The 118,059-nt window shown below is 41.3% G+C and overlaps 2 protein-coding genes across 10 annotated transcripts; both read right to left on the bottom strand.

Annotated features, from left to right (window-relative positions):
• Positions 1–28,617: 28,617 nt before the first annotated feature.
• lrrc4ba (leucine rich repeat containing 4Ba) lies at positions 28,618–74,253 on the bottom strand. 3 transcript variants are annotated; one of them, XM_085272044.1, is made up of 3 exons: positions 74,170–74,253; positions 40,237–40,774; positions 28,618–31,533 (listed from the first exon to the last, which is right to left on the bottom strand). In XM_085272044.1, the coding sequence occupies exons 2-3, from the start codon at positions 40,480–40,482 to the stop codon at positions 29,587–29,589; spliced, it is 2,193 nt and encodes a 730-aa protein (XP_085128170.1). In that variant the 5' UTR covers positions 40,483–40,774; positions 74,170–74,253; the 3' UTR covers positions 28,618–29,586. The 3 variants fall into 3 exon arrangements, with proteins under 3 accessions (XP_085128170.1, XP_085128169.1, XP_085128171.1); XM_085272043.1 differs by lacking the exon at positions 74,170–74,253 and adding an exon at positions 72,045–72,376; XM_085272045.1 differs by lacking the exon at positions 74,170–74,253 and adding an exon at positions 65,135–65,221.
• A 9,358-nt stretch (positions 74,254–83,611) lies between these two features.
• Positions 83,612–116,883, bottom strand: med25 (mediator complex subunit 25). 7 transcript variants are annotated; one of them, XM_085272036.1, is made up of 20 exons: positions 116,698–116,880; positions 114,512–114,661; positions 114,385–114,430; positions 114,030–114,154; positions 113,833–113,931; positions 112,864–112,984; positions 112,553–112,709; positions 110,335–110,459; positions 110,113–110,185; positions 109,649–109,881; positions 106,813–106,905; positions 102,880–102,965; positions 102,735–102,792; positions 102,531–102,638; positions 101,749–101,925; positions 88,948–89,058; positions 88,655–88,726; positions 87,025–87,195; positions 86,817–86,937; positions 83,612–84,127 (listed from the first exon to the last, which is right to left on the bottom strand). In XM_085272036.1, the coding sequence occupies exons 2-20, from the start codon at positions 114,655–114,657 to the stop codon at positions 84,024–84,026; spliced, it is 2,226 nt and encodes a 741-aa protein (XP_085128162.1). In that variant the 5' UTR covers positions 114,658–114,661; positions 116,698–116,880; the 3' UTR covers positions 83,612–84,023. The 7 variants fall into 7 exon arrangements, with proteins under 7 accessions (XP_085128162.1, XP_085128161.1, XP_085128165.1 ...); XM_085272035.1 differs by having other exon boundaries at positions 88,948–89,061; positions 116,698–116,878; XM_085272039.1 differs by lacking the exon at positions 87,025–87,195 and having other exon boundaries at positions 88,948–89,061; positions 116,698–116,881.
• Positions 116,884–118,059: the final 1,176 nt, after the last annotated feature.

Below are 118,059 nucleotides of genomic sequence, written 5' to 3'. Positions count from 1 at the left end.
TCATTTCTCAAACTTTTCTGGGGCTATATCTATCTTTTATACACAGTCTATGGCAGAAAGTCTTTTGCACTTTAAACCTGCTGTCTTTTTAATGCAGAGCAGGGACTTCTCTGGTTGAATGGGTAATTCAAATTGGATAGAAGTCTATGTCTCTATAATATTACAATTTTGTGAAATCCTCTGGCATGCCTCATTCCTCAAAAGGTGCCATTTGGTAGCTGCATGCCTCACCAGGTTATGACATAAGAGCCATGGGAATCTAACTCCTGCAGTTTCTTTCTAATCCTAACCAAGTAGTTTTTATTGCCAAAACCTAAGTAGTGGGTGAAAGTGAGTGAAAATAAAATAAATTGGAAAAAGGGAAACCAAATGCTAAACAGAAAGGTATAAATGACATGAACTGATATAACTCTCATGTGGTCTTTGCATATCTGCAAAACATTATTTTTCTGAGAATAGGCAGCCTTTGCATCAAGACACCAGTGCCCAAAGACACCTTATGTGCAATGTGGAAAGGAAGAGGCATGTGATAAACTGTTATTATTTAATGCAGAATCACAACAGCAGCTGCCTGAAGGAGCTTTCCATTGTAAGGTAAAGACCTTATAATAACAGAAAATCCCAACCCCCTTAGAGCAAGGAGGTGGCAAAAGTGGGAAGGAAAAACTCCCTTTTAACAGGAAGAAATCTCCAGCAGAAAAAAGGAGCAGCCATCTTTAAATAGCTTACACTTATGACATAGTGTTTAAAAACCAACATCACTATTTGAACCACTATGTCCATCTTTTATATACAGTCTATGGCTCCATGCAGCCAACAGAAACAGGTACGCCCTCTTATCACAAGGTTGCTGTGGTATTGTTAGCGTCTTTAAATAGTTTATACTATTAGAAATGTGCCTTTGTGTTTTGGTTCAGTATAGGCTGATGAAACAGCAGAAACAGAGTTTTTCGTTAGCCCCTATGATGTACTCTGTACTGTGTAATTAATTAAATATTGTAATTTTAAACGGAACTTTCAATAGTTTAATGCAGGGGTCGGCAACATGCGGCTCCCCGTGGTTTGGGAAAATAAATTAGAAGTATTTAGCTAAAGTGTATTTTATTTATGTTAGTTCTTTTTTAACTTGTTGTTCTAAATTGGAAGATTATTGTGATATTGAAATATAAAAATACAATTATATTCTTTCATTTTTTCATCGCTCAAAACAAGCGTCACACTCGCAGAAGCCGGTGTACCCGCCGAAACGCCGTGCATTTATCGAGACTTTCAACCCCAGGTGGGACAATTATGGATCTTCGGATTCACATTATGTCAGCAGCTATTCTCCACCGTGAACCATGTTAAAAACTAAAACCGCTCACGCCTCACAGATGACAGCTTACAGTCCTGTGTAAAGATGAAAGTGACTTCGTACAGCTCCGATTTGCAGACGCTGTACGCAGAGGTTCGGGAGCAGAAGTCCCACTGTAAACATACCACGGCAGACCCGACGATGTTTGCATGAATGCGCTTTTCAGCATCTCTTTATTGACCACTTTTCACACACGGTTGCTGTACGCATACAGGCGGCTGTAGCTTTTCAGCTCACAGCCCGACACACACCAACAACAGCATAGACGGCACAGACGTTAAGGCGGCGAGGAGTGATTGCGGGTGCCGCTCAGGTGCGTCCGCCTCTCCTGCAGCGACACTGCAGACCACGCCCCGCCACACACATTAACCAGGTAAAATACATATTTAGGCAGAATTATGCAAATATCTATTTTTCATTTTTTTCAGCAGCATAGTGCTTTTTTTTCAATTATTTTTTAAAAGTCAGGTCAAGGCTCCAAAAGCCCAAAGGCGATATAAGGGTGGCGGCTCACAACAGTTTTTGTTTGCTACATGGATCATTTTAGTTCAGCTGGGTGTCTTTCCTTATGTTATATTTCTTTAAGAGCTCAAAATGTGTTAATTACATAAATAAAATGTAATTTTCTCTGTAGCACTTCATGGATTGCATAAGAAACACACCTTAGTTGGTCACACAAAGCATAATAGTAAAAAACAATATATACAGAGTTATCTGCATTTTAGATGTCAAAAAGTATTTGCGGCTCCCAGTGTTTTCTTTTGCATGGAAACCGGCTCCAAATGGCTCTTTGGGTGTTAAAGTTTGCTGACCCCTGGTTTAATGTAACAGAGTTTGGCAATATACTTCATTTTAAAACATCATACCCCCTCCCGTTTTTCCTACACTACATGGTCCAGGGGACACAAACTAGCCCTGACACACATTTCCTCAACCACAACTCATCCTCCAACTCTTCCTGGTGTTCTTTCAGCAATCTCGGGTCCAAAGGGATGTCTATATAATCCCTGCATTGTGCTCTGCGTCTCCTCCTTAATGCCCAGAAAACCTCCATACACAGCGAGGGCTCCGGATGAGATGCCAAAACCACAGTTGGTGTCTTTGAAAAAAAAAAGAAAAAAAAGAAGCAGATGGCCTTCTGGATACAGAAGTCCTTATCCAGTTCGAATACGGTTGAGCCCAGACTGTCATAAAGAAGGCTAATAGTTCAGGTCAGCCGTAGTAATAATCTTATTACTTTAAAGTTAATGAACACAAATTAAGAGTAGACTTTATATCTACAGCTTTAGCTTCTGGCTTAGTTGACTCTCTTCTTAACCCTGGCTAATATCTAATTCTGCATCTTATGTACGCTCACTAATCAGCAAAACCATGAGAGCGCCTTTACTTGCACAAATCTACTCCCAGCCAGAAGGAAGCTGGCCATCTTAGATGCAGCGATACATCTTAAAGAAATGGCTTTAAAGATTTTAAGTCTGCTTTAAAAAATAATTCACATGCCTGTGTATAAGCTGAAAGGGTTGTTGAGATTTAAATATTTCACCTTTGGTGTACTGGCCTTCTCAGCACCTATTTCAGACTGAGTGGAATTGAAAATGATTTGAGGATTCACAAGTCTTAGTTATAAAAAATCAGGCAGACAACTTTCCAAAAAAGAGTCTTTAAAATGGTCTTGCTGCAGCTCAACCAGAAAACAGTATCCACAGCAACACAGAATTACCTCTAAATTTAAAATATTGTAGCTTTGAAATAGCACTGCCTGACTTTTAACTTCTGCTGCTATGGTTGTATATAATCTTTACCTTTGGAAGCACCTTTGGCCTGGAAGAAGACTGCTGTAGACCATTGCTCAAAATAAAAAACAAAAGAAGGGCTAACAAATACCCTGAGATAAGCCAACTAAAAATTCAAATTGTAACAAAGCTTTTTGTGTCCAACACCTACTGCTAATAGGCCTGACTATTCCTATCAAAGTTTTACCTCCTGATTTGTCATTGAGCTTCTTATTCCTCATGTACGGTTCCCAGTACAGTCCTAACATGCTGCTCTGTCTTCAGCGGTACACTGATTGCTCTCACTGTAATGGACATGTCTGCTGAATTATAAATTGTGTGCAGAATTCATTAATATCATAGAATAGAGTAGGTTAAAGGGTTTAGGATTTAAATGCTTGAATGTTAGGTTGAAATGTGGCTGTTACAATATGTGCTTAGGTGATAAATACAGTCAGCAAAAGGTTCTCGTAAATAAAAGTGTGTGGGTACACACATGTTTATGTGTGTAGGTGTTTAATATGTTGCCACACACAGGTGAATCACATGCTGTGCACGTAAATCCACCTGCATAGTGTGAGAAAAATAACAGTCTGCAAAATCGTGGAAACATATGCAGACAAAGATCGGTCAAAAAGCTTAAAACGGTACAGACTGCATCGTGGAGTGAAGAAAAATATTTCAGGTGGTTGACATTTCCCTTTCTTTTCTTTTTTGGAGCAAACCTAGGAAAGCCTTCAGCCCAGTATGGGTTGGCAGCTCTGAGACGCGATGGTGGATCTCTAACAGTAGCTGCTGTCAGTCATGCACAGGCTTTAGGTCTGATCATAGATCTGCATGGTCATGCAACAGACAAGACGTCTGAGGCCATTTGAAATGGCAGAGGCACCCAGGGGTGCAAACGCTGCTCCACCGTAATGTCTACACTACACAAGACATGCTCGATATTATTTATTTATTTTTGACATGTATCATAGTTGAGTCTTTGTGGTCTGCATTCGATGCACTGATGTAAGGTAACTGCTCACAGACTAGTAATCCTGGTGCTTTTCCAGAATCAGTTTTAGTACCTTACCAGTGTTGGCACTGAGAGAGTAAAAAATGCGCTAGTTAGCAAGTGAGCAGAATGCCAAGTCTTTCTTTAATCACTAAATTAGTTGTAATAGTTTGCTTAAAGTGATAGCTAAATTGTTGTAAGTGTTGTAAGCAATAACCGGCTGAAATAGATGGCTATAAGTAATGCTTAAATGGGGTAAAATGCCCAGCTTCCTCCACTGTAAGTGGAAAAAGTATGACAGGCCAAACTTACATTGACAGTTCAATGTAGAAAATTATTGTAATTATAACGGTCCCATTTTGAAAGCTCAAGTTAAGTTTTTTTGAGCCAGAAGTGACCATACAAGGAAGACAGTGTGCTGTGCTAAGTTCTAGCTTTCTTAGATAGATGTATCTATAGACTGTATGTGTTATGTTCTGCCATATTTATAGTTTTTCTTGTACTTTTGTTTCTCATATGCTTCTCTATCTGTGTTCCTGTGTTTGTTTTAGTTTCGTTTTTTGCTTTTTTTTGCTTTTTTTTTGTGTCATTTCCTTGTTGATTTCACCTGTGTTCAGTTGTTTTCACCTGTGCCCAGTCAGTCTTGTGTATGTATGTAGTCTTGTTTCTAACTATGTTGTTTAATCAGTCTGTTTGTCAGCTTGTGGTCTCCTTGTGATAATGTCTGATGTTCTCGTGCTCCTCACACCTGCTTCTTCTGGATTTCTTTGCTTGAATTGTTGTTACTGGGTTTGGTTTGCTTTCATTAAAGTTATTGGTTTTTTTTATTTGTAAAGTTCATTTTGACATGGGAGTCAATGCTGATTGGCTTACTTCAGGTGTCAGCCTCGAGTGGCCATTCAAGGAACTGCAGCTTTTGACACTTCCTCATTTTGTCAGCTCTGGGTTTTATTGCTTTGTATTAACATTTATAACCACAGTCACAGCTCAGTCACACTAGAGGAAAAATAGGATGGCAAGTTCAGAAACTTACTGCTAGTACATGGCGACTAGCTGGTCACGCCTTCAGCCCCACAGTGACCACGTTTGACGAGCATGGGTTGCATGCTGGGAAGTAACCTGTCTCCAAACAATTGTGGTCTGACTCAGAGGTGGGAAGCAACGAAGTATAAATACTTCATTACAGTACTTAAGTAGGATTTTCAGGTATCTGTGTTTTACTTGAATAGTTATTGATTTTACGTTTCAGAGCCTATACTTTTTCACTTTTACTTGAGTAAAGCAGTTGAATCAGTACTTCAGTTTTTACTGGAGTATTTTATTTTATTTTATATTGCAATCAGTCTGTAACAGTCTGTGCTGATAAGCACAATTTATCTCCGATGCATCTTTTTGCTGTAAGGGACATGACTCAACTGTTTGCCGACTGGTTATTTTTCCTTTATAAAAGAAAGTTTGTAGAGCATCAGTCAAATTTTGCAGTGAAATCAGCTTCCCACAGAAACTACATCACTCAGGGAATTTCTGCTTAAATCTATGAGGTTCTAGCTGCACTCTGAATATAAACTGTTAACATGAAGTTCTGTGTATGTAGATAGCAACAGATTTGGAATTGTCCCCAATTATCACAGTTAATTGCCATATTATCACAAACAATTTTAATTGCCAACTTGACCCCACTCAGCTGCAGACTAGCAGACTGATGGCAGATCGTCTCTGTCTTATTGGCATGTTATTGCTGTCTTGATATACCAAAGTTCCTTCGAAGACGACTGGAAGTGGTTGCAGACTTGCTCTCCATCTTTGAAGCAACCGTTTCAAAGGCATGAAGGTATGAAGCATAATTAACAAATGCCACATAATTCCCTATGCAGGACACACACATTTAAAGAAAAATTTAATTTTTCAAGGCAAATCGAGCACTTTTTTAACATTCTGAAAAAAACAGCAGTGTTGTTTCTGCCAGCCGATCTAAACAACGCTGGGTGTTTCGCTTCTGTTGTCTCTCATAACTCACAGCTTCCCACTTAAAAGAAGTTCCAAGATCCGACCACATGCAGTCCACGAAGCAGCATGAAAGCGTCACGGGGAGGCCTGCAGCCGTTATGAAGAGAGCGAAGGGTGGTGGTCCTCCTTATTAGCTGCTTGATATTCACATTGTTAGGGTGCGCCTGTTATTTTGCCCGACCCCCCTCGAACGGGTTCATTTAGTTCTCTCTGTGTGCATTTGATCATAATGTCCTCACCTCTGCTGGCTCCTCATCATTAACTCCCAGGAATCCTGCAACAGTGGAAGTTTGTCTCTTCAGACTGTCACCGACCAGATTGGACTATTACAGTGCCACCACACACACGCACACGCATGCACAAACACACACAACCAGAAATGAGAGCGTGCGAGAGAGCAACAACACACACTCCCCCAGTGAAGAAGAAACTGCAGTACTGCTTACTAATCTCTGCACTTTGGGAGTTTTTTTCTCATAGGCTCTTCTGCAAAGGAAAACCCTCGCTGTTGAATTAGATTTGCTTACTCGTCCTCACCCATCTTCAAAGGACTCAGATAACTGAATATACCTTTTATTCATTTCATGGCACTGTAATTGTTTTTTTTTAACCACTGAGCAAATCCTGAGCAGGTCTTTGGGGAATAGATTTGTGTATATGACTGTTCTTTCATCTGCATTGTGTTTAGTAATAGTATTATTATTTTAGGGTATTGTTTTTTTTCCTCTTTTTTTAAACATTGCACTATTTATTATAGTTTTCTGCTGCTACGAGCTTTCTTTTCTTTGCTCCCTCAATGATTTTGAGGACAGCCTTGTGCTTTAGGTGAAAAGGACTCATCTGCTATCACAGGGTGAAGAAAAAAGAAAATGCCTTCAGGTCTTTTCATTAAAACAATTACGCTAATTTTACTTTACTTGTTAAAGAAAAAAAAGGAAATGCTTTATTTTAAGAAATCCAGGGCTGGTAAAAAAAAAAAACTGCAAGCAATGGGAAAGTGCGCACAAGCTGAAACATGGAAGAGGGATACAAGACAGGATGAGCACAAGACTGAGACTGTCATGATTAAAGCGGGATAATAATTAATGCGTGTTATGTTTTATGGCTTTCTCTGATGAAAACAATAAGAGCAGCTCAACATTAAAAGATGAAGACATGTCTCCCCACTCATCTGCACATCTTCCCTCATCATTAAGGTTGGGAATTATTTTATCTGCGCAGTTTTCATGTTGAGAGTGATGTTATTAGTTTCTTTGTGCTTGTATGACCACAGCCTTACAATTAGATCCTTCAGATAAAAATCAAAGCCCACTGATGCATCAGAGCTGTGGTACGATATAAATTATTACCAACCGATCTAAAATAGGACAGATTAAATTTCACAGTTATGGCACTTTTTCCTCCCTCGTTCCTTTTTGGCACATGACAGAAGTCACACAAAAGCGTTGTTGGTTGCATTTGTGTATAAATGTTTTCTTCACATCTTCTCGTCTCACTCAGCACTGTCACATCCAAAGCCCCAGTGTTAAAGAACTGAAAAGTAAAAATAAACAACTTTTAATAGCTCTTAGATGATAAGTCAGATGCTGCTCGCTGTAGTCATGGGGTCCAGTCAAGCTGTGCTTTTGGTAAATAAAGGCAAACTTTAACATTTTTGGATCAAAGCGGCACAATGACACTCGAGACCGTGATTTTTGAAGCTTTGTGGTGTCTATAGTCTCGGCTCTTCTCTCATGTGAGAAATCTTTTAGACTAAAACAGGACATTGTTCAGTGTAAGTTTAATTAAAGTCTTTTTAGTATTCACTTCTTTTACCTTGCACCAAATTTAGCCTTTACTTTTCCTCCATGAAGACGACCTATTATGACCTCCCCTGCAACTTTAAGGACTAGTTATAAAACCGACAATAAATATGTGGTTCAATGATAATTAGAATAGGCTCTGTGTTTTTCCAAAGGTGGCCCTAGTAAACTGTATAGGCAGAGATCACCCTCACTAACCTCTGATGCACACACAGTCATATTGTTCTGGAAGCAGGGCTGAAACATGACAGTAACTGCTCCGTTTTGGGGGTAGACATTAAAAGGGACACTTTTAAAAGGCCATGAATGGCTAATCATTTAGCCTAGAAACAATGTCCATGGATGTCTGGTGCAGAGTGACACATACCCAGCGGTGGGAAGGCGTTTCAGCTAAGGCTTTAGTCACCCAGAGACTGGTCGACGACCCTCAGGGAACCACTGGGAAAAATATGAATTCCCTGACTGTCAGTCGAGTTCCTGGATCATAAGCAAAGAAAGTGCTGCACTAAAAGCCTCTTTGGCACAGGTGTCGAACTCCAGGCCTCAAGGGCCGGTGTCCTGCAGGTTTTAGATGTGTCCTTGATCCAACACAGCTGATTTAAATGGCTAAATTACCTCCTCAAAATGTCTTGAAGTTCTCCAGAGGCCTGGTAATGAACTGATCACTTGATTCAGGTGTGTTGACCCCGGGTGAGATCTAAAACCTGCCCTTGAGGCCTGGAGTTCGACACCCCTGCTCTATGGGATTGCTTTGGTTGTGAGCCAATTGCCACAGTCACCCAGTGATTGCATGACTGGAAAAACATACTCTTTACTCTTAACCCCTGACTGTACTCATTTCTGTTTAGTTTTTTTTTTAAGTTTTTTTTTTTTTAAAAAGAAGTTGATGTTCCCTTAGAGTAACATTATTTATTATCGTATTAATATAACACAAGGTTCCTTTAGCATTGCACAGAAATAGCTGGCTTCACTTTTTATATTTTTTACTTTTACACTGAAAAAGTACAGCCTAACTCAGCTTTTCAGTTTTTATTAGAGTATTTTTTTTTAAACCAAAGCATCTGTACTTCCACTTCTACCAACAAAACCTCGTGATCCAGCGTGTTTGCATGTAAACAGTTTGTGTACATCTCAAAACTATTGGCAACAGAAGAGGAAGTGCTGAATATTCACTGGCTACTCTGGAAGGTTTAAATATTTGCTGATATCCCTAGAAATCAACTTATGAGCTGAGGAAGTCCCAGAATGCAGTTAAGTGAATATCACTGGAATAATGTATTTAGCTTCAAATTACACATTTACAAGTTTAAAGGGCAGTTTTGAGGAAAAAAATGCCCCCCTGAATATGATTATAGTATTCAGCTGAGAATGATTGCTGTACACGTAAATGAAAACCTCTGGGACATTGATATTCAGTGATTATTTTTCTTTCTTTAGTCAAGTCAAGGAAAACAGATGTTGGCCAAAGTGCTGTGCAGCTGTGCAGGAAAAACAGCTAAAAACAAAACATGGCACTTAAATGAATAGTCAGCATAAAAAGTACAGTAATTCAATGCTGAAAAGCTCCTGCCATTAAACATATTTCCTACAATTGTGCATTTACACGTGTCTCTTATTTGAATCAAGAGTGATAAACTCGTTTTAGCTCCTGACCACAATTTCATCTAAATAACCCCAAAAGCCCAGTGTATGTGTATATTTTTACACAGCTCAAAATGTTATCTTTCTTTTAAGCAAATTATAAACACAACCTCAAACATGCTATTGTACTCAACAATTCATGTACAAAAACAGCTGATTTACAGCAGGAGCGCTCTTAGGAAAAATATGTATTTTTTTAGAGAGTGTGCTTTTTTGCAAGTCAGTCTGCAATCATTACACGTGTGTTACTATTTACATATCAAGTGGATCTTTAAGAGCATGAAGGCTTCACATAGAGATGATTTTAGAACCAAACACATCATTGAGATTTAGACGTAATTTCTCCTGGGTCACAGGCCACATTTTTGGTGCTTCCCTTTGGTGTATCACACGTAATATATTCTTTGTTATATTTATAGCTATACATAAATATATATATTGTATTATGTCACTTCTAAATACTTAAAAAAAGGTTTTCCTATTTGTTGTACTTTAAAATTGGTGTTGATAGGAAAAACCTTTCAGTGCTTCTTTGATTTAGGCTCTGGCTTTACCCACTGCTGCTTTAAAATCAAACTAAAATTTAAATTTTCAGTCCATGCTTGGCTGAATGTTTGTGGAGTCTGTCACAGAAGCTTGCGGCAGTGCCAGGGCCAGTCAGGAGTGGGCTGATTCTGTGACTGGACTCCAGTCAACTCAGTCTTACTCCAGTTCACATCATCAGGCTGTATCCCAGAGGAGGAGTCAGAAGTTTGACAGACAGCCATGCTGCTAAACACTTGAGAGGACAAGCTCAAGGTAAGTAGCGAAGGAGGCGGAGAAGAGGCTTAGGCAATAGGCACACATACATAATCATGTTAGGGGAGTGCATGGGGGACAGGATACACTAATGCACAGACACACAAACATCCATGCATTGGAGACACTCTGCTTAGCCACACAGCCAAAAGCTGAAGTCTGAAATCCATGCATGAAGTACACTTTGACACAAGAAGGGCCTGCTGCTACTATATATATATATATATATATATATATATATATATATATATATATATATATATATATATATATATATATATATATATATATATATATATATATATATGTATGCATATATAGGACCTGTAAATTTCCGCAGGTATAGTGTAGTGAAGAGAAAAGAGAGTAAAGATAGCATGAGGGAGAGAAAAGGCATAGCAAGGGGATGAGTGCAGCAGTTTTGAAAGCGTTTGGCTCCGTTCAAATAGTTGCCATGGTTTCGAGATGTTTCCATGGAAATGCTAGCTGCCAATAAAATGAATTTGAGGAGGATCCTTGCAGCAGGTTGGCAGGAAGGTGAGAACGATGTGGGAGAAGGGGACGACAGGAGAGGCAGCAGAGTGGGGGTGGAAGAAAGGAGAGGAACGGGAACACAGAGGCCACTTCGCCAGCTTTTCTAATGCGACAGTAACATGCATGGGTGGACAACCGGGAAGAATTTGGGGTAAACAAGGTGATGGAAACATGCTGCGCAATGAAAAGTGAATGGCAGTGAGACTATTTCAGGCTGGATGGGTTGTCATAGTAACCATAGGCTCACAAAGCAGAGTGCAGGTAAATACCCAGTAGTCTGGCTGGTCACTGATTAACATGTGTGCAACTGCAAGAGTGTGTTTGTGTGTGTCTGTGTGTTTCAGTGTGTGTTGGAGATATAGACAGTAAATAAAAGATGGTCTTAAAAAGTCTTAAACATGCATTCTTTCAAATGTCCAGCAGGTGGCACCTCCTGCGGATGCAAAAGAAGATCTAATTGTATAAATGTCAGTAACAAAAAGAACATATTTTTCACCTGATCAAGGACCTCATGGTTTCACTCACTTGTTTTAGTTTTTTATACAACTGATTTTGCAAATTATGATCCACTTTAGTGATAAAAACTTGGGGAAAAAAAAAGTTTGGAACAGTTTTAATTTACAAAATTTGGTATATATAAGATGTACATAGGCTCTGGGTCTAAGAAACACGTAAGAATCCAAAATGTTCAGCAGGGGGAAACTCCAAAAAAAGGTCAGATTGTACAGAGGACTATGGGAAAAAAGCTCACTTTAACTGTAAGCTCAGTAAATAATCATTTACTTTCATTGTAAATGGAAAAGTATTGGTACTTAAATACTCATATAGTGCTTTTCTACTCTAATTGAGCACTCATCCACCCAATCACACACATTGATATAAGCACTTTTTTCTGTACCTAAGCAGCTTGTATAACCTTTGCAGACACACTTTTACACACTTCAGTGTGTTTGCCCAAAGGTCCTTCAACATGCAGTCTGGAGAACCAGAGGAGCAAACTAACCTTCCAATTCCATGTAGCATTTGAGATGCATGAAAACTTGCTGTCTTTATGTTATCTGTTGATTTTGCTTGTCTTGGTATTGTAAGGTCGACTTTAACATTAAGTCAGACATAATGACAGAGAGAAACAAAAAGTTGTAAGGAGGAGAGAAGAGACAAATTGAAATAGCATAAAGCCGAATGAGATAAGCTAGATGCACCAGGAAGAGGGATGGAGATGCTGCACATGCCCCCGAGTCAGAGCAGCAGGTAGGCAACCTCAAAGCGTGAAAGTTGGGAATGACTGCATATCTGTCCTATGAACGAATAAAAGTGCTGAGGTGTGTGGGAGATGAGAGGTCTTTTAAGCCTGAGCTGGAGTTCAATGGGGGTCGGGGGCTAAGAAATCACCTTGTCTCGAGTATGAGCAACGCGATGAGACTGGTCATCACGATGAGCCACCTTTCATATCTCATTTTCACTCTAAAAATGTCAAGTTGGAGGCACCCAAAATGCTGGAGTCGAGGAAAAAACACAACTTCCTAAATTGTTCGGTGGCTTCAGAGTGGCTCCCTCTGTCTTTTCTATGAAGTGATTAAAAAATATGATTTGGAACAGAGCACATGCAGGAGAAGGTGTGCTTTTGTGTTAGTGTACACAAACTCTCTGAAAACACTTTTCTCTAACTTCCTTCTTGGAATCAACAGAGTGAGCTGAATGCTTTTGCAGGGTGCCGACTCTGACGCACATTTGTATATGTGTGTACACGAGTGTGTAAGAGCACCGTGTTTCATACTTTGGCTGCTCCTTCAAGGGCTAAACAAGCTTTAAATGTGCGTTCAGCCACTGATCTTCTGCCCACCCCCCTTCCTTTCCTTTCTTCCATCCTTCTCTTCCTCCTCACACCCTGAGTCTCCTCCTTCACTCTCTTTTACTCTCTTTCTCTGAAGGACAGCGGTATTCCCACATTTCTTGGTCGCCATGGCAACGCTGCAGCAAGGAAGAAAGAGAGGCCGCAAGAGGAAGGGGGGTGGGTTGTGGTGGTGGTGGGGGGGGACTCAGGGAGTTGGGGGGGTTTGGATGAGAAGGTGGTAAGGGGGATGAGGCTAGAGATGTGTGAACAATGTGAATGTTACCCCAGTGATCATCAATTGCCCCCCCCCCCCCCCCCAACAAAAAACAAACAAACAAACAAAAATAGCAAAAACAAAAATGCACTCCTCCCTCTCATCCTCTATTTTTTGTAACGCTATCCTTCCATACTGTCCCCAGGGTTTTAAAACTCAACCTCCACATAGCGCTGTCATTGTTATCATTATTATTATTGGGTCATTTAGCAGGCAACGTTGGTATCCACGGCAACCCGGAGAAGTGGCACTGGTTCCTTGGTGAATACCAATATAGACAAGCATCCATCAATATCCCAGTGACTCATTATCAGTCTAATGGTGAGGCCACTGCTATCACACCAGACTATAAATAATGTTGTCTCATTAGGCACCACTGCCTCCGCCACCAGTCCATACAGAAACAGGTCCGGTGGAGGAGCAGAGGTGGCGTGCCCCTGCATGGTCAACAATCCTTACGCTGCAGACATGTGTGCTTTTGCGGTTGCGTTAAGCTGCAGGATGCTGGTAAAGTACAGCGAGTTAGCGCGCAGCTGTGGCGAAGGCAGCCAAGGCGAGGGGGCAGGCAGGCAGCTGCAGCACACTGAGGGGGTTGACTCAATAAGCCAGGTAGTGGAGTAAATAAGGCTTGTGCACTCCGTTATGTAGGTGTGCACGACTGCAGGCTCTGCCCCCGTGTCTGCTGTCTGTATCCCTGTCTGTTGTTCACACTCTCTGGCCAACGCGCACACACACAGACACACACAGGCAATCCTGCAGGACCGCAGTGGCTGCTGCCCGTCAGTACTCCTCTGTGGCTAATCGATGGATTGAAGACACCGATGAGACCGGGAGAGAAAGCGCGAGAGAGAGACATTCACCTCAGCCGTTGCCTTCTTGCCTCAAATCATTACCAAACTACTTGAATCGCTTAGCGCTGCAGCAAAAGGATGGAAGGGAGTGGTGACAGAAGTGCCCGCATGCTCCAGCTAAGGTTGCACACCGCACAGTACATGGATTGTTAAAACGTACAACAAGTGCACACTCACGTCTCATTGTGCACCATTAAGCCAGTCAGTTCACCTTGGGGAAACAAACACGGCACCTTTATGTAACCAGGAGGCTCAGAGCGAAGAGGAAGAGCAAGTTGAGGCTGGGGGTGGGAGGGGTGAGGCGAGGCTGACTCTTCTCTCTACAAGAGACTGCTGTTTGCATGTCAATCATCTCCAATGTGTAAGAAACCTGAGAGGACTGTTAATTCTGCAGGTTTGCACGACAAGTCATTGCGTGTTGATTGCCTGTCTGCTGGGTGGTAATGCATTCATAATTGCATCATGTTTGTTTGTACAGATTGTCTTCCGGTTGTTCTGCTCTAGTCTGGAATGCTGAATATTGGAGATAATTATCTGCAATATAAGCCTGCACTCCGGCCAGCTGAAACACTCTCGTCTCTTTTGTTGGAATCCTGTTGGATGTCAGGATTGGAGGAGCTCTATGGAAACTGATGTGTGGACAAGAGCCCACTGTTGGGGCCCAGACTGGAACTCTGATAGTGTCTATCGCAAATCAATATGCTGCAGATGCTGCACACCACAGACCAGACTCCACCACCTCCTTAAAGAGCTGTTTTTAATGCACACTCAGTCACACATGTTGGCTGGTGGATTGGTGTTACGTTGACGCTTCCACCGGTGTCTGACAGAACATATGCTTGCTCTCGGGAAAAAAAATAGACATCTCTTCATGGATAACTGTGCATGAAATATTATCCCTTGGCAAATCCTTGTTATAAATTACATCTTGTGTTGTTTGCGGGATTTTTTTGACCTTCTCCTGGGATGACATATTCTCTGCTCTGTCTAACTGCAATCTGCTTTTGTCATACCTGCTCTTAAAGTGTGTAGGCTTTTCATTATCTTACGCTAGGTTTAACAGTCCATTTAGGATGTGTCACAGTAAGATGGAAAATGGTATCGCCTGGGTGCTGCCTTTCAAGAATGGAAATAAATAGCCTCATTTTCAGGTTAACCAGCATTTACAACCTCACAGAGCCACCCTGAAACTGAGACTTCAGTTTGTGTACGAATCAGATGAGTCTGGCAAATAAAAAGACCAGATAAATCTGCAAATTATTTCAAGGTCACCTGTTCCCTTCTTCCTTATTTTCTGCAATATGTGCAATGTTACCATGGTGGGGAGTCATAGTAAACAAAGACAAAGGCACAAGTAATTCCCGTTACCCAAATGGTCAGGCTCAGGCACCAGACTGCTCTAAATGCTGGATTTCTGTACAGGCATTTTTAAAACAATTTGGGTATGTCTGGTCAGACATGGTCATCAATAAGCACAGCAGCCACACCCACCTACTCTTCAAACTTTCTGTTTGCATGGTTCAGCCAATCAGGATGTTTTGAACAGCTGATATATGTAAGGGTTGCAAAAAATATATATATTTTGAAATATGAGTCAAGCAAAGTTACCCTTTGAGGTCTGTCATCACATATGATAACTCTAACCCTAATCCTACAACACATTTTGGGAAAGAAGCAATTATTCAAATCAACTTTATTTATAAAGCGCCAAATTACAACATTCACTTCAAGGCGAATATAAGGTAAAGACCCTATGAGAATACAGAGAACAAGAAACTTCTGGCCAAACCAGGCTTAGGGATGGGGGGCTATCTGCTGCCACTGACTGGGTGTGAGGGGGAGGAACACAGGACAAAGACACGCTGTGGAAGAGAGCCAGAGTTTAATATAGTAACATTAAGATTAAAGATTGATGTGTAAACACATAGTGAGTGAAACACTCTATAACACTATATGTACTATATTTTTTAACAAAAAGGAAAGTTTCCAGCCTCATTTTAAAAGTAGATGCTCTGTCTCCTGAATAAGCACCAAATATTTTAAATCCCCACTGATAGCAAATGGTGCTTTGGTATATCAGTCTAAAGCAAATATCTGCATAGTGCAACATAGTCAATGTATGCATGGTTATTTTGTTGGCTTCAGTCCTTTTTTGTGGTATAAAACTTGTATGCATCAAATTGTCGATAAAATCATCATAACTGTAGGGTCCATGAGTTGAAACAGAGATTCAGTGAGCCTGCATCTTGCTGTCATCTTAAATCGGTCATGTGATTTGGACATGCCGGCACATCCATGGACTCCAGAGGGTTAGAGTCCAAGGATAAAAATATGAAGTTGGAAATGAGCATACAGCTACACATTAAAGTTGCAGAAATCATGATGACAGTTAGCAGAACTAGATGTATTCATTACCTATCTCAGCTCCATTGGAGCAGTTGAGCATGCTACTACCATGGATCTGTTAAAGCCAAATTAATATCTGTATGTTACAGACTAAGTGTCTTGGACGCTTGTGACGACAATGCTAAAATGCTAGCTAGCTTGGTTAGCTAACGTTCAAAAACAGACACTTCCTCATTTGTAAGAAACGTAAAAAAATATAAAACACTATTTAATACTACAACTCTATCCTTCAGCAAGAAGGTTCTGAGAATTAATTTGTGGGCCAGCTGGGACCCTTCTGTGGGTTCTTTAGTACTCTGGCCTCCTCACAGTCAAAACACGTGCTTGTTAAGTTAATTGGTGCTTCTAAATTGGCCTTAGGTGTGAATGTGAGTACGAATGGTTGTCTCTTGTCTCTCTGTGTTAGCTCTGATGGACAGGTGAACTGTCCAGGATGTTTTCTGCCTCTTGTCCAGTGACAGCTGGGATAGGTTCCAGCCGGGAGACCCAGATTTCAATTAGCAGTTAAGAAAATGGATGGATAGCCTTCTTGAGAAGACCTTTGGTGCACAGCTGTTATTTGTGAGAGAACCTTGATTTTCATTTTGACAAAGTAGCAATAAATAAAGTTCAAAATGAATAAGCATTATGTTCACCGAGGCTCAAAAAAGGGCTAATTTTGAGGTCCCAGTGAATGTCAATAATGGGATTGAGATTAACAGTGAATTACCACTTCCAGTGACGTAAAATCTCTATTCGAATGCCTGCCAGGTTGCTGAATCCACCCACGGGCACCCACGTGTCTGATAATCTGATAAACATTAATTTTTACACAACAAACACAGTTTGTGTCACCATTAATCATGTCTGCATGTTACAGCGGGTACATAGCACACTGCACATATGTCACACCGAGATGCGGCGCCTCGATACAGTATGCAGGATGTGTCATAGGTTGCACGTGTCATCCTGTCTTCATTCTCTCTCCCTCCATCTCTCTCCCGCTCTCTCGAAACCTGCTTTCTAATCAATAACTCATCTCTCGATGTCGATTCCCCTCTACCCCCACAGGAAAACAAATGTCCTTCCACAGGACAAACAAAGAGAGGGGAGGATGATGGTGGCAGGGGGTGAGGAGGGATGGCAGTGAAGTAAAGAGGTAAGTAGATAATTGAGAAAATACTGTAAACCCAGTGAAATGGCAAAAAAGCCTGTTGCAGTGAAGAGGAGGGGAAAGGTGGAGAGGACATGGGAGGGAAAGATGGGGAGTAGAGTTACAGAGGGAGGTGGAGGGAGAAGGATTAAACGGGCAGCCATGGGATGGATGATTAGCCCCTGTCTCCAAGGTTACACTTTACAACTGTATCACTGCAGAGCGGGACAGTGGTGATGTGAAGGAAGAGCGAGTGTGGGGCAGTGGAAGGGTGACACGGACCGTTCATCACACCAGAATGAATTAAAGAAGACAGAGACACCTCTTTCTGGCTGTGACCTTCACATCCAGAACTAACTCCAGCCTTGACCTCCAGACGAAGCTCACCTCCCAGAGTAACCATGCAGATGACGCCAACGTAGCATAAGCACCAGAGCAGAAAGAGAGACAAATGGCAGTGAGGAGCAGAGTGACATCCGACGGGCCCCAGAAGGGAAGAGACAGGAGGGAGAAATCACTTAGATTCCAGCCAACTGCAAGAATTGGCCTTTAAAAAGGGAAGGAGAGACACCCCCCCCCCCCCCCCCCCCCCCCAAAAAAAAAACAAAAAAAACCCCAAAAACTCATTTGGTCCTCCCTTTTCCTTTTTTTCTCCGCCTCTTTCTCAAATCACTATTCCAATCCCCCCGTCACTTTGTTCCCCACTGCCTTCAATCACAACTATTTTAACATAAGTAAAGCTGAGAGAGAAATAGACTCTTGTGATTGAGTTGCATGCTTTTGCCTCAGTGTTTTGTCACATATAAATTGCCCTGGATTTCATGCAGTCTGTTCTAATCTTATACATACTGCTGCTCTACCCTTGAGTCATGTAGATACTCGTGTCGGTGAGGTGAAAATGAGAATTGTTAGGTGGTTTTGCATAATCTATTCAGTGCGGTCGTGGACTGCACTCTTGATAGCATGTATGCAAAAGGAGGTGGCGTTGTATCAGCATTTTGAAGTTCCACCACATGACTCCACTGGAAAGAGCTAGCATTCGCCTTACTGATATCCTTCCACCATGCACTTAAACTAATCCACCCATGCAGAGGACGTGTCACTTTTTTTTTTCATATGGTAATACAAGTTACATGATGTTCATGCAATTCAAACCTGTTTTATTTAACACTGATTGTGCACAGACTTCATGCAAAAGAGGACAGTGCTTGTTTGCATTCCCCCCCTTCATGCACACACCCACACAAAGGCTGGAGGAGTAATACATAATGTGTAACTGGATTACAATAATCTGATTACAGAATTTACAGAATTTTGGAGGGGGGGAAAGGAAAAGCTAAGATTACATGCTAGATTACAGCTTTGAAAAAAGAATAAATACGTCCTGGTTTACATGTCAAAGCTGCTTGAAAGAAAATGGAAAAGTTCATGTATTAGATTTGAACAATTGGAGTAATCTGAAACAAGTAAAGCCAGATTGCAGTACCTACATATAAAACACCTTGGCGAACAAATTCACACAGTGCTGAATATTTTTAGTATTTCTGCACTGTTGCTTTGAGGTAAAGTTATATTTCTCTTTATTTTCATGTACGTCATAAGCCCACGTCAACAGTGCCAGAAGGGGGAGACAAAAGTTGTGCACTGCAGATATAAAGGCAAACAAAGTAAGAATGATACATTGGGTCTTGAATGCTTCTAAAAAATAAATGAGGCATTTTAGGCCAATTTATTAGACTTGATTTTTCCACAAGGGAAACACCAAGTCAAGTTTTCACACTGGATGCTGTCTTGCATGTTCGAATGATACAATATTTAAAGGTTTTCCCTTCAAAGCTGTGTTAACGGATTTACTTTACTGACTCTAAGGAATGTTGGTCTTTTGATTTTGCTGGTCAGTGCACCACTTTGATTCCAAAAACGATTTGATGGCTTGTTGCGAAGTTTTTTTATAAGGTTCTATGGTCCCAGTGATGGATAGGAATATGTTTTTTTATCCCTTGGCAACACCATGAAGTGCACATCGTAGTGCACATCGTAGTTTAAGGTAAAATGTCTTAAACAAAAAGTGCCAGCATAACATTTCATTTTTGCAGCTATGCTATGCAGGCAGTCTTCAATGCACGTGCAAATTTTAGTTTAAATTTGGCGAACGCTAACCACAACTGTGCACTTTGCCTGCACGTTGCTTGCTGCAAACCACTGAAAATAATGAGTGTCAGATCAGAGCGCAGGCAGGTGCTAGATCCTGTCCGAAAGCACCTTAACAGATCTGCTACCTTGGCTCAAAATTATCATGTTTTTTTAAATATACATGTTGCTGTGCAAGCACGATTTTAGCACTGCAACTTGCAAGACCCAAGACCCATCAAGTCTTTGATCTATTAGCCATCTCCAGCAGAGAATCATTGATTATGTTTCATTCCTGATTACATTATTGAACACGTTTTAAACCTGGACATTTAGAGAACTGTTCAATGCCCCAGCTAGAACACTGAACATTCTTTTTGAGGAAAGAGACATATATGCATGTTATCTGTTTTCTCGGATTAATTGTGCTCAGATCTCGACAGATTTGCGGCAATATTTAGTGAAAAATATCTTTTCAGAACTTTCATCCATAGTTTTTCTCAAATGATTATCTGGTCCAGGGCTGCAAAGCTGTTTTAGTCATAGGACAAGAGGCAGTATGCCCGTCTGTCACATACAATCACATCTTCACCCAGTTTAAAATCACTAATTAAACTAACATCAGTGTCGTGGGGCGATCGTGGCTCAAGGGTGTTCGTCTTGTAATCGGAAGGTTGCCGGTTCGAGCCCTGGCTCGGACAGTCTCGGTCATTGTGTGCTTGGGCAAGACACTTCACCTACCGCCTACTGGTGATGGCCAGAGGGGCCGTTGGCGCGATATGGCAGGCTCGCCTCTGTCAGTCTGCCCCAGGGCAGCTGTGGCTACAATTGTAGCTGCCATCACCAGTGTGTGAATATGAGAGTGAATGAATAGTGGTATTGTAAAGCGCTTTGAGGGGTCCCAAAAAGCGCTATATAAATGCAATCCATTATTATTATTATTATTCTTGGAACGCAGCTGGAGTATCTAGAGAGAACCCACGCAGGAGGGACATATGCAAACTCAGAGTACTTTGGAGTTTTGAGTCCCCAGTTTGGACCTTCTTGCGGTGCTTCATCATTGCACCACTGTGGATGGATGGATAGCACCAGACCTTGGTGCTTTTCTTGTCCACTGTCAGGCAGATAGCCACAAGAATTATGATATTAAAATTGTTTATGATAGACTTTATTTCACAAACATGACAGGAGAATCAGTATCACAGTAAAGCGGATTAAACCTAACACACCCCTACACCCATAATCTGCACCCATACACGCAAACGCACATATAAACGCACACAAATATTGTAAGCCAATAATTGTAACCCTGAGTCAGTACTATTCCGAAGCTGACCTCTTGGCAATCCCCCAGCCAGCACGAGCTAAGTGTTCACCGCAGGCTAAACAACATCCCACAGAACAACACACGCAGACATGCACCCACGTGAACACAAAGACACACAGGCATACAAGCAGACGTAGGGCGCAGGCGTAGGTCAGCAGCTCGGGTCACAATACACACCCTGCAGCCACAGCCTCAGTGTCAAATCAGGTTTAACACAGTGACACAATCTCTTGGAAACACACTGCTGCAGCACGCTGAGGGGAAAAAAATGATGCTGACTGAAGGAAAATAACAGCGACATGGAAGAACACACACATTAAGAATTCACATGAATTCATTCACACATATGCGAGGCAAAATAACCTGCGGAAACAACATTTGTTACTCTAATGATGTGGCACACATGGTCTTCCACTTTTTTTTTTCTGTCTCACTGATTTTCATTAATAGACCTACAGTCATAAATAAGCAACACGATCTCACATTGCAATTTGTGAAAAAACGTTATTTTTATTTCATAAATTTCTCAGTATGGCACATGAACAGAGATCGAATGTTCTGAAAAAGATTTGGCACGGAACCTTGAAGCAGAACAAATCCACCGTTCTCCACACACACCATCTCTCTCTCACACACACACACGCACACGCACACACCCCTGTGACATGTTCCTTCAGTGTTAATATGCACATCTGTGGTTATAACAGGTTAAAACACAGTCTTAAAAACAATCACAAGAACAACCATAGTCAATATTGCAGAAGAAAAGCTGAAGAGAAACAAAGAAGCAGATGGAGGCCATGTTTAATTGAACAGAGGGAAGGAAATATCAGAAGCCTTGGTTTGTTGTGGGTTTGTTTTCCATTTTCCTGAGAGAGGATCGGAGTGGTGCAGGGGGCTAACCTGGAGCACGACTGCACGTGTACTTGTTTATGTATGGGAGGATTAAGGGGTTAATGCAGAATCACAACATCTAGCTGCAGGGGGGGTGGAAAATGGCAGTAGGAGAAGGTGGGTGGGGTGAAACACCAAATATGAGGTAGATAGAGAAGAGCGGAGGAGGAGAACAGAAGGGTTAAGGGGATGAGAAGCATGAGGGGAAGAAAGGGGGATAATGTAAGACGTACTCCTGTGAGCAAGCAAGCATACGAGTGTGTGTGTGTGTGTGACTCAGAGGGAGAGAGAGGGGGGAGAGGCTGTGACTGAGGCTTTAGCTACATTTCTTAAGGAGAGGGTGAGAAAAGGCAGAGAAGCAGGAGAAGTCAGCCATGCTCCTCCTCTGCCTCCCTTGGGTCGGGGACAGAAAGGAGTCATTTCCCCTCTGGCGCTGGGTGACATATAAGCACCACAGCGGCCCTTCCTCCTTCATGTCTTTATCTCTGCCGCACACAATTACACAAACACGGATACCGTGCGCACTCGAGTGCACACAAGCACGCACGCAGCCCACTCGGACGTATGCATAAATATGCATACTTATGCCACTCATGCGGCTATTACACAAGCGCACACTGAGCTGGAGCCTTACACTGGTGCACACGCATGCAAACACACTCGCACATGTAGAGTAAAAAAACTGTACAGATATGGAGTGACAGGATGTCTCTCATTGTCAGCTTTCATTCCTCCTGTCATCCTCGTCCCTTTGCAGTCTATCTCTCCTTTCGCTTTCTCTATTTCTGTCTACTCTGTCCTCCCTCGTCACTCTGTTTCCTTTGGGCTCAGAGGGTGGGGAAGCCAGAGGCGACAGAAGCTGTTGCGTGGTAAGCAGGCTCTAGCGAATGTGGCACTGGCATGACGGGATGCACAGAAAACGCCGCAGCTTGAGCACAATCGAGGCCACTGCGGTGCCCGTCGAACGCCGCTCGTAGCCGTTCTCGAGCATCAGGGTTAAAAATATAACTTGAAAGGTTGGTGTCACATAGACTGCGAGCAGAAATGAGAGCAGACATGAAATGAGGGTACTAAGGGCCAGACCGGATAAATAAATCAGCACCAATGAGAGAAGCAGCATGCCTCACTGGCTGACATGAGGGGGTGGAGACAAAAAAGGGTAAAGAAAAATCAATATCTCCAGTAAAAGTTTATTTCATATTGATGACTGTTTACAACCGCTTCATCTTTTTCTAAACTTGAGAGGATGAACCAGGTCTGATTCAAAGCTCAGCCGGGGAAGCCTTAACTGGGTCAGTGCTGATTTCTACTCTAGTTTCACCTCTCCGAGACCAGACACCGTCTGACTTGACACTGAGTTGACATCCAGTGAGGGTTTGACCTCATGTCCTCTGGGGGCTCTGTTGCCTCAGTAGACAGATAAGCGGTTAGACAACTCCATTATCAAACCACCAGCCTACATACATATGGCTGTCGCTATCTCCTCCCTGCCCCCCATAAGGTGCTCCAACCAGACCTGAATTTACACTTCAAAGCATTGAAATGTACTCCGTGGCCCCTGCCCAGCTTCAAACAAACATCACACACACACACACCAGAGTGCGAATATGATGCCGAGCCAAGGCTCCCAGAAACAGTAAATCTGGAAGCTAGACTGCTGTGGATAGCAGGGAATATGCGTTTGGAAACTTAACTGTAAGCATGTCCGCTGAGAGGAGCACAGCTGCTAGGTCAGCACATCCTTTAATAGTTACGAGCTTGTTCAGGCCACAACACAAGTCCCCGAGTCGGCGCTCATCACAAAACAGGAGGGGAGTTTTCCACAGCGCTCGAGGGCATGAAGTCTCTCCAGAAGTTTCCAAATCCCAACACGAGCCACAACATCCCAGATTGTTCTCAAAACACAAATCTGCATTTGAAAGTGCAATATGGTCGCTGTCAGATGAAAACCTTCCACAGCCCCAAATGTCAGCTTTTCAGGATCTAAGAAAGAACGGGCCTCTTTTGTGGAGTTCTGAAAAGGTTTCACTTCCAAAACGGCCTGTAGCGTCTAAGAACAAATACTAAAATATAATCACTCCACTGATGTTCAAAACTGCAGTTGGAAGGTTTTCACACGACAACACTGATATTCTCCTTTATGAAGCATTCATGAGAAGCTCTGTGTTAAGCAGTGCTCCAGCTTTATGATTCCCATTAATCGGTACTTTACAATTACATGGGCTGTGAGCGTGTCCCATTTTGCTATTCACAGCAACTCTGTGGATTTTTCTCAGTTTTCCTCTGAGCTGCAGCTCAGCGGCCCTCTGACCCACAGCTGAGTGACACAGAGGAGATAGTCATCCGGGATGAAACACCACTCATCACTCTCACGTCACGGCCCACACACTCTGACAGCCCTCTCTGACTCCACACAGCTCAAAGCTCACAAGACGGCCAAAATGGACATCTTGCGCCCGGCGCCATTGTTTCCAAGGCAACAAGGAAATAAGCCATGCGCTAATGTCCCAGTCGCTCTCAAATTACGGACACCTTCACAGGATGTAAAACACACACGTGTGGACTGAAGCATGATGGCAGCAGTTCAGAGGTTTGCATTAACCTTCGCTGCACTCAGCTGCAAATTGTTTAAGAAAGCTGCACCTCAATCAATAAATCACTCCTTCAGTCAGTGTCAAGAGGGCACGCGTGCCCTGGTGTGTGTGTGTGTGTGTGTGTGTGTGTGTGTGTGTGCACGTGGTTCTTAAATGTATAAGTACCCAAGTGCACGGTCAGGTTTGAAAAGTGGCTGCAGAGCAGGGTTTTCACAGTGATGACACAGAAAAAATGTCTTTGCACATCTCATCTCAAGCTCTGGCAGGAAAAAGAGCATCGCAGTGACAAAAAAAGTTCCTCAGTTCTCTCATAATGTGACTGAACACAGTGACCCGGGCATCTGAAAACTGGTGCCATCAAATCGGCCTTAGACCAGTGTGACGGCGATAAAGCCAGCATAGCGAGACAGGGCTGCTGCTGTTGGGATGGTGGAGTGGAACGGTGTGGGGGGGCTGGCTCGGTGACACAGTGGCACACAAAACACTGCTGCACTTATTAGAATCGCAGCACTCATCATGTGAGGAGACAAGCTGCAACATTTGGCTCCCGTGGACCGTCTTGATGACCGTGTGAAAAATAATAGCTATAACGATGCATATAAATTACAACCCGTTTGATGCTTCTGGCCTCTGCAATGTGGAGAAAATTAGCACTGGTGACTGCACATGCATCATTGACACCCTGTGTATCAATAATGCATTGAGCTCGGCTGTCACTTCTCTGCTATTTTTAAAGGGGAGGGGGGGGGGGGGGGGGGGTGATAAAAAGAAATGAGGCAGCGTGGTGCTCACACGGGGCTTGTAGTGCTGAGGTTAACATGTGTGCGGGGCTGCCCTCGGGGACAGGCCCTGTTTTCAAACAGTGCTGGTCGCAACAAGCGGCAGATTGAACCAGTGTCCTCCCATCTGCAACTACGCAAACCTCACCCACCGCAAGCGAGCTGCCCAAAAATCACTTCATGTGCAGCATTACTGTTATGACTAGTCACATCACCGTCAAGGTGATTAACCACAAAACAGCCACTGAAAATGCACATTAAAAATCACTTAAGCTTCGCCAACAGGCGTTTCCCTGAGCCAGGGCGAAACAATAAAAATAAATGGCACAATCCAAAACGCTAACCTTCATTAGCTGGCTAAAAGTGTGAGGTAAACATAAATTGCTGCTCATCTTGACCCTTGACCCCGAACTTGACAGGGAGCTAAAAAGACGATGAGGATTTGGTGAAAGAGGAGGTCGCCTCGATCGAGAGGACGTTTCATCACTCTTAGTATGCAGAGAAAGAGAGACAGAGAAGGGGGGGGGGGCTGCTTACGCAAAAAATAAATAAAAAAATGTATTTTTACTTTAAGTGTCAGTGAGAGGATCACAAAAGTTGCCTGAAGCAGAGGGAGACAGACAGATCTGGTTTAAACTGGGGATTTAAAATGGAGGTCTGACCGCCCCTCCACCCTCTTCCCCTCTTTACACAACCGAGCTAGCAAAAGCCCACCTGAGCACGCACGCACCTGTGCAGGAGCGCACACACCGAGCAGCGCTGCATCAACAATGGTGTAACATCTCTTGCCATAAACAGCGTACCGCTTCAAATGTCCTGATTTCCTTGCCTTACACAACAGTACAACGGGCATTTTATAATCCAGAGCTGCACATGCACTAAACGCACTCAAGCTTGGACTCACACGCGCACATATTCTGGTGATTTTCACCTATTCCCCGAATGGGTGAATGAGCGGTTCCCTTCCTGCACAGTAAACACAGCATTTCCATTAGATTGTTGGGAGTGTGTTCAGTGCTCTGTGACTCAGACACTGCAGCACTGTGACTGTGTGTCTCCAGCTCAACCGCTGCTCTCTCTCTAACACCGAGCCTCAATAACATGGCCTCTGGTTTGTGCCACTTCACAGGAGCTATAGGGGCTACGCAGCGCTTTCCAAAGTGGCGAGCTACCACAGGCGATAGGCAGGGCACGCAGTATTTGAAGAATTAGGGGGGAAATAGATTTTGTAACAGTCCTTGCTTTCAGCCACAAACCTGGCGCGCGCACACACACACCACACTCTTACCCACCAGCATGCCCACATGATAATTTCACTGTTATTTGCACACACAGAGGCAGATGAATATGTAAATAACTTGTGAGCAGAATATGGATCCCTTGTGCTTGGGAAGGAATATGTTAATGAGAGATGCAGGGTATGAGTGTTAATCACAAGTGCTGGGTGCATAAATGTGTGGTGGCCTATGCAAATTAAACACATAGGGGAGAGTGGCATGTAAATCGTATGATTCACTAAGAGAAAGTCAGCGGCGTGAGAAGTATAGTTGCTGGTGTAAACAAATCAAACACATTAACGAGGAACATTACCGGGGTGAATTACTTGGCATGGAAAAAAAGAAGAGGAGTTCTATACCCTCTGCTCTCGTCTGTTTAGCATTCGAAACCCAAATCAAGACGCTGTGATAAGGGCTGTCGCAGCAGCAACAGTTGCCAGGGAAACCTGATGGCAAGATGCTGAGGGTTGGAGGGTGGAGGGAGTTTTATGTGAGGACATGGGCACAATGCTCAGGTTGATTTGCTACCACTGAAGGAACACTGGCCGGCTCGTCGAGATATGGCACCTCAAAAGGAACGAGACGGACAGGAGAGGGGGAGGGCGACCGGCTGCCTTACGAGGAGCCGATGCTGACGGCGTTTGGCGCATTAGTCTGAGGGTGTAGTCATGGCAACGAGGTGTTGACATAGCGCAATCGCACTCTGAGCACTGTGATGGTGATGACATTCACGAAAAGTACAGAGCGAGTGTGATTGAGCTTGTAAACCGGAGCAGGGCCTTTCCTGTCCCCCTGTGCAGAAAATAAAAGGACCCAGTGCTGACCATTTCACATTCGCTATGTCTCATCTCAAGAAGAGCCAAAGGGACACAAACAGTGATACTACAAATAAAGTTGATTGTAACATAAAGGAGAAAAAAAATATATAGCCACCAAATTTCACAGACTTCCACTGCCATTTTATGTGCCAGTTTTTTTTTTTAATTTTAAAAGTGACCTCTGCTAACAGAACATCTCTCATAATTATAACCAGTGTAATTAGCTAATTATAATAACAATAACAATATTACAATAAAGATAACACTTGATTTAAAAATAAAACAAAAAAAATCAAACTAGATAAAAACCCAAAATGAAAAACACTTATCATAATAGTTTTGTTTCCTTTTTTTTTTAAAAGAGATCTATAAGGTTCTATATTTTTTTTTCATTTAATTGTACTTTTTCTTTAGAAAAAAAGTTCCCCCCATCTCTGTTTCCTGTACTGCACGTCACTTCCTTCCTCTTCACTGAACGAGCATCGCTTACCTTTAGAAATGCTTGGCAATGCCTGTCGTCCATTTAGTAGTTCCCTGTTGCCATGAAATCCACGCACACACGATAACACTGAGATACAGTTGCGAGATAATCCTCTGCAAAGATGCAGTCTTCGTCAAAGGTTCGTGTCCTGTCTTTAACGTGTGACAAACATGAGGGTTCCTGACTGCTTGAGACAGTTGGAGGAGTTGGTGAGAACTGGACTGAGGAAGCCATTTAGAGGGGGCCAAGTTATTTCCTGCTGATGCATGTGGAGTAGTGGCACGCCGTCCCGCTGCTGTTCATTAGCCGAAGTCCAACAGGATCAGTCATAAACAACTTCAGCGTCATATACAAATGAAAAAAAGTACTTTTCAGTTATTTGTAGGCACAAGTAGTAATAATAATAGTCGCATGAATGCTAATAATGATAACATAATCCCTTGGATAAATCTCAAATGATCGGCTGAAATCAAATCTGGAGACGTCTGTAGAGCATGCTAAATCAGCATGTGCAACATTTTGTGTCATTTCATGTGCTAATCATTAAACGTTCATTATGACAAATAAAGCTAAACCTTGTTATCATTATTACCGTTCCGATTATTATTATTAACACTCCCGCTAGGCTGTAGCTGTACCAAACGATGGAGAGCTGTTGTCGTATTTCGTATTTTCGCAGTAGAGCATAAACACGTCCCTTCTCCGGTGACCCTGTTTATGTGAATGCGACAGGAGAGGGGAAAACACGCTCTGTGGCTACAAAAAAGTCAAGACCAAAATAAATTCACTCAAACATTTTGTCTGTTTTGCTTTTTTTTGTTGTTTTTTTTTCCCCCACTCTCCCACGTGTCCTTATGCGGCACAGTCAGTGGCCATTTTGTTCCAAGTTGAGGGAAGTAGTAAGGGGGAGGGGGGGGGGAGGGCAGTGGGGTGGGGGGCACTAAAACAACTGTGTGTGTTTTTCTTTTTAATATATTCTTCAGACGTCGTAGTTTTTAGTCAGAAGCTTGATAAAGATTCTTTATAATTTACTTCTTTGAATGAAAATATATTTACGGTATATATAATATGTACTTTAGTCCTTTTTTTTAATACATCGCTCTTTGTCCTTCATGCCACGGGGTTTCTCTCCTCCCATGATAGCCCACTCTGTTGCTTTCTTCCCTCAAAGAAGACAGTAGCCAGTAAAGTGTGAAAGGGAAAAAAGTGAGAAAGTGAGAGAGAAGTGAAACCACTCGGAAAAAACAATTGCTGTTGTTTTCTCTCCCTGCAAAGTACTAGTCTGTGTTCTGAACAGTATCGCTGCTCTGCTCTGTATTTTAGTGCTTCCTGGAAACCTGGGACAGCACTGCTCACCCAAATCATTGTTTGTTATTCGGAGTCTCTGCCAAACACTAATCTGAAAACATGTTCAGTAGCCAATATTATGTCTCCCTCTAAATATATACACTGAGTGTGTCTGGAAATATACGAAGCTATCTGTAAAAAACATACAGGCTGTTGTTCATAGCTGTCCACTGGGTGAAAAGAGTTGGCTTGATCTTGGACTTTGGCAAAGACTATAGCGGGTTGCGCACATGATTGTGATTTTTGTGGTGATCGTTCCATGTGTTGGTGTCTGACTTAGTGTAAAATTATGTTCAGATGCTATTTGTGGGACTGATCAGATGCAGTACTGTCTCCTTCAGTCTTCCTATCTGCTTCTACCTGCCAAGATTGACAATACAAAGCAGCAACTACGAGAAATTTCATCTTTTTTTTCTGAAACCCGTCCACGAGGACGGTATAGGCTACAGTCAGTTCAAATATTCGCGTACTTTCTATATCACTGTCACTATCCAGCATCCCTTTCCTCTTACCTCATACTTCTACCCTCACTTTCACTCAGATTTGAGTCTCTTGCACATTTTCCTTGGAGCCACTCTTAAAAAGTAGTGGCTCGTTCTGGCCTTTCCCCATCAGGCCTTTCAGAGAATTGTGGAGACCCAGTTGAGGAAGGGGCACTGGGGAGGGCAGAGTGCCACCTGTCGGTGTTCCCCCACCAGTGGAGGTTGGAATCTGGGAACAGGATATGTTCTGTGACTGAGAGCATGGTGAGGGGTTGTTATTGTTGTTGAGGCCCACAGATCCTGTGCCCAGGCCCAGGCCCATCATGTTGTTGTTGAAGTGATGAGTTTTGTAGTAGTGGTTGAGGTGCTCCGATCGAGCCAGGTTGGGCAAGTTGACTATCTCTGGGTGGTGCAGCCTGAGGCTCTGGGTACCTCCAATTCCACTGCTTCCGCTCTGTGTCACGGTGGCTCCGCCTGAGATGCCGCTGCCCCGACCACTGGCCCCAGCGCCGAGCTCATCCTCCACATTGATGATCTCGATGGCACGTGCAGGGCCGTGATGTTTGTGCAGCTGGTGCTGCTTCCTAAGCTTGTAGAACACCACCAGCATCACGGCTGCCATGAAGGTTATGGCTACGAAGCAGCCAATGATGATCTTGGTGGTCTTCATCACATCATCCATTAAGGTAGCGTCTGTGATGGGCTCAGTGAAGGTGGGTCGAGTGGCGCGGGGAGAGGAGGAGGACCAGCTGATAGGCAGAGAGGAGTCTGTGGTAGCAACACCGTCTGGCCACAAATCAGAGGGAGTGGGGCCAGGTGGAACACGGATGAAGGTCTCATTGATGGCAACCAACGCATAATCATTACCTCCAACAGTATCCACAGTTTCCACAGTAACTGTTGTAAAATAGGTGTAATTGACACTAACATCAGCAGCAGTAACGTTGAGGACAGCGGTTGCAGTGGTATTTCCAGCAGCGTTAGTCACCATGCAGGTGTACTGGCCCGTGTCTCGCAGGGTTACATTGGTGAAGTTGAGCGTGCCATCGTGCAGGACCGATATCCGCACGCGGTAGGAGCCGTGGGTCATGAGAGTGCCATTAGGGGTGATCCAGTTGACGGATGTTGTGGATGTGCTCGTTCGACACTTCAGCTCGGCAGCCATACCCTCGGTGACATTGAGGTCTGTAGGTGGCTCCACAATGACGGGCGCATAGCAGGTGAAGTGGCTTTGGTCAAGCTCTCCAATGTATTTGCCTTTTAAGAATGGTGGAGCATGGCAACGAGCGCAGCAGGTGGTGTTGCTCGGCACCGTCTCTTTTAACCACCAACTAAGCCAAAGCACATCGCAGTTGCACACCCAGGGGTTGTGGTTAAGGTGTACCCTCTCTAGCTGGTGAAGGGGTGTGAAGAGATCGTGGGGCAAGGAGTGGAGGGAATTATGGGATAAGTTGAGCTCTTCCAGGTTTTTCAGGTCATCAAAGGCATTGCGCTCAATGACGGAAACCTGTGAGTGCATTAGCCACAGCTTGCGAAGAGAGACCAAGCCTTGGAAGGAGCCGGGACGGATGATCTCCAGCCTATTTCCTGACAGCTCCAGCTCTTCCAAGCGCACAAGAGCTGTTAGTTTGGGAATGTCTTTCAGCCCACACATGCCCAAGTTTAGGTACCGCAGATTGATGAGGCCAACAAAAGCTGCGTCTGAGATGAAATCCAACTTCTTGAGCTCACCCAGGTCCAGGCGACGTAGCGAGGGCACACGGTGGAAGGCATAGCCTGGCAGAGTCTCGATGGGGTTGTTGCGCAGCCACAGCTCCCGCAGCTTGCTGAGGTACTCAAAGGCATGTGATGGCACCAGCGTGAGGCGGTTGTCAAAAAGCTCCAGCGTGTTGAGGTTGGGCAGGCCATTGAATGCTCCAACTTCAATCTGACGTATCTGATTCTTGGACAGCTGGAGGATTTCAAGGTGCCTCAAGTGCTTGAATGTGTCCGACTTGATAACCTGGAAGGACAAGTAATGATAAAGTTACTGCAAAACATGTAGGATTATTAATGGAGCTTACTGAAAGAAAGGTATCTGAACAAAATGAAAAAAAGGAAGCTGTGTTTTACAGCAGCTATTTAAAACAAACTCGATTACACCTTTCATAATAACAAACCAAATACACTTATAAAATGTTAATTTGGCTGTCATGCATTAGTTCTCAATGAGAATGAAGATCAATAACAGCTTCCCTAAATGTTTAATTTGCTTTTTTATTTATTAAAGAATACCAAATGATATAAAACCTTTAGCAGACATGCAGCACTAATACTGACATTGTTTATTGTTTATTGTTTGTTTTTTTCCTTTTAGGGACAATGCACATTAATCAAGATTACTGTAATGTGTCAGTGTTTTCATTTTACAACTATTAAATTAATCTTTTAAAATATTTTAACTTATACAGAGAAGATTTTAAATGATTGTCAAACAATACCAAACAGCCATTTAACCAAAAAATGTCTCATTATATTACACATGACAATGGCAGAAAGGACACAGTGAGACAAAATAGAAAAAAACAAAACCAAAACAAAACACAAGCACGCAGCAACTAAGTGTGATAGCAGCTCTGGTTTCTTCTCTTGTGGTTATTTTAAGGTCTAAGATTACTTGCAGACTGTTATGCTCATTCCCACCTGCACATTTTTATCCTTGGATTTTGTTAGAATGCACTGATAGTTAAAAGTTAAAAGTTCATTTTAGCGCTCTCCCTTTAAGCTAAATCTCTTCCGATTTGCTTGTTCTCAAAAACAGGTGGGCTGGACCTCTGTTCCCATGGTCAGAGGGATGAGTCCGAGATGGCTGTATTACACATCGGAAGTGACTGGTTTATATAGTTGCATTAATACATTTAAAGTTGGATGTCTAGGCTTGTTCCTGCAAATATGATACACAGAGAATCAGGTGAGCAGTGAATAAACCTCTCCCCCTGAGCCTACAGGTAGAATCAGAGAAGGTGGAGGGGTTAAAAGAGCCTGCAGCAATGCAGGGGAGCAATGGCACTGACAAGTCAGAGGGAGAGATGCAGAATTTTTCAGATTAAATAGACAGATAAATTCCCGTGACAGATTGGTGATCTGTCCCCCATTGTAGCTTGAATAGTCTCTGGTCACCCCACGATCCTGAATTGGATAAGCTGAAAAGGATGGATGGATGGATGGATGGCAAAACTGGAACAATGTGTTTGATTTCACAAGAGGAAAGTGAGTGGTTGATGGTAAGTATGTATCCATCAGTGATATCCACTCTCAGTGACATCATGCAGAGCCTAGAGTAGAAAAAAACTGCCTGAGCCTGAACATTGAGAGCAGCTTGAATCCTGATCTTTGGGGTCACGGGAATTACTTATTACTTAGTACTTATTTTGACCTCATTACTTGAAATTTTTCTCCGTATAACATGAGGATCCACCAACAGTATGTGACAGTATATATTTTCCAGACAACAATAAAAAGCGTAATCGGCCCCTTTGCTGGATGTTCCAAAAAAGGAGAAAATCCTATTGCGACGGCTGAGTGGCCAAAGAATATTTTCTTCCCTGAAAGACAAATGTCTTCTTTAATTCTGCATTCTGTTATTCTTATGTGTTAATCTGTTTCCAACATGTAATTAAATTATGTTAATCTGTTCTTAGCAAATAATCTTTGGAATTTGGAGATGGTCTAGTTTTTGTAATGTTACAAATCAGTGCGAAAACAAACACACAAAGCAAAGCAAAACAAAAAGAAAAAACATTGCTAATGAATGACTAAATGTATGTTTAAGTAAAGAAGCCATACATTTAAATAAAAATGTATTTTTCTCCTAATACTGATAACTGCTGACCCTCAGTGATTCCTGCTGCTGTCTGCATTTGAGAATGACTCCCTCTGACTATGGAGATAAACATGATCAAATTAAGGGTTTCCCTGGCCTCCACGTTAGACTTTCTCTTAAAACAATATGCATTTGAGTAATGGAGTTACACTGAGTGCTCTGATTTACAATCAGAGGTTGTAAATAGCAGGGATACAATAAAGCTTAAGTCAACAACTTTGGCTAACACCCACTGAGAATACAAATATTTAGGACAATTCTGGACTGAAAAGATGGTGGATATCCCACCCACGTCCTCAAAAACTCAATCAACAGCCAACACCAACGAACATATGAGCCAAATGTGTTCACATACTAGAGGTTCATGATAGGGCAAGCTGTGAGGCTGCACCTGCTGTCTTTGTAAAGGCGTCATTGTGAAGCCATAATTCAGTAGACTCACCCAAAGTATGTGACAATGAGTGAATCTGCACAAGAGGTAGTTTATTGAAACTAAAGCAACAAACATCAAATGTACTTCATGCCCAGCGAACCAGCTTTTAAAGCCTGAAATGCCCAGATGAGCTGCATTACCTGACGACCCTCCCATGTCAGACTATTGTCAGTAAAAGGAGGCAGGGACTCCCATGGAGATAGTTGGAGGTACGTCACATTGCATGGAGGCAGTATAAGCTTTTAAAGCTTTATCCTGGGCAAAAATATCAGACTTTTTAAGCTTCAAAAGATCTGATTTAACTAGTGACTCTATATTAGCCAAGAAATTTCTCTCCCTATTCACCAACAATTTAAGGAAGATACTGAGGCGTTCCAAAACCAGCTGAGAGACATAATCTCCCCAGCTTGCCATGGGTTTCCCCCAGGATCTTCTCCCACTAGGAAATGCCCCCAAACTCTCAACTAGGAAGCATCCAGGAGCTTAGACTGCTGCCCGCAGGACCCGGACCTGGTTGAGCTGTAGAAAAGATGGATTGATGGAACGGTGGATGGATGGATTCTGCACATGTAGTTTCACAATTGCTCTGTTTCCCATTCATTTAGAAAATAATTGCCAATTGGACGGCTATGGAATTGCAAGACTTGCTTCTAAAAGGACTGTTTTTGCCATTTAAGTTGGGGTCAAATACACCCAGTGACCAAAATAAAGTTTTAGGAATTTGATCAGTAGCCCACATTATGACTACAGCACAGCTCAACTTGTACTGATGAAAAATGGCAAAAAAAAATGGTCACTTTTAATTAGTAGTTTCATGCTTCATTCGACAATATATCACATGACAAAAAGCAGTTAAACTCTTGACTTTTCATTAAATCTGAAAGCACTGTGGTAAATTTACTGTAAACCCAACCCTGTCTTAACCCTGACCATATTTCAGCGCTTGCTGCAGACACAAAAGTGCTTTTCACACCGTTGTTACCGTGAGACTCAGGGGGCTTGCTACTGACACATTATAATCCCTTGCTAATAAGCTGATTATCAGTGTTGGACTACAGTATTCGCATAAAGTGTCACGACAAACCACAAAGGAACTATGAAATTAAATTAATACATTTTTACTAAATTTGGTGTGACAAACAAAAAGAGATGATTTTGTCTGCAGGAAGACATGAATCTGAACTCTATGGGTGCCACGGGCCCTGGACAGAGCACAGTAGCATTGGTGTGGTCCAACTGGAGCTCATTTGGCGTGAAGTCAAAGACACACAGTTTAGTGAGCGCGACTAAAAGCCCCTTAAATCTCTGACTGTTTGAGATATGTGCAGCCAAAGCCCTCAGTGAGGCACACAGAGGCTCCTGGAGTCAGGCCATTGCTTCTTCTGTATGTAGAGCAGGAGCGGGGGGAGAGGAAGAGGGGAGTTGATAGGCAAAAGGAGGGAGGGGGCGAAAAGGGAGGGGTGAGGATGTTAAGAGGGGGTGGGAGCTGTCAAGGCTTTACTCTGAGGGTACTCAGTGAAGGAAAAAATAAGCCAGAGAATCTAGGATGCCTTCAGGTGTTAAAACATTTTTAGATTTTTAATCATTTCAAGTGGGGCTGCAGGATACAACAAGCCGAATCCAAATTTTGTAGGCTAAAAACAAAACGCAACAAATACTCTTCTTATTTCCTTATTTTTTTCTCCCCTTTCATGTTAACAGCATCTCTTAAAGCCTCACGTACCAAATCAAGTGGCGTGATGTCCCATTTCTGCTCCGTTAACGTCACATAAAGTTTAATAAGATGTTTTCTCCGAGGAATAGAGAATATCAGGCTGCTCGGTCCAATGTACAGAGCAATTTGACATTATAAGAGATGCACTGGACAATTTTAACAACGTTTAGGATACTCGTTGCTTTTCATTAGAGGAGATAAAATGTTGTGGAAATGAATTTAAAACCACAAAAGAACAAGGCACTGTCAGGAACATGAGGATGGATCCAGCTACATCAAATGCTGCAGCAAAGACTAAAATCAACCCACTCGGTTTATAAATTTAGAGATTCATGTGCTTTGTATCGATGGTCTGTGGTTAAATGATCTTCCCCTGCAGCTGTAAAGCCACAAATGCTGTCTAGGGACTCGAGATAAATTGGTAATGCATACAAAAGGCAGCTCAGTGTCATGGAAATCTGCCTTGCTTTCAATTCATAAAATATTCCCTCAGTTCACTAGAGGCTTAAGTGTATTTTTCTACCATTATAGCCGCTTACTTTCTTGTCTTTTCTTAGAAATAAAGTTTCCAAGAGAGAACCTGTATCAACAAGTTAATCCTAACATCCACAACTGCAAACGCAAATGTTCGCTCTGATAGCGGGCAAAAAATGCAAACACAAGTGTTAAAGACACATAAGTGTGCTGGTGTCTGTGTATGTGTTGATTTTTAGATGTGTGCATTATGATGTGAAAATCCTCAATCTGCTATACAAGATGCGACTGTGCTATATCATGCAAATATCTCCTTTCATAATAAAAGAAATAAATGAGTTTGTAGAGAAGTGTCAATAGGTTATTTGCTGAAAAGAAATGCTGAAAATGTGGCGTATTTCAAATGCCAGAATGAGTGTTTTCTCTGTGCATTGATTGTAAAAAAGAGAATGAACCATGACCTCCAATCAATTAGTGTTATAGGAAAAATGACTGGCAGTCAGCACCTTCAGAAATTACATCATGCATCATGATGCAGCTTATGATGCTTACAGAAATAAACTGCATGTATTGTATGCTTTTCTTTTTAGCAGTTTATGTGTGAATATTTGTGTCATATTCCAGAGTTTCCCACACACAGACTTTACTTTTTTTTATTAATCTCAGAGAACAACATCATCTGCAGTATATTATTATTAGTATATGTTATTGGACATCCCTTCACTCTTGTTTGGAAAATCCAGTCATTATTAGCCAGCTAGCTCCAGCCCTCCCCCTTTTGTGTTTCCCCATTAGCTTAATGGCTAGGTGACTGGATCACTATTGTGAAGATCTACTATATAGTTTAGCTGCGTGAATCCTTCCTCTCTCACTCTGGTAGACTCCAATGGCTCGTTCTTGGACTGCAGATTGCCGTGGTAGTCCTTGTTCTTGAGCTGAACTGTATTCAATCTACAACCTGTAACAGATAGTGAACCGCTTCCTCTGCTGCCACCCAAAGGTAACCGAAGCAGAACAATCAGTATCAGTTGGGGGATGTGAGAGTCCTTTGAGAAGCAGCTGATTACTAATACATGATACCTTTTGGTAACTGAGATTCATAACAACAACAAAAGAAAGACTTTTTTTATTGTTGCCATTTTTTATAGCACTATAACTACTATAGGTAGCATATTAGTTCCTTGTTGTAGTGGTTAACACATTCCCCTTTACATCTGAAGGATACTGGGTTCCAGACTGGCCGGAGACAGAAACCCAGCCTCAGGGAATTAAAAGCTGGTGCTCTTTTTATGCCAATCCCAACCATTTCTCGATTCCCTGGCACAGCCCTCCCAAGACAAGTAAAATTTGGAAAATCTGGAGTAAAATCCAGAAAATCCAGAAAAAATCCAGATCAAAAATTTGAATCTATCTGCTGTGTCTCCCATGAGCAGGTACTTTTCTAGGTACTGCAATTCTTTTGAGAAGTGAAAGGGGAGGCATGTAGCTACAAGTGTTCTAGTCTACCTATATACTGTATGCTAAAGAAGGAGGCCCATTAAAAAACCATGTGAAACACAGAAGAATTCCCATAGCACCTCAAAATCCCTATGTGGGAGAGGGCGACCAGTGTAGCTGTTGCAATTGCTCTGTCATAACTCATTGATAAGAAAGTGATGATTTATCCTGATTTATCCTTATCTATCCTGCTTTGCAGTCCAAGGAGGAAATCTTCCAATTTTGCAAGAAATTTGGAACTAGTACAAACAAGCCACTGGTACAAACTACTAAATATCCAGTATTGTTAAATCCTACTGTTCATCCGTCATAACATACTTAGCAATTAAAATATTTGCAAAGGAACAACTTATAAACTGTTGTTTAGCTCACACGCCTGCTTTTGAGTGCACATGTACAGGGCTGTGGAAACGTGTTTGCCCCTTTTCTTATTTCTTATTTTCCTTCCATATTTGCTACTGTTTCAGGTCACCAAACAAATTTTATTATTGGACAAAAGCAATATAGAAAATGCAGGTTTTTAATTATTATTTCATTTATTTCATTTGACTAGAAAAGCTACCCAACCCTAGCTGGCTCAGGTTAACACATTTTTCTGGAGTTCAGTTTCCTTAGACACATCCAGGCCTGATTACTTCCACACCTGCTCTTAAACACTTAAAAAGGACTTGTCCGACAAAATGAAGCAGGCTAAAAGACCTGAAAAAGCAACGATCTAAAGAAACTCAGGGAGAGGTGAGAAACAAAGCCATTGACATCTATCAGCCTGGAAAGGGTTGCAAACTATTTCTTAGGCCTTGGTACTCCAGTGAACCAGAGTGAGAGCCATTATCCACAACTGGAGAAAACCTGGAACAGTGGGGAACCCTCTCAGGAGTGAGTGACCTACTAAAATTACTTCAGGAGACAGAAGAACTCAGAGCAACATCTAAAGAAATGCAGGCCTTACTAGTTGGTTATTTAAGGTTAAGGTTATTTATTAAACAAGAAGAAAGAGGCTGGGCAAAAATGACATCAATAGGAGACTATCCGATTGTTCAGTCTGACGTCACTAGCCGTGTCTGGGTCTAAACTCCGCTGCAGGTCCATATATCAAACGATCACTATGGCATTACTGAGAGTTGAAAAACTGTCTAAAGTCTTTCATCTTTAATAAAATGATCAGCGTTCTGCTCTACCAGGTGTAACAATTGAGTTTAACATTCCAGGCATCCATGAAAACGGAATTTATGACATTTAACGGAGTTAGAAGTTAGCAGGGAGTTAGCTCGCTAGCTTCTATCTAAATACAATATAGCATGTCCTGACTGCGGAGTTTTGGAAACAAATTCAAACGTACAGCTCTGTTATCACTTCCAACATAAATGAAGACAGAAAACTAAACAGCAGTGATGTTTGTAGGGTTACTGAAGTTTGGCTAGCTGGTATATAATGATGTGCTACGTGACCGCTAGCGACATAGCTATGTTAGCATAATATAAACAAGCTAACTTTTTTTCCACTCGATAAAAGTTAACGTGAGTGTTCTCGGTGGTCAGGAACAAATGTAATCGCATGGCAGGATGCTGTAAAAGGACCAAACTTCAGCCAGGAGAACAACTGAGATAATCCATCCACAATACGAGGTTAGTCATTCATATACTGCTGCATGGGCTGGGCTGTAGTTACATCCTAAGGTTTTAAAAACTGAGCTTAAATAAATGATTAGTGGTAATAAAAGCCGAGGGAGGTCAACAGGGATCACTGACTGTTTTAGGAGCTTTTTGAGATCAAATAGAAGAAAATACATAACATTAAACATGTTAACAACACAAAAGCCATATTAAACGCAGACTACTTTAGACCCGGAAGTAGGATTCGTCGCGTCATCACTGAACAACCGGATAGGAGAGTTCCAAGCTGAAAACCACTGCTGACCAAACAGAACACAAAGGCTCATCTTCATTCTGCAGACAAATGAGACAAAAGTTAAACTTTTTGGAAGGTTTGAGTCCTGTTTCATCTGGGATTAAACTAACACAGCATCACATGAAAAGAGCGTCATAGCAACATTCAAACACGGTGATGGTAATGTGATGGTCTGAGGCTGCTTAGCTGCTTCAGGACCTGAAAAACTTGTTGCAATTGATGGAACCATGAATTCTAGCCTCTACCAAAAATCCACTTGTGTTATGTAGGACAATAAAACGCACCGAAACACACCGACAAGCATCTCTGAATAGCTCAAAATAAAAATGTAGTTTTTGGAGTGGATTAGTCAGAGTCTGGACTTAAATCTGACTGAGATACTTTGGCTTGACCTTAAACAGGCCTTTCATGCTCTACAACTCTCCAATGTAGCAGAAATGAAACAATTCTGCAAAGAAGAGCGAGTCAAAATTCTTCTACAATGATGAAAGAAACACTTGACTGCAGTTCTTGCTGCCAAAAGGACACAACCAGTTATTAATTTTAGGGAGCAATTGCTTTTTCATATAAGCCCAGTTGGGGTTGAATAGTTTTTTCTCTTAGTAAATGAAATCATAATTTTAAAAATGCGTCTTGTATTTACTCTTTGTCTAATTTCAAAATTGGTTTAATGATCTGAAAAATGTAAGTGTGACAAATATAAAGGAAAAAAAACTTCACAACACTAACATCATCATCTCAGTGAATAAAAACATTAGTCATGCTTAGCTCTGCAATGCAGACTGAAATGATTTGACCTCCGTCCACCATTATTTACCTGTATTGAGTTCTCCTGCAGGTTGAGGTATCGCGTGTTGACTGATATGCTTTCTGGCACCTCCTCCAGGTTTTGCCTGGTGCAGATGACTCGGCTGGCCTGGTTGGAGCAGGTGCAGAGGGAGGGGCAGGTGGAGGCGGCTCCCACTAACTCCGGCCCAGGGAGGAGGAGCCGCAGCAGCAGCTGGGCCAATAGAAAGAGGAAGGGGGAGGGGCCGGGAAGGCAGGTCAGCGTGGCGATGCGCATGGCAACTGGGACATGACCCTGCTCTTTAATCCGAAGGTACAGGTGAGGTGACTCCACACTGGTGGATCTGTTAGAAAAGGTTTGCTTTCCCTTTGGTCCTCCAGTGGCAATTTGTTCTTTCTAATTCCGCATGCTCTGAGATGTTTCGTGTCCTCTGTCGAGCTCTGTGTTTTTCCCTCTTGTTTTTTGAACATAGAAATATGCAGATAAACAGATGTTATTCCCTTTTTTTCTGGTGCTGTCGGGGGATTCGAGTGAGGCTTTTTGTGAAGTGAGAAGAACCCAGGAGTTACTGTGAAGAACAAAAGAGAGAGAGACAAAGAGAAGAAGAGAGAGAGCAGATATTAAAGACAGTAGACAGACTACACTTTGTGTTTTTACCAATAGACAACGAACAGAACAAATAATGGGTAGGCAGCTACGATATAGCTTATCATGGGAGGGATTGTCAAAAAATCTTTCAGAAGCATTAGAACTTCTGTGTCACTGCTCATATCAAATCCCACATAATCCCTGAGCAGACATTTTGTCAGAAATCAAATCCTTACACACAGGGCAGATGGAAGCTGATTCTGTAATTAATGTTACGAGGTGGAGGTGTGGAGATACGGAAACAAACAATGTGAAGTGGGACAATCAGGTATTTTGGTTTTTAAAGGATTGCATTTTGTAAATCAATAAATCAGAAAGAAATTAGTTCTTGAAACATTGGCATAACCGCTGTAAACAGATAAGCAGTGTCACACAAAATCGTACTGAAACAGCATGGAAACGGTGCAGTTTTGCTTTTGAGGTTTTCCTGTGCAGATTTCAACTGCTCAAAAGTTTAGTTAGAAGAACACTCAGAGAAGAAGTGATCTTTGTACACTTGTTTCATGTTTAAAAGAATAAGATCTGTCGCCAAATAAACACGACAACTGTTGAATGCTGTGTTTGGGTGACAAATGTCACTTGCCTGAAATGTAATTCAGGAAAATGAGTTTTGTTGATTTGATGCAATACGGCGCTGAAAATATTAAAGCCTTGAAAGACAATGACATGGATCATTTTGTGCAACTTAAAGTTACACTTGTGAAGAAATGCATATGAATTCTGCACACGTGTTGTCAGCTCGACATGGGTCAGAACTCTTCACTGTGTAAAACTAAGCTCACCTGTATTTACACATCTGAAAAGGAGTAGTTGAACCAAAATCATTTTTATTTAAGGAAAAAGAAAGAAAACCTCAAAGACGTGGCAATGGTGGTGAAGAAGAACTCCCTTTTAACAGGATGAAATCTCTAGCAGTATGTGGGTCAGAGAAGGACACCCATATGTACTGACTAGTTTGGGTTGAGTGGAAAAAGACCCTCAAACAATTTACAGGACAAAACATAAACTACATGATAGTATATTTAGAAGTATATTATGGCTTTTACATTGCTTCAGAAATGGTAGTTTCAGTGGGTAGGAAAATTGTCAGTTTGGTAGGTCGAAGATAAACACAGCGCCATTAACAAATGGTTTGTAAAGTCACGTTCAGACGCCTCAATTTCTTTCTTTTTTTAGTTAAAACAGGTGCATGTTTTCTAAAATGGTCATCTCCATCCATCTTTTATATACAGTCTTTGGTTTGTAGACTTTTTTGACTGTTCAGGGGATTACCTGAATTATTAAAAGTAAGTTATTTAAAATCCATCTAAATTAAACCCAATTAAACCTGCAGTTATATCAATACTTCCAACATAAGGAACAAATTAGTAAACAAAATAGTTTCCATATCAGAAAGGAATTACATATGCAAGAATGTATGCATGGTTAGTCAGATTGAAGAATTTCCACTTAAAATCTCAAAGCTGTGATATTAACTACAATAATCTAATTATTAAAACGCTGTGGAACATACACAATACACCATTCTCTGCATCAACTGCAATATTTCTGCTGTCTACAGAGTGAATAACAATGTTGGGTTTTACAGGAAATGTGTGATTTGTAGGAGCAAAAGAGACAAAAAGCACAACATTTTGCAAAGGTAGACGTCAGAAAGAATGAAAAACAAGATCTAGGGAGCGGTGGGGTTTCTGGGACATTTGGTCTTAATTCTGAGAAGCATTAATAACACCACTAGTGTGAGATAGAGCCTTCCAGTCATCTCTGCTGTGGTCTCATTTGTTAGCACTAATTATTCCAAGGTATAACAAATAATACGACAATGATATATTGATGTTTGAACATGAACACTTACCACCTTTAATTAAAGTTATCCAGACCTTGAAAACAAACTGAAATCAGTAAGCGCTTTTTTTTGTTTTGTTGCAGTAGCACAGACACAGAGGTGGGACTAAAATGCGGCCGTTCAAGTCCGAGATGCAGAGCGCCTCTGTATCCCTCCCTGCAAGCTGTTTAGAACCTGAATAACCTTAAATAAGGGCATCCAGCAATCTTAGATATTAATGATGATAGTTGTAATGATGGGACTTTGACACGCAAACTCATTTGACACGCTGAGCATCCTCACTTGGCACAGTAAGAAAGGAGATGTTGGGGGGAGCAGAGAATGAGAAGGAGAGGAGGATTATTAATCTGATAGATGACTGTATGGCTGCAGGCAGAGAAGGGAATTATCAACACTACAGTAATAGATGAATACTGAACAGCTGCAGAGAGAGGGCCGGAGAAAGAGAGACAGAAAGGAAGAAAGAGATCGAGACGGAGACAGATGGAGGGAAGGGTGAGTGAAAGGGATGATGAGGGATAAAGACCCAGAGAGAGGTATAAATAGTGGGAAGAGCAGAAAAGAGATGAGTTGTTAAAAAAAAGAGAAGATAAAAAAGTGGAAGAGGGAAAATAGGGAGGAAGAAAAGAAGAGACATTAATATTAATCATCTCTCACTCACCAAGAGAGGGAGAAAGAGAGAGAGAGAGGAGAGAAGGGAGGAAGGCTCAATAGAGAGATGAATATAAAGCAGACAGAGATGGAGGGAGGGGAATGACAACACAGAGACGCATATAAAACAGAGTGAAGGAGAGATGGAGGCAAAAGACAATACAGAGGGATGAATTTGAAACAGGTGGAGATGTAGAGGAAGAGATGGAGGGACAGAGCGGGAGGTTTCTCCTGAGTGCCAGGGGAGTGGGAGGAGAGGCAGGCTTGGACTGGCTGGGCCAAGATTGATCAATAATGCGTGTGCTCAAGTTCAATGACATTAAAACACACACAAGGACACGATGACAAATCATATCAGCAGCAGTGGCGGCGGTGTCTCTGGTCAGAAAGAACAGGGCACCAGCGGTGGCAGCGAAAGCAACAGTCCCACTCGTCTGCAGCTGCTCGTCATCAGCCGATGGATGAAGAGGAACTCGCAGTGCTATTTCTGGACCAGCTCTCACCTTTCTACGTATTTTAATTTCCAGCTACCTTTTTTTCCCCTCTCCTTTTGGCGAGATTTAAGTGCCAGAGCTATTTCAGGTAGACGGCATCAGAGCAGGGTGGAAAGGTGCAAAAGGGGGGGGAGAAAGAAAGAGCGCAAGGGGGAGAGCCGGGGGTGACTGGGGCTGAGGTTAAGATGCTAGCTCAGATGTTGGGTCCATCGAGGAGAATGAGGCTGCTTGAAGCTGACAGCTGGTTAGAGGCTGGTTGATTGTATTCTGCCTCACCGCTGTCACTTTCCACATGTTACAATAGTCTCTAACTGTAACCCTCCCTCCTTATCTTCACTCTCCTCTTCCTCTCTCTATCTCCCCTGATATCTTCTTCCTCCTATCTCCCATCTCATTCTCTAAAAGTGGGAACACTCTCTTCCTCTTTGCAAACTCTTTCACATTCATCCCCCCTCCCTTCCCAGCTGCCTCACACCTCCCCTCCACCCTCTCCTTCTCCTCCTCTACCCTACTACTACATATTTCCTGGACCTCCACCCCTCTCCCCCCTCTTCCCCCCCTGTGTGGCACACTGTAGTGTCCAGTGGCGGGGGTAAACGCTGCACTGACCCCACAGTTTGATGAAAGATTAACCTGCTACAATGATGCATATTAACCCTTAACCCCCACTCTTTCTCTTTCCAAACACAAACACACTGCAGCTTCCTCCCCCCACTCCCCCACTCCTTTTGCTCTCTCATTCCTCTCGCTGCATTCAAATCTTAGCCAACAGAGTTACCATGGTTACCTATTCACCACAGTCTCCCACTCCGTCCAGCTGTATCCCACCGATTCCACATCCACCCCGCTCCACCTCCCCGTCCTCCCTCATTAGCACCCTATACACACGTATACAAATGGCATGGACCAAGCGTGAGCGCAAATGACATCAACGCTGCACAAACCACGAGGTAGGGTAACGGCAGGCCGCGGTTACCGTTTGTAGCAGCGATGTCGATACAGTTTCCTTCGTCCAGCGAGTCGCCACAAATGTCAAGCAACCACAAATCACAAGAACAAAGGTCAGGGCCGTTTTTCCCTGAGAGCGATGACGTAGTGGCACATTAACAGGTGCATAAATCGCATTCATACGCAAAGAAAACAACTTTTTGGAATTTTTAAGGCACATACAGCCTGTTTTCCCAAGCAGCTTCTCACATGCACACATTACTGTAGTTACACAGATCTTTTTTTTTCTTCTTATAAGATTTTTTAAATGTTCTTAGAATAATACTAAATAAAGCTACTACAATTAACATGTTTTAAATCATTGCTGATCACATGACAACTTGAATCTATTTGTTCATAATGAAGAACCTGCAGAAATCTATCATGCAGCTCCCCACTCCCCCTGAGCTCAGAGACATTTTAGATTTACTTTATTTAGGTTTGCTGTCACTCCTCTGATAGCTTGTTATTTGTCCACAAAGGGCAGCTTACATTAAAAAATACTTTAACATGCCCACTGTAAATCATCTGCTCAGCACAGTCAGTTAATGCAGTTTTAAGATTTGAACCCTAGTTTTAGGGACTTTAACCATCCATCCATTTCCTTAACTGCTTATCCAGCTGAGGTCACAGTCAGCTGGAGCCTATCCTAACTGACATCGGGCACACCCTGGACATTATGCGTGTCCATCACAGGGCTAACGCAGACAGACAGACGATCATTCACGCTCACATTTATATCTTCGGACCAAGTCTGAATCACCAATTAATCTAACATGCATGTCTTTGGACTGTGGGAGGAAGCTGGAGAATCCAGAGGAAACCCACGCGGGCAAAGGGAGAAAGAAATCTAGCAAAACTGCCAAATAATTCTGGTGGACGTTTAAAAAAATGATCATAAGTTATAGCTCTGTGTTTTCAGTATGGTTTTTATTTTTATTTAGTTTTTCACTCCTTTAAATTCCAGTTCAGCTTCCAGAATGGTTTTGCTCATTTCAGTCTAGTTTTTATTATTTAAAAAATGCCAAGTTTTAGTTTCTGTTTCAGTTTTTTATCTTTTCAGTTATTATGAAGGGAGTATTTGACAGAAGCTAACAGTTTAATTTTCAATTTTCACATAATATTGAAATGGATGGAAGTGGATCACTGGAACGTCAGGTAAAATAATTTCACTTTTTTGGGTCATAATACATCACAGGTATTCCTTCAGTATTCTCTTTAAATTCCCCCCGAGCTACAAAGAGCTGATATATTTGATTTTATTGGTATATTCTGTTCGCACAAAACTTTGATTTTATCAAATAAACCCTGACACCATTCTACACTTAAAGGATTTCCCACATTTCATTTCTCAGTAATTTAAAGTAAAGTTGTGTGCATCTGCACACTCTATGCTTGCCCACTATGAATTTTTAATGCCCGACTTGCTAGAGGCTCTGTAGAGTTGAAAAGGTCAAAAGACCCCCATCTTGATGCTTTTGATCCTCGCTGCAATCATGTATCCTGTGAACCTTATTTCATAAAGACTTGTGACAGCTTCTAAATTTTGGGTAATTGAGTTTGAATAATTTTACTCTCCACTTCATCTCCGTCTGGTTCTTTCCCCCATCAGATCGAATCCTCGAGGAAAGAAGCAGAAAAGGGAGTGAAGCGTTCCCCTTTTTTCACCACGAGAAACGTGTGATCTTTAGTAGTGTATACTGACCAATAATGGACTGTTGCTCTAAGTGATATAAGAAGAAAGAGACAGGATGAAAGACAACCAGAAAGATGTGCTGACAGTCGAACAAGCAGCAAGTCGGACAGACAGGAGCACACTCCTTCTCTGCAGAACCCTGTCTGCACATCAGCATGGAGGCCCATCAATAATGACTCGGCACACACCAAGATGGCAGCTCATGCAGCCACGAGGAAAAAAAAAGAAAAGAGGAAAGCTCATCATGTTGGTTGTGTGCTGTGGGAATAGAGCTATGACCTTTCCTGATCGCTGTGACATCTTGCCAAACGGGGTTGTGCCTGTGAGGCTTTAAGACAGTGGAAAATCTGCTCTCACACACCCCAATTTCTGAGGCAAGGAAGTAATTTTAAATAATAACCTGAATCTGATTTTATTCCAAGCTGCAGAGAGCAAATTTATTTACCTTAAACCTGCAATGCTGTTATCATTTCAGGGACGGTATGCTTCATGGCTGCCGCCGATTCAGTCAATTTAATGAATCAATCTAATCAATTTACCTTTTATTAAAATTCAGTTAGCCGTCTAAGATGTCTGAGATGATGAATATGACAAAGCTTTTCTAATCAATGCACATATTGATCAGCTACACTGCCTGAATCTTTTAATCTGAACTGAATTCATTGACCGGATTCCCCAGAAAGCAGTTTCGTTTTTGTCGTTATTTTGTGTCCAGGGCTCTCCTGTAACTCAGTTCATAGGCTTTATCACCCTGAGAAAAACACAACTGTAAGAAAAATTGGCTTCTTCTATCTGAATTACATCAATATCACCCTCGTAACCTACAACAGAACACAATGATTTCAGTAAAAATTTGTAGATTTTGCAGCACACAAGACTGTCTGCAAACAGGAAAAATGCTTGTAGTCTAATTGCTAACAACTGGCTCTGAGTTAGTGATCTGGGGTGATGAGGGCAAGAGTAGACATCCAAATGCACCTCTTGTCTCATTTACTCCTTCTTTCTCCTCTAACTTTTAGTTTCTGCCAACAGGGCAGAGTGGAGGTCCCCTCACAAAAGGACACAAGTCTTGGCACCCCGAGGCATCGCTAGGGGGCGAAGTCTCTGGGGGGGAAAGCAAAGTCTTTGTGCAACAGAGGATCATCCCTTCTCGCCCTCATCTTTTCGAAGAGTCTTTTGAGCTCCGTTTTTAAGACATGCTGGTCAACTCACTGGGTTTCTTCTTTTCTCCCATGACAATACAGCTTCAAAGAGAATGTGACTGATAACAGTGTTTTGTTTAACACCCAAGACTAAATACTTTTGCAATGTAATAAATACATATTTAAATTACAATGAGCTAAGATTTAGGAACAAATATAATTAAATTGGTTTATCATAAAGCAGGCCATCACTGCTGACACCTTAAACAGTACAGTGGCCTGGATTACAGTTTGGGAATCACTAAGATATTTCTTGGAACTTGATGTTCTTAAGATCTGGTTTAAAATATTCTTTAAACTCACGCATCCTTTCTTTAAAGTGTAATAAGTTGTGGAAGTTATTATTCCAAAATAGCACTCCGACACATTGCATTTTTTCAGCTTGTTTCCTAGGTTTCCAAAGCTGCAACCTTTGAGATTAAAAAATGAAGACAAAGCAGAAGCTGACAATGGCTCCAAAAGCGACTCAGTCCTCACAGACTCTCATGTTAAAATGTTCTCAGCATGTTTGTTTACAGCAGAAACAAACATGTTGCGAGCGTAGTATGAAAAAATATTTGTGTTCACTATTTCCAATTTCCCATGTATTGTTATCTGTAGGATTATCAATTTTCAATGTATTAAGGCTTTAAGGTATGTTTAATTAAGGGCTTCAGCTACTATCTGTCTGCTAGGCTTGAACTTAGCTAATTTCTGTCACTAATCTCGACTATCTCACTGCATTCGTGGTGTCAGTGCTGTTTTGCTATTTGACAAATTATCCAGCTTGCTGTGCAACAGTCTATCCAAAATGTGTGAATGTTTTCAAGTCTTATTTTTTTCAACCATTCTCTTCCACTTATCTGAGAGGCGGGGTACACCCTGGATGGATCGCCAGTCTATCACAGGGCTACACAGACAGACAGACAACCGTTCACACTTCCATTCACATTTAGGCGCAATTTTGAACCATAAATTAACCTAATCCCACTAACTGCATGTCTTTGGACTGAGGAAGCCAGAGCACCCGGAGAGAACTCACACAAACACGGGTAGAACATGCAAACGCCTCACAGAAAGGACCCAGCCATATGGTGAAGTCTCAGGCCATTCATGCTGTGAGGCAACAGTGCTAACCATACTATCATATCATATTTGCATTAATTAGAAGGTTTCTGTGTCTTTCTGAGGTACCTTTCAAGCTACATATGCTAATTAGGGTTAGCCGCTAGCTTGGCACCGCCCAAAATGCCACACGCCAGGCTTCACAATGAAGGCACCATCTTATACTATAAACTTAATGGAGGTTTTTTCCTGTTGAAAAGGAGGTTTTTCTTCCCACTGTCCCCAAGTGCTTCCTCATACGGGGATGTTTGATGGTTGTTGTTTTTTTTATCTTGTTTGCTTTTCGTGTTTGTTTAATATTGTTTAGGGATAAAACTGACATTTCACTAGCTGGGACTGCATCCTCGTTTTAGGTTTGAAAGCATTTCTAGTAGATAATGGCATGGCTTGAATGTGAATTGAGGCTGCGGTTTGGGGAAGGCCTCAGAGGGGACTAGCAGCGGCTCACGGGCCAGGCAGGCCCCCATTTGCTAAAGAGAAGTGAATGAATAGAAAAAGGGGAGGGCGGATAGGCCACGAAAATGAGAACGAACAGCTAGTAGAACCGGTCGGGGTCATATATACGTAGAGAACCAGAAGGGGCGTGTGTGAAGGTGTTTTCTCGCTCCTTATTGGAGATGCTACATAAATACAATTGCACTGAATTAAAATGAATTGCCTCACCAACTAGTATTATATGGAGGGTTGATATTAGCTTGGCTTTCTTTTTTTTGACAGATTGGTTCAGAGTTGGCGACTCTGATGTTGGAAAACTGCAATACTGTAGTCATCAAAGTTTAGATAGCTGTTGCTGCAGAGTCAGTAAATCCTTCCAGTCTGTGGGGCTGTCTGCTTCTTATGCCACAGTGTCTTTCTTGTTATTTCTAAACATTTAATACAAGCTGCCTATGACTATTTGGAAGGTTCGGAGGTCTTAAAATGCAACTGCCAGGTTCTGCTGACTAACAAAAGCAGCTAAATGAAACTGTCTTTCAATAAATAATACATACTGTGCAGATTAATCAGTTACTGCTTTCAAATTACTGTCTGTAATTAATATAAAGTCACTTATTGAAGCTGTTTGAATTTAAAAATGTGTGAATTAGCGTGTAAAGTAGTCAAAATCCAGTCTTTCACAAGTGAGTGCATGCAGCATCCAGCTGTCTACCAGAGAGACGTGGCAGTTTTCTCATCATATAGATGTGATTTGACCAGGAGACAAATGTCTAAATACCAGATCAGCTCAATCATAATTTCTTAAAGTGACTCAGATATCCAAAAGAGGCCGGCCCCTCCAGTGAACTGCATTTGAACACACAGCGCCAAACCAAATCAGTCTCATCTCACTGCGTCTTATTAGAAGGGAATATGACAGATTGCAATACAATCAAGTAGGAGGCTGGAGCGAGGTCTTCACTTTCCTAGACGATCGTTTCTTCAGGCCTAGGCGGGTCGAGGCCGTGCTGGTCTATCGCAAGTGTGATCTCTGTGCTGCACAGCTCATAAGAAGCAGACAAATTTAGGATGTGATAAATCAGCGCTAATATGATTACCCCCAGTGTCTGCTGGTTAACATAAAACAACCACTAAATTTTCACTTAGCAGGCACTTCTCACTCAGCCTGCATTGTCTTGTTTATCCCGACCAAGGAAAGCAATTCGTGCAGAAAAGCATCCGAGTATACAGAGGTCAATCTAAATATAAACCGTACCGCCAAAGTAAAACGACAACAAAAAAAGAGTTACAATATTAAAAATCTGAATGCGGGGAAACCCATTTCACTTGTTTCAGCAGCCAGCCATAATGTCAAATGGTAATCCCGCCACAGAGACAGTTTCACCATAATCAGCCCATTATAATCCCATCCAGACCTTCCACAGTCTGCTACCAACCAGCATTAATTTTTAGCCCAGTCTGTTCATGTTCATCTAGCCTCATTTTTCCTTCACTCCCAGCCCTGCTTTGGTCCCAGGGTAGTCTATCACACTTAAAGCTTACCCTCTTCACAGGCACTTATACACATTTAAAGCATTTGACTAACTGCCAGGCAAAATTGACTTTGGGATGAAAGACCAGGGGGCTTTTAAAAAAATGAAAGGGGGAATTCTGCATCAGGACACAGGAGCACTGATTTAATGGAAAACAAAAAAAAGAAGGGGGAGCGGGACTGAGAGAGAGAGTTTTATTCCGCAGAAGTAGCCGAGTCACGCACAGGGCTTTCTCTTTTTAATGATGGAGCAGGGGGGTTGGGTATGGGAATATGGGGCTATGACAGAAGGTACTTGTGAATAGTTTTTAAATGGTGGGGGCGCTGAGGGGGTGATGCTGCTGTGTTACATTGTGCTGGATGGGAGAGAGGAAGCCCCATGCTCTCCCACTTCCTTCCTTCTGTCGGCCTCATCCACTGTGTTTACCCTCCCACCCTCTGGCAATGAAAGAAAGCCGGACGAGCACTGGCCTTGCTGGTGAATGAAGCCCTGACGTCACTTGCCCACACACACACACAAACTGTAAGGAGTGTGACTAATAGCATACTAACGCCCTTTGTGTTGTCTCTGTTATACCTGATTCATGTCTGGCTCCCAGGGGAAGGAGGCCCTTGGGTTATTGAAATATTCAGAGACGTTAGATGTTAGTACAGGTGAATCAATTAAACCAGTCAATAAATCCCCCATCCCCTCAACAGGGACTTAAGGACAGGGGTGTATTACAGCACTATGCTACATTCAAGCAAAAACACCACCATTCTATACTGTATTGAGTTTTTACTCCCTGATATTGCATGTAATGATTTCGGCTTATGGAGCAACATATTCGAATTAGATTGAGTCAATACGTGTTTGATAGCAGATATCATTAAATGGCTGGTATGTTGTAATAGGAGAGAAGGGAGACTGTGAGTGGGAGAGAAGGTGGAGAATTTGGTTTCGAGAGCAAATTCCTATTATCACAGATGAAACAAGCCCAAAGCACGCTGAAGCTGAGATATGCATCTGCAAAGACAAACATGGAAGTACATTCATTGTCATCCCGAGATATCTTATCAGTCCTTATGAGGTAAACGGAATTAATGTCAAAGGACTTCTTTATGCTTTACAGTCAAATTCAAATCATTTCTCGGCTTGCTAGCTAATCATAATGTACTCCTGTTTAATTAACCCCTTAATGAGGAGTGGGCAGTATATAGGGGTCGCTTATCTTATTTGGGATTTCATGTTTTAATTATCACCAAATAGAATCATGGTAGCTAACTGTGTAAGAGAAACAGATAGAAATCAAAGAAAGATCCAAAACTATAAAATATAACCTGACTATATGTATGTCCTCTGCTTAGTTTCACTTAGACTGTCAGATTTTGATTAATAAAAAAACCCAAAAAACTAAGAGGTCTAGGAAATTTGTAGTCGAAGGGTGTGGAGGGGGTATATTTGCTGTTTTTGAAATTTGCTTAGTTCCACTGATTTCTCAGGTTTGGATGAGTTGGTAAAAATAACAAAGTGCAGGGAAAAAAGTAATTTTTGGCATTTAAATGTCTGAATTCACAGAGACACCCATGGTTAGCACTGTTGTCCACCCATTATACTGAGTCTAAACCCACTTTACCTCAGTTTCGATCCCCTAGGTGGGGTTCGTTACAGCCCAGATACCACAAATGGTTCTGGTATGGACAGGAATCAGGGAAACTAACAGTAAATCCCTTGCCTGCAGGTTGGACTGACAGTAATCGTGGCTCACGAGTTGGAGCCCCAGCTTGGACAGCCTTGGTCGTTGTGTCCTTGGGCAAGACACTTCACCTACCGCCTACTGGTGATGGCCAGAGGGGCCGATGGCGCGATATGGCAGCCTCGCTTCTGTCAGTCTGCCCCAGGGCAGCTGTGGCTACAACTGTAGCTTGCCTCTACCAGTGTGTGAATGCGAGAGTGAATGAATAGTGGAGTTGTACAGTGCTTTGAGGTTCTCGAAAAGCGCTATATAAATGCAATCCATTATTATTATTTAAAAAAAAGAAGCAACCCTAGACAACTCTTTAGCACAAAAAGTTTAGTTTAGTTTAGTTTAGTGAACCTAAGGGCAGGATAAATAATGTACAAAACACACCCTTATTAACACAAATGATATCACAGTTATTTAAGCAAATCCAATACACCTCTCAAATTTATGTGTTAATTGCAATTAAAAATAGTGCGTTAAAAAATAACACATTTAATCACACTTTGCATTCCAAGCAAAGGGGAACTTTTGTCAATGCACGACTTCCTGGTATACCGATTTTACCGATGCACCCATCAGAGCTACAAAGAATCAGAACAAAGCGTATTGCTAGGACTGATCAGAGGCAAGTTTAATTTCAAAAGACTACCCAACAGAAGCCTTGATAAAAGTGTGATTTTGTGCAAACTGTGCAAAAAAGGAGTTGGCATACCATTGAAGCACTTCAACCTTACGTCACCATCTAAATGCAAAACATGTTGCAGTGAGCACAGAAACTGTGGGAACTGTTAGCGCTAGCAGTGCCAGTTCGGCAGCCCAAATAACTGGCTTCAGGACCAAAATTAGTAAGTCAACATTGGACAAACTTACAAATTCTCTCGCAAAATGGATTGCTCTGGACTGTAGACCACTATCAGTGGTAGAAGATAGAAGCAAGCAAAATTAGATGCATTACAGACAGCCCTGCTAATATGGAGGAACTACACCAGGAGCAAACAAGACTGGGGCAAGAGAAAGAACCAATCATACAGGATGTTTCCACAAAGTAGAATTCAACGCTGGATATGGTTTCTCGTCTACTAAAGAATCAAGAGGCTGTTTTTGCTGCTTTAGACAAACAAAAGCACAAACTCCATCAGAGCTGGTAATACTCCAAAAGCTGGCAACTGTTCTTGAGCAATGCAGGTAAATAAAACTATTTCTAACTTATTGTTACTGTTTCTTCAAAAAGCTATATGGTTGAGTTATTGTGTAGATTAATAATTACTTTCTTGAACTGTCTACTACAGATTTGTGGTTTTACCTGCTTTCTGCCATCTGCATCACATCATGGAGATCTCCAATGATGACTCAAACTACATGGTGAAATCCAAGACTGCTTTCACAAAGGACATAGCCCAACGTATAGCACCTCCAGTTTTTTCAGCAGTCTGTGCTGCTAGGCGGTAAGCTTGTTGCAATTCAGTTTAATTATGTATCTGTGATCCGTCAAGCATCTTTGTGTCTCATCCTTGAATGTGAAACAGATGTCCATGGGCAACAGGGCCTCTCTACCAAACATACGCAAGTAGGGTGAGTACCCAGTTGCTTCATTCTGTGTGCAATTGTACACGTGTGCTACATGACTGATGGAATGATTACACATGTATTTCTTCTTGGGATCCAAGGTTGCCACAATGGAAAGTAACGTCCGGTTAAATCTCTCCGGCTGTGGATCTCCTTGGGGATGATAAAGGGTTGTCCGGGATTTCAGATTCCTTACACTCTTAGAAGATCTTGAATCAGCTTACTCTCGAAATCATGTCCCTGGTCCAAATGTATTCATGCCGGAAGTCTGTCGAGAACATTGATTAGTCTCTGCTCATGTTCTTCCAAAGTCCTTCCAAACACTGTCAAATCTTCAAGGTACACTATTACCTTAATCATGTGCATGTCTCCCACCGCTTTGTCCATTACCCTTTGAAAGGTTGCAGGAGCTCCTGTTATCCCCTGGGGAATCCTCTCAAACTGAAAGAATCCCAAAGACATTTGAAAGCAATTTTCTCCTTGTCCTCTTCGGCCATGAAAATTTGGTACTATCCACTTTGCAAATCCAAGACTGAGAACCACCTGCTTCCAGATAAACAGTCCAAAACCTCATCAGTACGAGGAACTGTGTATTGAATAGTACAGGAATAGTTCTGCGATTCAAGGCTCGATAGTCCACACACATGTGCAACCGCCCCGTTTTCTTTCGTGCCAGGACAATGGGGGAAGCATAGGGACTCCTTCATTTTTTTTATTATTCCTGCTGCCAGAAGTCCTTGAAGGTGGTTGTGTAAGTCATCTAAATCAGCTGGGGCGACACGATGGGACCGCTCTCAAAAGCAGGTATGGTCAGCCAGACGGATGTGGTGCTGCACTCCTTTAGCCAAACCCACATCCCATTCATCCGTCGAGAAAACTTTACCTCTCTCTGCAAGTTTCTGCCTAAGCCTCTGTTTCTATTCAGCTAGAATCAATATTTACTTAAAAACTTTGTTCACACATCATTTGAGATATAAAAAAAAATTAAATTAGATTACATTACAAAAAGATTAAAAGCTCATTAATATTTCTGTAGTGGCGAATTTCTGTCCCAAGCTTTGAAAAAATAATTCTTCCCCTTCTTAATGTGAGCTGTCCAGGTTTATTTCTGACTCATACATACAAACAAAGCTATCATATCACAATGTCATAGTCAAAAAACTGTTTGCTGCAACAGCGCACATTTCCAATGCTGTGCTGGCTCATTCTATTCCACTACCACACGTACGGCATACAGTGCTCATCTTACCCAACACAAATTAAACACACAGTATATATTTTCCTCATAACATCTTATACAAATCAAACATGTAACACAATAAACCAAACAGTACCGAAAATATTCTTCTATGGATTGGCTCTAACAATTTCCATCGTCAAATAATAAAACTGATTTCTGGTTTAACTAAATACACAAGGCAGTATTAATTTTGACCCGTTTTCATTTTCACTCCTGTTATTTGTGTTCCAGTTGAGTTACATTTATTTAACCTTTGTCCTTAGCTGAGCTTTTTAACATGCAATGGGTTAAAAAAAAATACAGTTTTCATTCTCATATAATACAGAACACACAAAATATAAAAACTACAATAAATACACAAAACAGGGTACACCGTTTTAAATATATCTCTGAAAAGTAATACTTTAATTTATTAATAGATAAAACAGCTACAGTCCTACTTTGCTCTTCGACAACCCCTAACCTTTGCAGGGAAAGAGCTCATATCTGTAATTAATATGATTGCCTTTTATTGTCTAAATTTAGGTGTGTAGAGTGATATTTTATAGTTGTCATGCTTCAAGTCACTCTGTTACTGTCTTTAGCAATATCTAAGATAAACGCCTTGCAGGCAGCCTGTTGTTACATTTAAGGACTAATTTTAAAGACGCACACACACAAATGAATAAGACTCTCAAAGCTAAGTAGGCTGTATTTTTTTAAGATGTGACAATGATGCCACTGAAGAGGCTTTTCAGAGCCTGACTGCATCAGAATAGGAGTTGTAATAAATATGACATTTTTATAATATCAATGGTAGTGAATTCACTTTTTATGTCTTATAATGTCTTGTTTCCACTTGAGCTAAACTGTAATTTTGTGCTCTTTGGCGTAACCTACAGAAGGTCAATAGAGCTTATGGTGGTGTGATAAACTATTAATTAGACAATAATAATCCCCCCACCCCCCCAAACCCATTTTCTCCCTATTCAATAAACTCCTTAATGTGATCTCATGACAGGACATGCAGTCTGAGATGATGTTACGCTCTCGCAATTTGGTGTAGTTTGCTGCAATAAATGATTCCGTTTGGTTATCGGAGTATTATTACAATAAGCGCTTATTTTTAGAAAAGAGCATAAAAGCCTGATTAGGTTATTCTTAAACTGGAGCATTCAGCGTTCCACATTTTAATCACCACTCATCCTTGTCAAATAGGATATACTGCAGCCCCCTCTGCACCACATCCGTCTCCTACCTCGCCCTCCTACTCAAAATGTCCAAAGACACGGTGTTACTCTCATTAGGATGCTGAATGCAGAGAGGAGCCCTGATCTATTCAGAATTGCTCCTACAAGAGCGGGGACCTCCTCCCCTTCAGAGGGGGCATAGAGCTCCAGATTAAAAGTCACTGTGTTCACCACCCTGCTAAAGCACTCCCATTAACAGACATTACATTACCTACCCCACATGTTCAAATCTCTAACTGGGGGCTTCATACCACTTGTCATTACATGCTGGGATAAAAGTCTTTTTAATGTTAACATCGTCACATTCACTACGCCACCTCCCTACTTCAAATGAAATCCACTTATTACTGTCCGTTCTGTGGCGCTGCCTAGTCGGGACGCCGATTTTGTGAACAATTAATCCGTATTTAAGGTTGTTAAGTGTGTTGATACACTGAATTCCTGCGCGCTGAGGGGAGAAGCCAAAGCCAGCAGCTAATCAAAATGTCTCTCAGCGATTTACAGAGCAATGCAAACTGCACTTTTTTTTTCCTTTGGAGGGGTAGGTGGGGGGGGGTTACACTAAAACCTTTTCCCAGTGTTTCTGAGCTGAGCGTAAGTTGCTCCCAGCTGTTTTGGAGAGGAGGACTTGGTTCAGCATTTCTGGGTTTCACGCTGCCCTCGCTTTCCTTTTTTTGTCGTTTTTTTAGCTCAGTGTAGAATTTCTTGCAGGAGGTCACACTAAAGCATGTCAACTCTGGCTCCATGTGGCTGTTTATGTGTGTGACATTTCTGTGATGGGGTCAGACTATGCCGTGTTCAGTGCGTGTATCATCATACTTTTTTGGTCAGTGTACAATGTGCATGAGCAAAGTTGAACTGGTTTCTTTAAAAGAAACAAAGTTGTAGTACATCTGGAACACTGTATCCGTTGCTCACTCTTAACAAATATAATAAACAGAATACTGGCACTTATAATAAATATTGTTTTTTGTATTTTTATTTATGCATGAGTTACTGCCATCATCAGCTCAATCCAAAAAACAATAATGTGCCATTTTGCTGAAACAAACATTAATCATTGCATCTGCGTGCCCTGGATTGAAGTCAATGAAAAAAAGTAATCCTCAAAAAGTAAAAGGTACTATGTCATTTACAATTAAAAGTTAGGTTCAAACAAACACAAAGGGAGGGTTAGAGTTGCATTTTAGCCACATGCTAAACAAAAAAAGATCCAGAAACTATACAATTCTACCTTTTAAATCAGATTTCTAACACAGATTTTTTACAGGTTTTTTTTTACATCTACAAGACTGAATATGCTAAACAGATTTTTAAAAACTGAAATAAAGGGGTAGATGTAGAGCTGGGCGATATAAGATTTTTTCATATCACGATATGTTTTTTTCATTTCAGGCGATAACGATATCTATCACGATATAAGCCAAATAACTATATTTGTAAGATTTAAATGTGCCGTTGCTCACAAGTAAAATGTGAAATAATCAGCAGCTTGTTTTTATTTATATATTTATTTCCCATAATAAGTTCAACAGGGTAGATGTACTTAAGGAACATGAGACTTTTTCAGATAAATAAAGGCAAATATTGCAAACTACACAAAAGACAGCCGCTGTCAAACAAAACAGACTAAATTGTCAATTCCACTTAGAAACAAAATATTAATTCTAAAAATAAATCTTAGTTTGTTTTACAGAAGAACAGACAAAATTGACTAACTTTTGTCAATATCAAGTAAACTGAGAACTAAAAGGAAATTCTCAATCTCTCCTTGTTGTATAGCTTAGCTTTTCAAACAGTTTTAACAGTTACTTTAGTCTGACAAAAGCCGAATGACGAATTAGCGCTTCCAGTCAGAGACTGAGGCTACGTCCACACGTACACGGGTATTTTTGAAAACGGAGATTTTCCGTTTTCGTTTTAAAAAATAATCCCGTCCACACATAAAGGCAGAAATGAAGGAAAACGCTGCTATGAACATGCCAAAGCAGCAGGTGGAGCTAGATTCCTAACCGTGCAGAAATGTTGGCCAATCAGAAGTCTAGAAGCCTCGGTGGGAAAAAGTAAACAAAGCTGGGGCATAGAAGCAGAACCGAGTCGTATGTGTGGAGGGACAGTAACTGTGTGTATATGTAAGCATTTAAACACTGCAGAGAGTAGAATTAACAGTAACAGTATTGTAGAAATTCATTTCACCGAAACAATAACGTGGTGCACAGTGTGACGTCAAAAAATGCGCACACCTTTGACGCTGCGTTTTCTCCGTTTTTCTAGTCCACACGTAAATGCAAAAACTGAGTTTTCAAAAATCTTCGTTTTCAGTGACCAAAAACGCCGTTTACGTGTGGACGAAAGGTGCAAACGCATAGAAAAATCTGCGTTTTCAAAAATACCCGGGTACGTGTGGACGTAGCGCATGCACCAGTTTATTGTATTTCCAGACTTGCTTTCGGCACAATTTACAGTGCACGCTACTCTGTTTTTTGTCAGACTTGAAATAGCCGAAATACCTTCACACTACGGAACTTCTATGGCTCTTCCGTTCGACAATCTCTCCGGCATTGGAACCATCATCTGTTTTCTCTTCAGTAACCTTCGGTCACGCTCGGTTGATTTTTCTAGTCGGCACACTCATTTCCTCCATTACCCGGGCGGTACGGTGGCTGGCCGCTTCCCAAACAAATACACGTGTGCGGCTTGGCACTTGTGCTGTACGTAACAAGTCACGTGACGTGACGCTGCGGCTGTGATTGGTTCGGCTCTGCGCTACATAATTTGGATTGGCTGCTCTTTTTTTTTTTTTTTTTTAAGAGGACAAGAGCGGCGAGGTCTATCGCGATAGTTAAATTTTTCTATCGAGAAAAGGTTATATCGCGATACATATCGTTATCGTTCTATCGCCCAGCTCTAGGTAGATGTAAACCTAACCGTATCACCATCACAAACTCTGGGGTCACTGGTGACCAGGTGGAGGTTAAGAGTTTAAAATGGATAACAGGAAACAATTCAGTGATTTTTTTTTTAACAGAAATGTGTTTGTATCCCATTTTAGGTGGAGGTACCATTGAAATGTAAGGAAATACACTTTATGGACAACTGAATATAGGATTGTCAAATAAATCGATGCAATTGATACAAATTACTATTGGATTCGATGCTCATTTGCAACAGTATCAATACCAACAGGCAGGCACACAGCCCCTCCCCTCACTAGCAGCTGAACACATGAGCAGCAGTCACCACACTGACCGACACGTTTTGAGACAATGTGAGAGGTCAGCATAGCTCCAGTTTCAACAATGTTAAACTCATAAGTGTTAAGCTGGCAGGAGCAACATTAGCCATCTGTTATAATTCGTTATCATTAAGGCAGCAGTTAGCAGCTACAGCTAATAACAAAACCATAATGTTAATGTGGGAGCCAGGAAGCAAACATTATCAGTCCAGCCCATAGATTATGTTAATTTAACAGGATAACATAATTATTTGAGTCTAAAAGGTGTAATTTTCCTCTTAAAGTCCCAGATAGATGCTGTCAACCAACAACTAGAAAGAAACAGTGGCAGCCTACCTTGACAACTCCATGTGAGCAGCAAAGAAAATCATCTGACGTCAGTTTGAGTGTTTGAAATTTTGCCTCTTTTTCATATTTTAAATTTTGTTGTTTTTGGTACTGAAAATGGTTTTGAAATTGGGTTTGAAATTCTAGTATCGTGACAACACTATCCTCTTACACACGGAGTTGCTAGCGCAGTTATCTTTCACTCCTCCATAATTACATGTTCAGCTAAAGATGAATTGATGCTGGTTTGTTACAGTTATTACAGGGGTGTAATCTGCCTGTCATAACTTAGATTACCATGTGTAATTCTTGCTCTGTATTATTGTCATTTTCTAAAATAATCCACTGATTTTTCGTAGCCCTCTATTTGCTTTGCTGGTTTATGTAACAGGATGCATCTGTTAGGGAACAAAAATATTTTTATCTGGATACAAATGGAGATGACTATTTGTTTTTCTTCATTGACACTTCTCAATTTATTGCATTAAAGTGGGTGTTCTGCAATCACTTGTGATAATAGTGACGTGCAGCAGTTGGCTGTCACAGTCACATTATGCTTTTATCATTATGATTCTTAGTTTGGACTAAATACAGACGCTGCAGTTTGGCAATAAATTGTAATATCTGACATTTTTTGAGGTTTTAACAAGAACCTGAAGGCATCAAGTTTATCTATGTTTCATAGGAGTCTACATTTAGTACTGCATTACTGCTCATGAAAATTATATAATTTATATATTTTTCACATCACACTGAAGTCGCGTCAAACTAATGTGCATAATGTCTTTCAGCATGAGGCTTGGCAAGTATAAGTACTCCTATAAAACTCTAATATTTGGGATATTTTTTGTTTGGCAGTTTTACAGATTTGTTGCTCTTAATATTTAACTGTTAACACGCCTTTATCCCTAAAAGTCGACCTTTTTCTGCATATGAACATGGTCAAATTTGCAAATAATGAGGTGAGCGTATGTATAAGTAACAGTTGGTGCTGAAATTTCAGACTGCTCCAAACATTTCGTTTGAAACCATTTTTTTCTGCTAGTTGATGTTTTTAATTTCATTGAGCCAAAGGTCCCTAAAATAGTCACATCAGGCACACATCTGGTTGTGAGCACACAACCCCCATCCACCTGATGTTTATGAGGCACAGCCAATCAGAAGAAGGACAAATTAAAGGGAGAGGATGTAGGATAAATAATGATCATTCTGAACTGTGAATCATGCAAAAGTACTCTTAGTACAGTAGTGAAGTCTTTAAAAACAATGGAGCTGGACATGCTTGCAGGCATTATATATGTTAAAGTCTTCTGTTGAACAGAATGTGTAGATTAAAATATATATAGATCTTTGGGGATATTAGCTATAACAGTTCTGCTGATAGGTTTGATCCTTGATCATTTTCTTTTTAAAAAATATATTGCCTTCACACATTTCCAGTATCAGTGCAGCTGCTTATTATTTAGAGTCTGAACACAGTGTAGGAAAAAAAACCAGGCCTGTATATGACTCAGGTGTGTAAAAGCTCGACTATTAGTTTGACGTCATTGTTGTATAACGACAAAAACATGCCAGAATTGATAATAGCGGGTAATAAGCTTGGAGGCGTTCAATTCCGATAGATGGGATAATTTGGAAATGGTTCTCAGCTGCCATTCCCATCAATGACAGAAAAGGTCACACACTACTGTTTTGCTTATTAAAACTACACAGAAGGCAACTTATTTCTGTGATACTGGTAAAGTGGTGTTAATTAATTAATTTGTTTTGTTTTGTTTTGTTTTTGTGGTCATTTCAAATACAGTTTCCCCTGGGCATGTTAAAGCAGTGGTTCTCAAATAGCCAGTTTAGAGCCTGCGTATGATTGAGGACTGCATGGGGAAAATGGACACATCAGTGAAAACACTTTCAGTTAGAGTGTGTACCATGTCTGCTCAGCACAGTGCTTTATGTTGTTAATAATCATTTTCATACTGGTTTAGAGTTTTTCAACCATATCCAAGGTGGCTGTTTTTTAATATTGACAGTATCTGTCACTGTTAGGAAGATTTAACCTGCTTCGATGACTAAAACAGGGGAACTGAAATTACAGACATACTCTGTTAGTTTCCTGCTGGGCTGCAATATCATGGTATGACATGAACTATGTGATAACATGATTGCATTGCTATCCTAGGCCTCAGTCCTAGTAGGCGTAGAGATTACTTTACAACCCCGAGGCAACCACTGTTTGCAGGGAAAACTGGTTAGTCAGTGGTTGTTGGAAGTTGCTGGTAGGTGAAATGAGTTGCTAAAGATTCGGTCATGCAGGCCTAAAGTCTAGTGCAGGGGTGGGCAACTCCAAGCCTCGAGTGCTGGCGTCCTGCAGGTTTTAGATCTCACCCTGGGTCAACACACCTGAATCAAATGATTAGTTCATTACCAGTCCTCTGGAGAATTAGCAGACTACCCCAGTTAAATGGTGGTGAAACTGTGGAAAGTGGAATGCAAATCAGAAATAAAGCTGGTTTGCCTTCAAAGCGAAAATGGGACTTTTTAAAATGTACTGGTTGCAGCAGTAAGTCACAAGTTTTACTTTGACATTTTTCACTTTCCCGTTTGCGTTGCCCTTTCACTACTGCCTGGTGAGTAGTTGGCAAGCGTTTGCAGATAAGTTGGCATCTTTGATACAAACCACAGTGACTTGCTGGCTACCAAAGCCATCACATGGAGGTTTTTGGTTCTGCACTCTCTTTGAAATCTATTTCATCTACTGACAGCGACCAGTCGCCATCCAGTCAGCTGTTATACATTTTTCCCTAGCGACTTGTGGTTGCCAGGTGATCACCGACCAGTATCTAGACCTGTGTGCAGAGGCATTAAGAGGTCAAAACTCCAGCTAGACTTCAATTACTCGACCAACATATTTGACTTTTTGCCTTATCAGAGCACATCATCAAAATCAATCTTATTTAAGATGTTATAGACAACATTTTACATAGGACGGGTACAAAGTCGGAAAAAAAAACAGTCATCTACATTCACAAAGATATCTGAAAGTTAAACATCTACAAGGATGGGCTGATATGGTCAAGTGATTTCAGGCCAATCACAGACAAAGGGGAGTGTCCAAGAAGAAACATGGGTGGAATGATGTTTAAATTTTGCTCCATAATGTCTTTGGACGTCAACACCAAGTGAGCACACAGTTTTGTATTTTTGGTACCTATACTTATTTTATTTAAAAAGTTGATATGTTTCCATTTTGACCCCGGCAAAAAGCCACAAGCCAAAATATGTCAGTCAAGTGAGTGTTGCTGGAGTTTTTCTCTCTTCTGACTTTATTCTCTCCTCAGTGCATCTTGGAAGTGGGTGAATTTGTGCCAAAGACCTCTATTTATTTATTTTTTTTTTCATTCTTATGAAAAAAATTATGATAGCAAGGGCTGCACTTTGAGAACCATATGCTAAAGGACAAAATACACTTCAGCATTTCCACTGCTAAGGGAGCTTAATGGTTTGCACTATTTAGGTAGTGGCAAAGCCCCAGAGTGTGCACTTTTTGCTGTGTATAAATGTAATGGTTGGAGCCTGGTTTGATGCACATCCATGTATCAGGACAAAGCTCGCTGCATCTCTAATTGGAGTGAGGAGTCACTGCGATTCAACAATGCTGTGCAACAGCCCCACTTTGAAGTTAACAAGAGCGTTTTTTTATATGTAACATTAAGTCGAGTCCCCCACACACTTACATCATTTACACACACGCACTCCAAGCTAGCCGCTCCGACTGAGCACCTTTAATCACAAAAACGTTTGTTTCTAATTAGAACAAGTAATGTCATTACAAGTCTTCCTTTACTACTCAAGGTCAAAGTGAAGGTCATCAATACATGATTTCACAAATGGAGTTGTGGACTCTCTTCCAGCTACATAGTGTAGAGTAAAAATGAGCAAATGCCTGAGAAATAATGAGAACAGCAACAGTTTAAAATAAAAACGATTACGATATTAACTGCCTGTGCAAGTGAAGTGCTATTCTTTAAAGCAAAGGAGAATGCTATGACTGCATATGTTCTATTTGAAAAACATTTTCTGTTACATGACTGCAACACACCACTCAACTGTCTGCTCACTATAAAGAAAAATAAATTAGATTAGTTATAAAATGGGACGTTTTTAGCACTGATGCTGTCATATTGCTGGTGTTTTGCACATTAACAACATACAGAACAAAGTGAATTATTTAACCAAAGGAGTTCTCTGCAACATATGATGCCAGATTTTACACTGGAACAAGGCTCAGCGTTTAACTCGGACAACACGAGTGGAAAAAGGGAGAATAAGTATTTACTAAGTGTCGTGCAACATGTGGAGCAGAGGTGGGTACACTTTTATTTTGTGTGCATCTGTGTGAATGTCTCCGGCGAATCCTCGCGGTTTTACGCATAAACCTTCGTCTTTTTCCCAAACAAACCGACGGCGTGTGCGTTCATGAGTGAGTGATAAGCAACACGCTCTCGGCCCCCATCCATTCAGGCCTCGCCCCAGCCTTCTCTATGAGTGACACACTGACTAATACACAGACAGATAAACACTCACACTGACAAACACGATAAGGCTTTGCCCACAAAACACTGACACGGACTGACTGATGGACGTCTCCATGGAGACTAGTCACCAAGACTGACACAATGTCTCTCGCCGCTGAGCGCCGTGCCAACTGAATCAGAGAGGTGAGGGAGAAGAAATGGAGATAGAAGGCGCGATAAATAGTGTGCAGCACCAGAAAGATTACAAAACAGCGTTGAAATGTTCCGGCCTGCGTGTGGATGCAGTGCAGATCTGCTCTAAAGCGCCACGTGATCGTCTTCGCTGCCCTCCGATCGGCTCCTCTCACACCCCACCACTTACACCTCTCCATCACTTTTCCCCCTTCACACTCCTCTTCTCTCTCTCTACCTCCTTTGTGCTCATCTCCTCGCCCCGCTTTCCTCTCTCTACACCTAAGGCATGTTTATTTCCACACCTCACCTCCTCTGCTGATTTCTCCACCCTTCTTCCTCTGCAGGTTCTTCTCTCCAGCCCATCTCTCTCCCTCTCTGTCTCATTCCCCCCTCTCTCCCTCTCTCTTACTCTCTCCCACGCTGTGCGAAATGGAAGCTCTCACAGAGACCTGAGGTTGCCATAGTAACCTGCCATAGTAACCACTCACCATCTTGCGTCTCTCCGTCACATCGGCGGGGGCTCGGGGCGTCCGCGGCCCTGCTCTGCAGCTCCCAAAGCGGGGTGTCAGTTCGCTAAACCCTGCAGTGTGGAACCGTGGAACAGTCCCTGGATCGAATCTGATTTTGGCCAGACAAAAACTCTAAATGACTACGCCTCTAAGAGGAGAAATAACTGCGTGATAACTGAAAAAAAAAACAACAACTATTTTATCTTCGGATTTGTTTGATCGGTCAGGTCACTGTAAACCCACAGCTGAGAGGAAAAATACAACCATTAAAGGAACAGTTCACTCCAAAATCAAAGATACAGGCCCGTCCTCTAGACTGTAGTGTTGTTCATCCATCTAAATTAATCTAGTATGAGTGCCCTGCTTTTAAAGCTATCAGCTGTTCAGATGCCTGCCTTCTCTTGGATGTATTAGAACTAAACGGCACTCGCCTTGTGGTACTCAAAAATCCAAACTCAACAGCAATGCCAGAATTCATGACCCGGGTACTCTAAAAGCCCACAAACTTTGATGTGAGCAGTTTCATTTAGTAACTATTTTTTTACTTTTTTTTTCTCTCGCACTATGCACCACTGCTCTGTCACTCTTAGAAGCTCTACTCATCCAGTGAACACAGCAGAGAGAGGGAGACCTCTGTTCCTGTGCCAGGAGAAGTCGTCGTGATGCTGACCAGAGTTTTTTTTGTTTTTTTTTTTGCAATGCCTTTAAAAGAAATCCTCTACAGGGGTGTGAAAAGTCGCTTAATCTCCCAGCAAAGTCACTAAGTTAGCAGCAGTGAGGTCATCTGAAGTGTGATGCTCACTACTGGGAGTGTGAGGGAGGTCAGTCACACAAGCTGAGTATACAGTCAACATTTTATAAAAAATAACCAAATCTGAAAATTCTGAATTAAATACTCAACAAATGGATATCCAAATGATTTAGTATTTGGCACAGTCTAATTTTTGGTCTTTATCTACCTGCAAAGACAGGTGAATACCCATGACTGCAGCATGGGTATTCATCATATTAGCTAACTGGATGTTTTCTGGATTGGCCGATGTAGACAGTAGAAAGAAAATAGCTCCTAAGGTGAAACTGATCACAGCAAGGTTTGTGGATTTTTAAAAAATTAGTGGTTTTTTTTGATAAATGTATCATGACTTCTGGAAAGAGAATTTTACGACTTCAATGGTATTTTGTCATGAGTGTAACAGATCTGTTTTTCCTTCTCCTTGTGGGATGTTTGGTTCGGGTGGTTTAGTGTGTCGATATATGATAACTGAAATGTGCAGGTACTTGGACATGATTGATGTGCCATCTTTCGGCTTGCAGATGATTGGCTCCAGGCTGAGGACAGTCTGGTGCCATCGTGGGCAGAGATTTATTCATCTTCCTCCTATTCCAACCTGCCACACGTGTTTCCACCTGTAGCTTTTGCTATGCGGTTTGCTTGATAGACTGAAGGAGTTTGTAGTGGTGGGATGCTGTTTCTTTTGACATGTTTTCCCCATGCTGGGCAGGTAAGTTTATGTATTTTGGTTTATTCCTATCAGTTAGGTCGCCTTCGGTATATTTCTTTAGATAGAACTCTTGGTTATTTTGGTCTTTGGTCACTTTAAAGATGACTATATCAAGTTCAACAAGTTGTTTCTGTGCCTCATCGGGAAAACTAAGATTCTTCACGTTTCTCAACCACCCCACTTTTGCACTTTGAGCACCACAAGGCAAGTAAGGTCTAGTTTTTTGGTATTCATGAGAGGGCAGACAATATCTCCAAAAGTACATAGCAGCTCACACCAAAGCAATCTAGATAGATTGGTCTGGGATGTTCTAACTCTTTAAGTCTCTATTCTAACAGAAAAGTTCAAACTAAGCCTCACTGAGGCTTTAGTATGGGAAGTGCCTTACCATATCAACTGTTTTGAGTTTGATAGAGAAACTTGAGCCTGAACACCTCGCCACTGCACCACCCAATCTGAAAGCTACCACAAGAGAAATATGCAAGAGGGGCACAATATATAAATAAACCAGTACAACTGAGTCAACACTCTACATATATCGCGGGGAGTCCGGGGACTTGGAAAACAAACAGTGAAGACGTGCACAGGTTCATGTGATGGCACCGAGAGTAATCGTCCTAACCATACAGCAGAATCTGCGATTTATCACAGCGATGGCGCGTAGCTTTGCTAACTGCCTCCTCTGGGGCCCTTAACGGCCTCCAGGGACGGCTGCTGGCATGTCTTATCGCCCACCCCCACCTCAGGAGCCGCCATCTCACAGTGACATCAGCACAGCCCCCATTGCTGCCCCTGAAAATACGACAACCTCCAACCAGCTACAAAAAGGACGTTTGGATTACGTGTCATCTTGTGCGACAGCATGCCCACGCTTCTCTCCAGGCATCTCATTGTGATCTCTCAGAGCGCCGTGGAAACCAAACCTGTCTGTGTCAGGCTTGAATCACATGTAAAAACAACAGCGGGAGGAAGAAAAAAAAGAGCGAGAGAGAGAGAAAACATTTAGCATCACACTTTGGTCATCAGGATTATAATTTCATGCTTCTGTTTCTTGCCATCTCCATCATCAATATTTATACTGTCATCAGCATCAGTATGCCACAACTGTTGCGCCTCCGGCCGGCACAGCCAGCCAGTGAGGCAGACAGAGGAGGAAAGGCCTCAGCCCGACTCTGCAATGCTGTATTGAACTCTTATGCCACCACTGACCCGAAACAAACTCCCTCAAGACTCTGTTCATAGATGCAGCCAAGTCGGCAGTAGCTGTAAAGCAGGGTGGTCATTGAGGCTTGACCGCCTTCATTACCCAATCACATTTACTAATACTTAATCTAACCAGGAGAAGATAATATCTCTTCTATTTGCCAAACTCAATATCAGACACTCAGAGCTGACCGCTCTCTCTGGTGAGCTCATTTCAGACAGCACAAACCGAAACTGCATCCTGACTGCCACTCACGGTGACACGAGGAAGAAACAGCCGCTTTCAGCCATCTTTACTAGGAGATGATCGGATTTTCGAGCACCTCCAGGCAGCTCTCCCAATGTGCCTTCATGAACTCATGAGGTAGGAGGGGGAAGGAATCGCCTTAGTTCATTTTTTCAGGCGTCGCTCTTCACTTTAGGTCATGATGAGAATATACTCCTCAGGGGAAATCTCACCATTTCTAATTATGTCAATTCAATGGATTATAGCTTTCATTTTGTGTCATTAACCATTGCCAATCTTCCAACTATTATTCAATAATTAATGTCTGGACAATCATCATGTTCCCCAAAGGGCCAACACCCAGGCCTGGACAGAAGACTCAATCAAACCAATCATGGCTAATTATACCCACCGCGCCATCATAGGGAGCTTAGCATTTCTGCTCTGCACGGGTCAGTGCTCATGCACTCCCTGCCCCCTGGTTGCGGGGATTCAAATTGTGCCACATCATGCACAAAAACAGAATCTCAGATATCCAGGTTCTGGCGTGGCGTGAGCACGTGGCGACTGTGTGCGATACGATCCCAGCGTCTCAGATGGGTCCCTCGTCTTGCTGCATTTTGAGCTGAACGCCGGAGGTTCCTCCCACAATTCTCTGCCTCTCTTGGCTGATCGGTGACTCTCCCTTCACCCTTCAACCCGTGTACATCAGCAAGTCTTGCAGCCATCAATCAGTGACACCGCCGCTCTATGAAGAGATCAGCGGCCAGCTTGCCCTGATTAGAACAGTTTAAGTGTCATCTATAATCTCTATCTGGCTCTGGCTCTTTGTCACAGAAATGAGTGCGTGTGCATAAACACACAGGTATGCACAAACTCAGGCAGACACCATATTTAGGGCAACAGTTACTCCCTTTGCATTCTAATGTAGCAGCGAATTAATGCAGTCCATTGTCCTTTTACAGTAAGGGGACAAAGAAAGGCAAACTACACTTTAACCAGATTAAAAGCACCCTGGCTTCATTTGGGAGATGCACAAATCATTGGGACAATATTTTAGGGGGCAATCATTTATATGCTGGACTCCTCTCATGCCCTTTGCCACCTAGGGTGTTTGTTTTTGGAGGATTTGCTTCGACTTTTATATATCTCCTCTGGAAATAATCCGCAATGGCTCCACTATTCCGACAACGTTAGAGCAGTGGGGGGCTGAGCATTATCTCAAAGTCACACCTTCCCTCTAGGCCAGGTGTGCAGGTGTAATTTACCATGTCCCTGTTAACCTGCTTGCTTGTTTTCATCAAGCTCATCGGCCATGCATAAGTGGTGTGCCTAGGAAATTAAAGAGCAGCTTGGCCTGATTCCTCAAATGACTGAAATTGCTCAGCCGGTGCTTAATTTGTGACACAGGAAGGAGTCAGTGGGATGTGTGTGTCTGTGTGTTAAATTTATCAGGTAACAGTTGAAATTTGCAAGATGACCCACATGCTATTTCTTTTTTTAAGTGGTCAGACTGTAGAAGAGGTTCAGAAAATCCTTCAGGAAAGTGTTGACTGCTATATTTTATTTTATTTATTTTTCCACCTTTCGCACATTTTAGAATTAAAAAGAAAATCTGCCAAATGTCCTTCCTTTGGTTGCCGACAATTTAGACCTTGGAGCTACCAGTGTCTAAATGTTCCCGTTACATGAACAGAGTCCATGAAGAGGAAATCAGATGAATAAAACATTCCACCTGCATCCCATTTAACTAATCTGTGTTAACCTTTCCTTGTGAATCGTGACATTGTTCAATTTTAATAACATGCATATTAGGTCAAGAGGTGTCATGACTTTGCACCTTCAGGACTTCATAGAGATCTGACCTACTGTAAGTTGTGCATTAGATTCCCCCTATTTCAAGGTCTTTACTCATTCAGTACAGGGTCTTCTTGATTTTATTTAAAATTAAAATCCCAATAATGAGGATCACAAGAAATCACGTCCCCCCATCCATAAAAACCACATCACAGAAACTAAATAGACTGCTGTCTTGTTTGAGTGGTCACAATGTGGCTGTCTTTCAGTAAGTGAGGTAACGCTTCGGTTTGTGGGGTTGGTGGGAGGAGGGTAGCAGCAAAGTTCAAGATGAACAAATTCCGGTGACATTCCGGCCTGGCTTTTGCGGCAGTGAGATGTCTTGATATTTTGAAGCGCTGCCCCGAGCTGGAGCACCTTGGCTTTAAATGCGATATCATGTGACAAGCTTTTCATGAAGCCCGAACCTTGCAGTTACTGGTGATGTTGTAAATACAGTTCACGATCAGCTAAGAAAGAAGCCTCGCTACCTCACTATTGACCATAAACCAATATGATTGGATGAAATACATGCTTTTACGAGCAACATAAAAACTTACCATCCTCTTAAAGTTTTACGTCTCTAGGCTTATTTTGGATCCAATAGAAAGGATGTGCAGTGGAATGAGGGCCTATAAATGGTATATGTCGTGGTCATTTGCTCGACTGTTTAGCTACAATGGTGTAGAAATTTATAGGTACTGTAAAGAGCTTTGAATTGCGGGGTGTAAAATGCAAGCAGCAAACAGTTCTACTTTAGCAGTATGAGAGCATGGGAGGAAATCCATACTGACACAAGCCATCTTCCAGTTAAAAACACACACACACACTTCTTCTGAACCTCCCTGAAATTCGGCTTCATTTTCTTCCTTCCAGGCATGCAAATCTGCTAAAATGTACACTGTTGGAGGGGCTTCTCGGTGCATCAACACCCCCTTCCCCTTCCCACACATAACTACAGACACACGCAGATCCTTCCAACCTTTTTCTTGTCTAATCCTGCCCCAGTGCCCCAGTTCACCTTCCTACACCCCATTAATAACCTATTCTGTCTGTCATAAAACTCAGGAGATCATCCAGCTGGTCCACAGCACACACATTGCCAGCAATCTCCTCCCGCTAGTCCCAGTCGGTTCGGATTTCTCTCAAACACTGCACATTAGCATTTAAATCCCCTCATAACCATATCATTGTGTTGCAGATAGAGGCAGTAGATCTTCATTCATCAGTCCTAATCTATCTGTTCCTTGTTCTCAGCCGGAGGGGCCCCAGGCTCTGACTCAGAGCTTAACCCACCGCGCGTAAGCCGCAAGGTGCCTGCGCATTTTCCTCCAAATCTGGGGTCATCAACAGGGGCCAGCGAGGGTAGCTGAAGCCCAACACACACACATTAACATTGTAAACTGGTCCGATTAGGGGGGGGGGGTTTAATTGAGTATATTTGAGTGAAAGCTGCGCGTTAAACGGATCATATATTAAGCCCTGTCAACAGCTTGTGCTACAGTGGATGCTCCTCTTATCTCCAAGGTTAGATTAACTTGTGCTGAAAAAGCACACAGAACACAAACAGAAACAAGAAATACATCCCAAGGAGCTGGTGCAAAGTTTGAACTGCGCATACGGACCAAATCCAATCATGCAAATCAATAGAATTGAATCGATTCCCTGTGACACACGTCTGTCTTGTTGTCACGCGTAATTCCTGGATATCAGCCACCTTTAGAGGCCTCTCTCGGATTCCAAACGAGGACAGTTCCCAAATCACATCCGGTCATGATACACGCAGATTTCCAACATATTAGTAGTTTGTAGCGCGTGAAATGCACTTAACTGTCCGCCAGACTCTCTCTCGCGCGCACACACACACAAGCGGACACACCAGACAAACACCAGAATGTCACGAAACTGCACCCGGACTCTGAATGTCATCGAGACACTTACCTTTATTTTATTATGCTTCCATCAAGTCCTGAAACACATCTTCGCTCAAAGCGCGCGTGTCGGTACTCCGAGAGCTCTCACCTTCCCTCAAATAACAGCGTATTCCACTGCAGAGCCGCCGACGCTGTCTTCTCTCCCTCCTCTCGCTCTCCTCTCTCTCTCTCTCTCTCTCTCTCTCCTCCGTCTCCCTCACTGTTTCTTCTCTCTCTCTCTCCCTTTCTCTCTTTTTCTCTCTCCCTCTCTGATTGATTCACCCTTTCCAAGTGCTGCGCTTCTACCGCTGGTAATGAGAATTGTCTCAGACATCTTCAGGTGGATGGAACCACTGGTCGATTCAGAGGGGATGGGCTACACTGCCGGGACAGTTTTTCTTTAAAAAAAAAAAAAAAAAAAAAAAAAAAAATTATATACCTATATATATATATATATATATATATATATATATATATATATATATATATATATATATATATATATATATATATATATATATAGATATATATATATATATATATATATATAGTTATTTTAAATTCTTACTTTTGAAGCAAAAAAAAATGTTAAATGAGTGATTTGCGTTGGTCTGCGTTGCACATAAAACCTAAACAGTCAGTTGCAAACGCGCTCGTAGCATTAAACAACCTATTAATAACGCAAAAATGGGATTACATAATAAATAAATGCATCCAATGTAACAGTAATTATCACCTTCCTATGTGTTATGATTATAATTAGTCACAGGAACCCACACTTTCGTTGCATTTCACTATTCAGCTGCGGTGTTTTTTTTTACATTTGATCCCAGAGACAGTCACGCACGTGTCCATATGCTCGCATAATCTCTATAAAATGACGGTGATGGTGCTGTTTACTGCTTGTTACAAGGAACACTGCTGCTTGGTCGGTTCCCTTGGAAACACTCACGCACACGCAGTGCTGAGCCCCACCTGTACAGCGCTACCTCGTTGGATTTGAGTCCTGCTGCCATTGTGGATCCCGTCGTACGTGGGGCATATACAGTATGCGCGCGGGTATATTGATTGGCATCCTAAGATGGAGGAAAGGAGGGGTATTGTGTTGGGCGCGGGGGGTTGAGCGTGTTTATTTCCCAGAAATTAACTTGCCTTTTTAAAGAATGTGAGCACTAATGTGATTGGTTTCAGGTGATGACAGTTTGGGCAAAGCCTCTCCGGGGATAGGTTATTAAATGTGGGAGTGAGGCGAGGTTTAAGGTCAGGTTAAGGTTGGAGGTCTGCTCGGGGTTGAGTTGTCAATCACTTCAGCAAGATATTAGCGGGGAGATGTGCGGTGGGTGGTTGAGCGTGTGTCCATCAGATAACAGAGGGTAAGAGGGAAGAGGGGATGAGTGTGTGAGTGCTGTGGGGGGATTCAGACGGGTGATTAGTGCTGGATTGATAATGTTCTATATCGAGACTCAGTGGATCACTCTTCTCACATTCTTGCACCTCAACGCCAGCACTTCATCACAGGCACGTGTTTTCATGCACACACTCCTCACACACGTGTCTTCCTTCCAGCACTGCTCCCGGCTATCGCACACACACACATATACACACATACAGGCATGATTTAGATGGGGATCAGGGTTATGACTGACCCCTGCATATTTAGTCTGGATGCAGCAACAGGGTGGCCAACCTGTTCCTCTCTCTTATTAAACATTGCACAGTGCACACTCTACGTGGCCTTGGCTGCTCTCTTCCACTTTATGCACAATATGTTCTCGCTCACTTGACCCCCACCCCCCACTTCCCCACCCCCCCACACACAAACAGCCCCACGCTCTGCAGTGAGGGTCTAGCAGCATCCACGCTCTGTCCCAGTCCTCTGTAATTCCAACAACAACGGCTCTCGCTCAGTGCTTTTTGCATTGCGTCGCTCCTTCGCCCTTCTCTCCACCCCACCCTCCCTCCTCCCCTGCTGCCTTCCTGCCTCCCTCTCTCTCGCTCTCTCTCTCTCTATTAAATTTCCAGTCACACAACAGTGCAGTGGATATCCCTCCCTCTCTCTAACTCTCACACACTCTCCACCAACACGTCCCTCCTTCCCTCCCTACTCCCTGTCCTCCTCTCCCTCCTCTCCCTCCTCCCTCCCACATACATACCTCAGTAGTCTGTGGAGGTGTTGTCGTCGTCCCGGATCTCTCCCTAACACTTGCTCTTGATATTGACTGTTCTCTCCCCTCCTTCACTTTGAACCTCTCAATCTCGCTCACTCTTGATATAAGGCTGCTCTCTTTTCACCTCCAGTTGTCTCACCTCCCCCCTCTCTCCCTTTCTCCTCCCTCCTTGCCTCATTATTTAAAAGAGCCCCCTCACATTTCCTCCTCTTCCTCCCCATCCCACCCTGTTTGTATCTCTGTACTGCAGTGTCTGCTCAGGCTATATGGTATGGAGTATAACCTTCCCTCCCCTCTCTCTCCCTCTCTCCCTCGCTGTGGTGGGTGTGCGGGGCTCGCTCCATCAGGCCAGACTTTAACTGACTGATTGAGTGGACACCACAGGCCGATAAATGAATAAAGATGGGAGCCACTGTGAGGATTAATGTGCCTCATATGAAGACAAAAAGCTTGCCATCTAGTATTTCTGCCTCTGCCCTGTGGATGAGGTTGCTCACGCCTTCTGTGCTCTGCCTTGTATTGCTGTGTGTTATGCTGTGCTGGCATATTGGTTGAGAGATGTGCAGGCGCTCTCTTTGCCCTGGGTTATGTTTAGGTCCTGTGGCCTCGGCGGTAGTTGCTGTGCCGGGGTGAAACCTCTGCCATCGCCTTACTGCGCTGGAATGGCGTGGTGAGAGGAACTGGGGCAGATATGCCGGTGGTGTAGGGAACAGGCCTCCTGCCTTTCTCCTCCTGCCGCTCCCTTCTCACATGCTGTCTCAAGACTGAACTCTTCGCAGCCTCCGAGGCCCTAACAGAGCCCTGATCCGTATCTGATGGCGAAACAGCACGCCACAGGCTGCAGAAATCCTAACCCGTTTGATACCAAATTGAACATTCTGGCTGTCGTGACAAGCAAGCAAGGGTTGAATGCTCCAACGCTTATGGCAGTGTAGACCATAAAACACTTGGCTTTCACCCACAGAAAAACAAGAAGCTCCTTTAAACACGAAGTTAACCAAGCCTGTATCTGCAACACTAAAGCTAATACTCCTCCCTTATCACTAACAGCCCTATCTGGCAACCGCATCCATTAGGGCTCAATGGAGACATTGATCCTCCCACACCCAGGCCAAGTGGACCTCGACCACAAAGCTCCTGAAGACAGATCCAATTTTAGGTGTTATACGCTGCTCTTACCTGCCTCCTTTTCCTCATCGTCTCTTCACATGCACCCTAATCTCATCATCACATCTTCAAACATGACCACCGCAACTCATTCGCACTACGTGGTGAGGCTGAATAATAAGACATGTCTCTCGTGCCTTTCTGTCTCTCGCTCCTGTTGTTGACCACCACCTCCGGCAGGGCGTAAAGCAAACTCTGCCACAGGCCTATAAACCCCATTATGCCGAGCAGTACTTCTTGCACCATGCTGTATAATCTTCATCTCTAGCTTATAGCCAGGCCAAACTGGCCCTTAAACTGGTCCGCTGCTTTCCTCGCGGTGGCAACGCAGACAGCAATAACCAAAATGTCACCCAGCCATCAACATTTTAATTTCAGGCCCAAACCACTTTGCAGTAAAAAGTGGTCAAACAGCACAGACTATGGGCATACTGTGTGTGAGGATGTGTCCCGGCACGTAAGGGTAACTGCACTTAATATGTGTAATCGTCTTTTTAATGCAAATGTCATAAATCTATATGAGGCACACAAAAGAAAATATCTTTACTCAAATGCTTGATATTGGAATGTTCGGTATAAAGCACTGAGTTGTTTTATGGTTAACTTGCACGTTTCATATCACATTCAGTGTCTTTGTTCCACTTTCATATGCCAGTATTTTAAAGAAACCCATTCTAAAGGTACTTGTTTTAATTTCCCGTTTTTGAAAAATGTTTAAACTATTCCAAAGTGAACTAAACTAATCAACAAAATCTTGCAGAAACAGCTGCTGTTACTGTACATCCAAAAATCAAACAAAGCCCAAATGGTGCCAGGTTGTACTTTCCTTTACTAACAATTTGTACCACAGGACAGTGCAGTGTGATTTTAACCAGACAAGGCATTAAAATGCAAAATTTAACAATATGTATTATATATAATTAAAGTAGAAGAAGGTCAATTCTGCAGAGGGGGACCGCAAAAAGGACATTTAAAAGTTAGCATGCAAAGAAAAAATGTTCTTCTTCTGATGCCCAGAAAACACAACTGGGTCCATTCATGCATTTGATTAATTCTTTATCCAATTCAGGTAGAAAGGGTGGAGAAAGAGCGAAAAAGAATATTATTGTGTTGGAGCTAAAAGCACCAAGAGGAGACGAGTATATGGAGGAGAGTGGCAGGGTCAAGGAGTGCCAGAAGCAAGGCTGGAGGGCAAGGTACTTCTCTGGGTGCTTCGTGGGACAGTTGCTCTGCCAGGCCTACACTGGGCTTGGCATCACAGGAGAGAAAAAAGGCTACAGAGAAAGCGTCAAGATGGCTGATGACAAAGAGTGGATATTTGTGGGCAGCTGCCAGGGCAGAAGTTGCGGTCTGATTAATCCTGGCTGTGTCGCCTGGCTGAGGGTGTATCACGGTTGCATCAGAAGGGCATCCAAATCTTTGCCTAATCAAACATGCATATCATCAACAATATCATTTTCATACTGGATTGGTTGGAGCCTGGGATGAAACACCAACTGGCTCTAGTGCTGTTGGCCAACAGGGTGCCAGTGGAAGACAAAGAAAGAGGAACGGGGGAAAGCATGGTAGAAGGACGACTCGTCGATGTAGTGAAGAAGGACATGCAGAGAGGTGGTGTGACAAAAGAGGACACTAGGGACAGGGTGAGACAGAGGCAGACAATCTGCTTTAGTGATACCTAAAGGGAGCAACCAAAAGAAGAAGAAGAAAAAACATATCTTTGGACTGTGGGAGAAGGCTGGAGTACACAGAGAGAACACACAGGCACAGGGAGAAACTCCACACAGGGAAGCCCCAGTTGCCCTGTGGCTTCATCTCAGAACATTTTTGCTGTCAGATGACAGTACTGCACCTCGGTGCAACAGGTATCAAATCAAAGTGTAACTGTAAAAGACCAGCTTTTAACATGGAAATTCTACAAAAACAAACTGTTTCCCCAGAGCCATTACCAGCGTCTGCACCTCTGTGCTACTATTCACAACACTAGTTGAGAAACTGTCTCAAATTTTAAACAGTGTTACGGCCCTAGCAGGGCCTCCTCCTGAAGGTGCCTGTGTGGGCGTGTCCCACCACCTCTTCTACCTGAGGTGCCACCTTTCCCTTTTGTGCAGCTGACTCTCATCAGTAATTAAAGAGATTTAAGCCCAGGGAAAGGTGAGCTCTGGGCCAGAGTGCCATTAGTGTGGTTGCAGCTAGTGAGCTGTATGTCTGAGTGTTTGTAGCTAGTGAGCTGTGTTTTTGGTGGTTTTCAGCTAGTGAGCTGCATGTCCGTATTTGCCTCCTTGACTCCTTTTCCTGACCCGGACACTTTTTGTTACTTCCCCCTCACCGCCTAGACCCCTCAGGGGAACGTAACAACAGTTTCAGGAAATGTCTGGAAACTAGCTGGATATTCAAAACGTGGCAGAAATATTTCTAAATATGCATGAATTGTTTTATTTTACAGAACATGTTTGACCAGAAGCTGCATGAACTTGCTGAGCACTTGTGGCCATAGGAAGTTTAGTTATAAACTTTCCCTCCAAAAAAAATTCAGCAGTGCATGTAAATGTGACAGAAGCTTTGCCAGAAGCCAGACGGAGCACGGTGAATTTATGAGCTGCTTGTTTGATAATTTAGCAAAAGGTCTTAAACAGACCCAAATGCACAACACCAAAGAGGCACACAGTTACAATTCACTAGCTGGGCCCACGTCCTCATTTTAGGTTTGACAGCGTTTTAGTAGGTAAAAGTGAATGCTTTGACATGAATTGAGCTGCGGTTTGGGGAAGGAATCGAAGGGGACTGGCGATGGCTCCCAGGCCTGGCAAATCCCCATGTACTAAATAGAAATGAAGAAGTTAAAGAATTGAGAACAAGGAGGGAGGGTGGGGCACGTAAATGAACAGCTTGCAGAACAGGGGGAACCTATGTAGATGACAACCAGAAGGAGGGTGTTTGGAGGCGATACATAATCTCAAAGAGAGAGAGAGAGAGAGAGATTTCCATCAATGCGATATTCCAACTAGATTTAACAAGGAAATAAAACTCTAAAAGAGGAAAACAGGAAGTTACTGCAAGGCAGATAACACACTGAGGCATGAAGACAGGGAGAGGGGAACATGAAAACTAGAACTACAAAGGAGTACAACAACTATTTGAATTATTTAAAAAAGGATCAGGACCACATATGTACTTTTTGTTGTCTATACATATTTTTGGGAAACTTGACTGTACTCGGTGTGTTGTGGAATATCAAAAGCTCAGTTACTTCTGCTGACAAGCTTAGCTTTTCTTTTTAATATAATTAGTTTTTGTCATTTGACCCAGAATTAGAGAACGTGAACTTTTCTTTTTACTGCAGTCACATAAGATCTCCCCGGAGAAAACGTGTTTCACTCTGAACATGAGATTTTTATAAGGTTTGATGTGTGACAACACTGCTCAGCTTGACAAAAGCATCTATCCTCTCTCCGAGGTGTACGCATCCACACATCAAACAATCTTAACGTCTTAAAAGCGTACTGTACAACTGCACAGAGCAAGTTCACGTATCCTTCCATTATCTGGCTTCACTTACCCTAACGTCGGCAGGTCTTAGAAAGGTGGTTATCTATTTAATAAGTTAACCCAGGGTTCATCAATCTAGGTAGAAGCATGTTCATATAAAAAGGGTGATTTTGGCAGCTTCTGACCAATCACAGCTGTAGACAGGCCTACTGACAGCTTAGCCCTGGACTTAAAACTACAATCATGGAAAAATATAAAGAGGTAAAACACAGAATACAGACCAACAGCAACACAGCTGCTGCAGACAAATCAGCGGTATCAGTGTCTATAACAGGACAAGCACAGTGCAGCGGTGTAGTATTGAAAACACACTGTAGGAATGCTGGAAAAGATCGACTATATTAGGTTTAACCTATTTGAAGACCAGACAGAGTTCTGGTAAAAATGCAGACTGTGTAAGTAAACAAACTTATCAGCACGTATCATCTCTTTTATTTATACGTGGGATGTATTAATCTGATGGATTACAAACGTAATTTCATTGGGGGCATCCACTGAAGCTGCTTGTCTGAATCATGACATCGGTGAGCGTTGTCATTTTTACACTGCGTAAATTTGAAAACACACTTTGAAAAAATTGCTAAAAACAGACATTTGCTCGCCGATGTCAAAGCTTTTAGCTCGGTGGTAAGTTGAGGAATCAAACGTGGTTGGATTTAAGACATCATTATTCACAAAACATAGACTACATGCTTATTCTTTCACCTGCAGCTGCAGTGAAATTTAATCGTCTGGGTATAAAAACAATAAACACAAAATACTGGTGGTGGCTAATTGTACCCCTCAGCTTCCTAGTAGATATGGTATGAATTTCAAAATTCTACATCACCTTGTTTTCAAGTTATTGCATTTACAATGCAAGAAAACTTGATCTCTTACCTATGACCTTGAGGCCAAAGTCAATGAGATTCAAACTCGATCAAGATTTTTAGTAGATACACCTATGGTATCCATTTGAAACTCCTAGGTTGCTTCTTTTTAGAGTTATCACATTCACAAACTTGGGTGTCCATGTTGTGTGCTCGCCCACCCGGCAGGTTAAAAATTCTATTCAAGCCACGGCTTACATCATGTGTTCTATGATCTAAGCGTCAATGTAGAACAATAAAAGTGTTATAAAATTATTTGTAGAAAACAGGAAAAAAACCCATCAAGGAACAAAGTTGTGTCCAAGAATCTATGTTTACTACTGACGCTCACCAGAAAAACAGACGCGCGCAACTTTTGACCCTCCAGAAATGCATGAATAAAAGTCTGAAGGAATGGCGATGGCATTTTGCAAAGATCTGATTGGTCGGTGGGTGCTGATTTCAGACCTGCTTATATCTAATCTCGAGGAGGAGGATCATGTATGAGGTGCTGTGACTGCTGTGGCTGTGGTATACAGTGTATACCTGACTGTACGTGGTAACAAAGTTAACTTGGCAATGATCAAACTATCAACAGCTGCAGGGAGCTTATTAAACACCCCCCATCGCAGAGCTTGGCCTGTAACAGGCTGGTGACCTGTCCAGGGTATATATAACACACCTGTTGTCCTAAAATATGTCAGCTTGAATAGTCAAATTTGCACCGACAGAAACAAGTCTGGGTGCTTTTAGAAGTGAGAGTCAAGGGAAGTCTTCTTTTTCAAGTTAACATTTGAATAAAAATGCATGAAAAATGTTACTTACTACACTTTTAAATATTTACTTCTCCTCAAAAATTTTGGAATGTCTCATTGGAGTTGGGAGCTGGTTGCTGCCTTATAGGATGTGCATTTGTAATAGCACTTGATCTCTTTATAAACTTGCAATAAAATGACGAGTTCAGAAGTGGCATGCTCTGAGCTTTATATCATCTGAAGCTGCAGTGCAGCACTGTGATATAGTGGCATTCTTTAAGGTATTTATGGAGCCCATAGATAACTCACCAAACAGGCTCTGTGCTGAGTTTACTTAAGCTACATCAAGCTATACACGTCAGCCATACTTTTTGTTCTCTTTGTCAGGCCACTCTTACCATTGTGACGACCGCTTTCCCCATCTCATTAAACTAAATGCGCCTGAACTGAAGTCCTGAATGTTTGCTGTTTTATTTTGAAGGAGATCAGAAGTCGACTCATCTCCTTTCATCCTTCATACTTGCACTGCCTAAAGGGAAGGAATTTGAGTTTCACAGAGTTTGGTTCACCATAGATAGTTAGGTGAGTTTAATGGAGGTTGAGATCACACAGCCTCCTTGGTGAATCTGGAAACTACTAGGAGGAGCTCGAGGAAATAATGTAGATGTACATGGGTTACCACGTCCATAATTATGAAACGCAGCTTTCCTAATTATGCCGTGATTATAAGATTTTAAGCTCTTGTGCAATTAAATGTCTTCATTTTCACTCCAGGAACTAATTTGCACATTTTCTAGTTCTAGTTCTGCAGTGCTCATGAAGTTCTTTTTATTTACCAAACTGTCTAGCTCTGCAACTAAATGAATTATATTTTAATGTTTAATTGGCCATTGAAAAATTGTCTGTCAGGGCTAAGTAAAGGACACACTGGTGGTGTATAGTTTCATCTACAACCAGAAGAGAAACATCAAATATTCTTCTTCTGAGGGGTGCAAACTAAAACCACAACACTAGTGTTTAAGCAAAGAAATGTGCAATAATTTGACATCATGTGATCGCCAGATAATTAGTCCATTGCATCATAAGCAAGAGGAACATGACTTAAACTAATAACTCACCAAAACCCTCGTGATATTTTCTGTATAAGACAGTCATCATTGATTTAATGCTTTAATTACCGAATGCTTCTTTGTGATTATTGCTTTCCCAATTGGTGTTAAAGTTAATTTCCTTAATGTATTAAAATACAAGGTTAAGGTTTTCAGAATATCTAATTATAACTCTTTTATATGCTAATATATGCAGCAAGGCTGTCAAAAAACCTTATTGCATCATGTTTATTTGAATGAACCACACGTCATTTTTTGCACAGTGCAAGCATGGAAGGGAAACCGAATTTATTAATTTATTATTCATGACCACAGAAAACACCAAAACAAACTTTTTCTGCAATGTTCCATCTTAGAAGAAGCTGTAAAAGGGTTGACAGCCACACTATTACTCATTATTCTCAATGAAAGGTAAAGGGTCACATGATAACACCCATATATATTCTTCTGCTGATTAATTAGGAGGGGCTTGAGCCTATTCCAGCTGTCAGAGGTTGAAAGATGGGTTACACCATGGGCAGATTTCCAGCTGATTTTAAAGGTACTTTTCGTAATGAGCGCAATGAATTTGTAATACAATATTTTCACCACCAGGGGAGAGAATTTTACCATGTGGGTTCATTAATTTGTTTTCTTTTTTCACCCCTTTAGTCTTACTTCCATTACCTGCAGATGCTTAGTGTTCAACTGGGATGTTATTGAAAATTTTCCTGGTTAAATTAAGTTTAAACAAATAAAGATTTTTTTCTCACTGCACTGTCTTGTGCTACAAAGAATTCATGTTCAGTTATATCAACTTTAGCGTAGTACAGAAATCATGTTTTGGATATGAAGTCACAGCAGCAGTTTCCTCACATTTTGTTGACGGTTGTAATCTCTTTGGAGAAAAAGGAAATGTCCATTTTATGCAATTGTTTTGCATGACTAGTAAAATTAATTTTTGGAAAACGCCAGCTGACACAGACAGGAAATGCGTGAGTAAGAAACACAAGGAAGCAAACTGGGGAATCACCGCTGATGGCATTTGTGTCCATGTAGTTCGTGTACTAACCGCTTGGCTATCAGCTCCCCAAGTAGTGATTTGGTAAACTTATTATGTTTGTCTATACATTTAACCATTTTTATTCCATATGAATGAATTTGGCTGTTAATAACTTGGATACTGAAAAACTTATGAGCCTAGAAAGGCACTAATAGATCCATATTGAGATGGAGGCAGATAGACGGAGATAGAGAGGGAGAGAGGAAGATGAAGTGAAGCTAAGCCGGGCTCCGAGGGCCGGCCAGTGATTAAGGGATGGGAGGGATGAACACCAGCCACTGAGGGACTAGTGTCTATCTGTGCGAGTCCATGTGAAAGCGGGGCTGAGGAAAAAGCTCAGAAACAAGAACCCACTGTCACGGTATCTTAGCAACCGTCTCAGTCTCCCAGGTGACAGGGACTGACATCATTTCCTGTTGGTTAGTGTGTACACACAGTGTCCACGTTCTTTGGGGGGTGGGGGGACTGCATAAACTGACATATGTCATTAAACATATGTGAGAGACTGAAAAGTTCAGGTGCGTCATTCTCCCTTTTCTCTCAGCGCCCGTGCCACCACGAGGTGCACAACAGGCCCGTGTTTGTCGATGTACAGGACTTAACTCACATGCAATAGAACTGATGCGAAAGCAGACTGTGGGCATATATGTGGAGTCCGTGCCATGTGCGCATGCGGCCAGCCTGTTTGTACGTTATGCCAAGGGAAACATGGCCAACTGATGCCATCTGGTAGGACTACTTGGCACGAGGAGACTCTCTATGGTTCCACAACATATTGGAGTAGTTAAAATTAACACTGTGACACTATTTGGCAGAAAAAGACACCGAACTATCTATTACTGTGTCTATTTCAGTCTCACTCTCTCCCACCTTAAGAGTCCAAGCGGCGTTCACACGGGGGTGGTGGTAGGAGTGCGGACTCATCAACAACAAAACCTCTTTGTAATCACAAACAACTTGGTCTTATACGATGTTTACCTTTATTTCATCTCCATAAAACAACATGATCAATAATTAAAAAAAAATCTTAATTTAAAAAAACAAAACAAAAAAAACACAGGTTTCCATTTCAATGATAAAACTTAGTATAATTTCTAGAAGCATGATAGCTTGTTCTATCCTGTGTGTAGTATGGGGGATTAGCGTGCTGATGGTTTGAACATTTACATGAAAAACTAATGCTCACATTGTGTGCCCCTAATTAACTTCAGCGACTCAGTCCTGTAATTAAAAAAAATAAAATAAAAAAAAATGTTTATGACTTGTTTCCTAATTACGTTGAACATTTGTAGGATTAAAGCGACAGAGCAGACATATGTGTCGAAACTGAAAAATGGCTGCCCAGATTCAAATTGAAAGCCCAGTTCCATCAGATAAGATCCATGAGGACTTCATCCTCCATCATGCTCGAGACCTGTGGCATCCCGGGCTGCGGGACGGCTCCTCTCTGAGCTCCAGACATCATCATCTGACCTGGGATGGGAAGAAAGGATAAGACAGTTTCTGGAAACGCTTTAAAAATCGAAGCGGAGAGAAAAAGTTAAGAGTTTAAAGCAGGATAGTGAGAACTAATATGCTGCGGCACTGCATTTGTTCTCCTTTTTACAGAGACCTACTTTAGAGACACTTTGTTTGAGATAAGTAAACATCAAGGTACTTACTACTGTGTACAGTGAGCTAAAATGTTTATGCGCTGCAATAAAATGTATTGGCTCAGACATGCAGGATTTCGAAGCCAAGTGCTTCCGTTTTATTTTTTCTCAAAGTAAAACATGAACAACAAACCACAGGCAATCGCAGACAAAGATTATGTATATGGAGCCATTTCTATCATCAGGGAAATCTTTGACACCCCCATCCACGTGCACTGCCTGATGGCACTGACAGCGTTCAGACTGGGACGACTGCACAGCGGCTGTGTTTTCTGTTGCAAGCGTAGCTTTGTTTTTGTTTGTTTTTCTGATTACTTTCAGTACGTGCATATCAAACCACAAAGCAAACCAGTGACTAAAATCAATCCATACTCTCAGAGGGTGTAACAAGTGTTGGATTTCAGTACTCTTAAAAAAGAAAAGCCACGTCTACTCTGCACTTTTTCAAACGCAACACATTTAATTTATTTACTCCCTATAGAAAGTAATTTGTTACCCCAAACACTAGATTACGATAGTGTTTTGTGTAATTTCGAGTCAATAATAAAGCACTAAACCTCTACAGTAAATTACAAATTCATAAAAACACGAATACTTCTGTCAAAAAAAAAAAAAAAAAAAAAAAAAAAAAAGTCATTTATATTGTTATTTATTAGGCAAATAATAAACTGAATTCACGAGCCGGCACACTACACTTCTCTGAGATAGAAAACTAATAATTTTTTTAAAAAAAATTTCTGCTTTTTGTAGGTCAGTAAAATTGCAAATTCATGAATACAAACAATAATTCTGTTTGGGCAATTGAAAAAAATAATGGATTAACCATTGTAGAAACATAAATGATATTGGTAATTACCAATATTGTTCATTTAGGGCAGCCGTTAGGGCTGTTCGATATAACGATATATATCGGCTGATGATATGAAAATGTCTATCGTTTCATATTATGCTATCGTTTGTTTTGTGGTGTCATAAAATAAACTGTTTACGGCAATATTTTTCCATAGTTTTGATGGTTACTGTAGAATTCCTTTAAGTTCTCTCTTTCTCTTATACTTAATATAGCCACACTACGGACGGACAAGCCACTGTTTTCAAGCGTTGGCGTTAGCAACAATGACGGTAAAATCATCGCGTGGCTCTGCCGTCCACTTGTTTATTTTCCACATAGACCTTTCACAATAAAGCTGAAGATTCTGTCCTGATTTTTCAAAATAAACTGAATCACGTGAAATACTATGCAGAACGTTTACGGACGAGAAGCTAAAAAGAGCCGCCAGGTGCTAAAAAATAAACCTTAGAACAGCCTTTTCCCCGCAGCATGCCGTGTAATAAATACTCAAAGAAAATTGCGGCCGTTTCAACTTATGTAACACCCGACTCCAGGTACACGCCGCCCAGCTGAAAATACTTCACGCGAGTCGAGTTGCCTGAGATTCACAAAATGTTAAATTTTTGTGATATATATCGTTGTCGGGACGATAAATGTCTTATATCGGGATATGAGATTTTGGTCATATCGCACAGCCCTACCAGCTGTGGCATAAACATTACACTGCATGGAAGACAATGGACATATCCCTATAAAGCATGATCCAAAAAGCCTGTTCATCTCACAGCTTCACATCATAAAAGGAACATTTCAGAAGCAGAACATTTAATCTCTACTGGGTCTTTTATTTTTAAAAATGGCCAGATTCTCCATGTTGCGGCTCAGACTTTCTGCCCTCCTCATCAACCTTTTGAGTCACGCCACTTCCTACCAAAATTTAACATCGTTTTACCTCTGCCAAGAAGATTATGTAATTAACTTTCTGGAGTATATCCAGATGTTGGTCCGGGTATCTTGTGAAGTATTCTATTGCCAGACATGATATAATTGGACATCTCTAGTCTTATTTTCACAAAAACACATCAAATTGCATTAAGAAAAATGAAGCACACGTTCATCCTGTTTGAACTTCTATCATAAAAACATATCATATGAACTAACGTTGACCCAGAAATCCTTCTGGTTCCATGGGCTCAGCTCATGCGTGGCATTGAGGGAATTTTCAGGCTCAGTAGAGGCTGACTGCTCTTGTTTTTTTAAGCAATGAAAACATTTAAAGTTTGAAATCAATAGATTAATGCACCAGAACATTTCAATCAATGTGCACAAAAATAAAATGTCACGAATCAAAATTTGCCCAGTACACACAAACACACACTTGAATGAAATCTTCAACTTTAACAAGTCCATGAACTTTTGTTAGATACAGATGGCTGCTTTGGTGGCTTTAAAATTTGCTTTGAAAATAAAAGTCTGCAGAAATATCTTTAATGGAATAAAACAAGAATTGCTAACTTGTTGTCAGTTTCTAGAAATGTGACCTTTAAAAGTTATTATTTTCTTTAGATGTCAAGCTTAATATCCTTCAATGAGCACATTTCCTGACCCGTATTCTAAATGCCTACTTGAGTCAAATATTAGTGAACTCTTTCCATCTCTCTGTGGGATGCTTGCTGACCTGTCATGGGTTGCCTCCACTGGCTCTGCATTTGAGCCCCACTTCCTGGGGCCTGGTGGACCATCTGTTGTCCCAAACCTTGGTGAGACATCATGCTTGGCATGTGAGACACCCCACCCTGCTGCAAGGACAGAGACACACAACAGTTTCAGAATCAAGCATTTACTACAAGGTAATTCATTCGAACAGCTGACTGGTGCACTCTTACTGGCTGCTGTTGGCTGAGAAGGAGACTGCGAAGCTGTGGATTGGCTCCTGGATTTGTGAGGCGAAGGATGGGACCCTGGGGCGGGGCTTGTCCGCTAGTCGGAACTTGATTAGGTGGAGCGCCACTGACGGGCGGCTGTTGATTGGTTGGTCCGGCAGCTCTCATTGTCATCTGAAGGAACGCCACACAGTTTAAGAGTTAAGCCTAAATATTAATTAGAGTAATCACAAACACTGCTATTTTTGAAAGCAATGCTACAGTTAATAGCAGCTGCAGTGGTGTGACAAATTAGAATTCAACATTGTCACATACAAAAAAAAAAGCAGTGTTTGTGCAGGCTCACTGAGCACTCACTTGGTTCAAGTGAAGAAAAAGAAAAGTTAAACTTGACCTGCACTTATTCTAAAAATGGAAAAATAAGATAAGTTCTGGCTCTCCAAATTACTGGGTGGATGACCCATAATCTCAGTTTACACACTTGGGGTACCTTAAATATGATCCCCAGCCAACTACAAATACAAGGAGTTATTGGAGTCTGATATTGGCGACTACAGTCTAAAAACCTTCAGATGACAATAAAAGATCAATTTCATTAAATTACACAAACATATGCATGCATGTCATCAGTTTAATGTATTATTTAGCATCAAGGGCATGCGGTCTCAGACTTACTCAACAGGAGCTTAAAACATCAGCACACATGCTGTGACAGGAAATTAGCAAGCAGCTGAAAAATGAAGCAATTATGGAATGTGCAGTTCCTCTAGTGGCCACATGAGGCTGGCTCCAAAGGTTGTTAAGATACAAAGAAACAGCACTAAAACCAGCCTTGCTTAGCATGAATAGCATGAATCACTCCTGGCTCAGAAAAACTGACAAAGCTAAAAATTAGGCCTCAAATTTGAGTCTAAAACCAACAGGTGACGTCAACCTCAATTTTTTTTTTTTTTTTTTTTTTTTAAATATAGTCCATGTAAATTAGCTACACACCAGGCTGATGCTGAGCAATTGGTTGAGAGAAATAGCTATCAACATTTTCACACATAAATGTAAGAGAAATCATAAAAGAATCAGGTTGGGGGAAATTCCACAGTCGTCACAATGTAGGAAAAAGTCCTCTGCAGAGATTCACTCTACTGGATATACTCCATGTGGTTTAAGTGAGGGAGCCTCATTGCATTTTTGAATTCTCATGTACTGTATGAGCAAAATTATTTGGTCACACCTCTTAATCTTTGAATTTGAGAGTTTTCACTGGAAAGGGAAAGCATTTAGGAGCTATAGTAATTCAGCCACAAAGTCCCAGACAAGATTACAATGTGTTGTGTAGGTGGCCAAGGACGTTTGTCCATGTAGTGTATGTTGGATAATGTTGCAGCACGTGTGAAAAAGGTTGAATACAAGATTCCTGACACCGTCAAACAAACGAATGTTTCTTGATTTTCAGGACAAGAGATGCAATTGTAAGGTAGCTTTGAATGAAGACACAAGGAGCTTATTATACTATATATTGTATTATAATCGATGTAGCTCAGTAAGACCTACAACTGAATTCTAATATTATAATTATAAGCCCTTGTGAACAACGTAAATACAGGTTGGTTAAGTTGAGAGCTACTTTGGGTCTCACCATGTTGTTCTGTCTCTGTTGCTCCTCCATCATAGAGACCTGACTAACAGGGGGCATGCCCACCACCACAGACTGGTCAGATCAGAAGAAGGAGGGAGGGGGAGTGGAGAAGAGTGGTGGAAGTGTGAGGAAAAAAAAAAGAAAAAAAAGAAAAAAAACAGTGGAGGAAAGAGTTAGCAGCAACGCATGCAGAAATCCCAGGCAGTTCAGGTGTCAACATCAGGCAGTGCAGGAGGAATCTGATGAGGGAAAACGGGCAGACGAGCCAGCACAAAGAGGGTTCATTTATTTACCTGCTGCTGGACATTGCCGTGGGAAACTGGAATAGGACCTGGGGCTCTGTTGATGAAGTTCTGGTTGGGGGGGACCTGATTGGGCTGCATAGGTCCTGCTGCACTGTTTAACTGCTGAATAACCAGAGAAAGCAAGAAACTGCGGTTATTATAACATTTAACCATCTTTAACTGGTCTCCACTCCAACACTGCTCCATCTCTTTAGTATATGACTTGAATGACACCACTGTATTTCACACATCACACACACACACATAAAAAAATCCAACAAAAATCCAGAAAGAAAAAACAACTAATCCAAAAAAAAACAAACAAAACAAAACAAAAAAAAACCAAAAAAAAAAACAAAAACCCACCCACACAGAGTGGGCACAAACTCTGGATTGGTCACTTAAAAGAACCAGGCCATATTTTGATGGTTCAGGAACTGAACATTAGCACAGTGACAGATCCCAGTTACGCCTGTATAGGAAGTCCAAGTCTATTATCCTAGTACGAACTGCGAGAAACTTATTTAAAATTTGTGACAGGGAGACATGTCCAGGTGACTACCCTGCATCCTCTGGTAACACACTTCAACTGAGTAGCCCTGTTAGTTGAATACAGTTACCAGTCCACCGGTTAACGGCAGCTCACCCCTTGATGATATGTACACTTTATGCATTGCTAGGCTTCTACTTTGGTGGCCTAGAACCTGTTAGAACCATTTAAAAAAAGATGTAACAATACTTTATAAACAGGTTTAAACCCTTATGGTTTCATGAAAAATCCAAAAAGCGAGTCCACAGTTTAGCTTTATAGCTTCTACAAACTCCTACTTCCCTTTCTCCCTCCTCTTGGGAAAGCCCAGACATGTCTGCAACATCCAACCATGACTCATACAGCCTGTCTGCAGTTACATCACTCAGCAGCAGTACAGAAAAATAATTTTATTCACTGATTACATTTATCATAATATAACTTGATTGTAACCAAATTATTATTTGCATAATATATAGATTTGCATATATAGTTTTCTTGAAGTCTGTGTTACTTTAACAACAGTAAGGCTTTTATCTGTTATCCTTGGGTGGAGAGGGGTCTCTTTTAGAAAACTGACAAAGTTTAGATAATTTAATAAGAATGAAATCCATGGCAGACAGAATCTGTTTGCTGCATCTGAGAATTGTTGATTAATTTCTTGCAGCAGCACTCATAACCTTAAATGCAGATTTAACAGCATTACAAGCAGACGCTCAGGTAATTTCTGAGGAAAGCAAATCATGGCAGACATAATCTGTCAGCTACGAATGCAAATCACTGGTGAGTTTCCTCTCCCACAGCCACTAATTCAAACCTGCAATTTTGCACTGCGGTTCAGATCGTTTAAAAGTTATTTAGCCCGGGTCCTCCAGAAACAAAGTCTCTTGGCCCTCTCCTAACCCAGTCCTCCACAAGCTGGCTATGTGACAACAACCAGCACTCCACAGCGCTACTGTATCACTGGATCTAGACTGGATTCTGACTTAGAGATGTAGCTTTGCAAATTGTACTAACCACAATTATTACTGCTAAGACACAACATCAGTGCCGTGAACCTAACCTATCTTACAACGGTCCCAGCTCTAACTTCCTGTAAGTGTGTGAACAACCCAAATCGTTCTACACAATGATGAGGAGACAACTTCAAATGGATCAATGCTGCTATCAGCACATGGCTGTTACAGACCAGTCAATCCTTGTGTTAGTTTTTCTGACACCTCTTGCTTAAAACCAGAAACGTCAGAAAGCTTCTGAGGGTATATTTATTGTGAAAATTGCGCTCAAGTGACCTGTGGCCTTTCTGTTCCATTGAAGGTTTCTGCACTCTCTGAGCTTGCCCTAGGACACCTGTGTTACAGTGTGACAGGTGAACTGCAGCAGTCAGTCCTTCCACCTGTCATCAGCTAGAAAAGAAAAATAAAAACAAATCGTCGTTTGTTTTTGTAAGCATTCCACTGCCTAACTGTCAAAACTGCCAAAAATAAATATATAAATATGCTGTTTTGTTATACTTATTGTGCAAATGGAAATGAAAAAAAGTCCAAATTTAAGTGAATGGATCTTGAATTGAAAACTGCTAAATGTTACAAATATTCAAGCGGCTAAAATTGCTTTTTATTCCCAAATGCAAAATCCAATTAACAAACTGAAGATCAAAATCTGATTAGTGCCCAGATGAAAAATAATGCTTCTCTTCTGCTAATAGGAAGAGCACTGTTCAATCTACCATTCTGTCTTGGCTTCCTTTTGATAATCGTGTATATGCATCTCCGATCCTCACCCTAAAAGCAAACCACATCTGTGTATGCACAACGTAAAGGAGAGCTGATCCTCTTTCACCAGCACCGGATATCCACTTTATGTTATGTGTAAACTATGGCTAAATCTTTAAAGTGTGGGATGTCAAATATTATAATGATATCATGAACGTCACACGATCAAAGTGAAACAGTTCTTACTTTACTGAAACAAGTGGATTTAAAGTTAAACGATTTAGCTTATCTTCTTTTTTAAACATTAACACAGGGAGAGTTAAATAGTAGCTACAAAAAATAAACTAGTTTCAACAGTGTTTACCTAAAAGTGTCACATTGAGACAATCCTAAAGCTGCTGTTAAAAGAAGAAAAGAAAAAAAAATGTAACACACTTGCTGAATCTGTGTGTGATTGTGCCTACTCAAAACGTGGCTGTGCAGATTGGGCAGATTGTGGGTTGCAGCATTCTGGAGAACTGCTCATCCAAACAAAATGAGTGAGTGATTCAAGTCTTTTGTCAGAGGAATATGAAGGCCAAAGTAAACAAAAACAAATAAAAAACCATGGCCAGTTATTTTTGTAAGAGTCAGTTTGAGTGTTGGGCCCTCTTTTTAAGCCAGCTCTTCTTTTTAACACTCCTTCAAAGGCCTGTTTGCAGGTTAATTCTTGGTTCTCGGGTTAAAGCTCGAAGTACATTAGGGTCAAGGTGACAGTTTGGCAAAATTAACTTGGCTTGGGGACTGTTAATGCCAATGGCTCTCTAAAATAAAGCAAACAATCATCTCTCTGTGTGTTTCCCCAACCCCCCCCACACACACACAGTGGCTACAGTCACTCTGGGGGAAACACTAAGAACAGAGAACAACTTTTAGCCAAAATATGAGAACCGCCAAATCCAATCTACCTCAAACTCAACACAGCACTTACTGGGTCCCCAGCAGCACATCCACTGAGACTGACGGGGTTCTGAACGGTTGTCCAGGCACATGAAGAGCAGACAGATTTCTTGATCATTAGTACAACTGTTTTTGCACCACTTTAAGTGAAAGAAAGTTGTGTGTATTTGTGTCTTGATCCATGCTCATCTGTTCATCTGGGTGTAGAGTTTTCAGTGGGAGAAATGTTTCGTCAATCACCCAAGTGACTTCCTCAGGCTACGCCCACACTAGCCCGGGTAGATTTGAAAACTGCGTTTACGTCTGAAAACGCTCCACGTCCACACTAGCATTTTCAGTCGTTTTCACAGAGTTGTGCGTCCACGTTGAAATGGCCCAAAACGCTTACGTTCCAGTGCTGCGCATGCGCAAAAGCGAGTGAGAATTAAAGAATTTGAAGAAAAGCTATCTGGAGCATGTACAAACTGATATTAATCTTTTTTAGAGCAATCAAAACAACTGCTGTATAATGCACTACGCCATCTTTAATTGGTCACATGACTGCATCACATGACTAAAATGTGTCATCGTTTTAGAAAGTCTGCGTTTTCGAGAGCATTTCTAAAACGCCGTCTCAGTGTGGACGGAAGGCCAAAACGGAGAGAAAACGCATTAGTGTGGACGCAGCCTCAGCCAACTGCATGTTTCCCCAAGCTTATAAACAGTACATCTGCATAATGACTGAAACTAGCACCACCAACGAACATGGGCTGTGAGGTCAGGAAAAAAAGAAATGCAAATGGTCATAAGTACCATTCACAGAGAGTTGGGGAATGGTGCTCAGAGGTGGGACCAAGTCATTGTTTTGCAAGTCTCAAGTAAGTCTCAAGTCTTTATCCTCAAGTCTCAAGTCAAGTCTCAAGTAATGTCAGGCAAGTCAGAGTCGAGTCTCAAGTCACTGGTGTAAAATTCGAGTCAAGTCACAAGTCTGAAACTTTGAATTTCAAGTCCTTTCGAGTCTTTAAAAAAAACAAACGAAAAAATAATGTTGCAGTTATGCTAAATGTAAATATTAGACCATGTAATTTTTAAATCTGTGTTTTTCTCAACACATGACAAAATAGTGAACTTAGAAAATATACACAAATTGTGAAATTGCACCTCTTTAAAATGCAGCTCAATTAAACCTAGCTCCAAGAATAATTTTCACCGACAGTTCTGAGATAAGCTGCATGTTATTCTTGGATGCGGTTGTAGGACCAGCTTTAAAATCGCATGACAAAAATATCATACATATTAAAAAAAAAAACTGCATCACCAACGTAGCCTGGACAACATTTGCTAGTTAGATGAAGTCAGCTATCTCATCTTAGCATATTTATATGCATATTTATAATCATACGGTTCTTGGAGTGAGTGCATACACTCATGAAGTTTAGTAACTTCCGGTCACTGCAACAAGCCCAGGTACAGTTTACCGACGGATGGGTACAGGACCTTGAAATGCACCGTGTAGAAAGTAAAGACCATCGTACCTATCATAAGTTTACCAGTCTCACAAATCGTCTTCATAAATACACATTCGTTAACCGTTTATAAATAGGACCTTTGAGCTCAACGGTAATTAATTAGTAGTGGAAATAATTTCTGGTAGCATCACAGAAATGTAGCAGTGACAATAATACTGTATGCTGTAATCGTACTGGGCAATTAGTGATACAAAAAACCTGTTTTATCCTGTGAATAAAAGTATATGTTTTTGTCAATGTACCATAATAACAGAAGCGAAACGCAATATTGTGTCAGGATAATTTACTATTTATGCACAATAAACAAAGGAGCATAGCGCGACAATTTCTGTTCAGCGCCAGACTTGCTTGTAACCTATATCACCAATTATGTTATGAAAATGACATATTAACCACTAAAAGACACTGACCTTCGTGTAAATGCTTGGAGCAGACTAACCTGTGAGCTGGAGTGTTCTAGGACGTTATATTTGGTCTTTGAATGGCTGCAATCCAGTCGCCTCTTTGTTACTTCGGAAACATGGCTTGAACAATTTCTCTTCAACGTCGTAATCCGATAACAACCGATCTCTTTACCCGTCGGCTTCCCGTGGCTGTCATGCGACCGGCTATTGCAGTTAATAATACAACGGCTTCTTGACATTTTTGTGTTTCTTTTTATCGCTGTGTAACTGATTTTAATTGAAAGCCTGCGTGCGCTAGTACCGCTTGCCACGAGTTCCCAGAATCCTTTGCGGTTCTACCCGTGAATGACGTCACATTTTCAATCTCTATATAATATGCATGTTAAATTTTATATTTGGGGTAAAATATCAAGTCTTTTCAAGTAAACCGGTTCAAGTCCAATTCAAGTCCCAAGTCATTGGTGTAAAAGTCCAAGTCAAGTCACAAGTCTTAGAACATTTTTTCAAGTCAAGTCTAAAGTCATAAAATTAATGACTCGAGTCTGACTCGAGTCCAAGTCATGTGACTCGAGTCCACACCTCTGATGGTGCTTACTTGTATGTTTTGTCCGGGCTCATACTTTCTAGAGCCTGTTAAAGTGGATTTTGATCTCAGTGAGATCGTGGCTCAAGAGTTGGGAGGTCGCCTTGTAATCGGAAGGTTGCCGGTTCGAGCCCCGGCTTGGACAGTCTCGGTCGTTGTGTCCTTGGGCAAGACACTTCACCCGTTGCCTACTGGTGGTGGTCAGAGGGCCCGGTGGCGCCAGTGTCCGGCAGCCTCGCCTCTGTCAGTGCGCCCCAGGGTGGCTGTGGCTACATTGTAGCCACAGCCACCCGGGGTCCAACCCAGGGACGCTTTTCTAGTCCTTAGGGACTAGAAAAGCGCTATACAAATACAGGCCATTTACCATTTACCTGTTTAAATAAAGGATTCATTAAGTAAAGACTCACAAGATATAAAAGAGGAACTCTGAAACCCTGTTAATGTGTTCAGGACTTATGAAGCTTCATGTTAACTTCATCTGAACCTTTTGAGTATTTTATTTTATTTTTATTTTTTTTATATAAAATCGCAGAAGAAAGACTTCTTGTTACTTTGGAGTGGTCTGTGTGGCCTATCAAAAAGACAGAAGAAATTAGTCCAGTCATCAATAACATACATATGAGTATGGGCATGTCACGATCGATTTTAATTTATTCCCTTTAAATAAGAACCTATCCAAACAAACAAAAAACCCATCTAGGCCAAATAAATCAATACTGTTTACAGGTTTCGATATTTTTATACTAATGCTATGAAACCATAATCCATATTTACAGAACTTCATATTTGCTATATGTAGTTGATGTTTACTGTGTTAACAATGCTGAAAGAGTGTGAAACCACATATTGACTTTCTTTGTACATGTGTGTGCACAGACGGCAAGCAAAAGCAAACACAGGACGATGATACACCAGCGGAGATTTAACTTCAAGCACCACCAGCTGAGGTGTTTGTTATTTTGGATTTCACAGTTTAAAACAAACTGAAGCCGCCAGCATCGTCTGGCGGGGTGGGGGATATCATATACAATATGCATCTCCAGTTAAACACAGCAACATGAAAAGAGGAAACCTGTTGCTGTTACTAAGAGAGAGTCTGAATAATTCACAAATATAGCACCTGAAATACTGAAGTAAAATGAACTGCAGTCAGTATCATCTGAGTTTTATCTGCAGAGTCCTGCACTTTAAACAGAAATCAGCCAAGACAGACTATTGCAATATGAGACGAGTGGTAGGTGCTTGAAAAGGCAGAATTTGAAACTGGCAGCAGTGCTCCTGAGTTAGCTGTGCTCTGCAGGTACTGTGGTGTTTTGTGCGATTCTACACTAAGGGAGAGACGAGGAGGAATGAAGGGGGTGTTTCATCCCTCCTCCAAGCACAAATTATTAACCAGACACTGAGGGAGGAAAAAACTGTGATAGAAGATGGGGGGGGGACAAACACCCCCCCCCCCACCTTAACCCATCCATCTTGCTGAGTCTGAAGAAATCACCCTGGGATTGCACTAATGCAGGGTATGTTTTCTGACCAACAAAAGCAGTGCAACAAACAGCTTTAGGTCTTTTGAGGGAACTAACAAAACAGCTGCCTCTTTCTGTTCTACTGCCTCTGATTGATCTCCTGTCTTTAACCCACTAACCTGTGAAATCCTGGATCAAGGTTTAGGAGCTTGCATTGCTTTTAAGGGAAAAATATTTAATTTTGTCTTGCAGTGAACAGAACAAACTGCAATCTTGTTCCTAAAGAATGCCACTCCAGGGGTTTACACAGAGAAACCTTAACTACGGGTCCAAATTGAAATTTTAATTATGTTAAGATTGCTCTACCGCTTCACTATTAGTAATGCAGCACTGAATATGTGATGATACACAAGAGGCAGGAAAAAAAAAAAAAAAAAAAAATCTTCATTATAATTTCATGTCTACTGCCTAATCTAAATGCCCTGATGCTCACACATATACACGACTTCAAGTTACGTATAAGGCTTATGCGCATTCGCGAAGACATAAAATTAGCAGGGTGAGTAAACAAGCGCTATCATCGCTGATGACAGCAGACTGCGTGGAGAAATGTGATCCAACTCGTGTAAAACCGACAGCGGGCTTCATTTTTAAAGAGAGACACACTGCTTCTCTGGCTAGATGCTGCATTGTTTCAGTTACGCTGCACCTCTCCTCCCTGGATGCTACAAACTGGAGTACAACCCTGTGATGGAAAAGACAGCTAATCCAGAGGACACACTTTAAATCGCCCCGTCTCCGGCGATGAAGATGAGCAGAGAGGGAGAGTGAAATTTCCAAGTCATGTGGACAAAGCAGCAATGTTTGTAACCTGTAATGAACTCTGCCACAGGAACAGGGAACCTTCGCCAGTGAGATTGAAGGCAAGGAGGTGGGAGGGCGGGCTTTGTCTCTAGACCTCCTCATCCCTGTCCATGAAGAGTGACACACACTTTGCCTCCTACAGCACGTCTTATGTAATGCTAACATCTAGACAGCCTGCAAAATTAACACCCCATCTTCTTTGCTTAAAGCTGAATTTCACAAGTTTACACTTTTCACATTATACAAAACATAGCACAGCAACTAGTGTGAATGTTTTGGTTTCACCTTGCTGTATAGCAAAATTACATTACCTCTTAAAGGTACCATAAAATAAGACAAGTTTTCATCTTTCATTAGTCTAAAGATTATTTCTTTTTATTTTGATTATCAAGGTAAGAAAATGTGGAAAAAATGCTAATCACAGTTTTCAAGAGCTTTAAAATTCCTTCTCCTTTCCTCCTGAAGAAACCTTAAACCTGAGATGATTCACTCTTCTTCTGTACGGGACTGCCTGTATTTTGCACTACAAACCGGTGCCAGAGGTGGGGGTGCAGGTGCTCTAACTATGCTGGTGTATAAAATGCTAAAATCATAGCCTAGTGAGCTGCAATACGTTGGATGAGGGCTGTGGAGCAAATCAAGACCTGATTCAGAAAGAGAAGAACACAATCTAGCAATTTATAAATGTGAATCATCACGTTTCAACTTGAAAGGTCCACAGAAAATGTATTACTCATCTTTTCCTGGTAGTTTAATCATAGACTGCATATGTGCCTCTGCTTCCTGTCATTTCCCAAAAATGAAGCTAAAACCAAAGGAGGCTGCCATCTTTCATTTTTGGATGCCCAGTCCTGATTTAACGCGGAATGCCCAGACTTGACTCCACGCACCCGCCCCCAACATTTTTACAAGCCTCGCTGCTCCAGTGGTGATGGCCTCTGCTGTGACTGAAAGCCACTTACGCAGTGTTGGGAAGGTTACTTTTAAAATGTATTCCACTACAGAATACATGCCCCAAAATGAAGTTTGTAACGCATTCAGTTACGTTACTCAGTGTGAGTAACGTATTCTGAATACTTTGGATTACTTAATATATTGTCATGCTTTTCTACAACTACATGAATGTACTATTGCTGTGTGATTTATTACCATTACTGAAGGTTACTCGCTACCGAGCTAACATTGTTAGGTTAGTTCATAGACTGCTCTTAGAACTATGCATGATTATTTGCAGCTAGCAGGTTGTTAATGCTATCCATCAATTCTAACCGCCTGCAGTCTATGAACTAACCTCAGCTAACGCCAGCAAACAATGTTAGGTCGGTGGCGAGAAGCCTTCAGTAATAGTAATAAATCACACAGCAAAAGTACATTGAAGACACTGAAGTCACGCATAGCCCAGGTAGCTAACACAACTAAAACAAGGTAATTGAACTAGGCTAATGGTTAAGTTCTTAATAAAAGAACTTACTTCCAGATGTTTCTTTAGATTGGAGGTCGATTCTTTGACTGCTGGTTCTGTTGTGCTGGCTTCGGGTCCATTGTGTAACTGACGCCACCAAAATTAACAGGACCCTTATATTAGAGCTTTTCATTTCGTGTTTTATTTGGGTTTCGGCAATGCGTGTAATTACCAAAATTTGAGAGGGGATAGCCTCACATATGAAACAGGAAAAGATCGCCCTGCAATCCATTTATTTCAACAAAGTAACTGCATACTACTAGTCAACTGTAACGGTATACAGTTCCTCATACATACAGTATGAGTTCCGTTACTCCCCAACACTGCTTACAACAAGGTAAAGATACTAACCAGCCACAAAGTCACACTGGACTATGCAATATCAAATGTCAACCCTCGAATATTTAGAACACGTACACTTACTGCCTCCTCCCCCTTTACAAGTCTCAAAAAGCAGAAAAACGGCAACGGCAATAATGCCTCCAATAGTGGAGGATCTTTTCTTTTAAAATATGAATACAAATTATGAGTTCATACCACCACTGAATCTTATGTGGTAAACATAATTATCCCTGCCACACACACACACACACACAGTTGTGATATCAGTCAGCAGCTGCACAGTGTCTCCTCCTCCTCTCTGGTGCTGGCAGTTTGATAACTACAGAGGAGCCAGAAAAAAAAAAAAAAAAAAAAAGTTTTAGAAATTCTTTTTTTCTAATTTACCAACTAATCTCAAGATCATGTTGCCTGTCCTCTTTGTTTTCAGACAGTCTCAATAACAAACATGAGAAGTGCTTGATTCCTAAAAATCATCCCAAAAAACACATGTGCAATGTGCTTTTAATGAACAAGAGTGAAATGAAGGTGCAGGAGTTTACAAATTAAAACAAATTAATTTTTTCACTGACGTGAACAGGTGACGCATGCACGTTTAAGTAAGTTAGTTCCACAAGCTTAAGAAACAAAAGCAGCCTGATATCAGACGTAACAAGCACTTCATTGCACTCTGACTGTCGTGTCTGGAGCCAAGCAAACACAACACAACAGAAGAGGAAATTGTGCTTATATATTCACTGGCCAATTTATTAGTTACAACTTGCTAGCACTGGGTTGGACCCCGTTTTGCCTTCAGAATTGCTTTAATGCTTTGTGGCACAGATTCAACGAGGTGCTTGAAAATTTTCTGAGATTTGACAGCGTCACGGCATCACACAGTTGCTGCAGATTCGTCAGCTGCACATTCGTGATACGAATCTCCCAATCCACCAAATCCCAAAGGGACTCTACGGGATTGATTTCTGCTGACTGGAGGCCATTTAAGCACAGTAAACTGACTGCAATGTTTGCTGGAAGCAGCCATCAGAAGATGGGTGCAGTGTGGTCACAAAAGGATGGACACGGTCAGCAACAGGTATCATCTGGTGTTGCTAAACAACACTAAACTGGCACTGAGAGGTACAAAGTGTGCCAAGAAAATATCCCCTACAACAGTACGCCACCACCACATACCGGAGTGGTTAACACAAGGCAGGATAGAGCCATGCTTTCATCTTATTTTGTGCCAAATTTCAACCCTTCCACACCGACATCAAAGCACAACTTGACTAATTAGAGCAGGCAATGTTTTTCCAGTCTTATATAACTTTGGTTCCCTGCTCTTAGCTGACGGGACTCTGTGTGGTCTTCTGCTGCTGCTGTAGACCACCTGCTTCAAGGTTTTCTCTGTTCTGCCTACAGATAAGCTTATCAGTATGTTACTGTTCCAGTCGTATCAGCTTGAGGCACTCTGCTCATTCTCCTCTCACTTTTGACATCACCAAGGTATTTTCACCTAGTGAACTTCCACTCGCTGGATATTTTCTTTTTCTGACCACTCTCAGAAGTTTCTGAAATACCCTGACCACACCATGTAGTACCAACAATCATGCCACATACAGTCACTTGCATCACCTTTCTTCTTCATTCTGATGCTCTGTTTGAACTTCAGCAGGTTGTCCTGACTGTGCCTATATGCATAAATGCACCGAGTTGTTGCAATGTGGTTGGCTGAATAGACATTTGCATTAACAAGCAGTTGAACATGAGTACCTTATAAATTGGCCGGTGAGTGTCTGTTGACTCAGCAGGGCTAATATTAAATGAGGAAAGTGGATAATTTTCCGTCATTGTTAGAAAAAAAACAACAAAGAAAGGGAAACATTTGAATGTGCTACTTATAGGCTATTATGCAATAGCGTTAGTGGTCTGGCCCACTCAAGATTAAATTGGACTGCTTGTGGCCCGTGAGCTAAAATGTGCTGGGTACACCTGAATTAAACGAAAGCTGGAAAGATTTGGACTATTATTCCTGAAGGCTTTTGTATTCATGGTTTCTGTATTTATGGTCCCATATAAGTGCATTATTTGCCGTCAGATTTAAGCATACCTCCAAACTCCATTTAGACAAAAAACAAAAAAAAAAAAAAAAAAAAAAAACCACACACTAAATCAATATATGAAATTCAGCTGTTTGGTCTTTGCTTACCATGCTGGTTCAGTTTTGAGTGTTTCTCTCTTAATAATTGATACCCAACAATGGTTTTCCCCTCTGTGACTTTGATTTAATATGAATATTTGATGTTAAAGAGAAATATTTAATATTTGAAACTGAGTTTACAAGAGCTTTAAACTACGAAGAGACTAACAAAGTCAGAGCCAAATTCTGACAACCCTAAAAATACTTGGAAACAAACAAAGGTGTGATAGTTTCATATCTCTCACACACACACACACACACACACACACACACACACACACACACACACACACACACACACACACACACACACACACACACACACACACACACACCTGAGTGAAGCACTTAATTTAGGGGCAATTAAACCCTTAATATTTGATGTTTTAGCCAGTTATTAATCATTAACGTGAAATAAACAATTAAAAAGCAGTAACTGTGCATTATCCCAGCATTTTGAAATAAACAAACAGCGCCGATTACTGCAGAGGCCATTGTGTTGTGGTTGAAGCAAATTCGACATAAAGAGCTTTTATGCTTCGCACCTATATGTGCCTTCAGTTAAGCAGCGATAATGAGGTGGGAGTGCAACAGTCAGCTAATGTTGCAGGAGGTAATGCCTGTAGTAGAGTGGCTGCTGTGAAGATACCAGGCTCACTAAATGAAATGTCAACAACAATGCAACTTAACGCCTTAAACAATGCACCTCAATTCCCTGTCCAATCTCTAAAATACCTCCTCATTATCACTTGCTTTTGGTCTCCCCGCTGCACATGTTTTCTACCACACTGAATCCTTCTTCCCACAAACTCCACTTCCACTCACCGCTCTGTGCTGCTGGACCTGCTTGTGGCTGGTGATGACCTGCCGGATGCCATTGACGAAGCCACTCTGGTCGTTGGGGATAAGGCCCATGAATATTCTCTTCTTGGATGAGTAAAGCAGCATCAGCACCCGCACTTCACAGGGCGAGGTAGTGTGGGGGAAGTGGACGCAGCCAGCCTGCAGAGGGTCACAGGGCAGATTAAGACCCTGACATGGGACACTGTTGTAATTATGTGATGGGCTCCGGCTTGGGGACATAACCTTCTCCTAAGCTCCTTTGCCCAATCAAACATGCCAGTTTTATAAAGTGAATGCAAATGATATTAATTCACACTGTTCTTTCCCTGGGCTGCAAATCAAATTTAGGCAAAGAGGTAGAGCTCAGCTGGACCGAATGCCATTAATGCCTCCGCTATTTCTCAAAGGTACCAGCAGATTAAAAATAAACCACACTAACAAAAGTCCTATCATTATGCTACCCCTTTGGAAAAGGATCACAACTAAAAGCTTTTTTCTTTTGCTTAAACTGATGACAAATAATGTTGTAAAATGATGTTGAGCTTTAAAAGAAAGAGTGGCCTAGAACCCCCTCTAGAGTCTTCACCATAAAACTGCAACACAGGTTCACGCTCAGTCCATCTACTGGGTAGAGGTGGAACCTGCACGCAATTTGCACTCATGCAAAATAAATTGAGGTATGCTGAATGATGGACAAGAGCGGGTACAAGCAGAGGACACACATTCCAAGTTCAGAGGAAGGCAGAGGGAGCTCGAAAACTTACAAAACCATTGGCCATAATGCGGTACAGGCCTTTCAACGACTCCACGTCTTTGTTCGTGAAGAGAAACTGAACCATCCGAGAGTTTCTAAAAAGGTGACCTAAGGTTGTCTACGGAGAGAGCAGGCGAGATATGCATCATTCATAAAGGCATCCCTGTTGCACATAAACAAAACAAAAGAAAACAGTATAAACACACGGTCTCACCAGCAACTGCTGTGGAATTAGCTGCATAATGAGCTTCTGTGGCCACTGGTCTGTGTTTCTGTTTAGAGACAAACGTGCATAGTCACGGTGTGAACAAAAACATTTCACCACTTTTAACGTCCAGGGTGTCTGATGAGCTACTCACAGATTTTCTCCTGGGTTGACGTGCACCTGACATGGCAGGGATCGCGTCAGCTTGGTGGCCGAATCCATGGATGAGGCTTTAGGTTTCTGCATGGGTTAACATAGAGGGGCGAGTGTGAGACAAAAAGAAGAGGGGAATTTAGAAAATTTTCTTTAAAGAAGTCATCTAGAAGGGCACAGAAAACATTACTTAAAGCTCACAGAAAGCTTATTCCAAGACATTCGTGTGATCTTTCAAACCATGGCCGACTCTCTTAAACCAAAATTGAAATACAGAGTAGGCAGACTGGATTTAGCTAAACTGTGAAGGTTCTTGTGGCTGAGCACATTATGTATTAAGTTTAGTGTGGACACGCAGAACAAAGAAATCAGTAAGAGTGCAGAGAGAACAAATATATTTTTAACACTTTTATATAAGAATTCGCACCTCTAGCCCAACTTCAAAATAGACCTGATGGTGTGTTCTTACTGTCCCTGAGAAAACAACTGAAAAAGCCCAAGTTCAGCCTGCAGAGTGGACAAGATTTTTACTCTTTCACAAATAATTAAAGGGAACTGGGAATTTTCTATTTTGGTCTGCATTTTAAGCCTGGGAAGAAGTGCATAGTTGCAGCCAGTTTATGGGGTTCGTTGTCGATAAAGCTGTTACAATATTAGATGTTCACTATACAGCTATGATGGCCAAAATAATTTATATCAACTAGAACAGCTTTTGAAATCTGGGAAAAGAAATGAGTGAACAATAACATAATTTTATAAGTCACATGAACTTTTAATCTTAATTATTGTGGTCTTTTGCAAATGAAATACACTCAAAGCCTAAAACGCTCAGCACATTATTCTTGCACTCAGCCAAAGTAGCTTTGCAAGATTCAGTTCAAAATCATTCTTATTTATCGTTTTCTGGGCTTTCAACCTAACAGATGATCCTCTATATTAAAGAAAAAAAAAAGCAGCTCTTTCCCTTCTGTGTAAGACAGCTTTTTTCTGATTGGCTGCCACTTAAAAATACAAGGTCTGAACAGCAGATAGGTGGGACACCATATGAGGAATATCCACTCTCTCTGACATCATACCAAAAAAAATAAGGAAAAACATAATATACTCCCTTTAAGCACCCAAAGGCTAGTGCCACTGAGTTCTATATTTAGACAGAAAGAACAGATCTCTCTGAAAACAATCACTAAAGGCCAGAAAAAAAAAAAAAAAACAAGAAAAAAAAAAAGTATATTTGATTTGTGTGTGAACACTGCCTTAACAGATTTTTCACCAGAGTCAGATCACTCAATTTTCAGACAGTCTGATACTGAGCATTTAGAGTGGTCTGAAGCAGAGCTTCAGGCTCACCAGGATTACGTGTACATATGCTGACCTCATTATTGAAACCATGCATTCAATGCTGCAATACAGCATAAAGTTAACCATAACTGTGCAAATTAAACAGACAGTTATGGTGCTGGAACATTTGCAGTATTATCACATGTGTTACTACTAATAAATCATTAAATTCATTAATTGGCTAATTAAAATATCAGATATTGTTAACACCAGAAAATCGGAACACTGTAAAATTTAGAAAAGTGACTGTTATGCAACTCTTTACTTATCAGCACACTCAATAATTTCAATGACTGTGATTGCAGTTCATAGGGCCCTAGTCAGTTGTTTTGTAGGCTTAAATACCTCACAGCTTATTCAGTTTGAGCAATGAACTCCCAAAAGAGTGTGCTTTGGAGTGGCACCGTTCCTATTTGGTGTGTAATGTTGCCGTTTTGGATGCGTTTGACCATCCAACATTCAATTTACACCAGAATGCTCTGATGGGTATCTGGGATTTCAAGTTGGCCTGGGAGCAATTGGAGAATATTGCTGAGGAAAAGGATCTGTGGGCTGCCCTGCTCAAGCCTCTGCCAGTGACCTCAATCAGAAAAAGCAATTTAAAGAAATGGATGGACTTTTAAGACCTAAACAAATTGTCAAGAATTAAAAGGAGAGGGGCGCTCTCTCCAAGCACATCACTGCAGCAATCCCACTGGGAACACTGCCAGCACTCGTCTTCAGCGCATCAATACACGATCAATGGTTAATCTATCACATATTAGTCAGGTCTACTATAGACCATTACAAATGTGTTGTGCTGCAGACAAATGGGTTATTTATCTCCAGGGCTTGCTAAGGTGGAGAAGAAAAGGAGCCAGGAATGTGGACAGTAACAAAACAATCTAATCTGCTTTAAATTACGGGTGGATTTAAAAAGTGTGTCAGTAAACCACAGCGGAAACCGCAAACACGCCACATTTTAGACGAGAAAAGCTTTCATAGAATAACAGATTGAAATTCAGCCAAAAACAGAACATACCATATTGATAACACTGTACTCCGAGCAAGCGCCACCCAAGTGTGCTGGCAGTCCTTGAGAGTTTTTATCAACAGCCATTTCTCCAAATGAATTTTAGTGTCTGCATTGTAATTATTCTCAACATTACAGATTGTGCCACAGAAGAATCACTTACAGAGCTGAAAGCCTGATGACTTAACTGCAGTAGGAGGCAGCAGATTAAGAGCAATGTTTCATGCTTCTAATTTGTCCACTCAGATCATTTGTGACGGTTTGTATTGTCATAGACAAGATTTAGATTCTCCAGAGCTTCTTCATTCTTATTCCTGTCCGTTTAACCGACTTGTATAATTTTGACAAACAGAAGACGGGGGCTGGAGTCGATGCAGGGAATTGATCCGAGTCTGTCCACTAAACACAAACACTGGAAGACCTCATGAGTGTCGCATAAAAGGCATTAACATCCATTTTCCTGGTTCAGCAATGCAACTGTAAACTGAATCGATTTGACCTTGGGCAAAAACCAATAGAAGTAGCACAATAAAATGATGTGCAATTAATCAAGCTGTACAATAATCAATGGCAGGTGGTTATTAAGACTTACTGCTGTGATAGGTCCTAGACAGCGGTAGGGCAAGTCTCAGACTGTGCTGGTTTTTATTCTAATCTAATACAGGCTGATTTACAGCAGGGACATCTAATTCACTTATTCTGAAGATAGTTTCAAAAAATACTTATCAATTACAAAAGGACAGAAAATGTAAAGCTGAGTCCAGGAGCCAGTTAGCTTAGCATTAGGAATGGAAACACAAGGAACCAGGTAACTTGTCTGTAGCCCCTCTGAAGCTTGCAAGGACAAAACTTTTTAGATAACAACATACAAATTTTGCACATTAAATAAATGCAACATAATGTACAGCCCCTCTGTCTAAACCAAGACGTCCAAGGTTCTTTTTTTAAGACAGCTCTCTTCTGATTGGCTCCTTCCTACAAACAGAGGGTTTGTGCATGAGATGTGAGGATATGAGGAACATCTGCTCTCACTGACTTACAGCGCCAAGGGCAGTGTTAGGTAAAGTAATGCATTAGATTACCCTCCAGCTACACTAAGCAACACACGTTAGTATTGCATTTGAAGTAATCAGTTATTTACTTTGTTTTTCCAACTTGCAACTCTTCAATATCTTTCCGGATTTCCCTTAATTCGTTTATTTTTGCTGTGACAAAAAGAAAACATTTCTGTTTTCCTCAGACTCATTTGCAGCTGCTGCAGCACACCATTAAAAGGTATCAGACTTTCAATGTTTACTAAAGTATCGGTCAGCTGCTAAAAAGCTCTATTTCACATTTTAAAGAAACATCTGCAAGCTGACTGGTAAATGGAGCTCCACAGTGTACTGGTGGTGAGGCCCACTGAGGAGGAGAATGGTTAGTATTAGCAGTTTTCCCAGACCTCTTTTGTCTGAACTCTGATGACTTAAGTGATTCTTTCCTTGATGGTTTTACTTTCTGATCACAAAGCTCTCAATAAAAGTAAGACATCCATTTATTTCCCATTGAATGAACATTAACTCAAAATCAAAGAATCTGTTTTACCTCTTGCCACTCGAGAACACCAGTCCAGGCCACTACTTTATTGGTGACACCTTGTCCTTGTGGAATTGGGTTTGGATTGACTTGACTTCCAGGCTGTAAGGAAATTAGAGGACGCTATCAATACAACACTTTTCCAGGAATAAAGAATTACTTCTCAATTCATAGGAAAAGTAATTATTTCAATAGTAAAACATAATTCTTTAGAGCTGATCGAACTACGTTATTAGATGTAAGTTTAGACAATTGAATCTGTTAAAAAAGGAACATTAATAAATGAATTGGAAAACGAAGGGGAAAAAAACGCTACCCACAATGATCTTCTGGGGAATTGCGACTCTTATCTGGTTTTGATCTGATAGTAGTAGTAGTAGTAGTAGTAGTAGCATTTAAAATTCATTTTGATATTAGGCTTCAGACAGTGTGCTGGTCTGAAAACTCAGCTCAAGGCTGCTGCTTGCAGAGCATCACCAAGTAAAGTCCTGAGTCTTTCTAAGTGAAGCAGGGCTATTTACATGTAAAAATATCAGTATGACTTAATCTTTGATAGCGTTTACAGGGGTGAAAACAGCAAATGAAACATAAGATAACCCAATGTTTTTTCAGCCAACTTGAGTATATTTGAACCACAGACGCTGATGCTCCAACCGCTCAATTAGACAGATTTATTGCTTCCTTAATCAGCAGTTTCAGCTCTGTGTTGGGATAATTGGATGGGGGTTTCCCCCCCCACAAAGATCAATTAGCCTTTTCACAAAATAAACCTGGATTAGGAAACACAATATGCCACTGGAACATGGAATGAAAATGAACTTCTGTATGCAGAGTACTGTATGTCTTCAGCATTAGTCCAACTATTTTTTCACCCTTTTCTTTTCTCTGGGTTTGAACAAAATGTGTAAACAGAACAGAAAAATAAAGGCATGAATGTGACTTAGGTGTACAAAGGCTATGTTCACACTGCAGGCGAAAGCTCATCAAATCCGACTTTTTTGACCCTATGCGACCCATATCCGATCATGGTATGACAGTGTGAACGGCACAAATACGATATTTTCAAATCCGATCTGGGTCACTTTCGTATGTGGTACTGAATCCGATACATGTCCGATGTTTTAGAAAGCGACTGCTGTTTGAATGGTCATGTCGCATTAAATCCGTCTTTTACGTCACTGACGCAAGACAGACGGCAATTATCAGCGCCTGAGAAGACATCGCGAACAGTTCCTGGCCATCCAATGAAACTGTTGGGAAGACAACGTTGGAGAAACGTAAACATTTTATTTGTACTGTATAATCTGCAGATTCTGACAGAAATCTGCAACTATCCTTTGAAGCACCGCTCCTCTCTAAAACAGCAATAAGGATCATTATTAGGCCATTTGTAAATAACAAAATAACTTTATAACTTCAAGCAAAATTGGGAAACGTAAAGTCCGAAACAAGTCTTTATATTAAGGACCATCAGTCAAACAATACTGTTTGGTCTGGGTCTAAACAGAGCGCGTTGTGTGTGACGTCTTCTTTTGCGCATGCCGGCCGCTTTGAGGGTTCACACTAGAGCGCATTTGCTGTCGCATTTTATTTGTAGTGTGAACAAGCAGACAAAAAAAAAAAAAAAAAAAAAAAAAAAAATCAGAATTAAGCATTAAGACCTGCAGTGTGAACGTAGCCAAAAACACCGCTGCAATTAATCTGATGAAAGTGTTTTGCAATGTGCAACTGTCAGGACAAGTCAGCATTGGAAATAGGAATATATATGCTTGAAGGCCAATGTTTCCAGTGCACTGGACAACATGGAAGTAATTCTTTAGTTACATGATATCACGATTGATCGCTAATATCCCCTATATAGAAAAACACTTCTTGTTTTTAGTAGGCATGTGTGCGACTATACGACTAATTGTCACTACTCAGCACCAGACTTACTACTCATTTAATCCAAGTCTTGTTAAGATTTTAATTGATGTGAAATACCAGTAAATTGTTGTCCTAAATGTTATGCAGATATCTTATTGCACCATTATTGCTAGTTCTTTTAAAGGTGAAAGAATGAGCTCATGGATACAAGTGGAAAAAATTAGCTTTCTCCAAAGGGCAGATGGGCTTTCCCTTAACAGTATGGTAAGGAGTTGAGTCATTTAGGAGGGGCTCAGAGTAGAGCCGCCACTCCTCTACATTGAAAGGAGGCAGCTGAGGTAGTCCTGGATATAAAGTTGTCTGGCCAGGCATGTCCTACTGGCAGGAGGCCCCAGGTTGGGCTCAGGACACATTAGAGAGATTATATCTCTTGGCTGGACCTGATGTTTCCTGGATAAGCTGGAGGAAATGGCTCGCGAGAGGGGCTGCTGCCCTGCAACCCAGAACCAAATAAGTGAATTGCTGGATGGTTTATTGTTTTGCTATTTTAGATTTTAAATTATATTGAAGAGGTTGTCATGAATTTTAGAGCAGCGTCCATCATGTTCCACACTTTTTGGTCGCAGTTTATTCGTTTTTTTGGATGTTAATTTGTCACCTTTTAATAATAGGATATGAAAACATGTTACAAGACGTTCATGTTTGTGTTTTTCTTCTTCAATGTCTGAAGTATATTGAGTTTGTCATCGGTGGTCAGACCCAGCTCCACTGAGTCTGTCTGAGCTACCAGCTTGATCTCTGCAGCTTTGATTTTTCCAGGGACACATTACAGAGCTACGGTTCTTCTAATCTAACTCTTAGCAACACAAGAAATACGAACAGTTTCCCAAATAATGCATTTATTGCCTTGTTTGCAAATTCCTGTATTTTTAACCCTTAAAAGGGGGTTGGAAGTTGAAGAAGAAGAAACAGAAATTACCATAGTGGGCGCTGCAGATGGTTGCGTGGTCTGATTTCCAGAGGGTTGTGGCTGCTGAGGGAGTGGCTGTGGTGGCTGGCTGGGCACTGGCTGTCCTGCGGGTGGGACTGGCTGCTGATTGGGAGTAACTGGTTGGATTGGCGTATTTACCGTACTCACTGTTGATAAACTTGGCTGAATGGGCTTGACTACAGGGTGACTGGGAAATGGAGGCCCTTGGCCCATTCCTGGGACTGAAGGAAGGAAAGAAGGCATAAAAAGACAAGACTGACCAAAAAAAAAAAAAAAAAAAAAAAAAAAAAAAAAAAAGCATAAATCCGAACAATATCATATATAAATATGCTGTAGGGTTAAACACCAAGGCATAATCACACATGGTCTATGTAAACACAGACACGCTGCAAGTAAAAGCTTGGCTAGTATAAATTGTTCACAAAGACCCAAAGAGCCCTCTGGTAACTCACAGCGACTCTTCTGGTTGTTGGCTGCCTCCATGACCATCTGTGCAGCCACCTGAGCAGCAGTCAGAGGCGTATTCTGTCAGCGGGCAGATTAAAGGAAGACAATGCTTGGTAAAACGTTTTAAGGGAAGAAACATAAGCACCGCTGTCTGAAACTGAGCCAAAAGCAGGCAGCACGAATTAGTCTCCAGCCAGCTTTACACTATATGGCTGCTTGCCCATTACCTGATAAGGAGGGGTTGTGTTTATTGGTGGAGGGGGCTGTGGAGTTCCAACAACAGGCTGACTACTAGCCAGCACCGGAGGAGGGATGACAGGTTTGTGCGGCCCGGGTCCTCCACCTGCAGAAACTAGAGAGAGAGACTGGGAGATAAGCTCTGTACATAAAAGATGGCTGCAGCCATCGGGACATCACCCATTGTTTAGTGAAGTCCAGTTGAAAAGGTACAAGCGTTTTTTTGTTCTGTTTTGCACTTCTTACAACTGGAAGCATGATATGTATTTATGACTCTGATCACAGAGATGTGTCGGAGTAACCTTGAACAGTAGCTAAGTCTTTAGAAATTCCTTTAAGAATTACAAATAAAGAAGCGCTCAGAGTGAAATAAAAATCTTATATAAATGGATGATTCATAAACTGATATACAAAGTTACAGTCATGTTTCAGTAATTTTAAAATTAGACAGAAATAACCAGAAGAAATAGAGAATGCAGTTTGTAAAAGATGATGTCATCTATTAAGGGGAAAAAGCTATTCAAACCTGGCTCTGAGTGAAAAACTAAACTTAATAACTGGTTGTGGCACCCTTGGCAGGAAGATCTGAAATCAATCATTTGTGATAAATGTAGAATTTTTATTTATTTATTTTTTTTTAATTCAGCAGCATGGGAGTCATGCCAAAGCATTTCTGATGGATTTAAGTCTAGACTTCAACTAGGCCACTCCAGAAACTTCATTTTGTACTGTTTTTTTTTTTTTTTTTTTTTAGCCATTCAGTAGCAGAGTGACTGGTGTATTTTAATGCATGCTCAATCATCGAGGTAAGGAAAACCCAGAAAGTTCATTCTGTTCATCTGAATTTAGTGGGAACTTCTTGAGTTTCTGCTAACAGCAGGTATCCCCAAACTTCTAAATGGTATAGTTGCATTATGACAAAAACTAGCACCATTGATGGTTGTGAGCTCAGTTTCATGATTGTTAATATGCAAGTTGTCATCAGCATGGACAATGGCGATGACAAGTGAGGTGTTTCAGATCACTTTCTGCTGCATAACCTTCAGGGTAAAAATTGATAGTCAGACGTTCTCCTTCACGATTTTCAGGAAGAGAGCAGAATTCATAGTTCCTCAAATTTTGCAAGTTATCCTGGTCCTGAAGCAGCATCATACTACCACCACCACGTTTGACTGTTGGTATGAGGTTTCTTTTATGAAATGCCACGTTAGTTTTATGCCAGTTGTATTCCACAGAATATTTTTCCTAAAACTCCTGGGGTTCATCAAGACATTTTTTTAAGCAAACGTGAGATGAGCCTTTGTGCTCTATTTGGTCAGCATTGGTTTTCACCTTACAATTATCCCATTATGCCACGTCTCTTTCTTTTTGTTGAATCATAAGTGTAGCCACAACCGTAACTGAAGCAAGTCAAGCCTGCAATTCTTTAGATGTTGTTTTGGGTCCTTTTGTGACCTCTTAGATAAGTCGTTCATGCTCTCTTGGAGTAATTTTTGTAGGCTGGCCACTCCTGGTTATGTTCACCACTGTTTTTTTCATTTGTGGATAATGGCTAGCAGCATGGTTCACCAGAGTCTAGGCCTGGGTTTGGCCAATAAAAGTGAACTCAGCTTTCAAAAAATGTGATTACTCACAGTTAATTCATGACTTAACAAGGAAGGAAATAACTTTTTTTTTCCACATAAGGTCAGGTAGGTTTGGATAACTTTTCTTCCCTTAATAAATGAAATCCTCATTCTAAAACTGCATTTTTCTTTGATCATCTTTGACTAATATTAAAAATGTTTTGAAAAGGTGAAACATGTTGAAAACAAGAAGGAGTCAAATTGTTTTTTCACAGCATTGTACACTTGTCTACTCACATATTAAACATCAACCTCCAGGGCTAAAAATGTCAAAGTGCCAAAACTACAGTTCCAACCAAGCGGACAACTTAGCAGTCCATTCTCAAATCTAAATAAGAACAATTCCTCCACCCGAAAACCAGCGTAATGGCACCCAGCGTGTAAAAGCTAAGGCTTTAACATGAGTCCAAATACCTTTACATATCACTGTGTATCAAAGAAGACTTAAAATTGAAAATTCATCAAGGCTTATTGTTCCACAACATATCTTTAGTATAAGAGCAAAAAACAAACAAACAAACAAACAAAACAAATAAATGAATAAAAACATGTGCTACAAGTGGACAAGGCATAGTTTTCTCACCAGGAAGCGAGATGCCTCTGACTAGGACCATGTGGAAGGGATCTTGACTGTAGTCAGGAAGAGATTCAACTGCCCCCCCTACTGGTGACGCACGTTCAAACAAAGCCCTTAGAGGGGGCAGTTTCCGAGGAGCCACAACAGAGAAATTAATTCCTCTCTAAAAAAAAAAAAAAACAACAAAAAAAAACAAACAACAAATATATATCAAGGTTAATACTATGATCATATCTAACCCAGTAAAAATAACCTTCACCAAAAAAGCCAGCCTGTCCTCCAAGTATCTACTGAGGACAAAATCTGTGTTTACTTACATCTCTGATGATTTTGACCAGGCTGTCTGCTGTGCAGCCAGTGTAGCTGACACTCTCCACAGCAGGAAGCAGGTAAGGAGGGGAATTACACAGCAGCACACACACTTTGTGGGTCTGACCTCTGCAGCAGCACACAGAAAGAGGGAGAGACATAAAAGTTTAGATTTTCATCACTACTAAGCTAATTCAAAAAAGAAAACTGGCGTTGTTGTAATTGTTTTTTTCTTTTTACTTGAATTTCATGAGATATTAGAAACTTTTTAAAGATGATTTTAGCAAGAAGACCCAGTTATTTTGGGGATAAAGGAAGACTTATTATACTGATTCAATCATAGTTTTGCCTCTTAAAGAGAACCTATTATACTTTTCCTTTACCATTAATTTGGTGAATGTTCATCTATATAACCAAAATTACATATGGTCAAAGTTTTGAAAATGAGGTCAGTTTATGTGAGTGTAATTTGTGTGAGGTGAAAACTCAGATTTCAAAACTGACCTAAACACTCAAATTAAATTTTTTCTATTTTTGTCTCATAATAATGTTAATAACAGCAGACATCCGTAATATATTCATCATAGACACTGAGAGCAACGAGGCCCCACCCATTTGCCATTTTAAGCAGGTATTTCAAAGAGGGAGCCAATCAGAGAAAACGGGTTAAAATTACAGGGAAGTATGCTAAAACATGTTGTTTCAGAAAGAAGATGAACTGACGGGATCAAATATAAGAAAAATAAGGATTATTGAACTGAGAGGTAGCAGCTAAAGCAGCTTGTTTGAACTTGCTATTCTAAAAAAGCTACTCTGGTAGGCCCAATACAAACATGGAGCTGGAAAAGAGAAGAATATGTTATTTTAAGGAAGTGCCAAAATTAGCTTCTCACTGTCTTTTACCAAGTTACCTTGGATGAAAAGATTCTGCCTCTAGGTTTGTTTTATCAATGAAGAAAACACAAATACAGGCTTACATCTGCTCCCTCATTTTCTTAAAGTCATCGAAAAGCTGCAAGGCCACAGAAAGTCCCTCTGCAATCAGACTGCAGCTTTCTGCTCCACCTCCCATAAACCTGTGTGGAAAAGAAAAAAAGTGTGATTTTCTACAATTTCTCTTCATGATTAGAACAAAGGGGCAGTTTAAAAGGTGTAATAGGAAAATAATTTTTACTGGATGTTGTCGATCCAGGAGACAAATTCGAAGGCTGAGCTGGTTGGCGCGTGACACTGGACATATGACTCCGGAGCGCAGTCCACTGTGTTGAAGACCACAAGGCCATACTGTGTGCCCCCGTACTAGAAAAAAATAAAATAGTAATCATAAATTATCCACAGAATTCAAAAAACATATTCAAATTTCAGCAAACAGTGACAGGGAATGCAAGCTAAAGAATAAAAAGCAGAGATTAGACTGTCTACAGTGTACCTTGCCTCTTGCCCTATGTCAGCTGGGAAAGGTTTTAGCCCAACCTTAAGTTGGATAAGCAGTTAAAAAGATAGAAAACAGGAATTACAGCAACACTCACATCTCCACCAAAATCCGTTTCTGCTGGAGGCCCTCCATTAAAATACCTGTGGTGAATGAAATAAAATTAATTCATGGCTACATGACATTAATGAGTTAGGAAACAATGGGTAGCTTTAGATACTTACTCAATAGCTGGAAGTATGTAATTTTTTCTTAAAGATTCAAAGTATGGTCCAAGGTTCGCTGTCCCTTCAATGACAAACACCACATCAGCCACCTGGTTGGGCCCAGGTTTACTGGATGGCTCCATGAGTGCCGAACCTGCCACCATAGATCTAGATACAGAGGAGAAGGTTATTATAGTTTAAAAAAACAAAAAACAAAACTACAATAAAAACCAAAATTAGGTGTGAAAAATATTTCTTGGTTAAAAATAAATAAATAAATAAATATAGTCTGACTGATTTCTTCAACACCAGCATTAGTAGGATTTCGTACATGTAACTCTTAAGCCTCTTACCTACTGTTACATCCCTCTGCAGCCTCTAATCTGCTCAGTGTGTTCAGCTGGTGCTAATTGGCCACACCTAGTCAGGTGTGGATAAAAGCATACCTGAGGCAAGCTTCCCAGGGAGCTCACTTGTCTTTGCCTTGGTGGCAGCAACCATTTTAGCCAACCTGGTTTTCCATTTTAAGATGAAACCTCTTCTCACCGATACTCATCTCCTTTTTTATGTTGCGCCTTTTGAGCCGGGTCGTAACACCTACCTTTCTATTTGAATGCATTTCTGATATTCTTAAATCTTGATTCAATAAATATAATTCATAAAAAGCTATAATTGACATTGAAAATGACAAAACAATTCTAAAAATCACTTTTGTTAAAACTCGGATGAAAGGCCCTTGTGGTCTAAGGAGCTTGGAAAGAAAAGCGTCTGGACTTCAGATCTGGGACTCTCCACCATTTGACCTTAGAACTGAAGAAGCTTCTCGGATGAGAGGTGAAATGTCTTCAAGCAACTTAAAGTCCAGATGCTTTTCTTTCCAAGCTCCTTAGGCTACGATGACCTGGATGACTGAGAACCTTCACAGACAAATGCCTTTGTGGTATTTATGGCATCTATTATGATCTGTACGTATACTCTGCAGCACAGTGAGAAGACAGACACATTGGGCTACAATTTAAACTACAATTTTCCTTTAAAACTAAACAAAAGCAAAAAGATGTTAATTTACTGCTCATTTCATATATATTCATTTAGAAAGCATTACATTTTAATTTTTTAATATTGTCTTCTTATTATCGGAACTAATATCTTTAGTGTCTTGATGCATGCTGAATCATCCAGGTAAGTAAATCCCAAAAAGTTGATTCTGTTCATCTGGACGTAGCGTTTTCAGTGGGAAAAACATTTCATCACTCATCAAAGTGACTTCTTCCGTCACAGCTGATGTTGTGTTTGTCATTGAAGAGACAGCGAACCTTGTACCATTACTTTGAATCTTTAAGAAAAAATATATACTTCCAGCTATTAAGTATTTGAAGCTACCCATGGCTTAAACAGTACTGTACTCACCCCACAAACCAATAGTCACCAGTGGTGTTAGTTTTAGTCAATATGCAAATGCACTGTTTATAACGTGCAGTCAACTGAGATTAAAGAACTCACTTGGTTGAGTGACGAAACGTTTCTCCAACTGAAAACGCAAAGTCCATACGAACAGCTTCAACTTTTTGGGATACCATCTTTAGCGTTACCTTGTTTAATTTCCTGTTTGATTTCTTACCTTAATTCGAGCTCGATTATCTATGTTATTTGCTTTTTTGAGTTTGTTTTGTCAGGTACACAAGTCACTCGGAGCTGAAACACCCCAATGTAAGATAGTGATTTCAGGGACATCCAGCAGCTACAGTACGATGGAAGCATGTGACTTCACCTCTGTGAAGCTGTAACAGTCTGCTATTCTTTCTCAAAGAAAAACAAAAACAGCACATGTGTTTTTCAGTGTAGCACACTTGCGAGAAATGTTTTATTTTTTGTTTCTTTTTGTTTGTTTGTTTGTTTGTTTTAAACCGGTGATAAAATACCAGATGTTTGCTGCGATAGCTGTGCGCTCCAGTTTTAAAGGTAGGACCTAAAACCAAGCTTTTTTTCGCTAATCATTAATCCATAATTAATATTGCTAATCGACATTATCGCCAACGGGAGGTTAAACGCAAGCTAACGAAGTCAACAACAGCTGAAGTGCGCACAGCTTTCGTTTTAGCGTTAGCTAGCACAGCAAACGTCAGTGAGCGATTCAAGCTAATATAGTTCAAATAACCCCAATTAACAAGCCTTTTTCAAGCTGTTAAGTGATGTAGACTGACCTGATGGACTGTGACTGTCCGACGAACCGCTGAACCGGTTGGACCAAACTGTAACTTTAAAAATTAACTTGAATTACACAGCACAGTTAGCGTGAGCGTTTGTTGTATTTTTGGCGGAAGTGACGAAACGACATGCCCACAAGAGTCCAAGAATTAAAAAAAAAAAAAAGAAAAACTTTATTAATAATAACAACAAAGCGGAATATGGCATACATCAGGTTGTCAAGAACACCGAAAGGAGTACAAGGAAAATAAACGAAAACGATACAACTTGGGAATTACCATAAACACAAAATACCAGGGGTTTCAAGCCGTTCTAACACACAGAATTATAGAAGTATACTAAAATCTTTAAGACGGTGACACGGTTTTAAGGTATTTTCAATTCTTGCTGTCCATTATTGAGAAAATATAATGCTTTAATATCAAAAGTAATTCAGTGAAATTTGGCTTACGACTGGAGAACTTGGATGTGTGAATACACTGTCAATATCACTGTAACCAAGAAAACGTTTTTCGAGCATAACGAAAAATTAGGGTTACCATGATCAGAAACAAAACGTGAAAATATGCTCTAGAGATGTTTCGTAAACCAGCAATACCAGAATAAATGAACCACTGTTTCAATATCGGTTTCACAAAAAGTAACAATTCACATCAATACCCCTTACAAAGACTAAAACCAACCCCTCATAGTAATGAAAACTAAACTAAATCGAAACATTTTCAAACATTTAAAACTAAACAAAAGCACTGGCAGTTCCCTTAAAAAACAAAATAAAAATGAAATAAAAATGAAATCTAATTAATAGAAAATGCAAAACTAATAGCTTTGGTCCTCATCAGTCAAAGATGTTTTTGTGTGGTCCCACATAGCAGATAGGTACCTAAATAAGTGGGTCTTTGCAAGCTTAAAGAAGTCCAGTTACCTTGTTGAATTTATTTGTTGTCTTCTTAGGCTTACTGAAGGCCAAGACCCTGATTATATCCAATTCATTTTGAGTTTATTTTATTTAAATAGCACCAATTCAACAACAGTCAGTTCAAGTGCGTTCTAACACAATATTAAACAGAGAGAATCCCAACATTCAGATGATCCCCTATGACCAAGAACTTGGTGACAGTGGGAAACGGGAGCACGGAGAGGTGAGGATAAAAAACAAAAAGGGACAGAAGACAAAGTTGTAATAGCATGATCTGTCCAGGTGTTTTCCTAAATGCTAATTTCATCTAGTTCTATTTTGAATAAGAACAACAACAACATCAAAACAATAACAAAAGAAACAAAACAAAAAACAGTCAAGCCATTAATTCTTCACACAGTACTGTGGTATTTTCTTGCTTCCAAGTGTTTGGGTCACT

The sequence above is a fragment of the Mchenga conophoros genome, linkage group LG4, assembly GCF_057382185.1.
Source record: "Mchenga conophoros isolate Kocher_MC1m ecotype Shallow Benthic linkage group LG4, M_conophoros_male_GT1.1, whole genome shotgun sequence".
In the NCBI taxonomy this organism is placed as follows: Eukaryota; Metazoa; Chordata; class Actinopteri; order Cichliformes; family Cichlidae; genus Mchenga; species Mchenga conophoros.
Note: the sequence above shows the minus strand (reverse complement) of the source record. Positions and strands in the feature narration are given on the sequence as shown.

Coding starts and splice junctions, on each gene's coding strand:
- lrrc4ba (XM_085272044.1), bottom strand. CDS start 40,482: ATGCGCATCGCCACGCTGACCTGCCTTCCCGGCCCCTCCCCCTTCCTC. Junction 31,534..40,236: donor TGCAGGAGAACTCAATACAG/GTAAATAATGGT, acceptor TTGTCCTTCCAG/GTTATCAAGTCGGACACATT.
- med25 (XM_085272035.1), bottom strand. CDS start 114,657: ATGGTGGCAGGTTCGGCACTCATGGAGCCATCCAGTAAACCTGGGCCC. Junction 112,985..113,832: donor AAGAAAATGAGGGAGCAGAT/GTAAGCCTGTAT, acceptor GTGCTGCTGCAG/AGGTCAGACCCACAAAGTGT. Junction 106,906..109,648: donor CATCTGCAGCGCCCACTATG/GTAATTTCTGTT, acceptor ATTTCCTTACAG/CCTGGAAGTCAAGTCAATCC.